At 47.1% G+C, this 144,179-nt stretch overlaps 1 protein-coding gene across 2 annotated transcripts; it reads right to left on the bottom strand.

The window, feature by feature from the left end:
* Window positions 1-24,834: 24,834 nt before the first annotated feature.
* DPYSL2 (dihydropyrimidinase like 2) lies at window positions 24,835-141,324 on the bottom strand (the record flags this gene model as incomplete). 2 transcript variants are annotated; one of them, XM_079706425.1, is made up of 14 exons in its annotated part: window positions 24,835-24,926; window positions 26,867-27,032; window positions 27,853-28,032; window positions 32,782-32,952; window positions 34,981-35,122; window positions 35,591-35,747; window positions 45,101-45,221; window positions 51,526-51,594; window positions 52,354-52,434; window positions 52,937-52,998; window positions 55,190-55,354; window positions 92,883-93,067; window positions 94,766-94,854; window positions 140,971-141,324. In XM_079706425.1, the coding sequence occupies 14 exons, from the start codon at window positions 141,322-141,324 to the stop codon at window positions 24,835-24,837; spliced, it is 2,034 nt and encodes a 677-aa protein (XP_079562551.1). The 2 variants fall into 2 exon arrangements, with proteins under 2 accessions (XP_079562551.1, XP_079562552.1); XM_079706426.1 differs by lacking the exon at window positions 140,971-141,324 and adding an exon at window positions 98,438-98,502.
* Window positions 141,325-144,179: the final 2,855 nt, after the last annotated feature.

The raw sequence follows: 144,179 nt of genomic DNA, 5'->3' as shown, positions 1-144,179 counted from the left end.
TATGGCAACTAAACCAAGACAAGACCACTGAGGATTCAGATCCTTCAGTGTAAATGGATTCATTTACACTTTGAGTTATAATTCAATACTACCTTATATTTTGTAGCTCCAATTGTTCCATTCTGGCCGTAGGGAACCCTTTCAGATTGGCTCCTATGTCCCTTGGACATACCCTCATCTTTGGGGGTTTTGATCACTTCCTTATTTTCTGGCATTACAAGATGTTCCAGGCTTATCTTATATTTTCCCTGACTTAGATCTAAAATCAGCCATTCCTTCAAAGAATTCTGGTTCTTTTTATTGGAGAATAGTATGTAGAAATCAAGATCTGGGCACTGGGTGTGCTCATTGCTACTGGGGTTTCACTGCTTCTAGGCACTCTCAGTGGACAAACCCTAGTGATGTGTATGTATACTAACCCATGTGTATACACACATCATAATCGTTTTAGTATCCATATGTCTGTTTACAAATATTTAGTGAACCTGAGTTCTTACTGACGTCCCCAATTCTAATCCAGTACAACAGAGTTTATTCTAGCCTTTTATCCCTCTGCTTAACTGTAGCTTTGGGGAAAAAAAGGTTTAAACATTAACTACAGCTTTATAAACAAATGAAAACACAAATACTCTAGGAGCTTATGCACATTTTCCCTTTCTTGTGCTTTGTGTGTGTGGTATATATTGATTGGTTTTTCTTTCTCTCTTACTTTACCCTTTATATTTCATATAAGGATTGTTGGTAGTGGTTAACCATTGGTGTGTCACTTAGGTGACCAAATATTCCAGGGGGCCTTTAACTGAACTTGGAAGTAATAAACATCACCCAGAGATGAATGCCATGACTGACTCCTAGAGAGAGCTACTTCTGAGGCTTTATGTCTCCTTTTCGAGGGGAGAGTCAGAGCCTCATATATTTCATTTATGTGAAATATAGTCGCACCTGATCGGGTGGAAGCATAAAGTTGTTACGACTGTCATTTAGCCGCTGGGATGTGTGTAGAAAGCTGTGTATGTGAAGGCTGAGTACCAAAGAGGTGAACTCTAATATTATGCTCTGATCTCTCAGCTCCGAATTCATACTTCTGTGCTCTGCTCTGTGAGGCTAGGACTGGAATTCTAGCCTCAGCAGGCTTCCTGTTAGGTTCTGCCAACAGGGGGCAGTAGCGGGAGATGAGAAGGCTGTAGGAGGAAAAGGGCCATACTCCCTCCTGTGTGCTGTCTGTTCCTTCCAGCACCAGCAGTGGAAGCAGCAGATGATTTGTTTCCAGCCTCTCTCTGAGTTTCTAGAACCAGCCTCCTGGGCCACCTCAGAGCCTCGGAGATCTGAGTCCCAGCTCCCCAGAGACCTCCCCCCTCCAAGGTGATCCTGTTTTCTGATCATCTCACCCCCTTCCCTTCCCTGCCCCACTCCCCTAAGGAGGTAGCTGTTCCCTACAACTACTGTCTCTGTGTTGCCTCAGTTTCCCCTTTCTGCTTTGTCAAATCTCCAACTCCTGTTTAGCCAATTCTCTATATTAAATTTGCTCTGTGAAAACAATTTCGTTCCTGCTTTCCTGCCTGGATCCTCACAGATGTTGAACAAAATATATAAGCATGAGGCTGAGAAACCACAAGCCACAGGCAAGGTGAAAAGAGTTGTTTCCATGTGCTGAGCTCATGGGTGCTTCTGTATCTTTCTCCAAATATTTCTAAATTCCTGGTATGATTTGGTTTCGTAACTGTGCCCTTTCCAGAGGACAGCCTGTATCCTATGTGCCAGAGCGAGCTACTCCTATGCGTAACGATAGGTAAGGAAACCAATTTATGTAACTCACTGGTAATCGCCAGATAGGAGGGGACAAAAAGCAAGTGCTCGGAGAAAAAGCAAACAGAATACTGACAGGGATGCGACCTAACAGAGACAAAGTGCTTTCCGGGAACAGGAAAACAACACGAGTTCAAAAAGAGACCTTTGTTTTGTTACATTAAAAGTTGTCTCTCTGCAAGAGGGAAGAGCTATGGGAACAGATGTATATGTATAACTGATTCACTTTGTTATAAAGCAGAAACTAACACACCCTTGTAAAGCAATTATACTCCAATAAAGATATTTAAAAAAAAAGTTGTCTCTCTTTTTCTTTCCCCGCCATTTGGAAGGAGATGGGGTAACAAGTGAACTGGGGTACTCCCAGGAGAAACAAGCTGTGTTTCTGGAAGCATTCTTCAAGGGAGGCTGACCCTCTGGCTGGCCCTATCCTGTGAGCTGGACTGCAAGCGTTAGCACCCTCTGCTGGACAGGACTCTGGGGATGCGTGGACAGCACCCTGCATGTTAGGGACTGAATTGTGCCCCTCCCAAAATTCATAGGCTGAAGTCCTAACCCCAGTACCTCAGAATATGATTTTATTTGTAGATGGGGCCTTTAAAGAGGTAATTACGGTTACATGAGGTTGTTAGGGTGGGTCCTCATCCAACCTGACCGTTGTCCTAAGAGATTAGGACACAGACACATACAGAGGGAAGACCATGTGAGGACACAGGGAGAAGACAGCTATCTACAAGCCAAGAAGAGAGTGGTCGGGAGAAGCCTTGACACCTTGACCTTGGATTTCTTGTCTCCAGAACTGTGAGAAAATAAACATCTGTTGTGTAAGACACCAACCTGTGTGCTTTATTATGGCAGCCCTCAAACGAGTAGACTGAGTCCTTGATTACCTTGGCCACAGCGCCTCTGCTTTGATCCCACTCCAGAAAAATGCATATTTTGTTTCTAGATAGGGCTGTGGTCCCAAACCCTTATCAAGTCTCCTTCACTGGTGAATTGGGCTGGACAGTGAATGGCAAGGGCTCATCACTGTCTCAAGGCCAAGATGCACCAGGCTTCTATCCAAGAATAAGGAACATCAGACCATGCGGCATAGTGGGAAGAGCCCCAGCTCTGGAGTCAGGTAGATCTGGTTTCAATCACGACACTCATTGCATGAAAAAGCAAATCAATTCCTTACAGATTCCTTCTCTGTAGAATAAGGATAAAGATTTTTACCCCATTGTTATGGACTGAATGTTGGTGTACTCCAGATTCATATGTTGAAGCCCTAACTTCCAGTGTGGCTGTATTTGGAGATGGGGCCACTAAAGAAGTAATTAAGGTGGGGCCCTGATCCACTGAATTAGCATCCTTGTAAGAAGAGACACCAGAGGACACTCTCTCTCCCTGTGCACACACGCTGAGAAAGGGCCATGTGAAGACATAGCAAGAAGGCAGCCATCTAAAAGCCAGGAAGAGAACTCTCACCAGACACCGAACTAGGCAGATCTTGACCTTGGACTTATAACCTCCTGAACTGCGAGAAGATAAATTTCTGTTTTTAAGTCACCCAGGCTATGACACTTTGTTATGGCAGCCGAGTTATCTAATACACCCATAGAGATGCTTTAGGGGATAAAATAAAAGAACACCTAACCAGCTCCCAGTGTTCAATAAATACTGGCAGTGATCATTAAAAATCTGAGACCAGTGAATAGAAATGAAAGGTGAGCACCCAACATGGAAGGGGGTGCCTTGGCAGGTATAACAGCCACCATGAAGAAATTCAAGCATAGGCCAGAGTCCCTTTGGGGAGTGTTGTCACAGAGATAATTCACGCATCAAAAAGTGGTTGGAGAACATGTCTTTTCAGGTCCTTTCCAATCCCAAGAGTTTTAGAAAGTTTGCACTAGGATTTTAAAGTCCCTGCAAGCTGACCTAGTATTCACTTTCTCTGGGTAATATATTCCCAAACCTATAAAGTGATGGTAAATGCCATAAAGAATAATCAGAAAAAGTGCCCCTGTTGAGCTATCCTCTTTTGTGTGTGTGCGTGTGTACAAGGTAGGTGCCATGTGTATATGTGTGTGTGTGCTTGTAGTATTGAAACTTCCTGCTTTCATGCTTCTCTAACATCAGGGTAGAAGCTTTTTCACAGACCACCTGCCGGGTGACAATATAGTCATGTACACACACGCAGAGAGGAAAAAGCCAACAGAACAGTTCATCTGTGGCTTCTTCAACTACGTGCAACACGGCAGGGCAGCCCTAACAAATCCCTCCCTGTTTGGCTTATCAAGGAAACGTCTTCCCCACCTGAGTCACTGCATGGGCAGTAAGAGCTGATTTTATTAATTGGCAACTCAGGGTTCTTAGTCAAAGGACCCACTCTTGGCTACAAATGTGTCCCAACATTTTCCTCCTGAAGAGAGACCACTCCCTGGTCTGCCAGCATCACATCACACCGGCCTGGTGTGTGCCTGTGAGGCGTCCAGCTTGGGCTCTGGTCCTGGGACCCCCCTCACAGGACCCCAGAGTCATCACGATGGCTCAGACAACTCTGCCCTTCTCCACTGGTTTCCTCTCCTTGAGAAAAGCCACAAACCGGACACTACAATGAGCAGAACTCCATCTGTTTTAGTATTTGGAAGTAACAATTCCTTTGTCTGTGCTTTGAACACCTTTGAGTTTTGTCAGAGATGGACAGCTGGGTGAGGCTGGCTACTGTCATCGGTAGATGATGGCACAGACCCAATGTGTTAAAACCACGAACGATGCTGAGAATCGTGAATTCGGGGATTGTACTGGCAACGCCCTCTGGTGGACAAAGAGAATGCTGCCGCTTGGTCTCCGCAAAACTACTAAAAAATTGTATTAAACTGTAAAATCCATCTGATAAAGTTAATAAAGTCAAGCATATTTTCCTGTTTTCCAAAATTAACTGGTAAGTTTATTTAATGTTATTGAAGTAGCACAGTGGCTAGGAGTGTAGGATTTTTTTTTTTTTTTTTTTTTTTTCCCGGTACGCGGGCCTCTCACTGCTGTGGCCTCTCCCGTTGCGGAGCACAGTCTCCGGACACGCAGGCTCAGCGGCCATTTGCTCACGCGCCCAGCCGCTCCGCGGCATGTGGGATCTTCGCGGACGGAGGCACGAACCCGTGTCTCCTACATCAGCAGGCGGACTCTCAACCACTGCGCCACTAGGGAAGCCCCAAGCCAGTGTTTCTTAAACGTTCATATGCACACAAATCTCCTGGGAGCTTGTTTACATGCAGAGTCTGACTCAGCGGGTTGGGGGGATGGGGCAATGTGGCCTGAGATTCTGCATTTCTGCACACTCCTAAGGCCTACCCATATTTCTGGTCTGAAAACCATACTTTAGGTAGCAAGGTAGTGATTCTCAACCTTGACCATGTCAGAATCTGGGGAGCTTTTAAAACTTCCATGGTCCAGGCTATACCCTCAAACCAATTAAATCAGAATGCTGATTTCCAGGGCCCAGGCATCCGAATTTGTGTAGCTTCCCAGGTGATTCCAAGGTCCAGCCAAGATGGAGAACCACTTCTGTTGTTGAATTCCCACTACCCAAAGTGTGATGGAATTGGGGAAAAACAATTCCTCCACCTGTACCTGCACCATGTCGCCCCTACCAGGCATCTTTGACACCAGGTGGCACTCAGAGTGGCAGCCAGTGACACTGCATTCATGTGGCAGTGCCAGAAACAAAGGCATGGGACCTCTACCAGAGACAGAGAGGATGTGGGGAAACACAGGGGACTCCCCGAAATAACTGGGGGAGAATTTAAGAAAGCTTAAGTTTCAGTCAGACCAGCACGTGGGAGATACGACGTTAGAAAAGTCTGGTGTCCGTTTTAAAGTGACCACTTTCGGGCTTCCCTGGTGGCGCAGTGGTTGAGAGTCTGCCTGCCGATGCAGGGGACGTGGGTTCATGCCCCGGTCTGGGAAGATCCCACATGCCGCGGAGCGGCTGGGCCCGTGAGCCATGGCCGCTGAGCCTGCGCGTCCGGAGCCTGTGCTCCGCAACGGGAGAGGCCACAACAGTGAGAGGCCCGCGTACCGCAAAATAAATAAATAAAGTGACCACTTTCACACCACAAGTTTGGTGAAATGCAGGTATGAAATTCAGCTTACAGAGGTTCAAAGACCAGAGCAATCAACGAGGCGAGTGGAGCTATCATCAGAGGCAAAAAACAGCCTAAAAACCTGCACAGCATCAGGAGACAGGAAACTGGTCACCAGGCACAGGCCTGCCTGTTATTCTGCAAAGTGACTTAAAGGTATGAAGCGGGCTTCCCTGGTGGCGCAGTGGTTGGGAGTCCGCCTGCCGATGCAAGGGACACGGGTTCGTGCCCCGGTCCAAGAAGATCCCACATGCCGTGGAGCGGCTGGGCCCGTGAGCCATGGCCGCTGAGCCTGCGCGTCCGGAGCCTGTGCTCCGCAACGGGAGAGGCCACAGCAGTGAGAGGCCCGCGTACCACGAAAAAAAAAAAAAGGTACAAAGCAAGGCAGCCTGGTCTGGACTCACGCAAACGCTGGCCTGACTGCACACAGCTATCTCCTGTGTCTAGGGAGAGCATTTCTTTTTCTTAGTGCATTTGGGCCAATGTACAGGACATCTGAACACTCCCCACATGCATGTACTTTCAGAATAAAGAAGAGGCTTAATTTATAGCAAACAAAAGATCCTATACTAAGTTGACAGATTTTAGAGGGAAACCGAATTTCCTCCATATTCCAATGGTCTAAATACAACTGGGTCACCCTGGGGGCTGGAGGGATGAGCGTCTGCCTGTCTGAGGTCCTCCGCGTGGAACATCTTCAACCTGAACTAGGCTGCTCAATCCAGACTCCCTGGTGTCAGTCTGCCTTCCTCCTGTGCTGTGCTCCCTCCACCCTGGAATCTGCAGGATGCTAAGCAAGCAGGCGAAGCAGCACGAAGGAGGAGGAACTGCCCTGTACTTCTGCTACAGTGATGGCCTTTAAAGTTTCCTTCTCTCTCCTTGTTCAAGTTTTGATATTGGAAGCCCTCTGCTCACCCTCAACGTGGGGGCCATGTAAAGAACATTCTGCAGGGATCTGTGTTATTCTTCCTGTAAGTGGTCACTCTGTACTATAGGATGCGCTGCATGATCGCTGATCATGGGGGACAGGACCAGGGTGGGCCTTGGAGCACCTTTACCATGCTAGGTCAGTTAAAGCCCTGACCTCAGTGTTTGGAATCCAGGACACGTAGAGTCAGACCCTTGATCTGCAGGGAACCAAACTGTCAGATCATGAAGGTTAGGTCTGTGTCAAGCCAAAGCCACCTGCAAAGCAAAGTGTACAGGGAAGTCAGCGAGGAGACTGGTCCCCATGGGCCGAAAGCAGCAGACGCAGAGACGCGGGATCGCTGAGAGCAGGAGGGTAGCCAAGTTCACATGAAGCCCAGCGGCATCTCATTTCCTCGCCTCAAAGTCCCATGAGAATAGGAGCTTTAAACTCGGCTTCCTTAGAGAGAGGGATTCCCAGGACTAGTGGAGCTGCTGGCCTGGAGGGCGGTGCTAGTGAATTTCTCCTCCCTCCAGGTTCATGGTTCAATTACCAAATACACAGAGCGGACCCTAAGAAAGAGGCAACGGGAATTGATTTGCCCATGAAGAAGAGCATTTTGACGCTGGGTGATGACACGGTACTACCTTGACATTGATAACTGGGAACTATAGGCACCTGGGCCTGGGCTGTACCTGCTCTGTACCTGCTGTCTCTGAGACGGTGAGACCCTTGCTTAGTGGAATGTTCTGTTCCCATCAACCTCTCTCAGGTTCACTCACTTTGGGCCAGTGTCAAGTTATCCAGTCCTGACTGAGAAGAGTTTAAACACCATCGTTTCTTCTGTTGCTGGTAAAGATATAGCCAGGGGCCTCTGTTCTAGTCAACATACAGTTTACACCTTTTACGTAAAGCCTTAGCTTCCTGAAAAAGGGAAACCCTAAGTCAAATAACACAGAGGGAGCCCATCTTTTCTTGGAATGGATGTCAAGGGGCTCTATTACTTTAAGGAGGCTTCTTCAATACATCAAGCATTTAATAATCCCCCAGTCTTTACGCACAAAAGGAAAAGCAAATCACATTCCCTTAATTGTGTACATTTATAACCTAGTTATAGGTTCTAAGCACAGACAGTTTTGGGTTTTTTTTTTTGTGGTACGCGGGCCTCTCACTGTTGTGGCCTCTCCCACTGCAGAGCACAGGCTCTGGACGCGCAGGCTCAGTGGCCATGGCTCACGGGCCCAGCCACTCCGCGGCATGTGGGATCCTCCCGGACCGGGGCACGAACCCGTGTCCCCTGCATCGGCAGGTGGACTCTCAACCACTGAGCCACCAGGGAAGTCCAGCACAGACAGTTTTATGGGCAAGTCTTTTTGAACTTTCAAAAAACAGACAATTCTTATGCTATGTAAACTATTCTGTAGCACAGAAACAAAAGGAAACAATCCCAATTAGTCGAAGAAGATATCATAGCCCTAAAGCCAAAATCTGACCAAATTAGCATATACATAAAAAATAGACCAATCTCAATTACAAAAATGTACCCAAAAAGTCTAAATAAAATTCTAACAAATCGATATCAGTTTTCTGATAAAAAATAATATGCCTGAGTTAATTTGATTTGTCACTTTAATAGATCAAAAAGGAAAAATCACATCATCATCCCAATAGTATTTGTTACAGTTTGGCATCTGTTCTTTATAAAAAAGAGAATTCTTTCTAAAATAGGCTTTAAAAAATACTTTCCTAACGTGATAAAGGATAACTATGTGAACACAATAGCCGTATTTGGTATTTCTTAAAATGTGTTCTAAATAATTTTAGTACTGAGGGATTTTATAAGTGTAGAAATGGTGCTGTGGTCAAATAAACTTGAGAAATGACTAACCAAATTAAACAGGCTTTTATGTGCTTATGTGTATTCTAACTGTCCAAATGTCCCATAACCTTTTGACCCTATAGGACATTGTTTGCACAGAGCATCTCATCAGACTAGTATTTTATAAGAAGTCACTTTGGAAAATGTTATAGTGATGGTTTCTGAATAATGTGGAAAACAAAATAAGAATGTTACTGGCTCCACTTTAATGTTGTTCTACAATTTCAGATCAAATTGTTCTCAGCTAACATACTGGGATGAGTTAATGTACGAAGTAGATAGATAATCACTGTGGGCATTAGGAGATTTGAATGATTCTATCAGCCAACTTGACTTACTGACATTTACAGAACACTTCATCCCCCAACAGCAGAAAATCCATTCATCTCAAGTGTGCTTGGAACATTTTCCAAGATGGACCACATTTAGGCCCATAAAACAATTCTCAATAAATTTAAAGTTATTTAAGTCACATAAAATATGTTCTTTAACTACAATTAAGTTAACATAGAAATGAATAACAGAAAGATCTCTAGATAATCTCCAAATGTTTAGAAACTAACATACATCTCAATAACTCATGGATAAAAGAAGAAAGTAAAACAGTAACTAGGGTTAAGATTTATGGCGCTAAATGCCTATATTAGAAAACAAGAAACAGTTCAGATCCACTGTGGGAAACTAGGAAAAGAAGGGCAAATTAAACCCAAAGCAAATAAAAGAAAGGAAATTATATGGGACTTCCCTCATGGCACAGTGGTTAAGAATCCGCCTGCCGGGCTTCCCTGGTGGCGCAGTGGTTGAGAGTCCGCCTGCCGATGCAGGGAACGCGGGTTTGTGCCCCGGTCCGGGAAGATCCCACATGCCGCAGAGCAGCTGGGCCCGTGAGCCATGGCCACTGAGCCTGCGCGTCCGGAGCCTGTGCTCTGCAACGGTAGAGGCCACAACAGTGAGAGGCCCGCATGCAGCAAAAAAAAAAAAAAAAGAAAAAAAAGAATCCGCCTGCCAATGCAGGGAACATGGGTTCGAGCCCTGGTCTGGGAAGATCCCACATGCGCAGAGCAACTAAGCCCGTGCGCCACAACTACTGAAGCCCGAGTGCCTAGATCCCGTGCTCCGCAACACGAGAAACCACCGCAATGAGAAGCCTGTGCACAGCAGTGAAGAGTAGCCCCTGCTCACCACAACTAGAGAAAGCCCACGCACAGCAACAAAGACCCAGGGCAGCCAAAAATTAACTAATTAATTTAAAAAAAATTTTTTTTAAATAAGGCACGAAAAAAAAAATAAAGGCACCAAGATTAGAAAGAAGTAAAATTGTTTTTATTTGCAGACTACCTGATTGTCTAGGTAGAAAATCAAATAGGACCTACAAAAAGCTACTGGGACATATAAGCAAGATTATCAAGATTGCAAGATTGATATACAAAGATGATTGTATTTCTAAACACTAACAATGAAAAATTGGAACTTAGAATCTATGAAACAATCCCATATAAAATAACATCAAAAATACAAAGTACTTAGGGATAAATCTGACAAACATGAAAGATCTGTACACTAAAAATCTACATGCTCTGCCCTTAAAGAAGTGGAGCATAACTCTCCAGTCCTTAAGTGCGAAATGTGTATACAGTTAAGTCCCTTCCATACTAACGAGTTCCATTCGGAGAGCATGTTTGTAAGCCTAATTCGTTCGTTAAGTCCAATAAAGTTAGCACAGGTACCCAACTAACACAATCAGCTATATAGTACTGTACTGTGATAGGTTTATAATACTTTCACACAAATAATACATAAAAAGAAACAAAAAAATAAAGAAAACGTTTTTAATCTTACAGTACAGTACCGTGGAAAGTACAGTAGTACAGAACAACAGGTGGCATCCAGGGGCTGGCGTGGAGTGAACAGGCAAGAAGAGTTACTGACTGGAGGAGGGAGAGGAGGTGGGAGATGGTAGAGCTGAAGGATGGTCAGCAATAGGAGACGGAAGGCCAGCTGCAATGTCACTCACATCTGACATGGATGGCACAGGTTCTGGTTCCTTGTTGGATTTAATTCTATCTACCCTCTTGAAAAAACAATCCAGTTTTTTCAAACGATCCAGTTTTGTATCTTTGAAAGTTCGCAACTTGAAGGTTCGTACGTAGGGAACTTACTGTAATGACTGCCTTCCAAAGGGGACAGCAAGTAATGAAGGAAAAAAAAGGTAACTTCACAGAAGAGAAACCTGAAAAACACTGCCTCCATCTGGAGACCAAGATTTACATCAGTAGTAATAAGTTATGTCGATAGTATATACCCTTGATAGGATGTGATGAGAGACAATATGACACTTTACCTTTGCGGTCATCCTCCAAAAACCAATAACCCCAGTCTAATCATGAGAAAAATATCAGACAAATCCCTATTGAGGGCCATTCTTCAAAACGCCTGGCCAGTACTCCTCAAAACTATCAAGATCAGCAAACACGAGGGAAATCTGAGAAACTGCACAGCCAAGAGGAGCCTGAGGAGACATGACGACTAATAATGTGGTGTCCTGGGTGGGATCCTGGACCAGAAAGAGGACATCAGGTAGAAACTAAGGATACACGAGCAAAGTATGGACTTTAGTTATTAATAGCATATCAATATTGGTTCACTAAATTTGACAAATGTGCCATGCTTACATAAGATGTTAATATTAGGGGAAATTGGGTGTGGAGTACATGGGAAATCTCTGTACTATCTTCACAATTTTTCTGTAACTCCAAAACTATTATAAAGAAAAACTATATATAATTTAAAAATATATATAATTAAAATAAAAATGTATATGCTGATAGAAATTCTATAAAGACCTTAATAAATGGAGAGATGTACCATGTTTACAGGTCAGAAAATCCAATATTGTTAAAATGTTAATTCTTCCCCAAATTGATCTATCCAGCCAACACAATTCCAATCAGGCTTTTTCTGTAAAAACTGACAAACTGATTCTAAAATTCATACAGAAGTTCCGGAATAGCCCAAACAACTTTGAAAAAGGAGAACTAAGTTTGAGAACTAAAACTAACTGATTTCAAGACTGGTTATCAAGACAGTGGGACACTGGTGTCAAGAGAGAAAAATGGGTCAACGCCACAGACTATAAAGTTCAGAAATAGGTCCACACAGAGACGGACATCTGTTTTTTAATATAAGTACAAAGGCAATGCAGTGGAGAATGAAAAGGCAATCCATAAATTGGGAGAGAATACCTAAGAACTTGAATCCAGAATATTTTTAAATGCTTAAATATCAATAATATTAAGTGCCAGAGAAGATAGACAGACAGCAAATAAGCATATGCGTCATTGAGGAAACGCAATTTAAATATTAAAAAGACAGACCATACTGTGTATTAGTTAGGGGAGGAAGCAACTGGAACTCTCATCTGCTGGTGGAAATGTAAAGTGGTGCAACCACTTGGAAGTAGCTGGGCAATTTCCTTTAAAAAGTCAAATGTGCCGTGTGACCTAGCCATTCCACGCCGAGGTATCTACATATGAACACATATGTCCAACTGTACAAGCAAGTCCATAACAGTTTTTATGTTATAGCCATAAACTGGAAATAATCCAAATGTCTATTAACAAGCGAATGAATAAACAACCTGTCTCTGTGATGTAATACTACCCAGTGATGAAAAAGAAATGAACTCTTGAGATACGCAACAACATGGATGAAAATAAAAGGAATTATACTGAGAGAATGAAGCCGGACAAAGAGAAAGAAGCCAGGTAAAATGAATCATCCTTACCACATGATTCCATTTACATAAAAATTCTAGAAAATCCAAATTAATTGATAGTGACAGAAAGCAGATTAATGGTTGCCTGGGGATAGGGATAGGAGGCAGAGAGGGGAGAGAGAGGAATTGCATGGGTTCAGTGAAACTTTCAGGGTAACTGAAATGTTCATTATCTTTTTGGTCATTACCTTTATCAGTATATGTCAATTATACTTCAATAAAGCTATTTTAAAATTAAAATTAACACTTATTTTGGGCTTCCCTGGTGGCACAGTGGTTAAGAATCCACCTGCCAATGCAGAGGACATGGGTTTGAGCCCTGGTCCGGGAAGAACCCACCTGCCATGGAGCAACTAAGCCCATGCGCCACAACTACTGAGACTGAGCTCTAGAGCCCATGTGCCACAAATACTGAAGCCCGCGCACCACAACTATTGAAGCCCATGTGCCTAGAGCCCATGCTCCACAACGAGAGAAGCCACCACAATGAGAAGCCCGTGCACCACAACAAAGAGTAACCCTCGCTCACCGCAACTAGAGAAAGCCCGCACGCAGCAACGAAGACCCAGTGCAGCCAAAATTAAAATAAAATAAATAAATAAATGTTTTAAAAATTAACACTTATTTTAACTTTAAAAAAGCAAGTGACGGGACTTCCCTGGTGGTCCAGTGGTTAAGACTCCACGCTTCCACTGCAGGAGGCACCAGTTCAATCCCTGGTTGGAGAACTAGGATCCCACGTGCCACTTGGTGCCACCAAAACAGACAAAAAAAAAAAAGTAAATATTGGAGAAAATATTTGTAAATACATTACAGGAAAAGGGTAAATATAATTCACATACAAAGAGTTTATACAAATCAATGAGAAAAAAATCACTATAAATTTTAAATGGACAAATGACATGAATATACAGTTCACAAAGAATAAGTATGAATGGTTAATAAAGATAAGAAGCAGTAACAGAAACATAAATAACACAAAAAATAGAATACCCTCAACTATCAATTTGGCAATACTATTTTAAAAGTTATATTCAGGGTTAGAGAGGACATGAGGGCTCATATACACTTTCTCAAGGTCACTTTGATGATGCTTATCAACATCTCAAAATGGGCATACCTTTTGACTAAAGAAGTCAGCTTCTAGCAATTTGTACTAAGGCTATAATCATGAATGAATACAAATATTTATCCGCAAGTATGTTCATTAAAGAATGAATTATAATAGAAAAATTGAAAACCAACATAACTACCCAAGAATAGGGGATTAAACATATTATACTTCCTTAGAATCGAGAACTGGCCAGTCATTTAAAATGATATTACTAAAAACTATGTCTGGGGCTTCCCTGGTGGCGCAGTGGTTGAGAATCTGCCTGCCAATGCAGGGGACACGGGTTCGAGCCCTGGTCTGGGAAGATCCCACATGCCACGGAGCAACTGGGCCCGTGAGCCACAACTACTGAGCCTGCGCGTCTGGAGCCTGTGCTTCGCAACAAGAGAGGCCGCGACAGTGAGAGGCCCGCGCACCACGATGAAGAGTGGCCCCCGCTTGCCACAACTAGAGAAAGCCCTCGCACAGAAACGAAGACCCAGCACAGCCAAAAATAAATAAATAAATTTATTTAAAAAAAAAAAAACTATGTCTGTACAGTATACACAGAATGATATCAGTTTGGCAGTGTGGGGGGGAATATATGAATATACATACCAAAATGTATTTCCTCCTTTTTGTTTTTTTTTACATTTAACATGTATTACTATATTGTTTTTTAAAAGCTTACTTGTCATGTTCCATTCATTTAGGGTGCTAAGCCTTAATTAGTACAGATAAATGAATTTGCATCAGTGGTATATAAGCAGCTAATATATCACCTATCCCAGTTTTCGTTAACACCTTGACTCACTTAAAATACAAATGTAAAGAGAACCCTCTCCAACAAATTATTCTATAATGGTAAGCCCATGTCTCCCAGGATATCCTAAATGGCAATGTGTACCCTCATACCCCTGTACATCAAGCAGTAGGACAGCCAAACATGGGCATGGGGAGTGGGAACCGGGATGGGAAGGAATAAGATGAAGTATGGAGAGAGAGAGAGAGAGAGAGAGAGAAACTGACTCTGACTACAGGACATCAACATGAAACACCAAAACAGCCTACGAGAAGAAATGAAGAGCCCAATCCTATTGTATCTGGTTAGCTAGTTGACAACTTGGCTGTAAACTATTAGAAAACAGGCCACCTCTAACAGGAAGACCATCTTATTAATGGGGGACTTTGAGACTTTGACCCCTAGTAGTCAACTGTTTTAGTGATTCGTAAAATCTACACACCCACTTTGCATTAATACATAAAACTCTCCAAACTCGGAGCCATCCCTCGGTCTCTTCATGGACAGAACGTAGCCCATGCATCAGGGAGCTCGCTGGGTGCTTGTTTAGGAATGAGTCATTCACTGACTTTCTTTGTTCATGCTGTTTCAAGGGTTGGGGAACTGGTGTTTGCACAGCTCATGCACTGCTGCCATCTACTGGAAAACCTGTGCAACCTGCCAGAGCTAAGTTTTTTTATTTGTTTATTTTGGGCTGCGTTGGGTCTTTGTTGCTGTGCGCGGGCTTTCTCTAGTTGTGGCGAGCAGGGGCTGCTCTTCGTTGTGTTGTGTGGGCTTCTCATTGCAGTGGCTTCTCTTGTTGCGGAGCACAGGCTCTAGGCGAGTGGGCTCAGTAGTTGTGGCGCACAGGCTTAGTTGCTCCGGGGCATGTGGGATCTTCCCAGAGCAGGGCTCGAACCCATGCCCCCTACATTGGCAGATGGATTCTTTTTGTTTTGTTTTGTTTGGGGTTTTTTTTGTTTGTTTGCTTTGTTTTGTTTTGCGGTACGCAGGCCTCTCACTGTTGTGGCCTCTCCTGTTGCGGAGCACAGGCTCCAGACACGCAGGCTCAGCGGCCATGGCTCACGGGCCCAGCCACTCCGCGGCATGTGGGATATTCCCGGACCGGGGCACGAACCCGCGTCCCCTGCATCGGCAGGCGGACTCTCAACCACTGCGCCACCAGGGAAGCCCGGCAGAAGGATTCTTAACCACTGTGCCACCAGAGAAGCCCCAGAGCTAAGTTTTTAATAGGCTTCCTTCCAAATTCCTCAACAAACGTTTTGTCAACCGAGCCTATCCTCTTGTCATAGCCCTGCCATCCAGGAGGGAAAGGACACAGCAGGAGCAGAGAGGACCCTTATTAAAGTGGAATTAAGCCTTTAAAGGCCATCAGGTGAAGGACCATTCTAAGTAAGAACCTGAAGAAGAGGATGCCCACTTAAATGGGTAGAAGCGGAGTGGCCAAGTGGGGTGTGGAGGAGAAGCTGAGAACTGGGAATGAGGAAGAGACGGAGACATAATAACCCCAGTGAAGTAACCCTTTATGAACATTACAGCATTTCAGTAAGTGGCCCAATATCAGATTTGCAAATGAGTCACTGAGAACGGATAGAAAATTCTTGAGGAATAAAAAACAGGACCAGAGAAATAGGACTTCTGGTCACCTTGGTCCTGAACTAAAACAGTTTACATAAAAAGAGATGTCGAAGAAGTCTCTGCTTGCTGGGTTACACCTTCCTTGTGAAGTGAGAGGCAAGAACTCCTCCTGGGGAGGACATGGGGAAAAGAGGGACCAAGATTTGAGATACAGAATGTAGGGCAGCAGGATCGTAGGATTCCTGAGAAGTAGTCAGTGCTCAGTGTACAGCTGGGGTTAGGGCCACGATGTTCTCAGGATAGCCACCTGCCTAGTTGTGCAGTTTCCTCTAATGTAACTCTGGGGCTCGTGCCCAAGCTAGAGAGGAGAATGGTTGGGTTCATTTAGGTTTAAATTTTTTTTTTTTTTTTTTTGCGATACGCGGGCCTCTCACTGTTGTGGCCTCTCCCGTTGCGGAGCACAGGCTCCGGACGCGCAGGCTTAGCGACCATGGCTCACGGGCCCAGCCTCACGGGTCCAGCCGCTCCGTGGCATGTGGGATCCTCCCGGACCAGGGCACGAACCCACGTCCCCTGCATCGGCAGGTGGACTCTCAACCACTGCGCCACCAGGGAAGCCCTAGGTTTAAATTTTGACAAAGAAGAAGCAATGAGAGGACAAAGGTCAAGGGATTTGGTTGTTGGCCAGAGAATGAATGAAACGACGTATCTAAGTAGGATAGGGAGGGAAGGCAGGAGGAAGCCGGTGAAGGGAGAAGACAGATGGAATGATGGACAGGAGGGCCTGGTGCTGCCAGAAAACGGGAGCAGTGGTGGTATTTGACCAAGTCAACCAAAAGGACCAGAGGATTGGTCAGAGAAGGGATGCGATTGCAGCAAGTAGAGCAATTCGGGGAAATGCAACGGCCTGGGGAGTAGGTAGTAGCTAAGGTAGAGCGGGGAATGGATCACAAAATTGAAAGTCTAGGGCACTGGATGGGTCATCTACATGGACGTTGAAGTAACTCCTTCTGTTTTGTGGGAGCAAAACTGTGCCATGGTTTGACACCAAATGTCTCCAAATCGGGAGACAACAGCAGGAAGCACGGGCGGGGGCAGCGCAGCCAGATGGCCGAGCGTTGAAGAAGTATTGAGGCTCGAGCAGCCAGGTCATCCACCCCCCACCACCTGAAGAATATGGGGAGTTAGACGCAGAGGAGGCTCCACCTAAAAAGACTAAGGACAAAACTTTGTCCTCAGAAAGGGGGGCCAGGTTTTCTTTTAAGACAAAGATATAGGGAAGAATGTTCCGTGAAGATGGGTGTTTATGGAATCGTGTCAGTAAGTTGGTTGATCATGAAGCATATAGAGAGAGAGAGCTTGGCAGTGGTCAAGGGGAAGACGCACAGAAGAGAACAGAGGCCCAGAAGGACAATATGTAGGTGAAAACGGAGAAAAGAAAGGAAGATGAGGTACGAGGAACTGGCTTTCCCTAGTCCTGTAAAAAATTAACAAATGGAAATCTCAATTAAATAGAGCTGCGCCACCAGAAGGGGGAGCTCTCACGTCCTGAGATGATCACAGGGCCCAACAGGAAGAAGAAAAGACTCTTCTTCCCTGGCAAGCGTTCAGCCAATGAAAGCCACCGACTCTTTGTTTACTAGATCCTCCCAACTTCATTTTCCTCTATTTAAATTTTTTTTAAAAAGTGTTCTCCTTCCCTTGGCCCACGGGAACTTGCACATGGCTCACCGTGGTCACAGACGGTTGAGGGCAATTCTCTGCAGATTCCAAATAAACCCATCTTTGCTGGAGAAATATCTGGCCGTCTGTGTCAGGTCAACAGTCCCGTGTTGTACAGTAGCACTTGGGCCTCCCAGAACTCAGCCGTGGCCTGGAAGGAGGCCAGGCAGTTGGGGGTTGGTCACGAATTCACATTCCTCAGGACCTGGCACACGGTGTGGATTGCCAGGGAGGAATTAAGCAACAGGCAGGGAGTCCGTCACCTCGGTGGGGCTGCGTCTGCCCTTTGAAGCTGGTGCTCTGCATCGACATAGCAGTGCAGGGGCTGCTGGCTGGCAGGGCTGCTATGCTTGGGGATCCAGAGCCAGAGTTTGTTCAACGGGAACAGTGGGAGGACATTAAGGGAACTAGTAGGAGAGTGAAAACACCCACCACGGGGCACCAGTGGGATGCTAGGTGTAGGCTAACAGCTGGAGGACAACCAAGTCACAAGGCTGAAGGTGTATGACCTCAAAGAGTGGGTGGTCAGGGCTTCCCTGGTGGCGCAGTGGTTGAGAGTCCGCCTGCCGATGCAGGGGACGCAGGTTCGTGCCCCGGTCCGGGAAGATCCCACATGCCGAGGAGCGGCTGGGCCCGTGAGCCATGGCCACTGAGTCTGCGCGTCCGGAGCCTGTGCTCCGCAACGGGAGAGGCCACAGCAGTGAGAGGCCCGCGTACCGCAAAAAAAAAAAAAAAAAAAAAAAAAAGTGGGTGGTCAAAAAGAGAGTGGAAGTTAAAGCTGGGAGCCCGCTTCCCTGCTGGCCCCCCAGAGTATCCCAGCAGGTGGCCGGCCCGTCTCCTTCTTGCTCCCTTGCGAGACAAAGCGGTCCCTGACCACATTCTGTGCTTTCTCACCTAACACTTAAACATGTAGGAAAAGATAAAAGATGTGTGTCTCCAGCTGCGGGAGAGCAACACCACAGTAAGCTGACCTCTTTTACTAGGCATATTCAGGAGGTCCCCAGAGGCCCCCTGAACTGCTGGGGGATGGAAACAGCAAATCTTTGGAGTGACAGAAACCCTCAAGGGGAATAACCATCAGACATGGAAGCTCAGTGTGAAGTCCCTGCACATCCGGTCTTTCCTGAGGAGGGATGGACCGTAAGGACCTGTGAACAGCCAGACGGGAAGTTCTCCCCTCCTGCCGCCTTATTCCCTGAGGGGTCCACCCTCGGGTGCTATCCAGGGTTCCTGGTGTCCCCAGATCCCAAGATGAAGCTGAAGGTCATCACTGGAGGACGTCAGGACACTTCTCTCTGACACCCCCCTCCCCCCAGCCCCGTTCCCATCACACACACCAGGTTCTGGGCTGCGGGATGAAGTTTATTAGGATGTGGACCATTTGTGTAACTACAGCACGGACAAGGCTTAGCTGCCAAAACTAATCACATAAATAATCTCAATGTAATAAACTATTTGAACCATACAACTTTATCTGGCATACTGTTTGACCTTCGACCCTCCCAGTGTTCCTTCCAAGGGCCCCTCAGGTCATGTCCAGCCCCGTAAAGCCCAAAGCCCTGAGCAGAGGTTACGCTCCTTGCTGCTACGGGTGGGGGTGGTACCTGCCTGCCCCAGCCGACTGCAACATCCCTCTCCTGACATCAATCTTCAGAAAACGACAATGCACTCCCACGTCTAGGTCCCTTTGCTCCTCTTCAAGTATTTTCTTTTTCTTTTTTTTTTTTTTAAGATTTATTTTTATTTATTTATTTATTTTGGCTTTGTCAGGTCTTAGTTGAGACACATGGGATCTTTAGTTGCGGCATGCAGGTGGGATCTTGTTCCCCAACCAAGGATCGAACCCAGGCCCCCTGCGTTGGGAGCACAAGTCTCACCCACTGGACCGCCATGGAAGTCCCCAAAGTATTTTCAATAGACACTATTTTATTCATTCTTTTGAGATCCTTATAAAAATTATACACATATGTTCATCTCTGCATAAACACACATTTGTAATTTTTCACCAAATCAACACAATTTCCCCACATCTGGTGTATAAAACATAATGCCCTCAAATTATTGTTTCCCCTTACCCTTTTTGCCCTTTTCTAAGCTCTTTTTTCCCTGGCTTTCTGTGTGTTTTCTAGGCCTCTCATTTCTTCTTACCTAATGGCCACATAGATCCAAATCTGTGTTGGGCTTCGTGAGATCATTGTTCTTTTCTGCAAACCTCGTGTTTGTCCACAATTCTCCTCCATGAGTCTCCCTCACTACCTGCACGGTCATATTCTCTGGCACTTTCCATCTCTCTTTTCCCACCCTCTTCTAAGCAGGAGATTTCTCGTAAGAGAGAGTGGAATCACCATGAGTGTAAACCTGGCCACTGGCCCCAGACTGAACGGGGACCAAAGCCTGGTTCTGAGCAAGTCACTAACGCTCTGTGCTTCCGTACCCTCGTCTGTGTGATGGCATAAGTCATAGTACCTTCTTCTGGGTTGCTGCAAAGACTGAGTTAATGTGTGAAACGCCCTTTAGAGCAGGGCCTGGCACATAATAACCTCTGCTATTATCAGCGTGACTTCAACCAACAGATTTTTTAATTTAACGACTGACACCAGCTCTGATGTCTCCCCGTTCTGAGATCTCTGCAGTCAACTAAAGACCTCTGCAGTCATCAGTCTTCATCAGCTAATCTCTTCTCTTTCAGGAGAGACACTTAGGACACCCTTCCCGACAGCTTCCTGTTCCTATACTCTGCACCGTATCTGATTTATGGCTTGTCCATTATGGGAGTTAGGTTGGGTAGATAACATCACCTCTCTCTCAAAGAGAGGGGAAATAAGGCCCATAGATGTGAAACAGCTTTCCCAAACATACATACCCTCAAAACTTAACCCCATCTCAGTTCATAGGAAAGGAGATCTGCCTTTTCTTTCCTTCTTTTTTTTTTTTTTTGTTTTTGTTCGTTCAATACTGAATTTGGTAATTTTCTTTTTAGATCTGCCTTTTCTTACAGGACGTGTACTGCAGAAACTTGCCAGACAGTATAACCTTCAACTCCCATCAATTCAACACAAAAACACTTCCTGAGGGATATGCGCTCCACTTAACTTATTCTAGATGCTCTAACATCTATCTTTGGATTAAATTATACCACCAGAGTTATATACCTGGCCCCATTGTTCAGCCACCTGGCACCCATGGGACTCCCCGCTTTAGAGTACCTGCTCTCTGGCCACCTGCCTTCAATTCCCTCCTCAGATGGACACACACCTCTTCCCAGCATCTTCACGGGCCTCTCCGTCAGAGGGCGAGCAGGTGTGGACGGCCCTTGGACTGGCTGCTTGCTAGAGGCTGGGCCACACTTGGACACATGGGCGGAGCGTGCACAGGCCTGAGTGCGAGGACTGTCTTGGTGAAGCCAGGCAGGGACTAGGGGGAGGTTGGCTCTGGGCCTGGGGTTTCCACCTCAACTCTTATCAGGAGTCCCATGTCAGGGGGAGCCTCTTTGCCCTTCTCTCCTGGACAGGCTCTATTTTCCTAGATCTCGGTGTTCTACCATCAGCCTACAGTGAAGGCAGGACGAGCTCCAGCCCTAGACACGAAACACTGTCATTCTTGGTGGGGGAACCAGGACCTGCCCTCAGGGCTGAGGACCAGGAATCTCTGTATTCTTTTGGAAGGACGAATCCCTCTTCGGGTCACTATAGATGTTAGACAGTCTTCTGGCTATGTTTCTCTTTTTTTCTATTTGTTGCTAGAACACTCAGCGTTCCCTCACAAATTTACCACCTCATGGCAGTGTGTTGTACCAACCAAACGCAGACCTTATCTTATTTTTCCTGCTCTTATTTTTCCCTTAACTCAAACACCCTGTTCATCAAAGCTTGGTAGAGTGTGCATATTTTTGTAAACCATCTTCTATCCTGTTTGCATAGGGCTGGATAGAAAACAAGAGAAAAGAGTAAAAGACTTCATCCATCACATGATGGGCCAGGGGAGCCCCCAAGCACACACCCTCTTCATGTAGTGTTTTGTGAACCAATAATACCGATGCCAGTTAACAAGGTAACTATGGGAACCAAGCACCCGGTAGGCAGGGGTGGGCATGGCTCACCCTCCCCCCACGATGTGCATTCTTGGCACTTACTTGCCTGTAGGGTAGAGGAACGTGTGCTTTACGTCCTGGTTTCCGGCAAGCTCCTTTTTTTTTTTTTTTTTTGCCCGCGACAGGGATTGAGCCAGGTCCCCAGCAGTGAGAGCACGGAGTCTTAACCACTGGACCACAAAGGAACTCCCTCCTGCAAGCCCCTTAACTGAACCCTGGATGCAGGCCCATATATCTCAGTCTCTTATCTTCCATGCCCCCCATGTGGCTTGAGGATTTTCCAGAGTGCACAAGCTCTAAGGATGCACAGATCCCGGAGGGTCACTACACTAACCCACATGGTCCCACTGGATTTCTACTTCCCGACTTAACGTTTGCAGCTCGATTTGGGAGGCTCCCTTGGCCTGTCTTGGCGTAGAGTCTTTGAATTTCTGAGACTCAGGGCTCTGCCCAGAATTAGACCTCCATGACCTGGACAAAACCACCCGCAACACTCAGTGAAAACACCTGAATTGACACAGTCATCAAAACGAGGCCAAAGGCATCCAGAATTTTCCAGAAAGGGAAGTTCTGATGGAGGCCCGGGCCGAGCAGCCACCTCCTTGAACATCTCAACACAGACACACCCTGAAACAACCACATTTTGCTTTATTAGGCGTTCCATGGTAATATAACACAGAGTTCTTAAGCAATAATAAACACGAGACTTGTTTTTTTACCATAATTATTTTGCCATTAAGACAGTGGTAACAAAAAAAAAAAAAAGGTACTCTTCTGGCTACACACATAATCAGCTTTAGCACTGAAAGTTCCTCCACTCGTGGGTCACAATCACAATTCCAAGGATTAAAAACCATCTATGATTAAATCCTACACTGGTTTAGAGCATCAGGTCACTGCAGTTATTCAGTTCTGAGACACTGTCAATTTATTTTAGCATTTACACATGACATTCATTTAACAGACACACAAAGCAAGCCAACAGGTAAACATGCTTACACAGCCTGCGGAAATCTTCAGGTTTTAAGTTGTTTGAAGGAAACAATCGAAACAACCAAAATGACCATCATGGAAAAACAGGAAGACTCAAGTGAATAGAAGAGAGCTGCAAGTGTTTCTCAGAATTGAAACAAAATTTTTTTCCGACTGGTTCAAATTCCCTCGAAGTGCAGATGAGAAAAAAAAAAAAGCAAATATATTAAGTTAACCAATTATTCTTTAAAAGTGCAATTTACTTTTAAAATAACAAACAACAACAACAACAAAAAAAGAAACCCCAGCCATAACCCCAAAGGCGAAACATGTGGAGAGACGAGTGTCATGATGGGATGAGCTACTTCTTGATGTTACGCTTTACAAAAGCAGATTTGGTTTTATAAAAGCCTGCAAACATAATGTGGCTTGGGAGGACCTGTAAACACACTTGGAAAAAGATGCAACAAAGCTCAGCTAAGACAGGGACAAGCACAAGGCAGCGAGTGGAAAGGGTCTCTGAGACCAGGAGAGGGCGGGGTGTGGACACAAGGTCGCCTGCGGTCTCTAAGGGGCCACTCGTCAAAATTTACAAGGTTTTCTCCCCACAAGAGCTCTGACTCACACAACAGATTTTTCCTCTTGCAAACTAAAATTGTCTTTCAGTCAAATTTCCCATGGGTTTTCCGAGTTTAGCAGGCTTCCCTATGTTGCGTGATGTCTTTCTAAATAATTGGACAAGAAAACAAATTTCTTTTCCTCCAAAGCGAGAAGCCCAGTGTGCTCTGGCATCCCCCAAAATACCTAGTTGGTAAACAGCAGGCCCTCAGGGCCAGACCACCATCAGCTCAGCACCTCTGAGCTGGTGGTTGGCTTGAAGCTGATTGGCTCCCTTGGGTGTTGGGCTTGATTTACAGATTTGTGTCTTTAGCCACTTAGCATTGCACAGAGGAAAAACTCTCAGGTCCTAGAGCCTCAGACTTCTTCAACAGCTCGGCACTGTTTGAGGTCTATCCTGGGCCCGCATGTGACAGTGTGGATAACGTGGCCCTTTCCTGCACCTGGGAAGCATCTCAAACTCAATCGCACATCCTGGCGACGTGGGTGGGTAGCACTGGTCTTATATGGACTAGGATAGCACATTACGATGGTTGCGATGACAAAGCTCATATCTTTCCAGGCAGGTTCGTAGGGCCACAGGAAAATGGCAGACCTGGTCACTGGAAAAGACCATGGGGGAAAGAAACACAAAGAAAGAGCCAGACACGTGAAAATATCCATGAATGAAAAAGCAAGAGGGAGAGAGTGCAAGCAGAAAAGAGGTGAAGAGAGAAGAGAATCCTCAAAAGATTTCATCTGCAGCAAAATCTAGGCCAGAAAGAAAACCTGCCTTTTATTAACAGTTGACCCAGAAGACGATGGAATGGCGGTGTGGACGCTGTACAGCCTCTCAGGAGGGACATGACGAGTCTGCCCACCACCCTGAATCAGCTTGAAGGTGACACAATTGCATCATTAGGATGTCCAGTTCAAACCCCTTGTATTAATATTGCATTAGGCTTTCCAATTGAGTCTTTTAAAAAAAACAAACCTCTCCCCCACTGCCCCTGCCCACCCCACCTGCAGCCCCACAAAGAAAACTTTTCTAAAAAATTTTAAAAGAAAAAGGCAGCTCTGGGCAATTCACTTTATCTTCCCCTCCCCCCGATGAAAAGGAAGATGATGCAAGCACAACAGAGGTTGGAGATGAGCAACACCCTCACTGTGATTTGCTTTGTTTCGCATGTCTGAGTGTTGGACGCAGTTCTGTGTACGGGCCTGGTGGAGAGACGCAGGTGTGATATTCGTAGATGTGTAGGGAGGTGGGTGACCAAAACTGGTGACTCCGGGTGAGGGACGGAGTGCGGGGGGCCCGAGAGGGAGCCCCAGGAACTGGCTGCCCCACAGTAACTATCACAGGCTCTTTTAAAAAAAAAAAAAAAAAAAAAGAAGGAGGAAGGAAGGAAGGAAGGAAGGAAGGAAGGAAGTCTCCGAATGTCCTCAGGTGTCCCATCCCCCATCCCTAAGCCGACGGCGGCCCTGAACTCTAGCCCAGGCTGGTGATGTTAGCACGGCCACCAGGGGGAGCCACGATGCGCTGGGTGGTGCGGCGGGGAATGTTGTCATCAATCTGGGCGCCTGGAGACGAGAGAGAGGATGAGGGTCAGAGAGAGAGCTACACGGATCCCTGCTCTAAACCGAAATCACATAGCTTGGGTTTTTTAAATTAATTTTTATGGAGTCCAGTTGATTTACACTGGTGTGTTAGGGTCTGCTGTACAGCATAGTGAGTCCGTTCTCCATATACATCCATCCACTCTTTTTTAGATTCTATTTCCATCTAGGTCATTACAGCGTATTGACCTATATGGGAGGTCCTCGTTGATGATCTATTTTACATAGAGTCGCGTGTATATGTCCATCCCAATCTCCCAACTTATCCCTCCTCCCTCCCTTTCCCCCTTGGTAAACCGTAAGTTTGGTTTCTACATCTGTGACTCTATTTCTGTTTCGTAACGAAATAACATAGCCTGGGAGAAAAAGTGTCAGGCCCATTCTTTGTCCTTCTAAAACCTCACCAAAAGTATAAGCTACAAAAAAAGGATGGGCCTCACGTGGCCTAGGAATCACACACTGAATAAAGCCATCCTTGTAGAAGCTAGTTGGATCCCGTACCTAAAAAGTAAAACTATACGTAAAAGGACACTATATTTCAGGTTTTTGAGCAACTCAGACTACATCCTGTCCCTATTTCTCAGTGATCAAATCGAGTGTGGCTTTTCCAGAGGTGCATTCTGTTCCCCTAACACTATCCATCCTCTGTGTAATCAAAGATAGGAGTCATGATATTGAATATAGAATATAGTTCCCTGTGCTCTGCAGTAGGACCTTGTTGTTTATCCATCCTATATGTAATAGTTTGCATCTGCTAATCCCAAACTCCCACTCCATCCCTCCCCCACCCCCCAGCCCCCTGGCAACCACAAGTCTGTTCTCTATGTCTGTGAGTCTGTTTTTGTTTTGTAGATATTGCACAGGGAACTATATTCAATATCCTGTGATAAACCATAATGGAAAAGAATATGAAAAAGAATAGATATGTATAACAGAGTCACTTTGCTGTACAGCAGAAATTAAGCTCAACATTGTAAATCAACTATACTTCAATAAAATTTTTTTTAAAAAGACAGGCGTCATGATGGTCTTTATACTTCAATGGCCTGGTGAAAGACAGCACAGACTGTACCATGCCCATGTTACTTTACGGAAAAACTAATTTTCATTATTTTTAAATTTTTTGAAAATGGGTAATCTGCATATGGCAACTTTCTAAAAACCAGTATATCTGACAAGAAAAAAAATATGTATATGCTTTACTGTTTCTTTAACCCACCATAAAAATTTAGATATGTATCTGTGACTCAAGGAACTAGAAAAGTAGGTTTTTAATCATAGGCAAAATGAAATACAGAAGTTCAAGTAAGGAAGCTCTAAAATCTGGACTCCTTCCTCTCACCTCCCCTGATATCACATAGTTTATCCAGGCCAATAGCTAACAATTATCAAATGGCTTGATTCTAAGCGTTTTACATGTATATTAAGTCATTTAATCCTCAGAACAACCCCAGGAGGTAACCACTACCATTATACCCATCTTACAGATGAGGAGATGGAGGCACAGTTCGAATCTGGGCTACAAAGTTAAGCTGTTGAAACTCTAGATTCCACAAGCTGAACCACTACAGTGTATGGCATACATGGGGGAGAAGAGAGCCCTAAAACACCACAATATCCTTTTTCACAATGGACATGATGCACTGAAAAGCTGTCCTCTAATATACTGGGTATGACACATAGTGTACACATCATGACATTATATGTGATAGAGACTCGTGTCAAGATTCTGAAACCCAACCCATCATCTGCTACGAATTATATCTCTAGTGAGTTAAATCTTTGGGAAGAATAGGTCTATCATTCACTTCCACTTCTTCTCCTTCTCAAAAGTGATGCCAGACCCACCAGCAACATGGAGCACAGCCCTGCAGAACTGGGCCCTGACCAAACCATAACCATACCAGACAAGCTGAATCCAGACTGATGCAGGTTCCGGACAGGTGGGGCCTGCTGCTTGGCCGGAGACGTCTTAGCCGAGGAGGCCGGAGTGACTGTCTTGGGTGTCACAGACACCTCACACACAGGTCCATCATACAGGCCACGAGGAACCCCTCTCAGCTCTGCCAGCTGCAAAAACACAAGAGCCCCTCGACTCAGGCCACATTCACAGAGGACGGCTCCCTGGCAACCCTTCCCGATGGGGAAGGAACAGGCGCCAGGATGGGCCGGTGACATTTGGGGATGGAGGGCTTTCTATGGTCAGGTACAGCAGGGACGGATGTCAGCATGAGGCAGGGCCCCTGGCTCCAGGGCAAAGCTACCCCAACATGGGTCACATAAAAACTGATAAACAGTTCTTCCTATTTTCTCCCAAGACACTTCACCTTAAACCCTGCAGGAATTCCCAAACATGCTGTGAAGAGGATCTGGTCTCACGTGCAAGACCTGGCTCCACACTTTCCAATCTTACTGTCCTTTAATTCCTTTACATTCCGACCCACTCCCTGCCTCACAGTCCCCAAGCACCAGTGCTGGAGACTGTTCACCACGTCCTGAATACTCTCTACATTTTCCATGCTCATAACATTCTCTCTACTTAATTCCCTTGTCTCCCTTCTTTGACTTACCCAACTTCTACTTAACCTTCAAGATCCAACTCAAAATGCCCTCTCCCCATGGCACTTTCCCTTAAGACTCCGCAGCAGCGGTTCCCTCCTCTGAGCCTCATCACACACTCTTCATGACAGCAGTCTCACTTCAATCTGGCTGGCTGCGGACATGCCTGACTCCTCCACTGGCATTCGGAACTCCAGGAATAAAAAGACTATGTCTCCCTTATCCATGAATCCTCTGTATATACCTCGATAGTCTGACTCAAGGTGCGTAGTGATTTGGGACTTGAACTTAATCCACGATAGAAACCATTCATAAGACCAGAGGTACTCACCCTGCTCCTTGCCTTGATACGCTTATAAACAAAGTCAGGGAAGGGCTTCCGGGGAATGTAGCGCCCAGAGCCTTCGGTGACATGAAGGGTGCCATCTTCCAGAACAATCTTCCCCTGGCTGATGACCACCAGCGGAGAGCCACGGCACTCCATGCCTTCGAAGATGTTGTATTCGAGAGACTAGAGGAAGGGAACACAGTAAACTTCAGAATCCACCCTCCATCCTGGCGAGATCTCCTCGATCTGGTGGCACCCATGACCCAACATCACTCGGACGAAAGAAAAGCCCAGAGATGAAGTCCCTCTCCTGACTGGCCACCCCACAGGACTTAATCTCTATGTCTTAATTCTGTCTAGAACACGGAATAATCTTTCCTACCTCTCAGAAATTTGCGCTTGTTCATTCCTGGGTTTCGGCACCAAAAAAAAAAAAAAATTGGGGGGTAAAAATAATTGAACAGAAAAATCGTATGGAAGAGCGTAAGGGTTTGTAAACGCCACATGAATGTAAGAAAATGATTCCTCGTATTAGCAGTGACTTTGTTCTCACTAACTCAAGCTCCAATCAGGTTAAAATCTCAAGAAGTCTTCTCTGACCAAGTTCTAAATTTAATCTTGAAATGAGCCATCCATGAGTAGGTTTTCCCACTGGTTTTCCAATCTCTTAAGAGATGTGGTCAAGCTGAAGTTCCTAAATGAAAGGACTGTGGTAACTCCAGAGACAGGCCTTCGATAAAATGTTTGAGGTTTAATTTCCCAACAAGGCAGCCATCCTTTTAGTTTCCAGCTTTTCACGGTGAAAGGGGGACGTATCCACGTGCCCTCTTGGAAACTATGTGAGGTCTCTGAGTGAGTTTGTTGCTGTGACAACGGGAAATAGGGACACTACAGTCGATGGTAAAACCTCAGCTCCTCCACTGCTCCTTCCCCAGATTCCAGACGCCTGCCCTGCTCACAGGTACACGTGGCCGGACCTGGAGAATGAATGGGCAGCTCCATCCATAAAGAGCAGCTGGGCTTCTGGGGAGATTCAGACCAGGTTATCACACTGAAGAGTCCGTCTGTGACTAGAGCTGCTGCACTGCCATTCAGGGTAACAACCCCTGCCTAGTGCAGAGGCTGGTGAGTATGGAGAAGCCCCAGGCTGGCTCTACAGCTCACATTCGACCAGTGGTGTTGATAGAAAAGGGCAACAAGGGGCTGGCAGCCCTACTCAGAGACTCAAAGGAGTAACGTGGAAGCTACTGAAGGAATGAGGAAAAGAGGCACCTGGGGGATGGAAGGGGTCTCTACACGTGGATTCCCGGGACCAAATTCCCGGGACCCAAGTGTATCCCCCACCCAAGCTTTTCATCGGTTCTAAGACACTCATCCCTGAAATGAGAATGTGTCTCACAACACATGGAGCTGCACAGACAGTGTCAGCCTAGGCTGAACCGAGTCCTTCCAGGGAATTGGGGTCAGCTTTTCCCACTGGCCTGGGGAATGACCACACCGAGGCCATTTTATGAGAAAGTCTCAGCCTCTGGTTTTTCTGGACCATGCAGGACTCAGACCACCAATTTGCCTGACTCAGTTCAGATTCTCAGAGGAGGCATTTTTGCCCTTTCTGCACCCAATGCCAAGGTCGAGGAAGGCAATATTCTTTGCCACCCTTTCTATCTGGCAGATCCACGTCTCATTATCCCAAAGTCAGCACAAGCTGGCCCTCGGCAGCACAGCATATTTTTAAAGGAGTCTTGCATTAGACTCCTCCTCCTGGGTATGTTTTCTTTCACAGCAGTGCCGAAACTAATGAAATATCTTAAAATCGGTGGCATCTTAGATCTGGTGAAATTCAGGAGTTGTGTGACTCCAGGCAGATCAAATTACCCCTGCCTCAGACCTTCAGTTTTCTCACTTGCCTCCCGCGCAAGGCTTATGTGAAAATGACAACACAAGAAGCATCATATGGGTGTAGATTACCAGCAGAGAATTCTGTCCACTCTGAAATGACCTTTGAAAGGGTCATCCTTTAAGGGGTGAATCGAGCCCCATCTCTTCCATGTTCCTGCACGGCTGTCAATATACAAGCTCCTCTTGTGACCTCCTGGAGTCATGGAGACAACTTTGGCCATGGTGCCATCGGCCTGGGGTCCACATCCCAGGTCTGCTATTTGCCAGCTAAGTGACTTTGGACAAATCCCTTGCACTGATCTGAGATCCAGCATCCTCATCTATAAGGGGACATGGCCCACCTTACAGAAATGATGCTAGGATCGCAAGAAATAAAAGGAACTAAGGCATCTAGCCCACTACTCAGCACTAAGTAGGCATTCAGAAAATCCCTGATTGACTGTCTGTCTGGTTTTTGTTTTTTGTTGTTGTTGTTGTGTGTTTGTTTTTGTGCGGTACGCGGGCCTCTCACTGTTGTGGCCTCTCCCGTTGCGGAGCGCAGGCTCAGCGGCCATGGTTCACGGGCCCAGCCGCTCCGTGGCATGTGGGATCCTCCTGGACCGGGGCACGAACCGGTGTCCCCTGCATCGGCAGGCGGACTCTCAACCACTGCGCCACCAGGGAAGCCCTGACTGTCTGGTTTTTTATTGCACTTTCCCAACAAGATTGCAAGCCCTTTAGTGTCAAAGACATCCTAAGACGCATATATTGAGTTTAGTTGCCTATAAATGACGGATCACAGTGCCCAGAAGAGCTTTGGGCCACCTCCCATTTTTCAAAGATGGAGGAACCAGTCCCACGACTCTAAGTGACTTAAAATTAACAAGTTCAATGGTCAGATCACAGCTCGGGGTGTTCAGAGCCTACTCTGTCAAACTGTGAGGCACTGAGACTTCGTCGCTTACCAGGTATAGACATTTTTAACCTCTATCCACATAGGTGTCCTAAAATGACTCCTCTGGCTGGATGCTTGGCAAATACAGGCAGAGACTTAGCATCAGGGCTGTCAACAAGAGTTAGCTAAATACTCCAAATTAAAGTTACTTAGCCCCATGGTAGGAAACACTGCATTACACGGGGAAAGCCTCTTGCTTGCGTTCTCCCAGATAATTAACGCTGCACAAGCATGCTTAGTGTGGGCTCTTTCAAACAGGTGAGGACGGGCAAGAGGCCCTTCTAGAAGTCATGATTTCCTACATGGGTTGCCTCGAGGTAACGCCAGGGCAGTGCTACTGAATGTCCAGAGGGCAGAATCTGTCTTCTCAAGTCATCACCCCTTTACATCCTGTCTTGCACTGGGTTAGGAACTCCAAACGCAGGCTCCCTAGCTAGGTCATCTGCAGCTTACATGAGTCCAGTCTGCCCTTTCCGTTACCTCTGGGGAGGGGGACTCTGGAAGGGAGGAGAAGCATGTTCTCCCTCTAACCCTGACCAAGAGGCTGCACACATAGTCTGGCAGGGAAGGGCCCTGGACAATTTTGGGTTCTAATTCTGGCTCCACCGCAAAATAGCTATGTAATGTTAGACTGGTCACTTAAGCCCTCTAAGTCTCCGTTTATTTATCTTCCCGATTGGGATAATAATACCGTCCCTTTATTGAGAAGGCCAAATGAAAGGGTGAATGGAGCTGTGATGCTAAATGCATATGAAGAGGTAGGTTCACCAGGCAGGACCCTAGGACCCCTGTCCATAAAGAAGCCAATTCTGGACCCCCGGGAGGTTATGATCTAAGTCACAAGTTGGTGCGGCTGTAAGGCTCTGCTGCATAGCTAAGCCAGCCAGTGGGGAAGAAGGGAAAAGCCAACTATTAATACTGAGAGCTGAGCAGCCTTCCCTAAAGGCACCCACCATCCTGGCACCCAAAGGTGCCAGGGCAGCTCAAGCCCCTCTGCCCAAAGGAGAAAGGGGACTGGGATTTGACCAAGAGCCCAGTGCTGTCCTGGAGAAATGCCAGAAGCCCACCCCTGAGCTGGCCCTTGGAGGAGGTGTCAGGACTTGCTGGCCCAGGCCACCTGGGGTGGGCAATCTAGAATCAGATTCCCCATTGAGCCAGCTTTCAATTTAGACCTTGATCTTGAAAAGCCTCTTCATTCACTAAGAATTCACTTCAAGAGTCATACGGGTTTCTGACATAAGACACTCTGTCATAGGCCCATTTCTTTTCCAAAGCTCTCCCTTTGTCCTTGGCCTCTCAATATTAAACACACACACACAATTTTTTCTATGAAGAACCAATGGTATCTACACCTCTACCTAATGCCCACTGACCTCGCAGAATCACAGGACATTCAGGGGCCTCGTCTAAACTGCTCATTCTCAGCTGACGAGCCTGAGACATGACATGAAGTCACCTGCTCAGGGTCCCATTAACAAGACAGGGCATCCCCAAGCTCTGCAGTCTAGACCGAAAGGCAAGAGACACCCCAGAACTGCAGATCCTAAACTCCTAACCAGAACAGCTGCCAGGATATTTCTTCTATTTCTTCAAAGTCAATTCATTCCTTTAGGACATAAGAGCATCTGCCTTTCAGGCTTTCGGACGACAACACTGACATGAGAAAACAGTTGCTTCAAAGAATAAAAGTGCCCAGTGGGCATCTCGGGAGTGGACATTTGAATGTTTTATTTGGATCCCTTGCACCAAGGGATGCCATGAAAGGTGCTGCACCAAACTATTAAAATGGAATGCTGCCTGACTTCTAGAACCTTCTGACGTCCAGGCATGACGCTGGAGGCTCTGAAGGTCCATAGATAGAGACTTCTATCCAGAGAGAGGCCCTCGTACTCCAAAGTGATAAGATTAACAGTCTTACTGACCTCACTAACAAAAAGGAAAGAGCTATTTTTTTCTCAGTAAATTGCAAGTTATAACATATCCTGGGGAAGAGTTCTCTCCTATCACAGTGAGGTCTTCTCATAAATCCTGAGGACTCTCCCTGCCTCCGTCCCTTTCTGTGACTGTAGTTCGTTTGGACTGGGTTCACGCGGCCTTACACTGTTGTGGGTCTTGGCAGAGATGGTTTTCACGCTGTCAGGGTCCCAGATGACCAGGTCCGCATCGGATCCCACAGCAATGCGGCCTTTCCGGGGGTAAAGGTTGAACACTTTGGCTGCATTGGTGCTGGTCACGGCCACAAACTGGTTCTCGTCCATCTTCCCAGTGACCTGAGGAGGACAACACACACATGCACAACATGCACGCACACGACAAAAGCAGACTAAAAAGTTGAAGGGTGGAATACTACTTAGCCATAAAAAGGAACACACTTGATACACACAACAACTTGGATACTAAAGGCATCATACTGAGTGAAAAAAACAACCACCAGCGGTCACATACCGTATGATTTCATTTATATAACATTGGCAAAATAACCGAGTTATAGAGATGGACAGACCAGGGGTGAGACGGAGATTCTTCCAAGGGTTAGGGGTGGGTGTGACTATAAAGGGGCAGTAGGAGAGGGGTCTCTGTGGTGACGGGGGACATCTCTGTCTTGATTGCGGTGATGGTTACATGGATCTACATACGACAAAATGGCACAGAACTATACACACACGTCGCACCACTGTCGATCTCTGGGTTTGGATATCACACTCTAATTATGTAAGATGTAACCATGGGGGAAACTGGGTGAAGGGTACACAGGACCTCTCTGTCCTATCTCTGCAAGTTCCTCTGGATCTATAATCATTTCAAAGTAAAACGTTTTTAAAAAAATTTGACGGGGCTGCAGGGCCTCTTCAGGAAACATCACTTGGCTTATGTCCTCTTCAAAGATACAGGCACAGACCTTGGCTCTTAGGCCAGCCAACACGGGAGTCTCAGCCGCCCGTCCCGGCAGCAAACCCTGGGTGCCAATCACACTCCCCATGTCCTGCCCTCCACCTTCTCATCTCTACCACTTGTGCCTCATGTCCCTTTAAATGCAGAATTTGAGGAGATGGATGCATTTCTCTGAGTTAGGAAACCTGCCCTAAATGCAACAGAAAAATGGGCAAAGGAAATGAGCAGGTAGTAAGAGGGAGAGAAAAATACAAATGGTCAAAAGCATACAAAAGAAATATACACTTTAGTCGGTCATTGAAGAGACTGAATGTAAAACAATGGGACACAAAATTCACCAATCAAATTGGTGATACTTTGGGTTTTTTGATGATAACACCAGTTCAGACCTGGTAGAAGTAACTGGGTAATGCCACATACTGCTGGCAGCATACAAATTGGTGCAATCTTTTTGGAAGGAATTTTCACAATATATATCAAAAGCCTTAAAACTATGCACACCCCTTGACCCAGCACTACCACTTCTAGAAATTTCTCCTACAAGCATCATTAAAGATGTATCCAAGGATGTAGCTATAAGGGTGCTCATCCCAGTAAGAAAATCAGAAACAACATAAGTGACCAACCAAAGAATTACAAATGAATTACAGTTCAGCATTAAGATGGAATGGTCTGCTCTTAAAAATCAAGTTGTTCAAGTATGTTTAAGGATGTGGAGACTTTTTCATGCTATAGGTTTTTTAAAAGATACGCTGCAAAATAGTATTCCAGTCACACACTCACACACACACACACACACGTGCAATCTTTCACTGGCAAAAAATGAAAGACATTTGCTAAAACGTTCATTGCAGTTGTATCTGAAATAGGGTGTCATAAGTGATTTTTATTTTCTTTTTGGAATAACGATACATAGTTTACATAATTGAAAAAATTCATTAAGAAACAGAAAACCTATTGTTATTACGTTTTAAAATACTAAAAATAAAAAAAACCAAAGATCCCTTAAAGGTCAGGACATGTTCAAAGCAGGCTGAGCCCAGAGAGTCCAAAAGACCATTTTAAGGAAACTGAGCCCATTTCCACGAGTGGATTAACTAAGTCACCAGGTTGCTAAGGAAGCTTTTTCTGGACTGATCAAGAGTCATATTGTAAAGACTGGTTTTTTTCCAGTCTCTACTGGTCCACAGATGATAATGGTGACAAATACATATGGGATACTTAGGAGGAAATGACCTCTGAGGAGTGGTCTTAGATTTCCAAACCTAAGAAATATTACCACACAAGTTCCAGTTTCTAGAATTCTCTCAACTGCCGTTTCCAGGCCTGCATGAGGCCCGGGGCCCTCGGATGAGGAGGCAGGAGAAAGCTGAGCCCTCCCCCTGCGTGAGACCATTGCCCCTTACCACAGCCTTATCCCAGATGACGGACATCCGCTCCTCCGTGCCATTGGTGCCTTCAGGGATCAGGGTGAAGTTGTCCTTTCCTACGGCCTTCTGGGCAGTGTTGAAAGTACAGTGGGCACTGCCAGTGACCTGGAGATCTCCACTGGAAGGAAAACATACCACTGGCTTTTCACTAATCGTTGACCTCAGATCATTCTTGAACGTACTTTTTAATGGGCCAGGCCACTGAAAGTTTTTGACTTAACTGTCTTCCCCTCAGGAGACAGGAAATTTGGGGAGCTATGGCCTGACGTGGAAGCTTCATTCTAATGCTGTGTATCCACGTCTAGTTTGTGAGGTATCTTACTAGTGACACTGCACCACAGTAGAACCCTTTTGCTACCTCATTCATCCCCTTTGGTTGACTTTCAAGATGGCCCTGGTTTTTACCCAGAATTGCCCCCAGAAGCGTCAGGGTGACAATCCCCTGCTGCCGTCCGGCAATCCGAGTTGCGAGAACGAGATCTCTGTTTGCCAAGTTTGCTTCTGCCCACCATGTTGGAACCCACCGGTGAGCTTGGTCTGAGGAAAGACCAAGAAGGGAAGGTGGGAACAAGTCGCCAACACTCACCACGACAGCAAGGAGTTCAGAAAGTCCGGAGTGGTCGGGTCGGGGCTCAGGGGCGGGGAGGTGACAAAAGCAGCAGCCTTGGCCCAGTTCTTGCTCCAGTACTGGGAGCCGTCAGTCCCCAAGCTGGCGGTGATGGGCTCACCATACACCACGGTCCCTGACAAACAGAGGGCAGAGCTAAGCACTGTGCAAAGAGGGGGGAGGAAACCAACACTGCTGGGACTCACTGCCTGCCCAGCAGCTTGCCCAGAGCTCTCAGCACCCCTTCAGAGAAGGGGCCCGCCTGCTCTCCCGGCTGAGGAAACTCATGTTTGGCGAAGTCAAATACCCCAGCCAGCCAGTCACCGATCCAACGAATACTCCCTAAGACTTCACCTGTGACCCTTGCTCTTCTTTTTCTTTAATTTTTATTTTATATGGGAGTAGAGGTGATTAACAATGTTGTGTTAGTTTCTGGTGTCCAGCAAAGTGAATCAATTAGACATATATCGATGCTTTTTCAGATTCTTTTCCCATGCAGGTTATTACAGAGTATTGAGTAGAGTTCCCTGAGCTGTACAGTAGGTCCTTGCTGAGTATCTATTTTCTATATAGTCGTGTGTGTATGGTAATCCCAACCCCCTAATAATCCCTCCCCCTTACCCCTGCTCTTCTAACTCAACCCTCTCCCCCTAGGGGATCCCAAACATTTCCACCTCCTATTCTGTTGATTCCCAAATCTATTCACAATCTCCAGCTCAGACTGCACTCAAGCACCCAATCCCGAGCGCCATCTAGACTCTTATTTTGGGTGATCCAGGGCACCTCACACTTGACCTCACTGCTCACCAAAACATGCCCCCTGCTCTCCCAGTGTCTCCCAGCCCTTCTCCCAGTGTCCAGTTCTGGTGAAGGAGCTGAGAGAGGAAACAATATGTGACCTCAGTGGGATGAAGCATTTGAGAGCAAGTACACAACCCTCCACATCTGCCCAAGAGACAGCCTGGATCCCAGAGTCACCACCCTGAGGGTCCCCAGATTCACAGCAGACTTTGTGAGAGTGCAAAGTAAAGGACTTTGCACAGTTACAGTACTGAGATTTCAGAGTTTGCAGAAGCCTAGCCTAATTCAGTATATTGTCAAGAAAGAATGTTGATTTCCTGAAGCTTAAATCACGTCCTCTTCTCTATCCACTCATGTCCAAGCCAGAAAATTGGGAATCATTTATATCCATCGAATGCCAATGCTTTAATGCCTTAAATGCATCCATTCCTTTCCACTCCGCATACCTTCCCTTAAAATCAGGACTTCATCATTTCTCCCCAGCTCACCTCCTTCCCCACCTTTTCATCCATTCTCCATGAGTGATCTTCCTAAAACATAATCTTCCCGTCACTCTCTTGCATAAAATCCTCCCAAGGAGCCCTTCTGACTTCAAGGATAGAAACAAACTTCTCACTGAAGCATCTCATGCCTTTCATTAGCCGGCCTCCCATCAAAACTGGTCTCTTCTCTACCATCATCCAAAAACTCCATCCCGTCCTCCACTCCAATAATCCAATAATCATTCGGTTCTAAATTTTTTGATTTTTCAGATAGAGAAAGACAAATATCATATGATATCACTCATATGTGGAATCTAATTTTTAAAAAATGATACAAATGAACTTATTTACAAAACAGAAACAGACTCACAGATTTCAAAAACAAACTTATGGTTACCAAAGGGGAAACGTGGAGGGGAGGGATAATTTAGGAGTTTGGGATTAACATATACACGCTACTATGTATAAAATACATAGGCAACAAGGACCTACTGTACAGCACAGGGAGCTCTGCTCAGTATTCTGTAGGAACCTTTATGGGGAAAGAATCTGAAAAAGAATGAATATATGTATATGCATAACTGAATTACTTTGCTGCATACCTGAAACTAACACATCACTCTAAATCAACTACACGCCAATACAATTTTAAAAAAAATAATTATCAATTTTTGATTCTTCCACTTGATGGAGATACCCTTAGGAAAGTGACTCAATAAATGTGTGTTGAACTGATTGAAGGGTGAGATATTTTATTAAGTAAAGGCATCAGAGCTGGAGTTCGATCCCAGGCCAGCCTCACCACCACCGGGAATTCACCTCTTCTACCTGCTCCCACCAAGGGCTCCCCCGCCCCCCACAGTGGTCCTGCCAAGTGGGCCCTTTTCTCCAAACCCAGGGCCCTCAAGGCCAAACACTCCTCAGTCTGGCCAAACACTCCTCAGTCTGGAATGTGTCTCCTTTCCTCTCCGCGGCCTTTTCCAAGACTTTATCTCTTGGTAACACAGCACTACACCCACTCTGGGACAGCCGCTGCCCTGAGAGCTGGCTCCGAGAGCTGGGCCCCTACCCTGACCCCAGCCTCAGGAATCTCACAAAGGACGCTCTGTTCCGCCAGGGAGTGTTAGAGGTCCGGCAGGCAGCTCACTTGAGGAAATCGGTGACAATCCCCAAGCAGGAGGGAGGGCTCCAGAGCTCAGGGGAAGCCTCCCTCTGAAGGAAGCCCCAGGAAGAGAAAGGTAATGCTCAGAATCACCTGGAAGGTCCCCAGCGTTCCTGACCTCCTCAAAGCCTCCCAGGCAGGATTGGGTCAGGGAGCTGCTGGGCAGCTGCACAAACCGCTCTAACTCATCCCAAAGTAGTAAAACCCGCAACAAGAAGGCCTTGGCTGCTCTCAGGTACATGTCTATGAAATGCAAATGGCTCAGCAGGCCCCAGCTCCCCCAAGGGCCACAGTTTTTGACTGGAGCATCGGCCAGAATTGGCTGAACTGAGGGTAGCTCTTCCAACCCAGCCAAGTCTGGAGGTCCCACTGGCTATCGACTGAGCATGAAGATGATGTCTGGGCGAGTCACTAGGAAAACAAAGGATCCTCAACCTTAAAGGTTTCCTGGCTTTGTCGACATGAAACCAATCAAGAGACAGAACTGCATGGAGAAAAAGAGTGGCTGCCAGTCTTTGGAAATCCTTGGACGAGCATCAGCAGCTTCCCGATCTTCCCATAACTCCTCCCGTAACTCCGATATTCCTCATCCTCTGTCTGAATCTGCACTTCGGTCCTGCCTTTGGAAACTTGAGTACAAGGAGGGGCTGGTTCCTGGGATGTGTCCTGAATCCTACAAGTGTGAGTGCCCTTGACCTCGGTCTTCATCTCACTCTGCAAAATACAACTCAGATTTGGGTGGAGGAGCCAGTAGAGGAGACAGGGCCCATCCCCTCCGTGCCCTGGCCCACGCACCTCGCCGCAAGGGAATGATCTCGGCCTTCGGCCTATGCAAAACCCAGACATGGGTCAGAATTCAAGGTTACTGCTGACCAGACCCGCCTCCTTAGACCAAGGCTGAGCCAGGACTCCTGGGCCGGGGCCAAGCAAAGATGGGGGCACTTAGAGAAGGAGAAAGGCATCTTTCTTTTTTTAAAAATTGGAGTATAGCTGCTTTACAATGTTGTGTTAGTTTCTGCTGTACAACGAAGTGACTCAGCTCTATGTATACACATATCCCCTCCCTCCTGGACCTCCCTGTCACTCCCCGCCTCATCCCACCCCTCTAGGTCATCACAGAGCACCGAGCTGAGCTCCCTGTGCTATACAGCAGGTTCCCACTAGCCGTCTATTTTACACATGGTCGTGTATATATGTCAATCCTAATCTCCCAATTCATCCCACCCTCTCCTTCCCCCTTGTGTCCACATGTCCATTCTCTACGTCTGCATCTCTATTCCTGCCCTGCAAATAGGTTCATCTGTATCAGTTTTCTAGATTCCACATAGATGCGTTAATATACGATATTTGTTTTTCTCTTTCTGACTTACTAGAGTCTGTCATACAGAGTGAAGTAAGTCAGGGAGAAAGCCATCTTTGCAGCTCATTCCTGCTTTGCCCTGTTCAGGGATTCAGACGTCCTTGCTGTCTTTTGGGTTTTCTTCTCTTCAGCCCCCAAAGGCAGGGCAGGAGTTACACCGTCCTGAGGAGGCCTCCACCTCCACCCGTTTCATAAACACTGTACCTGAGACAGCCATGGATGGGCTTCTGGACCTCAGTCAGGCCGCAGACACCACCGCACTGCATGCCGGAAATAATTACCACTAATACTAATAAACCACCAAACAGGCTTCATTGGCCTTTCTGCCCTCCTGCAAACACACTGCTGATGTTTTCTTGGTGGCAGTTAGACCTTCATGCTCTCCTTCTGCGGGGAAAGTCTAAACTGAAGGATGTGATTCCAGGCCAGCCTTTGGCAGGCTCCCTAGGATGGCTGGGAACAGGAGGGCTGGGGGTGGTGTTTATTTACAACGGGCCTGAGTGCATTCATGAAGAAGAAAGGAAGGCTGGGGGTTAGATATGTTTGACAGCTTCCACCCGGCCGGTTAGTCATTTCCCATGAACGAGAAGCAAGAGGACAAATCCAGAACAGAAACAACGGAAAACTCTGTGTGTGTGTGTGTGTGTGTGTGTGTGTGTGTGTATTTCAAAACACAGCCACAAAAGCACAGTGAAAAACTACACAAACACTGGGAATTCCCTGGCAGTCCAGTGGTTAAGACTCTGCGCTTCCACTGCAGGGGGCGCTGGGTTCAATCCCTGGTCAGGGAACTAAGATCCCGCAGGCCCCTTGGCACAGCCAAAAAAAAAAAAAAAAAAAAAACTACACAAATACACACACACACACACACACACACCACTCTCCCTCTCCTCTCAGAGACCCCAGGCCAGAACTCAACACCCTGGCACCTGTCCATGGATAACCCCGTCAGATTTTGCTATCAAGAGTGGATCTAAAGGAACAGAATCTTAAAGTTTTCTGAACTGGCTCTGGGGGTTCTGACATTGGCTCTCTAATCTGATGTGATTTAAAGCACGAATGACCCCACTCCCACTAGTTAAGAGAGCGCTGATAGTACATGGCTGACGGGGCAAAAGAAATGCACAGAACACCACACCCGGTACTTGAAACAGGCAAAGTTCTGGGTAACTGTGTATTTGACACCTTAGAACATTTTTGTCAAACCGAGTATAACACGATTAGCTGGTCGTTCCTAATTACACTGGACAAAGTGAGGAAAGACAAGGATGACTCAGGGATTCAAATTCCCAGCTCAAGGGTCCCATAAATGACCCCAAAGTTTCTACATCTGCTGCCAAAGAGATCCTCATCTCCAGTAGCCTCAGAGCTAAACCAGCTGAAAACTGAACCCAGAGTCTCACCCTGCAAGTGGCTGAACTGAATTCCCAACTTGCAAGCATCTGCCATCAAGGTGAGGGTATTCGGCTGCAATGTCAACTCTTCCGAGGCTCCAGACTGTGTGTGTGTGTGTGTGTGTGTGTGTGTGTGTGTGTGTGTGTGTGTGAGAGAGAGAGAGAGAGAGAGAGAGAGAGAGAGAGAGAGAGAGAGAGTGGTTGTGTTTCTCCAGAGACCTGACCAACACAGATCTTGGTGAGATTTTATAACATTCACAGCCCAACCCACGGGCCACTCTCTGGGTTCAACATTACTAAGTTGTACATTAACTTAACACAAAGGAATCGTCCCCCAGGTTGGGTCAGTCCTCACGGGGCCCGTGACCATGTGCTTCTCATTACACCGCCACCATTCCCACTGACCCGCAGGGCATAGGAAGTCTCATCTCAAGTTTGGGTTGTGAACGTTTCTGCATCTGGGTTCCGGGGGCGGGGAGGGGGGAGTGGGGGAGGGGTGTGCACGGCATGAGGTCATCAGGCACTGCCTACGCGCCACCACTCACACACGGAAGGCATCAGCGCCACGCTCGACCCCTCAAGTGGACAAAATGCAGTCGGACTGAGGGTGCCTGTTGGCGAGAAATCCCGACACTGGATCCTCAGTGGAAAGAGAGCCGGCCCGGAGCCTGGAACTAAGGGTTCTATTTCCCACGGGCTGGGTGACCTGGGGCAAGATAGTCAATCTCTGCATTGCAGTTTCCTTTCCGTGACATGAGCCTATTACATCGACCTGTGTCTAAGTTCTTTTGCAGAGTGAAAACTGCCCAAGGTATCGTGGTGCTGGCTGTGTCTTCATTTGCTTATCTGCAGAGTGGGCTTGGTGACACGCTGTCCTGTGGAAGGACACAGGATGAAGGAAGCAGCGCGGGCAACGCAGCCCCGTGGAAACAGTCCTCACTCACGCTCTATCTCATACCTTCACTTACCTAAACACCTCCTGTCTTGGATTGAGGACCTGCAGGTCTCTGGGTGGAACGCACATGGAGACCAGAGAGGGGAGATGCTACCGCTCCAGCCATTGATGGGATTCTGGTTTTTCAACAGCTCACATTCGCACAGAGATGTTGGGTCGTTTTACACAGCCTGACCCCTCTAAGACCGGGTAGGGGGCTGCAGTGCGTGTCTGTGAACAGTGGCGCCTTCCTCTGCGCTCCAACCATACTTGGCTCGCACCTCTTTGATAAACTACTTCCCATGTGACCATGTGCTCCTGCACCCTGCCACTGCTAGTAAAGGAGCTAACAGGGTTGGGACCATTTCTCACCTCCAGCTCAAATGCCTTAAGGATCACATAGTAAAAGTTCGTGGAATAAATAAGGGAACTCCCTATTTTACAGAGGAAGAAAAGGAGCCACAGCACGTTGGCAGTGTCCCATACCTGCCTCCAGCGTCCAGAAGAAGGCACCTGAAGCTGAAAAACAATCCTCAGCAGAAAATCCTTGCCCCAGGTCAGAGGCATCTTCGCTCTGCTCTTAGTTAAACCAGTCCTTCACTCTTTAATCATTATAGTAGTAGGTACCGTTATTACATAGCCCTTACGTGCATTATCTCATTTAAGCATCATCCTTTTGTCTTTGTCACCACTACTATCCTCCCCTGCAGATGGAAAATGAGACCTAGAGGTGGTAAGTCACCTGCCCACCATCACTTGCTAGTGCCTCGTGGCGCTGGGATTTGATCCAGGACAGGATACTGATCCCAGAGCCCTAACGCTCAGTACAGCTTTATGTTGTTTTTCTTCTTGGTCACCGGGGAAATCCTTGCTTTACTATTATCCATGACTCTGTTGGGTGTCAGGCTCCAGTTTCCACCCAGTTTGTTGAGGCACTAAACCCCAACAGATACCGAGAAGGAGATGGTCACAGCATTTCCCATATTAAAATAATCTCAAAGCATGAAGGTGAGTCAAACATTAATGCAGACCTTCATGGCCCAAGGTCAGATGCCGACGATCAAAGCCCAGTTCCACCATTCACCAGCTCTGAGCTTCAGTTTACTCAGCTGCAAAGTAAAACAAAGTACAGAAATTCCTGCCCCGGCCACCTCCAACGTTGTTATGAAGTTCCAACAAGGTGGAAAGAACCTAAGGGCCTACAAGCAGGTGAGGATTTCTCCTTCTTGCTCATGAGTACCAGGAATTCCTTTCTGGCAGCTAAGTTCATCTAAAGCAAAGGCTCTCAAGGGCTACAGGGCCACTGTCTGAATGCAAGAGCCGCCCTGGGAACCACAAAGCAGACACAGTTGGACTCACACCCCGAAGGTTCTAAATGAATAGACTGAAGTGGTCCCTTCTTGGTGCTCGGCCCCCAGTACACACACAGGGTCTAAGTCATAAAGACAACAGAACGACATCCTGGGGGGCTGAGTCGCAGAGATTTGAGACGGCCTGGACTCCAGCTCTGCATCTTCAATTGGGAAAACTGAGACACAGAAAGCAGAAAGGAGCCGCAGCACTGCCGGCAGGGAGGCCTGGAGCCCAGAGCTCCCTCTGCAGCCCCAGAGCGGGGCCAGTGCCACCTGCCCCAGAACTGAGACACCTCCATCTTGAAATTCAGACAAGTGAGAATCCGAATTGGAAAACATGGCCTCGGTGTATAAATTCTGCTAAACTGAATGTTTAATTATATTAAAACCATATTAAAATGTCCGTTTAACTTTCTATCTCTTACTTTCATCTGGGTATGGTACGGTTACTAAAATAAGCTGCCCCCAACTTCCCCTTTGCACACGTCGTGCCAGCTGTCCACCCTACCCCGCTACGTGGAAGCAGCGATTCTGTGATTAGTGGTGGGTGTTGAGGCTGATTCCCGTATTGCAAATGTGTGCCTGGGTGATAAAGGGCCCAGGTGAGGGAGGGTCACTGACAGTAATCATCCACATGTCTCCTAGAAACACCTCAGAGCTGATTCTAAGTGAATGTTCCATTTCAAAAAGGCAGTTCCTTCTAGCTGCCAGGAGAGGGCAGGTTTCCAAAAAACTGGTAACGCAGCAACCATTTCACGAAGAGCCTAAGGACAAAGGCCCCAGGGGAGCTGCAAAGAACAGGGGTTAGGAATTCATTGCTGGGTCCATCTAGAGGCTAGCAGCTCCTGGGAAAGGCTGACTCAGTGGTCATTGAGCAATTTGTTCCAAGTCTTGCACCAACTCACCCACCAGTGAAAAAATCCGGATCCACGTGGATCACATCCCACAGAGAACCAGAAACAAACCAGAGAGGTCAGACTGCTCACTTGCTGACAGAGAAAGAAAGACACATGGGGAGAGATAAAGGAATCAAAAAAGAATGAGGGGTCAGGGGGAAGGAGAGAGAGACACCAAGAAAGTGGTACAGAGACCAGGAGAAAGCTAGAAGAAAGTCAAGAGAGAAATGGAGACACCGAGCTGGAGAAATGCAAAGAGGCGATCGGGGTGGGAAAGAAAATGGTGAGAGAGGGAGGAAGGAAGAAAGAGGGAGGGAGGGAGGACTCTTCTGTGATACTCATGTTCTGATCCAGCCAAGATCCACCCCAAGTCCACTAAACAGGATCAGGCTTTCTTTCTGTACGTGGAGCTACACTCCCAAGCACAGACCACGTGGTGTGATTACCCGGACTCACAGTCAAAGGCAGGTTCAGTAGGGCTGTGCTGCATTCATAATGCATTAAGGTGCTCAGAGCACATCTCCTGGAAGCAGCACTTAGTAAATTAGTTTCCAAGAACCTTCCCGCTGGAACAGAGAACCAGCCTCAGCCCAGAATATATCGCTATCATCGACAGAGAGCCGCTCCAGCACAAGGAGGACAGGACACGGGGCGGCCAGGGCAAAATCCCCATCCTACGCCCCCATGAGACTCTCTCACACACCCCGGCGGAAATCACTGCCAGCCACGGAGGGGAACGGTGCTTAGCAATCGAAGGTTCCCCAGGATTCTGTGGTGCATGGACTGACGTCATCCGTGTATGTGCCTGGTCCATTTAGGCGGCGTCAAATTGACTCCAACTTTTCTACAGAACTGGGGACAGGAGGCCAGTGTGCCCGTCCACCCACCCTGCGCTGTGCGCGGCTTTAAATAGAGGCCAACGTGGCCGCGGCCCCGGAACACAGCAAGAAACTGGAGCTCCCCGCCGTGCCCAGCTGTAATTAGGTTAATGCTGGAACGTGAGGAGAGCAGAGCGACCCACTTGGCAGGAGGGGTTGGAAAAGCAGCTCTCCCCCCGTCCCCCTCCCCTCTGGAACCTGCGCGCAGTCAGACCGCAGGCAGCACTTACCCTTTTTCCGGGCCTGGGCGATGACCTCCGCGGCGCTCTTGCTCATCACCTTGGTGATGTACAGGGGGCAGTTGGTCTGGTTGGCTATGGTGATGGAACGGTTCACGGCTTCAGCCTCGACCTGCAATAGAGCATCCAAGCGTGAGAACTGTCCCCACACTCAGTCTGTCCCCTGAGCCCGTCTCTACCCTCCTCCCACCGGGAGAGGCCACGGTGAACCAGAGACCACTGTGTCCTCAGGGCTCTACCCTGAGTGGCACTGCAGGCGGGGGATGTGACTTGCCCAGTGTCACTCAATATTGATTGGTTGAAAGGATGGGGCAATTTCTTCCTGGCCCTTGTGGATGGTTCTAAGCGTGGTCAGCATCAGCCGGGGTCTGGAAGACATGCAGGTGCTCAGGTGCCTCGGGCCCTTCCCCAGACCCCCAGGATCAGGAGCTCTGGGGGTGGGACCCAGAAATGTGGCGCTTATGGACCCCAGGTGATATTTACACTTGCTAATGTTTGAGAACCACCATGCTTGGAAACGAATGGCTCCCAGTTTGGTGCATTCACTCCAGGGGCGTGGCCTCCAGTCAAAATATTCAGTGATGAAGTTTTGAGTTTTGTCCCACGCCCACAAATGAAGCCAGCATCATCCAAGAAACAATGCGACCTCACAGGGCTCTGGAGACGGAGCAGGCAGATTTGTGTAAACCAAAGGCCCCGCTGTATAGGCAAACCGATCATCGCCAGCCACAGACTGGTACACCCTTCAGCAGGAGATGGGAGGGCTGCTCTAAGCAGAAACCTGATGCTTTAAACCTGATGCTTCAGTGAATGATGTTCCAAAGACCCCAAGGGATTACTGCTAAATAACCCCAAGGGATGACTCAGCAGGTGAGACTAGTTCTTAGACTGTTACATCGTACAGGGGAATCAGCAGTGTGTGCTTGGCATGAGCAGCTGAAGGGGCAAGTGAGACAATGCAACAGAGGACCTCAGAAAGCCTTTTGCTCCCTCCCGAATCCTGGCAAAAAGGCTGGCTTCAACCCTTCCAGGCAAGGGACTGGGTCTTCCTTGGTTTTTTGCATCCTCCGGGCAGTTCTCCCGGGGTAGCACCTGGTACCCAGCAGGTGCTCAAAAATGTTTACTGAGCAAATAAGTGACTTCATTTTGGGTTAATGGTTAAAGCTAGGCTGTTCCATAAAGAGCTGCTACTTTTCATAAGAAATGACCACGCTCTGGACTGAATCATCTTAGCTAACCAGTCCCTACGGCAGCTCGGCCAAGAGCTGAAGCTCCGCAACTGCGCTAAGGGGTGATCTAATTTAATATACGAGGACAGCCTTCACATTCGGTCTCTTGGGCTTCAACTATGTGAAGAGAGATGTCTCGAGACCCAAAGGCGAACCAAACAGCTCTTGAAAAAGCTCATTAAACATCCAAGTGTTTTTAATTCCTGGCACAGCTGAACAATCGTCCTCCCCTCTCCTGGGCTCCAGTTGGCAACACAAGGGCCTCTAGCCCAGGCAGCACAGAGGAGGGACGTCTTGCATCTCCGCGGTCACCATAAAAGTCCACAGGGTGAAATGCAAACAGGACGCCACTAGAATCTGCATGGCTTCCAGGGGTGCAGGTGACTGTCCAAATTCACTGTCCCAACCCAGACTCTTCTGAAAGCCAACAGAGGCGCTATTCATAAGTTCACGGGACGACGGGTTGGGACCAGGACTGCCCCGGGTGAACCAGAATGCACAGTCATGCTGATTAGGGAGTAAATGGAGCAGAAGTGCCAGTTCTAGGGGGCCCTACCCTGGAGCACTGGCTTCTGTGAAGACTGGTTTGCTGGGAGCATCTGGGTCCCAGGGCCCTGTCTGGATTGGCTCACATCCGCTGGAAGGTGAGCTCTGAGCCCTCCCCACCCCCTAGTCGGGCAACAGGCCTGCAGTGAGGGCAGAGGCTCTAAGGTCACCTGGCGGAGAGAGAAGGTCATGTAAACCCCACGTCTCCACGTTTCACCCAGCACCATGGGAGGATCCACGTGTACCGTTCTGGTGCACATGTCTATGCCTCCGATATTAAACAAAAACTGTCTCACACACAGTGAACTCTGGCTTCAATATTATGACGACGGTATTACACTTTAAACACAAAATTTTGTATTTGTCTCCTTACAGAGCTGTCAGGGATTTAGGGGGTCACCTAAGCCCTGGTTTCTGATTTTAGAGATGGGCCACCCCGAGGTCCAGGGAGCAAAGCAACCTATACAGGCACGCACAGAAGTGTCAGTACACGACACTCCCCTTGCGGCCCAGGTCCCCAGCTGTCTGCATACCCCAGTCATCCAACGGCTCAAGGCCCAGTTAGGAGGTTCCCTCCTCCATCAATAATTCTGTCTTTGTGTGTGTGTGTGTGTGTGTGTGTGTGTGTGTGTGTGTGTGTGTGTGTGTTCTGTTTGTCTGTTTGTTTTGTGCCACACCACACAGCTTGTGGGATCTCACTTCCCCGACCAGGGACTGAACCCAGGCCACAGCAGTGAAAGCCAGGAATCCTAACCACTAGCCCACGAGGGAACTCCCCAGACACCTGTCTTACAGCTGTAACCGGCTCAGAACTCCATCACTTGCCACGCCCCTACTTACTTTGCATTTCCCCCCTTCCTCCCCAGCTTGTCTGGAATCCCTCTCAGAAGGGACCACTTTCTCACATCCACTTCGATGTCCCCACAGGACTCCATCACAACACGTGCTTGGGTACCACTGACGGACAGGAGGTTTCTAGATTTCCACATCCCCTATCGTCTCCCTTTCAATCTTCTCAGCTGAAACCTGGGGGAAAGCCGACTGGCAGTCTCGCACGGTTGGGTTGGAAAGGGCAGCAGAAAGAAGAACATGTCTGGTGTGGTTCAAGCACAAGTTAACCATCATGATGCTGGCGATGGATCATAAAACCAGGAAGGAATTACATTTTTGTATGTTCTTAACTGTTTCTTGTGCATTGGCGACATCTCCTCACTGGACTCTAAGGCTCAGTTCCCTCAGAATGCGTCCATGTTTTAGCCTCTTTATCTCTTACAGAGGGTTTAACACACTGTTCACAGATCCCTGGCGATGAACTAAAAAACCACCCCCAGCAGCCAAGGGAGAAGGGGGTGGCTGGCGCCTGGCAGCTCACAGGGCTGACCTAGAAGCGCACCTGCTCAGGGGAAGCACCGCATGCTGTGCCCGGCCTAGAGTCGGTGCCTCTGAATCAGCTGAGAGGCAGGTGACCGTGGAAAGCAGACAGAAGAGAAAGTGCCCAAAGCAGCCTCTCGTGAGACCACAGGACCCTCCCAAGGAGCCAGAAGCTCCCCGTGTTGGAGCGTTGCCGCTCTGCCAGCCCCTAAAGGAGCCTTCCCAATCTACGACTGGGGATTCTGAGGTTCGCAGTGCAACAGCGGCTACAAGAGAAGTCTCCCGGGCCTCAATGTGGAAAAGCAGGTTTGACGTTTGTGGTCAAAATAGCAACCAGGACCCCTCTCCTCTGATAGCTTTGGCCTGTTCAGTAAACCCAGGGCAGGCTTGCTTTCTATTTGGGGTTTGCAGGGACCTGGGGATGCAAAGCAGACGGTGGGAGAGACGGAAGCAAGCCCCGGGAAGGCTCTGAAATGGAAACAAGCCTCTCACGAGGAGCCCCGGGTATCAGGAAGAGGGGCGTTTGCTTTTCTCAGAGGACAATAGCCTCTTCCTCTTCCCAGCTGATCCAGCCCAGCCACCGGATGGGGTGAGAGTCCACTTTCCAATGAAGCCCAGCCCCAGGTGTCACCACCTGGTTACACAGGCCCGCTGGCTTCCCACTGAGCCTGGGCTCCGGGGTGTGTGTGTGTACACACTGAGGGGGTCGGGAGGGCAGGCAGGATACTGCTTGCACTTTCTAGCTCTCTGATGCTAAACTTCACACCCCCGTGATTTCTTTACGCGAGACACACTTCACCGCAGGACACCTCCGGGCAGCACCACACACAGGCAGCAGAATGGAATGGGTCCCCTGGATCCAGCGGTGCAATGCACTGAATGGCGCCCCCTGGAGGCTGTGTTGCGTTGCCCTCACGGGACGCTCTGAAGCTGAAATGTGGGCTGTCACGCAGTGTCTGGCACTTCTGGGTACTCAGGAAATGCTCGCTCCCAGCGGGGCTTTTACAAGGAAAAGGAGGGAGAGGCACCCCTCTGCCCGTCCTGGAGACCTTGCAGCTCCAAGGCCTGATCCCAAAACTGTTTCACGGCTGAACGCAGGGCCAACCACCTCCGAGGAGGATGGGTCTGGGCACCGTCATGCCTGCGCCCCCCTTCCCACGCCCACAGCTTTATCCAGGGAGATGCGCTTAAAATGATCACCGAGGCCAGCCTTGAAGGGGAAACAAAGGCACAGAAAGGAATCTTCGGAGCATCTGTGCAAGTGAGATGGTGTCTGCACGTGTGCGTGTACATGTATGTGCATGTGTGCGAATGTGCACACACATTGTGTTTCTGTGTACACGTGTGCGTGAGTGTGCATGTGCATGTACATGTGTGCACTTGTGTGTGTGCACCCTTGTGTATAAAACCAGCCTCAGGTATTTTTAGCGTCGGCTACTGGGACTGTCTGCCTCTCCCGCGACCTGCATCCCCAAATCACTGTCCACCAGCCACGGTCACAGCCTGGGGCTCCCCGCAGCCAACAACACAGGGGCCTAAAGAGGTCACTTCAGCCTCCTGCACCCTCGTGCCAGCTCCGGTTCAGCTTTTCCGTGCGCGCGGGAAGGCTGGTGATTGTGAAAGGACCTGCATCCCAGGGCCTGGAGAGGGACCACACAATAGTGAAAATGTAACAGCTTCCATCCTTTCATCTGAGAGAAATGACCCCAGGGCCTCAGATGGTAATGAAAGTACCCTGGTGTGCATGTGTATGTGTGTGACTGTGTCTGTGACTCTGTGTATGTATCTGTGTGCCTCTGTGTGTGTGTACCTGTAACGTGCATGTCTCTGTGTGTGTGTCTCTGTGTGTCTGTGACTCTGTGTATCTCTGTGTGTATGTCTGTGTGTGTATCTGTAACGTGCATGTCTCTGTGTGTCTGTGTGTCTGTGACTCTGTGACTGTGTATCTGTGTGCCTCTGTGTGTATGTCTGTGTGTGTGTACCTGTAACGTGCATGTCTCTGTGTGTGTGTCTCTGTGTCTGTGACTCTGTGTATCTGTGTGCGTGTCTGTGTCTGTGACTCTGTGTGTGTATCTGTGTGTCTATGTGCTCACACACAGTAAAAGGGCAGAAAAAGGAACTGTAAGCCCTCAGTGTGTGCAAGGCATTCTAAGTGGCTTCTACCTTTGCTTTTTTCTGCCTCTTTCCTGCATTCTGTCTCCTTTCCAGCCTCACCCTCCCTCCCCCAAAGCCTAGGGAAAAGGCTGGGGAGACGAGACAACTCACCTGACCCGGGCAGCCCACTGATGGCGCCTTCAGTGCCACACCCTCAGAATCCATTTTCTGCTGGGGGGGGCAGAGTCCATGGGTCCTAACGTGACCCCTTCCCAGACTCAGAGGGGATGTCCTGGCCCTAAAGTTCTGCGATTTGGGGACCCTGGTCCCATCCATATCCCTCTCACCCAGCATCTCCCTCCACCTGTTTCCAGGAGGAAAAATCCTAATTTTAAGTCACCATCCATTCCCGTGATGATTTTATCTGTCCTCTCTGCCTGTCTCTTTTCCTGGAAGGACAAAAATCTATTCATTTCCATGAGACCCCCAGCATCCTCCGCTCAGAGCTGTCAAGTCCTCCAACGCCTGACCTTGAGCCTTTCATTAAAGAGCCAACTCCTGAAAAGCATTCAGAGCCACAGATTCTAATTTAGAAAAACAGGTTCTCTGTCACATAAGATGTGAGCACCCCCTTGTCACTCACAAGCCTCGCCACCCAGGACAGTGACTCTCAACCCCGAGGCCAGCAAGAACCCTGCTCTGAATTTTCCCTCCTCGATTTTGAAAGATTCTGTCTACCATACTCTGATGATTATGTTATACCCTGTGCAGACTTATCACGGAAAAACTTACAGTCCCCCTTCTGCTTTCTAGACACTTAGAGGAGCTTTTATGGTAAGATTTTGGAGGCCCTGGCTTATGAACCACAAAACCCCAACTGCTGGATGCTAATAAAAAGCTGTTTGTGTCTGTCTACCCAAGAAAGGGCTTGAAGAATTAGAGACAGAAACAGGAGTCTTTAGGCTAAACAAGCCATACTGCTTTACCCCACAGCACAGTCTAACCCTTTACTTTGCCTGTGTAGACACTTCTCAGTGGGTGATGTGACTTCTCAGAGGGACCAAAATCAGCACCCGAGAAGCCCAATTCTCAACAGGCAGGAAGTGGGTTCTCTGTGGCTCTGGTGGCGCCCGCCCCAGAACACGGACTCATGCATTCCATTCAACAGACGCTCACCTCCTCGGGCCGGCTCAGCACATGTCCCTCAGGGCCCGTGATGCCCAGATCCAGGATCCTCTGCTGCTCCTGCAGTGTTTAAAGAAAAGCAGGCTTTCAGGGAGAGCTGGACCCCAGATGGCTCTGACTGCTGAGACGTGGGTAAAAATTACTCGGGCAAGACATCAAAATGGCACGCTGGGGCTTCCCTGGTGGCGCAGTGGTTGAGAGTCCGCCTGCCGATGCAGGGGACACGGGTTCGTGCCCCGGTCCAGGAAGATCCCACATGCCACGGAGCGGCTGGGCCCGTGAGCCATGGCCGCTGAGCCTGCACGTCCGGAGCCTGTGCTCCGCAACGGGAGAGGCCACAACAGTGAGAGGCCCGCGTACCACAAAAAAAAATTTTTTTTTAAATGGCACGCTGACCACTCAGCCCTCATCCCAAGACCCCACGAAGAGAGGGCACGGTACCCTGCTTCCAGTGCTGCCCGAGCTATGACAGATCAGTTACAGCCTCCCAAATATGTGCAGCTGTCCCCTGGGATGCCGAAAGCCAATGTGTCCCCAGCCCTGGGCTACAGTGTAAAATATCTATATGTGGACATCCACGGGCAGCCACATCACAGCGCTGAGAGGAAGGACTTCTCTGTGGAAAGGCTACATGTCCTACAGAAGATGCCGAGCGGCACGTGCACCCCTAACATCCGCGCTGTCAGTGAGGCTCTTTGCACAGTCCCACTGGGTCACTCCGCTTTTCCCCACCGGAGCTGAGCTATGAAAGCTGCTCCACTCTCGAGCCTGCCTTTCACTCCGTGGGTCACGTGGAGGTGATGAAGAGAAAGCACATACCTCTGCAATGATGTCGCCGTTTTCCGCGTGGACTTGAGCAATCGCTCCAATGTCCCGGATCACGCTCAGGACTTCATAGATCTGAGAGAGGGAGGGGGTGGGATCAGAGACGGGGACCTCTGTCTTCCTGGTCACAAGTACAGCACCTCCCTGACAGCCACAGGGACCAGCACAGGGACCCCTGGCTGCTTCTATTAAGGCCGGCTTTTCTGACACGCCCGAGGGCAGTGTTTCTGGCCACCAGTGGCAGAGCAGGACCTCTCGGTAATTAACAGAGGCAGCGTAACCTAAAAGGGCTGGAATTAGGAGAAGCTCTTGGTGACACCTTCTCTGCACCAGGTTTGCTGAAGAGGGTCGGAGAACACCTCTCCGTCACACTGGCCCACGGCAGGTGGCTGATTCCAGAGCTTGGTGGATCACCTGTCCTGGGGGACCAGGGCACTGGGCTTGTACCCTCCCTAAAGGGAGTTACATCAGGGGCTTCATCCACCAGCCATTTCCCGTGAGCATTCATTGGAGGCAGCTTTCAAGACAACAGCAGTGGTTCGAACATACCGAATGCCAGTGATCAGGCTTTTCTTACCTGGGAATCCGTTAGCTGGAAGCGATCTTTGAAAGCCATGTACACGAGGAAGGAGTTTACCCCTAGTGGACAGACAAAACAGAGGTGGAGACGTGACCAATAGATAAAGCAATAATCTGGAAGGGAATAAGGAAGTAATAATATTACGCATATGTATGCAGAGAGACAGAAAGTCAGAGAAAGAGGGAGAGACAAAGGGAGACAGAGATGGAGACAGAGGGAGAATGATAAAGCGAATGTGGTAAAATACGAACAACTGGCGAATCTGGCAACAGGGTGCCTAAGGATTCTTTTTAGTATTTTTACAATTTTCTCTAAAGTTAAAACTATATCAAAATTTTAAATTGCCCGTGTTTGTACACCCGTGTTCACAGCAGCATTACTCACGATAGCCAAAAGGTGGAAGCAAAATGTGTCTGTGGATGAATGGATAAACAAAATGGGGTCCAGCCATACAATGGGATGTTATCCAGCCTTAAAAAGGAAGGGAATTCTGACACAGGCTACAATATGGAGATGAGCCTCGAGGACATTCTGCTAAGGGGAATACGCCAATCACAAAAGGACAAATACTGTAGGATTCCACCTATTGGCCAAATTCATAGACACAGAAAGGAGAATGGGGGTTGCCAGGGGCTGGGAGGAGGGAGAAGGGGAAGTTATTGTTTAATGGGGACAGCGTTTCATTATGGAACAATGAAGAAAGGTCTGCAGACGGATGGTGGTGATGGCTGCACAACAAGGTGAATGTTCTTCATGTCACTGAACTGCACACTTAAAGACGATGAAGATGGTAAAGTGTACACTATGTTGTATTTTACCACTATTAAAAGTGAAAAGTTAAAAATAAAAGTTGCTCTTAACCATTGTGACTTTAACAAGAAGATGAATTAGAAGACCCTGCAGATGAAGATCTATAATAAATGTCGTTTCTCTGGTAAACCGATTGCCTTCCAGGCTGATTTTTAAGAAACGTTTTTAACAAGAAAAGGGCTGTGAGTGTGACAAGCAGACATCACAGTTCTCACCCTGGCATTTTAGAGTTCTTGCTTCCAGAGGCACCAGACCAAACAACCCTGCTTAACATTCATCACAATGGTAAACAACTGTTCTGACAACCTGCTTGCCTTGGAGCTTAATTCAAGTTGTCCGGGGGTGCTGGAAGCTGCCTGGGTTCAATGCCTCAGGACATCCCTGCCCTTGTCCCCTGCTAGGCAACAGTTGCTATGGGAGCCCTCCAGGCTGATGTGGAGTAAATTTATTATAAGTCTTGAATCCATTTGAGTACTCTCAAAAGTGAGAAAGGTCAAGGGTTACCTAGTTGCATTCACATGGGACCTTCATGCTGCAATGAATCTTAAGGTATCTAACCCAATACCCTCATGTGAGATTTTTTTTCCTCATTGAGACTCATAAAATTTAAGTGATTTGCCCAAGGTCATACAGCTAGCTTCTGGAAGAGCAGAGAGATGTACCCAAGACTCCAGATTTTTATGCTAGGCTTTTTCTACCAAATCTATGGATAGCTACCAGATCCATGCCTAGATTTTACTCATAGCTCATGGCATTTCTGAGCCTAGCAGTCCCAGAACCCTAAAGCATAGATGCTTCCTTGACGATTAGGATCCAAAGAGGTCAACAGGTGACCCCACGTGACCTCCAGTCTATAGCCAAGGTCAAGGAGACGCCCAAAGATGAATGCGGTCTGGTAACACCACCCAAACCCCCAAGGTTCCTGTGGACAAGAGAGTCCCAGAGGCACCTTGAGGTAGTTAAGATTTCCCCCAGCCTCCCTGGGAATCTTTCAGAACCCCATCCTTAGAATCTTCCTCCCCAACATGGTCCTATGGACAAAGACAGACCCTGCAGGTGGTCCCAGAGCCTCATCACCCTCAAATCTACCCTGATTCTTCTGGGTTTGCAGGAAGAGACTGCTCAAGTCCTGTACTCAGGGTCCTGGGCTCTCTCCTAAGACTGCCCAGAATCCTCCCTGGGATATCCATGTTATCCTTTGGGAGCAAATCACTCTCCAGCCTGGCTGGCGCACACAGTTCGCTCACACCACTAAGCTGTGACTAGCTGTCTGGCCACCTGCAATCAGCACGAGCTGCAGCCTAAGCCCTCCCTCTTGGCAGGCACGGGGGTGCAGAAGGCACCAATCAGCACTCTTCCCAGAGCTCTCCTTCAGAGCTCAGCCAGCTCGTGGGCTGAGAAGGAAATGTCCCCAGAAGGCGCTGGGGCAGGACAACCTACCGTGGTCCTTCACCAGGGCCTCCATCTCCTCCTGGATGCCCTTGTGCCACTCGGTGATGTCCACGTGCAGAGAGTAGTCGCAGCAGGACTTGCTGTCGGCCCATTCCCTCCACTGGTCGAAGGCAGCCAGCAGGCTGGTCCCAGGCTCGGGAACCACATGGTCAACTAGAAAGGAACAGACATGCGTCGTCACCAACAGGAGCTTCAAGGGCTGCGGGCCAGCAGCTGTTTCCCCATTTCGACCCTGAACCAGGGCTTCTTGGGTTCAAAATTGAGATGATGATCTCTACAACCAGATGCTAAAAATCCACTTAAGCCAGCCGACTACCCAAGAAGGAGAAAGCAGAAACTTGGCACGGCATGACTCCTCCAGTGAAACCACGCACGACCTGCCCTGATCTGATTTCCCAGCTCAAAACCGCTGAAAGCACAGAGCTCGGGCACATTTCAAGGACAATGAGTCCTTACGGACAATGGCAGTGTCAGATGGCGGGCCAGAGCCGGCAAGCCCTTCCTTGTGTTGATAGCTGGCTTGTGAGACGCCCCCTACCAGACGGCAAGGAACTTGAGGATGCTGGACCGGAGCCACGCAGACGGGGCCTTTTAGAAGTTCCCCGGCATATCCACTCTCTCATCACCACTCGGATTTCTGTGGCATAATACCACTTTGTAATTTAAGGGAGATCTTTCATCCTACGAGTTCAAAGCATTTGAAAACTGCGGTTATTGTTATATTATTACTGAGGTAGGCTAATACAGAGGACAGAGGCCCCTGGAGTCAGGCTCACCTGAGTCTGTTTCTTGCCTCCACCCCCCACCAGCAAGGTGAGCTACTTAATCTCCACTACCCCGAGTTTCTGTGCTGGTTGAAAATAGGGATATGACGTACCCCATACATTTGTTATAAGGACTCAATGAGACGGCATGTCAACCTCATGTCACTCCCCGATTTAAATCCTCCAACGGCTTCCCCTTACTCTTCAGATAAAAATTAAAGTTCCCAACAAGGTCTTCAAGATCTTGGCTTGGCCCCTGCCTACCTCTACAAATCACCCTGGACCATCTACCCCTTGCACTCTGATCTCCAAACACACAGGCCGTCTTTCAGCCTCCTCCCTTCTGCCACAGGGCCTTTGCACATGTTGTCTCTCCTAGGTCCTGAAGAGCTCTCGCCCAGTTACCATGGTGATTATGACTCATCTCCTGCACAGAGACACTGAAATACATCCTGAAATGACGTGTCCAAGGTTGAATCAAACTTACGCAACCAAGAAGACAAAACCCAGGACTCTTGATGCCTAAAGCAATGAATCATTCCTCTAAATATTAGATTTTCTACACCCAGGTAAGCAGTTCTCAGCTAAGAAAATGCCAGCCCAGGCAATGCTAGTGAGCTCAGATTTCTGAAGTGGATCAAATCTTGCAGACGCTGCTCAACTGTAATCAACTGAGCTTGGCTTCACATGCTTGAAAATACGGACATCTAGGCTGAATTTTCTTTTGACAAAATTTACTTTTTATAAGTAGTAGTATATGTAATTAAATGGGTAAATACATTGCTGGTATTGTAATACATATAACATATAATGTTACCTAACAAAACCAATGAGGATATACACTTCTAATACAAGTCTGCTCCATCTGTAAAATACTAACAGAGAAACTCTGACAAAGTGATTTCAAGTTTTCTTCTTAGATTGTGTCCCCCTGCCCCTGGCAAAAAGAAAAAAAAAAAAAGAAGAAGAAGAAGAAAAAAAGGACGAAAACCTGACTCTGTAGCAATCACAGTTTGGGCAGTATCTCCCTAGTCACGCCCCTGGCTTCATCACCTGCCCTCCTCCAAAAAGCCTTTGGTAGCTGTCCACCATCTCTAGAGTGAAATTCTAACTCCTTTTCTTGGTCCTGAAGACCGGTCCCTGCTCATCTCTCCAACATAATCTCTGCCACCTACCCCCTGCTCACCACCTTCAGGCCACCCCGGCCTTGCTTCACTCTTTGACCTGCCCAACTCCCCGACCTCCAGGCCTTTGCACAAGCAGTGCTCTTTCTTTGGAAATCCATTCACCTTGCTCTTTCCTTGGGCATCTCGTTTTTCTCCCTCTGATTGGGTGAAATGTCACCATCCAGGGTCACATCCCTCTTCCTTCTGATTGGGTTAAATGTCACCATCCCAGGGCCGCACCCCCATGTGCAGTAGTTTCTGCATCATTTCCATACTTTACTCTCTGACTCTCCCCCTCCCATCCCCTGTCGCTGGCATGTAAACTCCCTCAGAGCAGGGGGTAGGTGCCTAGACATAGGAAGTGCTCAATACCTATTTTCAACAAATGAATGAATGCTCCCTTCCAGTTCCCACGCCACCCTGTAAGATCAGGACATGCCCTCCTGGGAACACAATCAGATTTTCCTGCTCAACTCCAAGCATAGGTAAGATCATCGGGTGCTATGCTCCTTGAAGTTCAGGGTGTATAAAAATTATCTTGAGAGCTTATTAAAACCCAGGCTCTGGGCTTCCCTGGTGGCGCAGTGGTTGAGAGTTCGCCTGCCGATGCAGGGGACACGGGTTCGTGCCCCGGTCCGGGAGGATCCCACATGCCGCGGAGCGGCTGGGCCCGTGAGCCATGGCCGCTGAGCCTGCACGTCCGGAGCCTGTGCTCCGCAACGGGAGAGGCCACAGCAGTGAGAGGCCCGCGTACCGCAAAAAAAAAAAAAAAAAAAAAAACCCAGGTTCCTGGACATCACCCCCAGACTTTCGGATTCTGTAGGTCTGGGCTGGGACCTGAGAATCTGAACTTTTAATAAGCTCCCTGGGAGCTTCCACTCTGAGCATCACTACCTGAGGAAAAATCTTTTCCCACTGATTTCTTCTGCCAAACCGCCACTGACTCCTGCCCACTTTACCATCAGGGTCCTGTTTACTACACAACAGCATTATCACTGGCCAAAACTATCTGGTTCTCTCCATATCCAAAAGCAGCTCGTAGAGTTATGAACCCTTGAAAACTCAGGACACAGGCAAAGCTGAGGGCTTCAGGGAAATAAACACATTTCCTCCAAGAGCTAATGACGCTCAGAAACGTGTCCACGAAAAGCCTCCACGTGTTTTCCCACAGTTCTCTTTAAATAGAAGCTCTCCTGGGAAGAGCGGCTCCAGGGAACAGGGCAGAGTGTCAGACTCATTTCCGGAGGGAGGAGAGATTCTCCTCCGAGGACAGAGCCTGGAAATGACTTGCATGGAACTCACAGGCCTTTTCCCTGGTGACTTTCCTAAGCCATCTGTCCCTACGAGAGCCTGGCTTCTGCCTGACAGTTGACTTCTCTCCGCTCTTGTAAGACGTTGACGGACAGCTCATCAACCCAGCCTGGCATCGGACCAGGAAAGGATGGCCTTTGGGGTTGGTGAACCCCAAGTTCTGACTCTGACTCCTGCTGCCTCACCCCCCTGCTGTGTATATTCATTGGGATCCCCCTCTCTTCACATATAAAACGTGGGCATGAAACAACTACCGTTGAGTGCAGGGCTGTAAGAAGTTCAAGAAAGCGTGTGATGGGCTTCCCTGGTGGCGCAGTGGTTGAGAGTCCACCTGACGATGCAGGGGACGCGGGTTCGTGCCCCGGTCCGGGAAGATCCCACGTGCCACGGAGCGGCTGGGCCCGTGAGCCTGTGCGTCCGGAGCCTGTGCTCCGCAACGGGAGAGGCCACAACAGTGAGAGGCCCGCGTACCGCAAAACAAAAAAAAAAAAAAAGAAAGCGTGTGAAAGCACCTTCCAAAACATCTGGTACACGCTGCGGCTTCGTTCCCTCGGGATGAGCTATCGGAAACACCACTGTGGTTTCAGGAGGAGGCCTGTGAACCTGGTTTATGAGACAGCCAAGAAGATGTCCCAGGACAGCGGCCTGAATTGAGGGGTTCCAACCAGCGTCCGGAGGTGCCTGTATTTAGAAGACACCAGCTCTTTCCAAAGGACTGTTATTACTTCTCTTGAAACTGTCAAAGGACCTACTTTTTTTAACAGCTTTACTGAGACATAATTCACATACCAGCCAATTCGCTCATTTAACCTGTTCGGTTTTTAGTCTTGTCACAGAGTTACGCAGCCATCACCACAGTCTAGTGGTAGAACATCACCCAAAGGAGAAACCCCATAGCCGTCAACTACCCCTCCCCACACCCTCCCACCTCTGCTACTCCCAGCCCAAAGCAACCGCTAATCGGCTCTCCGTCTCTACGGATTTGCCTACTCTGGATATTTCATATAAAAAGAATCATACAATATGTGGTCTTTTGTGTCTGGCTTCTTTCACTTAGCATAGTGTTTTCAAGGTTCATCCATTATCGCATGTATCAGCACTTCATTCCTTTTTATTGCCTTGAGTGGTTTTGGTACCCTGTTGTTATGTTTATTGGATATCGGCAAAGTGTTAACACCACGTAAACATGCTGCTCCTGGAAAATTCAAATCTAGGACCTCTTTGGAGTCTGTAGTATTTAAAAGACCCTATTTTTTAAACTTCTTATAGTAATTGTAGATTCACATGCAGTTGTAAGAAACGACACAGACAGATGCTCAGACCCTCCACCCAGTGACACCCCCCCAGCCAGGGGTGATGTCTCGCTAACCTGAGTACAACATCACACCTAGGAAGTCAGCCCTGACATAATCCAAGACCCCAGATTTTCAAAAAGCCAGCGGTTAATGTTTCTGATCAATTTGCATGGGGCCCTTCGTATTCAGAACACATAGAGATGCTAGAAAATCACCACCGCAGTCCCGGTTCTGGAATTGAGGTGGCTGAACAAGAACAACATTCCAGGTCTGCTGGGGGGAGAAGCAGGTAAAGCAGGAGAAAGATGCGGGGGTGGTCAGCCCTGCCGGGTCCCCCCTCGGGCCCTCCCCCTGCCTCTCCGAAGCCTCACAGACAGACCCTTGTAGGGGCAGGTCTAGAATCTCCTGCAGTCCGTACACACACCACCGGCGCTCCCTGGGGCCTCGAAACTCTCAGAACTGCCCATCACCAGCCTCCCCTTCCAGAATCAGCGCTGCCTCGTTCTCCAGGCCCTGCACTGTGTGAGCGCACGCGCTGGCCTCGCCCATTTCCATCTTAGATAAATTAATGGACTTGAATTAAAAGCAAACCATCAGGGAGATAACAACACAAACCACCGCTGGCTTATCTATGGAGTTTCGGGGGGCTGGCGTCTACTCAGCGAAATGCCAGGTGACCTAGTCAGCAGGGAATGGCTTTTGTTGGTAGAGAGATAAGAGCCTCTGGGGAGCCCAGCCTGACAGTTTTGTTCTGAAAAAAGGCAGAAAGGGAAGAGAAAGCACCTGTGCCCGGGGATATGAGAGGGACACATAGGAGAGGCAGTGCTTGAGCTCCTGACCAGTTCTGCCACCTCCTCATCATGTGACTGTGGGCAAGATATTCAGCCTCCGTGGACTTGAGATTCCTCATCTGTAAAATGGGGTTAATACTAGTACCTAAGCCACAGAGTTCTAGTGAGGTGTAAATGAGTCAATATGGGAACTACTCCGAAGATGCCTGCTACACGAACACGCTGCAAAAGACCAACAGGTAGACAAAGTTACATTCCTTCATAAGGAAAACTCCCACATAAGTCCCTTTGTGAAGTATTAAGATGCCTCTAAAGCACATGCTTCCAGGGCTAACTACTCGCCTTGCACAAATATACTGCTTCTCCCACAAAGCAAGGAAGCATTTTCCTAAGAGCTGGAACTATCTAGAACATTTTTTCTTATATAAATTTATTTATTTATCATTTACTTTTGGCTGCGTTGGGTCTTCGTTGCTGCGCGCGGGCTTTCTCTAGTGGCGGAAAGCGGGGGCTACTCTTCGCTGCAGTGCACGGGCTTCTCATTGCGGTGGCTTCTCTTGTTGTGGAGCACGGGCTCTAGGCACGCGGGCTTCAGTAGCTGCAGCACACGGGCTCAGTAGTTGTGGTGCACGGGCTTAGTTGCTCCATGGCATGTGGGATCTTCCCGGACCAGGGTTCGAACCTGTGTCCCCTGCATTGGCAGGCAGACTCCTAACCACTGCGCCACCAGGGAAGCCCCTAGAACAATTTGTGCCTGGTTTTCTCATCTACAAACCGATGATAATAATGCACCTCACCGCGTTTCTGTGAGCATTCAATACGATGTAGTCTACCAGGTGCTGGTCAGATATGACCAATTACCATTCATATTCTCTTCTCTGTGTCCCCCAAAGCATTAATTAAGCAGGAGGACTGGCACACAGAAGGCGCTCAATAAGCACAGGAGAGACCAAACGTCACACATGCCTCTAGAAAGCAAGGTCTCGGCCATCTCGAGGACTGGGCCACTCTTCCTCCCAGGGGCCCAGCCATGGGACTCTGCGAATGAACACACCCAGCTCAGGACCCCTACCCTCCACCACAGTCCTTGTCACACACAGCTATCCCATCCATCCCTCCAGTCACCATGGCGACTGGTACATCCCAGCCCTCCTGAATGAATGCCGGCAAGGGGCCCCCGGCCTTAGGCTAGCCCTGGCCAAAGAAAGGAACAACAAACTCAAGTGTAATTCACAGACTCTGAAGATGGGAAGAATGGCAAAAATAATGAATATTCATCAAGTACTTCCTACGTGTCCAGGACTAATCTATGCATCTTCCTTGGATGATCCGGCTCAATCCTCACACCAGACCCCTGCAGTAGGAGCCATGGTGGCCTGAGTCTTCCGTTAAAGGAGCTGAGGGACAGGGAGGTTGAGTAAGCTGCTCACGTTACTTAGAGCGCACGGGGCAGAGGGCCTGGCCTGTGGGAGGTGAGCGACGTCCCAGCACCTGGGCTGCAGCCCTGCAAGACCCTGGGCAGAACTCTGGAAGGTGGGCCATAACGTGGCCTCAGCTGGCAGAGGTGAACTGTGACCCCAGATGGGAGACTCCAGAGCCTCTATTCAGCCACTCCGGCTCAAAAGCAAGCCGGGAGGGGTGGCTCATCGAGAAGCAAAGTGCCGTCTCATCCCTTTACTTCTTGTAACGACAGCAAGTAGTTCAATAATTCAATAAACAGAGAAGAGAACTGTGTCATTAGCCTAACGATCGCAGGCATACTAACTGCTCGAACCTTGAGGCACTGGGGTCATCCCCTGATTTCTCTCTTTCCCGAACTTTCTTTAATGTAATCTTGTTTTTAAAACTAAACGAGTATATTCATATGAAGTAAGTCGAGCCATAGGAAACGGTTCAGTATCCAGTGATCGCTGGTAGAATCATTAAGCCAGATCTGGGGGGAATAAGGGCCAAGGCAGGAGCGAGTAAAATGTATTTATAAAACAAACAAACAACCTCTTAAGTGATCTTGTGATCAGCCAGCTTTGGAGGAAATGAACCATGCTCCTGAAATACTTAAAGTCTATTTGGGAAAAAAATACATTAAAAGGTACACATAAGGGTACTTCACTTCCCTGGCGGTCCAGTGGTTAAGACTCCATGCTTCCACTGCAGGGGGCATGGGTCCGATCCCTGGTCAGGGAACTGAGATCCCACATGCCATGCAGTGCGGCCAAAAATAGATAAATAAAAAATAAAAAGAAAGTCCATTAAAAAAATATTTTTAAATTTTTTAAAATAAACATTAAATAAAAGGTACATATAGGAATGACGTTGCTCCATCCTTGGGCTGCTGCTCTCTTCCTGTCCCGTCCTCCCCGCCAAGCTCTGGAAAGGGTTGAATCGCTGTCAACGCCCCATGTCCCAGCCTCCCTTTCACACCCACAGCACCCCTATCTATCCCCTGCCTGAACACGCTCCAGGTTCATCCCAACCCCGTCCCTACCACCTCGGTGTGACTACCCACAGCACCACGGACCCTGCTTCCAGACAGCACTCTGCAAGTTTCCTGTGTCTCGACTCTTCCTGTGTCTTGGGCTCAGCACTCACTGGTGGATGGATTTGGGGACCCGGGCCCTCTTCGGTCTCCGGCAAGTCCCCGTGACCAGCAGCTGGAGAAGCAGGTGGGACCCCCATGCTGCAGCACCTGTAAGGGTGGCTCCTGCTGCCCCAAAAGAGCTGCCCATCCAGAAGCTGCAAGTGGGCGCCTGGAGCTCCCCACACCTGCAGCCCATGCCCCCTGCCCACCAGATTTCCCTTCCCGTGGCCTGGGCCTGGTGGAATGAGGTTGCCCCTTGCTTCCAGGCTGCTGGAAGGTAGGTAACCCTGGGAGTCCAGGAATCAGAGCTGGAGACAGAGGGTGAGAAAGGAAAGGTAGGAAGCAGGGCAGAGAGAAGACCCAGATTCCAAACCCAGTGTTAGTTCTGATTCTAACGATGATCTTGGAAAGGCCTCTTGGCTTTTCATTCCATTTTCACAATTTAGCACAAAGCATAACCAAAGCTTCCCGCTTTAGGGAAACATATCCACGCCTCCAGAAATTTTTTTTTTAAATAGGAAAGGGACAGTTAAATCATTTTCTAATTTCATACCATTTTATAATTTCATACCACTGTTTGTATTTATTTGAGAGCCACAATATCAACCTCACCTCGGTATAGCTCTGTAGTGGTCCCCAAAGTGCTCTCACACGGCTTATCTTGTGTGATGCTCAAACCAGGCAGGCAGGGTAGGTTCACGATGCTTGCACCACAGATGAGGAAATGGGGGCCATGGGACGTGCCTGCAGAGCTCGAATCCCAACCCGCCTTGTTTGACAGCCTTTACTAACCATCACCTTCTTGGCATATCTACGAACAGCACGCACCTCCACTTTCCAAACCTAAACCCTTTTCTATCATCGAAAACATCTGCAAGTTCACTGAAGTGGGCAGCTAACGAACTGAACCTGGTGGGCAGAGGGGATACAGCCAATGTGGGTCATTGAAATTCAATTTGGGGTGCCAGGTAAGAGCTTGTCAAAATGTCAGCACCTTGTAAAACCTTTTTCTTTGAGGCTTGGTATAGCTTGCCCACGGCCTCCCTGCATGTACGATCAAAGGCTGAGCTAATGAAATCTATGTGTGGCAATGAAGGGTCATTTATAATGTGTAAATCCTTTAAGAGGATTTATCAACCCAATGATGCGCAGAAATCCTCTCCTTGACTCATCAAAAGCAGACGTGGAGAGTCTGAGAGCCCATCTGTAGACAACGTGTGGGTCAACCTTCCAGGAAGGGACCCACCAGAGTCGACCGGTGGACATGAGGAGGGAAGGAAGTGGAGTCACTTTGCCAGACAGGGCTTTACTCCAAAACCAGCCTCTGTGGACTTGATAGTTTGCTCTCCGCTCACTTGAAATGGATGTGCGGAGTAGCGCCTGCAGGCAAGGCATCATCAAGCCGCGAAAGGTGACAATAAACCTGCAGCACTGCTTGACCACCAGGAATGCTTAAAGGACTCCATGGTTTGTGCACAAGGATGGCACTTATTGCCCACGAGTTTTTTTACTAATTGCTTATTGATAGAAGCAAGGCCGGCACACTCCACTTAAAGAGACTGTTAATGGCTACAATAAGGTTCAGATCCAGAGACCCTTAGAAATGGTTCTTTTTACTGATGAGAAATCTGAGTCCCAGGGAAGTTTCAAGAGTCACTAAAGACACATAAAGTGATGTACCAGTACCAGAATTAATCCCAGGTCTGAATCCAAAATCTGCACTGTTTCCTTTACTTTTTTTATAGCAGGATAAAATATTACCCATAATCCCACCATCTTAATCATAACGGTTCATCTTTTTCTATATCATCTTCCACAACTGTCATGTACATATGTTTTATGTGGGTGTACTCAAAAGGCCCACTTACTCTTAACTGTGGCTTTTTTCTTAATACCGTGCTGTCTCAGAGTCTTTGTAATTCCATTTTTTATGAGAACTCTTCTAAGGAGGATCTATCACAACTTTCTTCACCATTCTCCTATGTTGAACCTACAGACTGCTTCCAGTTTTCCTCTACGATACATAATGTTTCTATGGACATATTCACGCAAATAACTTGCACCTTATGTTAAATGGTTTTCTCTGGAGAGGGTCCTAGAGTCAGAGTTACTACAGCTCCTAATACAGACGACCCCGCTGCATTCCAAAGCATCACCACTTCATACCGCCTCTAGCCATGCATCAGAATGTCACCCCAGGCAGTGCTGGTATTTTCATTTTATTTGCTTGCTATTTAAGGGAGTAAAAAACAAAGCTCTTTTCACTATTCTAGGCCATCTCTGTTTCAGATAAATGGCCACCTTCCAAGACCTAAGTAGGGGACTAAGTAATACATAGAGAGCAGATCAACCAGCTGTACAAAGAGGTTACTGACAATTTAACCAGGATCTGATGAAATGGCTACGGCCACCATCTTAGTTCTCCTGTCCCCTTATCTCTGCTCTTAGCTTTGTCAATCTGAGCCCTAAAAGGATCCCCTGCTAAGGGCGCCTTGTTAGGCCCTCAAGACTGAGGCAGGGCAGCAGCCCAGGCCCCTGGGCCCCAAGTGCACAGACCGAAGCTGTGCTTTCTCTCAGCTCCATGTATGCTCACAAACAGACAGACCGACACTTAATAGGAAGTGCCAGCTCCGAAGCAGGATGATGAAATCGTGGCCCAGGGAGAAGGCAAGGAAAGCCAAAGGTGAAAATTCCAGCCAAACTCGTTAGAAATCAAAGCTTCCAACTCCAGGCTCATGTAGAATTTCTCCAAGAGATGTTGAAATCGTTGGCTAACTGCTGGAGAGGGCTCTGTTTCCTGTAATTAGACAGGCATTCTGAGTCTCCGCCTGGAGACAAGCCAACTTTATGGCACCTCACACCCATGTACCGGTGGGAGAAACACAACGTTTGCTTCAGGCACGTGTTTGGATCCTGGAATTCCTCTAAGCCGTCTGAAGTCCTGGGGATTCTCATGGACGGGGACTTCACGGGCCCTCGAGCTGGCTGCCTCTCAAATGCCCTGGTCGGACAACTGGGCCTCAACTCCACCGGCTAAATACACTCGTGTTCATGAAAAACATGTTAGAGCACCAGTAAGTTTTTGGAACCAGTAAGTTTTGGGTGGGAATGATCTCCAGGGCTATAACCGTCCACGCTGAATGTGCCAGAAACCCCACAGAGCGTGCACAGGTTCAGAGCCCGGGCTCCAAGCTCTCCTGTCTGGAGTTGAATCTTGGCTGTGCCACTAACTATCTCTAGGGCCTTAGGCGAGTTACTTAAACCACCCACCCCCCTACCTCAGTTTCCCCATCTGCAAAATAACTATAGCAACCATGGCTACCTCATAGCATAGGGGTCAAAAGCATGAACTCTGGGGTCAGACTGCCTACACTGGCACCCGGGCTCTGCCACCCACTAGCTGTACAACTCAGGACCCTTCACCCTCTCTGGGCCTCAGTTTCCTTACCTGTGAGATGGAGATAACAGTACCTCCTCAAATGGTTGTTATGAAATGGTGTTTCCAAAAGGCTTATACCAGTGCCTGGCAGAGTAGGTCTTCTACAAACATTCATTAAATACATTGAAAGTAAAATAGGATCATCCTGAGCATATAAGGCTGCTTGGCCTAAGTCCTGGCACAAAGTCAGTCTTCTCCAGATGCTCGATGGTGCTTTGAGGTAGAATGTGAGGGGGGTCAGGGCTCGGGCGTCGCAGGGGCACAGAATCTAGGAGGCTGAGGGCACCCTCCAGGGCTGCTGGCGCGCCAGGTGGCAGGGGCAGGGAAGGGGGGAGCGGGGGTGGAGGACCCATGAGGGGTAACAGAGTGCGGGAAGGGAGCAGATAAAGGCATTGTTGAGAGAAGGAGGTCCAAGGTTCCCAGTGCCACAAGAAAGGACTAGAACTTTGAAGTGTTCATCTAGCTGAACAGTCTTCTGCATAAAACGAAATAAGACTAAAACAAGCAAAACAAATCTGTCCTGTTTATACAGCAAGTAGGCATGGGTCGTAAAATAAAAGACAGTAAATGCTAGAGCAGGAAGAATCACAGAGACCCTCTGTCAAGAGATATAAATATAGACTTCTCACCTCCCAGGGAATCACCCTCCCCACCCGGCTCCCAACCCCAGGAACAGCATGATGGAAACAATCTTCCTATCAAATGGAATGTCTTAGGCATGAAGACATGTATCCATTTGCATTATGAATCAAACGCAAGAAAAACGGCCAAGCAGAGCAGAAAACACAAACTAATCATCATTAACAGAGTCCATGTAATTCCAATCACAAGCAAAGAAACCTGATCTTATCCTGGAAACATCACTGCAGTGTGAATCTCGGCAGGCTTTTAGAATATTGAAACGATTTGTATTTTCAAAACCCTAAGGGCTGTGGTAACTCCAGGCTGGGATGGATGACCCTGTTCTCCCGCTTCCCCTTCCACGCAGGGAGGTGCAGGAGGTGGGTTCCCTGAGAGGTGGAAGCACAGGCCCGAAGGATGGGCAGATTTCCTGAGCACACCCCCTTCCATTAGCATCCTTTACCAGACACAAGGCCCTGGGTACCAGGATGATGACCAGAGGGTATGCGCATGCCTGTGTGTGTGTGTGCATGCGTGTGCATGCATGCGTGTGTGCCTGCATGCGTATGATAGGGGCAGAGGGGTAGGAGGTGAGCTCCCTATCCTACTTCCTGTGGACTTTGGACCACACCATGCAGTCAAAAACACAGACAGACCCAATCTTTGCACGTGCATGTGGGATCTTAGTTCCCCAACCAGGGATCGAACCTGCATCCCCCGCAGTGGAAGCATGGGTTCTTAACGGCTGAACCACCAGGGAAGTCCCACTCCAGGCTGCTTTAAAAAAATGGAAGAGACTTCCCAGTTTTCACCACAAGGTCTGCCATAAATAAATTCCAGACTAGAAACAAATTACGGAAAGCATGCAGGAAGGTAATGAGGGAGGGGGGACCCTAGGGGTTGGGGGGACAACCAAAAGGGACTCCGTCTGGGGCTAGGGAAGACTCGGCTCTGAACAGCTCCACCTCGAAGAGGGGTGGCAGCTGGCTGCGTCAGGCCAAGATGAGGTGGCTGGGGAAACATGTGAGTAATGACACTTCCTCTGTTTGTCTCAGCTTTTGGTTGCCTGGGACTACCAGACCACAGATTCTGAACTGGCCTGCCAAAAATAAGAGATTACAGGGCTGTTCGGAACATCATGAAAAAATAAAAGTCACACCACAAGGCTTTCACGTGCAAAGATTGGGTCTGTCTGTTTTCCTTCCTGCTGGTTCCTTGTTGGGAAGAGAACCCGATGAGAGAGACTCAAGGACTTGCAGCTTCCTAATTAGAGACCGACAGAAACATACGTACATACGTACTGACATACGTAATGTGAAGAACTATGTCAAAATGCTCCAGCCCAAGGCCCAAGGTCATTGTCAATAACAGGAAAGGACAACGAGCAACTTGATCAAACAGGGTCAGGTTTGCGCTCCTATTGAAGCAGATACACAAACAAACCCTATGATCTAATGACAATAATCCTTCCGTGAAAATACGGACTGAAGTAGTGTGAGGTTCACACCTACTCTAATGCACGACTTCACGTGTGGACACACACCAAGTAACATAATAAAGGCGAGAGCACCTAGTTCAAACAAGAACTGTCGTAAACACCGGGTTCTAATTAGCAACTGAACAATGATTCCTCCCTTGTACAAAGCTGCTAGGACACAGCCTCACTGTTTATGGTGAAGAAAACAGCAGCTATCAGACTGGAGTTCAACCCAGAAACAAAAGCACAAGGAATCTGGGCTCTATTCTGTTTATTCCAACGTTGCACAATTCTCCTTGCATCCCCTCCAAATAAAGGCGGGCAGGGAAATAAGAGCTGGTGATGTCATATGTTGACTGGGATCTATCTAGAGCCAACATAATTGATGGGTGTTTTCCTCCTAGGAACCTGGACTGAATTCAAAAACATAACATAACATCTCTGGAGTCTGAACCATGGCCCTTGTACCATGATGTGCTCCCCATTTTGGGCTGAGGGCTGGCTATTCAATGGGTCTTTTTTCCCCCGATTAATAAGACTCTGAATAACAGCCAATGTATCTGGACAACAAGGTTTAAGCTTGATAAGGGACCCAGTTGTTCAGGGAGCCTTAATTACACTTTATAACTGTGTCGATGGTGGAGAGTTCAGGTCCTACACAAAGACCACCCGCACGGCTGTACATAAATTCAAATACTTCCTCACATTATGTTCTCTTCCTTCCCAGGAATGACAGGGGTAAGAGACAGCAACCCAGATGAAAAGGACAGCTCCAAGGGAATTTTCTTTTGATAAAACTCCTTTAAGCGTGAAAGCACTTAAATGCCAACAACTTGGAAAACCAGAAAAAATTGAGGAAAAAAATTTTATTATTCCATCACCCAAAGTCACTATTAATATGTTGATGTGTGCCTATAAAATCTTTATTCCTACCCACTTATACACACACATATATATTCTTTATGAAAATAGTATCATAATTTTATAGTATAAATTGTACTTCACTAAACTCTTTTAAAAAAAAAAGTAGAATCAAATTGGACGTAGTGATCAAGGCCTGCATTTTTCCATCAATATATTGTGAACATATCCATATTAAAAAATATTTCCTACAATGGCTTTTAATGACTCCATAATATTTTGTCCTAGAAGTGGCCATAATTTAACCAATCACTTATTTTGGTCACTTAGGTTGTTTCTAATTTTTTCTCATAAATAATGTTGCAGTGAACATCCTTAGAACTAAATGCTTGGGCTTCCCTGGTGGCGCAGCGGTTAAGAATCCACCTGCCAATGCAGGGGTCACAGGTTTGATCCCTGGTCTGGGAAGATCCCACATGCCGCGGAGCAACTAACCCCGTGCGCCACAACTACTGAGCCTGCGCTCTAGAGCCCACGAGCTGCAACTACTGAGCCCGTGTGCCACAACTACTGAAGCCCGTGCACCTAGAACCCGTGCTCTACAACAAGAGAAGCCACCGCAATGAGAAGCCCGTGCACCACAACAAAGAGCAGCCCCCACTCACCACAACTAGAGAAAGCCTGCACGCAGCAACGAAGACCCAACGCAGCCAAAAATAAATAAATAAATAAAATTTATTTTTTAAAAAAGAAACAAACAAACAAAGAACTAAATGCTTGCACATAGATTATTCTGAGTCAAGTAGTATGAATAGTTTTTGCTAATAAGTTTTTAAAGCTCCTGTTAGATAGTGCCTTACTGTCCTCCAGAAAGGCCATACCAATGTAAACACCTGCCAGCAGTCTATGAGTGCCCATTTCACCACAACACTGGATGTTAGAACTCTTTCTAACATCTGAAAATTTAGTAGACAAAAACTTAGCTTATTGTTATTTTAACTTGTATTTCTTTTATTAATATTTCAGTTGAATATTTTTGCATAAATTTAGTGGTAGAATTATGTCTTCTTTTGTGAATACCTCATTCATACCCTTTACTTTTGCTATTAAAGCATTCATCTTTTTATTAAAATGTTAAGATTTCATATTTTTAATGTATCAACCCTAGGTCATATATATATTGCAAATAAAATTTCCTACTTCTTGTTTTTCTTTTAACTATTTTACTCTGATAACGGTTTTAGTTTCTATGCAGTCAAGTGTCTCCATCTTTTCTGATTTCTGCCTTTGATGAAATATCTCCTATGACTCTTTGGCTGTATTTTTTCCTGGTTCTCTTTTGACTTTGTTGTTTAAATTTAACTCTAACCCAAAATCTAGAAGGTATTCTGGCATATGATTTGAGGAGCTTACTTTTCTTTGTTTTTCAAATAGTTAACTATTCCAGCATAATACTGCAACTCTATTATAGTTTCACCATGAGTTTGAAATGTTATCTTTTTCATACACTAAATACTTAAATACAGCTGGCACTTACGGATTTTCCTTTTTTTCCTATTGATATATATGTCTCTTCTGGAGCTAGTACCATACCACCTAAATTATTATATTTTTATAATTTTTTTAATATCAAGCCAATAGTGGTCTCCTCCCCTTCTTCATTATGCTTTTAAAAAATTTTTCTTAGTTCTCATTACATATTAATTCTTCCACCAGAACTCCAGAATCATTCAGTCAGGTATCCAAAAAAAACAAAAACAAAGCACATTTTGAAGTTTTGGTTGGAATCACACTGAATTTATAAATTAACCTCTAAAGAATCTGCTTCTTTAAAGTATTAGGTCTTTCTATTCATTCACATAGCACTTTTAAAATTTATTAAAGTCTTCTCTTAGGTCCAAAACATAAAAATGTATTCTTGTGATTCCTAGTTACTTTATATTTTGTGTTGCTATTGTGAATGGGATTTTTAAATTATATTTTCCAATTGGTTATTTCTGGTATATGGGAAGGCTCTTAATTTTGAATACATATTTTTATACTGGGTCATCTTAATAAACTTTCTTCTTAGAGCCAATATCTTCTTCACTTAATTCCCGTGACTATTTAAGGTAAACCGTCTAACAAATGCCAGTCATTTTGTTTTTCCTTTCCAACAGTTTTACTTCTTCTTATTTTTCTTGTCATATTACATTGGCTAAGACTTCCAGAACAATGTTAAATAACAGTGATAATAACTGGCATTCTGGCTCCTTACTCATCAGGAAGGGAGACTTTGAAGTATTTGCTGGGCCAGCCCAAGTGCTCCTGCTCAAATTCCACAGCCCAGAGACCTGACGCAAGATGCAGGTTCAAGGCAAAGAGAGAGCAGTTTCAACACATTTTCCACAACTGAACAAAATGTCTTTGGGAAACACATAAGATATCGGATACCAAAAGAGACCAAATGAAGACAACGTTAATATTTCCTATGGTAAATGCCAGACTTGCAAAGTGAGGGGATTAGGATGGAGATGGTCAGATGTCAGATGGTCAGTCCTACAGTGAATAAGTGTTCAAAGCCTGGTGACCCTGGAGCCTGAGGGGCAGCCAGTGGCCCATTTCCTAGCTCTGTGCTTCCCTTGATTCTCAATAGGAGGGAGGCAGGTTCTCTCACACATTTCTTCACCTCCTCTTTCCCCAACTAGGTCCATTTCACCCTCCTCCAGGAAGCCTTCTGAGACTGTCCAGATGGAAGCTGGCCACCTGCCCTTCAGTCCTGGCAGAGTACTCACCTGGCTTTCACCTCCTCCTTGGCGTGACTTTCCCAGAGGCAATGACACCTCACTATCTAAATCTGGCCATTGATCCCCTCACTCAAACTCCACCAAATGTCCATGAAGGACCTCCATGCAATCAAAATAAATTGCTCGTGGGAGAGGTGGTTATAGATTCTCATTCAGGGTCTGTATCTTCCTACTTTCATAGAATTATGAGGATCTCAATCATCTGGTCCCCAAGCAGAAGGAAGGCTTGAAATGTGAACTTAAATGAGGGAGGGTGACAACCACAGTCAGGTACACTAACAGCACCAGGAAGTGAGAGGGGACAGACAGGAAGGGAGGAGGCAGAGAATGATGAAACAGAGACAAATATTTCCAACAGCTAGAGACCATTTGTGGGAGTTGTCAAAGGCCCACCACTTTGAAGGTGAGCACAGTGCTAAGACATGGACTCAAAATAATAACCCTGGGCCATAAAGAAAGGTTAAATGACGTTCTGTTTCCTCCACTTAGAAGGAAGTGTGCGCTAACTTTGGAGAGAAATTTTTCATCAAAATAGTTTCAATGGCTTTTGTTTTAAAGGGTAAACTTTTCAGGAAAGGACGGAAGGGGCCTTTCAGGAAGGAAGGGACTTAACATTTATTATGAGCCGGGCACATGCTCAGGACTTTGTACACTCTATCAAATTTAAGCCACCTCAGTAACCTTGAAACATCGTATTACAGATCAGAAAACTGTGGCTCAGAATTACCATATGATTCAGCAATTCCACTTCTGGGTACATGCCCAGAAGAATGGAAAGCAAGGACTCAAATAGATGTTTATATACCCATGTTCATAGCAGCATTATTCACAATAGCCAAAAGGTGGACACAATCCAAATGTCCACTGAGTAGATTTTAAAATGTAGGTATGCACATACAATGGAATATTATTCAAAAGGAATGAAATTCTGACACATGTTACAACATGGAGGGACCTTGAAGATACTATGCTAAGGGAAATGAGCCAGGCACAAAAGGACAAATACTGTATGATTCCACTTATATGAGGTAGGGGGAGTTCGTGTTTAATGGGTACAGAGTTTCAGTTTGAGAAGATGAAAAACCTCTGGAAATGGATGGGGATGATGGTTGCATAACAGCGTGAATATACTTAATGCCATTAAGCTGTACACTCAAAAATGGTTAAAGGGGAAAACTTTATGTTATGTATATGTTAACACAGTTTTTTAAAAAGGAAGGAAGGAAGGAAAGGGAAAAAAAAACCTGTGACTCCTCTGAAAATGGAAACTACTGTCCAGCAGTGAAGGTAGAACTCAAACACCATAGGCCAGGGGGCTTCCCTGGTGGCACAGTGGTTGAGAATGTGGCTGCCAATGCAAGGGACACAGGTTCGAGCCCTGGTCCGGGAATATTCCACATGCCGCGGAGCAACTAAGCCCCTGCGCCACAACTACTGAGCCTACGCTCTAGAGCCAGCGAGCCACAACTACTGACTGAGCCCATGTGCTACTACTGAAGCCCGCACACCTAGAGCCCGTGCTCCGCAGCAAAAGTAGCCCCTGCTCGCCGCAATGAGAAGCCCGCACACCACAACAGAGTAGCCCCCGCTCGCTGCAACTAGAGAAAGACTGCGTGCAGCAACAAAGACCCAACGCAGCCAAAAAATAAAATAAATAAATTTCTTTTTTTTTTCTTTTTTTTCTTTTTTTTTGCGGTACGCGGGCCTCTCACTGTTGTGGTCTCTCCCGTTGCGGAGCACAGGCTCCGGACGTGCAGGCTCAGCGGCCATGGCTCACGGGCCCAGCAGCTCCGCGGCATGTGGGATCTTCCCGGACCGGGGCACGAACCCGTGTCCCCTGCATCGGCAGGCGGACTCGCTACCACTGCGCCACCAGGGAAGCCCAATAAATTTATTTTTTAAAATAAACTTAAAAATTATAAAAAAAAAAAAAACCCACTATAGGCCAAATTCAGAGTCCAAGACCCCTTCCCTCCACGTACCTCACTAGAACTTCCCTGCCCCGAAGACTCACACTCCATAAGAGCTGCCCTTGCACAACAGAGGCTCTGTCACACCCTCCTCCAGCCTTCCAAGACCTGTCTCTCTAGCAAAGGAGATTCCTCGGCCCTAAATCCCCCCTTGCAAGCTGGGCCACACACTCTCACAGTGGAGTCTCTTGGCACTGTTTGTGAGAGTTCTCACTGAACTTTGACGGTAAACAGAAGGGGCTAGAGACTGGAGAGGAGCTGAAAAAAAATAGGTAACTAGGGCTCACCTTCAACCTCAGGGAACAGGGAGCACCACTCCCGCCCCACCCACAGGATGACACACATGGGTATCAGGCCCTCACCACAACCCTCACCCTTCCCACTCACCTTCCCTCCACACTCCCCCCTACACCCTTCCCTCCAAAACTCTTTTTTATACCAAGCAAAACTAATGTACTCGTACATTCTAAAGCATACCAGACTCTTATTTACCAAATTCCACATGCCTCAGCCCATTCACCCATGCCTCTCTTTTGCCTGGACACCACCTCCTGCTGCCCACCCCACAATCAGACTCCAGGGCAAAATCATGACGGTCCTTTAAGGCCCTCAAGTCTCAGACCTGTTCAGGGAAGCCTCCCCCTGACCGGCTCTGGCAGATTGTCAAGATTTCTTCTTCTCTATTGCCCCTGAGCCTTCATCTAGAAATGATCACATTTTATTATAAACCTTTCTTTGTGGGTCTCCCCAGTAGATGGCAACTTCTTTAAGAATAGAGCCCAGGGACTTCCCTGGTCATCCAGTGGGTAAGACTCCACACTCCCAACACAGGGGGGCTTGGTTCGAGCCCTGGTCAGGGAACTAGATCCCACATGCATACCGCAACTAAGAAACCCGCATGCCGCAACTAAGAAGTCCACATGTCGCAAAGAAGATCCTGCATGCTGCAACTAAGACCCGGTGCAGTCTAAATCAATAAATAAATATTAAACAAAAAAAAAAGAATAGAGCTCATATCTACAGTTCTAATGGCTAGACCAGGACCTACCATGTGGCCTCCTAAAGACCAGCAGAATGAGTGAATGACTGTATGGATGAATGAACAGGGTTTCGTAGTGGTGGAAACCGCAGAGATTACACAGAGCAATACTGTGATGGCACTGGGCAGGACCTCAGCCTTCCGTTGTTATCTCCCTCCCCCGACCCACATCAGTGCAGCCCCAGGCACCCAGCACCATTCTCAGTTCACAGTTTTATTAGGTGTTCATCACTGTGATGTCAGAAGCATCCGGAAAGCAAGGATGGAGTCGCCTGAGATCCAGTGCACACACTGAAACCATGCATCACACCTGAGGCCCCCAGCAACACGCCAAGCAGGACACATGCTGTCCAGGGAGCCAGACGACCAGGGTCTGAGTCCTCATTCAGCCTTGTATGAATTGGGTGGCCTTGGTCAAGTCACTGCACTTCTCTATTCTGCAATTTCCTCATGGGGAGTGGGGGATATTCCCCACCCTATCGATCTTACAGAGGGAGAGGGAGGGTCCCAGGAGACAGCAGCTGTGAGTAAAGCCTCTGCAAGCTATAAATGCAGGATGTGATTCGTTTTATTACCCTGGCCTATGGAGAGGGGGGATGCCCATCTGAGGCAGGAACAGACAGGCCTGGGAGATCCCCGGTCCTTGGCGGAGACTGCCCCAGCCTGGCAGGCTATAGAAGGTGTCAGAAGAAGGACACTGGAGCAAAGAGGCTACAAGGCCACCAGCAACTTCCTTCCATGGCACAAGACCACTTACCTGCCCACCCACCATAAAGCAGAATGAAGGGTGGTCATAAACAACAGCAAAACAGGATTCACTCTGGGGCCTATCGTGAGACAGCAGTGCATCTGGAGGAGCAGAGGGAGCCCTAAAGGGAAAGGAGGTGGCCATTCCAGCCAGCCAGGGACAGTGAACCCCAGAGACAGTGAATCCCAGAGTACCCTCTGTGGGAGGGCAGAGAGCCCCGTTTTTCTGGGGCATCCCTAATTTCGATGAATCTTTCTCATCTCTCTGAATATCCTTGTACTTTTCACATCAGATGTCCCCATGCAGGGTTAGGAAAGCATACTCAAAACCAAGTTCTCACATCATGGATCAAGAGAAGGGTGGCTAAGGGGCAGTGAACCAGTGGACTGGCCTTAAAATAAAGCCTAGAGTCAGAACCACAATGAGATACCACTCACACCCCTAGAGATGGCTATAATCCTAATGCAGAAAGCAACAAGCGTTGGCAAAAATGTGGAGAAACTCGTGCCCTCTGACACTGCTGGTGGGAATGTAAAATGGTGCAGCCACTTTGAGCAACAGTTTGGCAGTTCCTCAAAAAGTTAAAGATAGAATTACCATATGACCCAGCAATTCCACTCCTGGATACATACCCAAGGGAAATGAAAACATATGTCCACACAAAAACTTGTCCACAAGTGAGTATTATTCGTTCACAGAAGCCAAAAAGTGGAAACAAACCCTAATGTCATCAACTGATCAGTGGATAAGCAAAATACAGTATATCCTACAGCATAATATGATTTGGCCATAAAAAGGGAAAAAGTAGTGATACATGCTACAACATGCATGAGCCTTGAAGACATCATGCTAAGTGAAAGAATCCAGTCACCAAAGGCCACATAGTGTATGATTCCATGTATATGAAATGTCCAGAGTAGCAAATCCATAGAGAACTTTCTGTTTTACTGTTTGCCATAGGCTGGGAAATGGCAAGCAGCTGCTAACTGATGTGGAGTTTCTTTGGGGAGTAAAAGTGTTCTGAAATTAGATAGGAGTGAAGGTTGCACAATTCTGTGAATACCCTAAAAAAAAAAAAAAAAAAAAAAAAAATAGTATGCTTTAAAAGAGTGAATTTTATGGTAAATAAATTATATATAATTTTTTTTAATTTTTAAAGAGTCAATATAGCTTGTGTAAGCCAACACATGTATTCATACATAAATAAATAATGAAAGAATAAATGAATGAAGCCTAAACTTCTAAGACTCTGTTATTCGGCATCTTTTCTTGATGTAATTCCTAAGAACAAGCAAAAACAATAGACGGCTTTTTTGCAGATTGCCTTAAGGACAAAGAGAATGAAGAAGAAAGGGCCAAGCCAATCCACGAAGAGGGAAAATAATCAAGAAAATAACACTTTTCTGGCACAGTCATGGATGGAAAAGCCGTCAGTGGCTAGAGGTCACTTTTAACTGGCAAGGAGACAGTGGAAAGAGAGGATTTATGTCAGAGAAGCAGAAACGTCACACAGCATGTGGCTTCCGGATCCCCGACTCTCTCAGAACTAAGATGGAAAAGTTTAAAAGCCCCTCTGCAAAAGCGGAAGGATCCAGAAAATACAGAGTGAGAACTTTCCAACCCCCGACATGAGCAGAACCTATTTCTTTTTTATGGATCAGCTTTTCCAGTTTGTGTTTCATTAAGAGGCCTTGCCATTTACTGAAAATTCACTTTTCAAAGAGGGGTGATAAGACCATCTTCAGTTATCCTCTGGAAAGTAAGCTCTTTCTTAGAGTTGAGTTTTTGTGCAGTGGGAAAGCTTCTCTCGCTATCACCAGCACTCGCTGTTGGTAGCGAACTAAAATGCACATAAGCAGCACTAGTCACAGATATAAGCATGCACTAGAGAGAAAGGGCGGAGACGTGGAGAAACACCTGGGCCTCAGTTTCCCCACTGCAAAATGAAGAGACTGCAATAAACCATCTCTATGTCCCAGACAGAGCCCGCACCCGGAGCCTGGGATCAGGTGTTGGACTCCCGTCCATCCCCCAGTGACAAAGATTTGTGTGTTGAACCTTTACCTGTCCTTTGAGCCAACCATTCATTAAAAGCACCGTTTTCTACACTGTAAAGAGAGAACATGATCAGATATTTTGAACATCCCACTGAGCAGGATATAAAATTCAGTAAAGCGAACCCTCCTTTTCCAGAGTAAGATGGAAAATATGTTTTCCTTGGAGGGGAGTCCAGAGGGGAGGGGGTGGTGGAACTCTCCAATAAACAGAGATGAATGCTTTCGGTCAGAAAAGAAATTCGGGCGTTGGTGAGGATGTACCTCTGTAAGGTCAAAGAAAATGCCATTTCAGAGCTATGCTGACCATTTTCATTGATTCCCAGTGAAAGAAGAAGAGAAGAGGTGTATAATGAAATGAGAAATGATTGCTGAAACCAATGCCCACAAAACAAAGTTAGCCCTTCAAACATCTCAGGATCCAGGTGTCATGGTAAAAAGTTTTGGCCATCAGGAGCAAAACTGGGCTGCAGGGCCTACCTCTCCTCCCGTATAACCTGCCCAAGCCACGTCACACCTGCCATCTCACCAAATCCTTCCAGTGACCCTATTAGGCAAGAAAGGCCGATCCAGGCCCTTCTGACAATTGACAAAACCAAGACTGAGATGTGGGCAACTTGCCTGAGCTAATAAGCAGGAAGGTCAAGGTCAGAGTTAAGGTCTCCTGATTCCAGGCTCCGTGAAGATGTGTTGTCGAGAAGTTGAGGCCTCAAATTCTTTCCATTATACCTCATGCTTCTCCTTGGATGATCTCCATAAAGGCAAAAACAATGCACAGAGCAGCAACCTCGAGTCTGAATAACTGTTTGATCTGCCCTGTCCCTGCTCTTCCTCAAAAAGTGCCATCTGCCCGAGGTGTTTCCCAGCCAGACTTGTAAAGAGCTGAATCTAATGGACCTCATAGCAGGCCGTGCCAAAGCGATTCAGGGAAATGGGAAAAAACCAGATCCGGGCAAGGAGACCTTGGAAGCAGCTTGCGTCACACAATCTGGCCACGCATGGAAAGGGGCTCCTGGGCCTCCCAGAAGAGGGATTCAGTTCAGTTGATGAATGCACGGCATGAGTTACTCCTTTTGATTGCTCTCCAAATCCCCCCCTGGGATGCAGGGGGTCATCAAGGTCATCAATCCAGTGCTTCTGTTGGGAGAGCAGAGATACTCAGCACACCAGCATCTCAGTGAGCATCTTCCCCCGCGGGACGCAGCCTCCTGCTCGGTGACAGACAGTCCCTAGCTGATCACTTTCTCCCTTCACAGTGCAGAAAAATTACTTTTAAATAAAAGTTGGGTTGAAGGACAAGATAAAGCTTGAACACCAAAATCTTTCTGTTTCTCGGGGATTGGATAGCCCAACGCCCCATCGCAAACTGCAGGTGGGCAACCGCATCTGGGATATTTGTAAGCACCTGGATGCTGGGCGCCGAGCAGCGTTTGAGCACGCTCTTTTTTGCTTGTTTGTTTGTTTGTTTGTTTTTTGGCCGTGCCGTGAGGCTTGTGGGATCTTACTTCCCAGACCAGGGATCGAACCCGCCCCCTCGGCAGTGAAAGCACAGAGTCCTAACCACTACACCGCCAGGGAATTCCCATGAGCACGCTCTTTGATTGTTCAAAAGTCAACAGTGCTCCTTATTCTGTGGTCTGAGAGTGCCACGAGCCCAGAGTGTGGATCAGCCCTAACACAGGCAAGCTCTGTGGCTTTAGGCAAGTCAGCTGGCATCTCTGGGCTTCCCATTCTTCATTTATGGCATGAGGATAAGCCCAGCTGTCTTCAGGGTTGACGTAAGGCTTAGAAATGGTGTGTACAGGGCTTGTATTGGGGCACAGAGTCCAATCAATGGTATCCATTATCTGCTGTCTCCAAATTATCTCACTTTCTTCTACTGTTTCTTGTGCAAAGGACGGAATCAGGCAGCTCCCCGCTATGATTCCCTGCAAGTCAGTGGAGGGGTCCGGAGAGCAGCCACTGGGTCATTCCCCTTCCGAGCTCATCGGAGAACAAGAGAACTCAACGCAAGCCCCTTGGAAGAAGAGTGACATATACCTGGGTTTACCTGGTTTATGCTGTTGTCCTGGGATAACAATTAGCAGCAGCCCTTTCACTCTCAAAAGTGCATCCAGGGCTTCCCTGGTGGCACAGTGGTTGAGAGTCTGCCTGCTGATGCAGAGGACACGGGTTCGTGCCCCGGTCTGGGAAGATCCCACGTGCCGCGGAGCAGCTGGGCCCGTGAGCCATGGCCGCTGAGCCGGCGCGTCCGGAGCCTGTGCTCCGCAACGGGAGAGGCCACAGCAGTGAGAGGCCCGGGTACCGCAAAAAAAAAAAAAAAAAAAAAGTGCATCCAATTTGGACAATAACTTAAATGCCCATCGTACACGTAGGGCTGAAGCCCCCATCTAACTGTGTAAAATGACACGTAAAACACACCACCAATTCCGAACCTGTTGCTGGGACACTCCGTTGGGTTTGCATTTAAAACTCTGCGGCAAAGATTACATTTCCTCCAAAATACTAAGTCCACCCGCCTCCACTGGGCTCAGAGGGGCCTCCAAATTATCTGTCAACCCCTCAGGACATAGTTTTCTAACTAAACTCTCTCCTTGCCTTAACTATGGATCTGTTCTGCCTGCTTCTTCTACCCCCATGATTTGTGGAGCTAATGAACACAGGCAAAAAATAAATAAATAACAATAATAAAGACTCCCAGCTGGATGAAAGAAGTATGAGATGTGAATGTCGAAGCAAGAGCAGCTGTCTGTCTGCAACAACAGAGATGGACCTAGAGATTATCATACTAAGTGAACTAGGCCAGACAAAGACAAGTATCGTATGATATCACTTATATGTGGAATCTTAAAAAAATTTTTTTAAAAAGCAAAGATACCAATGAACCTACTTACAAAACAGAAATAGACCCACAGACATAGAAAGTAAGTTTATGGTTATCAAAGGGGAAGGGGGGGAAGGGATAAATTAGGAGGTTGGGACTGACATATACACGCTCTTATATATAAAATGGATAGCCAACAGGGACCTACTGTATAGCACAGGGAACTAAAATCAAAATTTTGTAGCGTCCCATAAGGGAAAGGAATATATATATATAGCTGAGACACTGTGCTGTACACCTGAAACTAACAGGACATTGAAAATCAACTATACCTCAATAAAATAAAATAAATTTTTGTAAAAAGCAGCTGTCTGTCTCTACCAGAACTGGCCACCAATGGTCAGGACCAGTGCTGTCACCTCTGAGGGGTCTGACACAGTCCCTTCATTTGATGCCACAAAAGAGGAACGGGTCCCTGGCCGCGTCTGCCCAGAGAGGAGTGAGCTGAGTCCCACAGGACTCTCATGCCACATGTCTCTGAGTGTGAGGCCCTCTATGGCTAAAAGCTTTTTTTAGCCAAAACAGGCCCTGGGGAAGAATCTGTCACCAACACTGCCAGAGGAGTAACCCCAGGCCGTGCACTGGAAGCGCAGCAAGCCGCAGGGCTGTGGGAAGGGAGATGTTTGTGCAGAGAATGCAAACCTCCATGCAGACACTGTAATGAATCCACCACGAGAAACGAGGGGCCCAGGCGTTCAACAGTACAGTAACGATTCATGATAAAGTTGGCCCTGTTTAAATTCCTTTTTTGGCTAAAAATTCAAATCTAGCAAGAGTTATTGACTAGATCAGCCACTTGTTGATGACACTGCTTTGCATCTGTGTCATCAAGTGTGTTGTCAAGAAATTTAAGCCCCAAATTCTCTAGCGATTATTTGGAAGGGGAAGAAAAGTGAAAAGTAAAAAAAAAAAAAAATTTTTTTTTGTATAAGAAGACATTTTAAAGGGCTTTTTATAGATGACTGTTTTTCCTGCTGCGTTGGAAACATGAACTCCATTATGGGCTTGAAGATGAAAGAAGCTTGAATTTCTTCCTGATCCCCCCAAGTGGCAGTAAAGGGAGATATCCATCTGGAATCAGCTGGCATGTGACTGCATCCTTGGATCAGGAGTCATAAACAGCAGATAGGTAGATAGATAGATAGATAGATGATAGATAGATAGATAGATAGATAGATAATAGATAGATAGATGATAGATAGATGATAGATAGCTATCAGATTAGATAGATGGATTAAAGAGATATTGATTTATATAGATAACAAATAGCAAGATATACAGACTAGATATATAAGATAGATGATAGATGATGATAGCTTAGATAGGTAATTGAGATATTGATATGGAGAGAGTAGATGGCTAGATCATAGATTAGATAGGTAGACAGATCAACTGATCAACGGATTCACACATGTGCCAAAAGTGTCACAATAATCATTTTTAAATAAAATAGCACAGGGACTTCCTTGGTGGTCCAGTGGGTAAGACTCCACGCTCCCAGTGCAGGGGGCCTAGGTTCGATCCCTGGTTGCGAAACTATTAATAGATCCCACATGCATGTCACAACTAAGAGTCTGCATGCTGCAACTAAGAAGTCTACATGCTGCAACTAAAGATCATCCCGCATGCCGCAACTAAACATGCTGCAACGAAGATCCCGCGTGCTGCAACTAAGACCCGGCACAGCCAAAGTAAATAAATAAATAAATAGCTTTTTAAATAAAATAATTTAAAAAATAAATAGTATAGCACAAACAGTCTCACCTACTTTGCATATAACCCTAAGAAATAGGAATCTATTGTCTCCATTTTATAGACATGGAAATTGCCTCTAGAAATATATTAGATGATCACACTCAAACAGAAAGTATCAGAAAGGGAAATTAAACTTAGACCTTCTGATTGCTGGAGCTCTCCCACCCTTGTCCTGCCCTGTTCCTTGCAATCTCACCCTCTGAAACATGCTCCAGTAAATTTCACCCAGCTGAGAGAGGGAGAGAGCCTGGGACAGAAGATATGAATGGTTGCCTTAAAAGTCTATGATTCTATGTTATTACCAGGCCCTTTTGATTTTTCCCTCACAGTCTCCCCACAAGGAAGGATTCCAGTTCTGACCTATCATTAGGGGAGATTAGGTCATAAACACTATTGATTCAACCTAAAGACAGTAGGGTTTTCTCAGGGAAACCAGCACAGCAGGTGGCCCACAGGGCTGGGTCCACATCCCAGCTCCACTCTGCCTTCAGCACCCCCTGTCACCCCACTATCCGGCCCTGTCCTGTTCATCACCTCTCACCGCCCCCCCCACTCTAAGTCCTAACCAGTGCCCTGTTAGGCAATCAGCTAAGTGAAACCTTCCAGGACACCAAGGACAGCAACCGAAGGAGGAGGCCCTTTTCAGGGACCGGAGCTCAGCCCCACCCTGTTTTCTAAGCTTCTGGAGGGCACCTGGCTACAGAACTCACCCACCCCAGGTCACACCAGTGGAACCCCCGTCCCTTTGCAAAGAGGACAGGATACAGCAGGGAACCGGGGGCAGAAGGCAGCTCTGGCTTTTAGGAAACCTCGGCAGACGTTCATTCAGTTTCAACAGAAGTCCAACTGTTGGACTAGGCACCTAGATCCACGGCTCCTAACCCTGGCCACCCCCTGGAAGCTTTAAAACTACCAACGCCCAGGGGACTTCCCTGGAGGTCTAGTGGTTAGGGCTCCGCACTTCCACTGCAGGGGCCACGGGTTCAATCCTCGGTCGAGGAACTAAGATCTCACGTGCCACGCGGTGTGGCAAAAAAATAAAATAAAATAAGTATTAAAAAACAAAAATCAAAAACCTACCAATACCCAGGCCCACCTAGAACAGTCAAGTCAGAAGTTCTGGTCTCTGTGCTCAGGGAAAACTCCCCAGGGGATTCCAGCGTGCAGTCGAGGTTTGTGACTGGCTCATCGCAAAATTCCTTTCACAGGATAGTCAGCCTTGGCCACAGAGACCCTACCCCGCTGCATCCTCCCTATCATTAGGGGCACATTTAGTCACATTCAAAGAGAGCCGGATCCCATATGGGTTAACCAGAAAGAACGCTAATTTCTACTCACTGTCATTCCCCTGGGTCATTCCCCTGGCAGTTAAGAAGACTAAAAGCAAGGAATCTGGGTAAACGGCTTCATCCAACAACGGCAGACAGCTGAAGGCAGAGCCCTCAAAGCCCAGGGAAATAAATAATCGCTTCCAGAGAAGCAACAGGGAGGTCTTTTCACAGAGGAGAAAGGGGGAGAGCAGAGGAAAGGGCCCCACACGGAGTGATGGGGACCAGAGCTACGGACAGATCCCTAGGCCAACCCCTTCCTAAGACAGTCAGCTATCTCTTTAAAACATGGCGCATCACTAACTGTTTAAAGGACAGAACGTCCACCTATTACAAAAAGGCACTCTTACGAGAAGCACAGCAGACGGACTCCAAGCTGGGCAGGGAAGTGAAATGGGGTGCTCCGTCCCAGTTCCTGTCTTGGACAGAAATCACCTTCAACAAAACCACTGAAAACGTACAGTGTGGTTAGGAGTTCTCCTAAGTGACTAAGTGGGTACGTCCCTTCTTACTGGCGGGGCACAGGCTCCAGACGCGCAGGCTCAGCGGCCATGGCTCACGGGCCCAGCCGCTCCGCGGCATGTGGGATCCTCCCGGACTGGGGCACGAACCCGTGTCCCCTGCATCGGCAGGCGGACTCTCAACCACTGCGCCACCAGGGAAGCCCCTGAACACTTCTTACTTTTCCCCTACAACTCAGCACAGAACCTCTGCAGGGACCAGTCGCGTTGCCAGGCTCTGGAGGGAAGGTAAGCGGCGGGGGGAGGCAGTGATGGAATTGGGGGCTTTCCAACTGTGCTTCCCCAAGCCCTAGGGTTCCCCAGGGGCAGAGGGGCTGCCAACAGGGGGAGGAAGGGGAAAAGGGGGAGAGGGTCTGGGCTCTCCCATGGCCCACCCTTCCAGCCAGAGCTGCCCTGCTTTCCCTAGTCTTACCTGCCAGGTACGGGGCCCCATGTAAGATTTTCATCACGTGAGAAGAGGGTGACCCCAGGACAACAATGCTAAAGATCCCAAGAGGAAGAGCAATGGGGCCCAGGGTTTGGTCCAGGCTCATTCAGCTGCTTCTCAGGCAGCCAGCATGGGCAGCTTCCATGTTTGCCGGGGGTCGCATAACAATGGATAGGACAAGATCTGTGCGGTCTGTTAAGTCTTTGCCCAGCTCACTCAGCCGGGACAGGGAACAAGAGTATCCCTGGACATGTGTGTGTCACGCAGGCTCTTATCTAGCCACGCAGAACCCTGAGCCTGCGCGATGCTCACAGCTGAAAAGTCCGTCCCTCACGTCAAAGGCCAGGAAGACCTTGCTGGAGCCCATCACATCCACATCCCCCTGTCCACGAATGGCTGGACTGGAAGAATCCGGGCACTCCCTGGGATATTTTGGGCCGATCACCTAATACCTGGTACCGAGCAGAACAGAGGAAGAGAGTGAAAAAGATGAAGCATCCTGGGAGGTAGCACCGCTCTTCCAGAAGGGCCAGCACACTCTTTACTAGACGCTCTTCTCAGGAAGAAGAGCAACTCTGGGCAACAGGATTGACAAGACATTCTCAACAGTCAGAATATCCCGCTCCACAGAAAGTCAGAGAACAGGCTCTGGGAACAGCCACTACTGACACTCTCCACGCTCTGCACACAGCACCCACGGGCCATGTCAGAACTAGATCATGGGGCTTCCCTGGTGGCACAGTGGTTGAGAGTCCGCCTGCTGATGCAGGGGACACGGGTTCATGCTCCGGTCTGGGAAGATCCCACATGCCACGGAGCGGCTGGGCCCGTGAGCCATGGCTGCTGAGCCTGCATGTCCGGAGCCTGTGCTCCGCAATGGGAGAGGCCACAACAGTGAGAGGCCCGCGTACCGCAAAAAAAAAAAAAAAAAAAAAAAACTAAATCATGGAGGATACAGATGCCTCTTTTTATTTTTTACTTTTTGGCCACACTGCACATCACGTGGGATCTTAGCTCCCCGACCAGGAATCAAACCCGTGCCTCCTGCAGTGGAGTCTTAACTGCTAGACGGCCAGGGAAGTCCCCAGATGCCATCTTAAGAGATGAAGCCTACCCTTCTGTGGGCTGGGGTGATTTCCAAAGCTGTAACCACCAGCTCTCAGGGCCAGAAGCCAGGCAAGACACCCTGAGTAGATTAGGATATAACTGCCACAATGTCCATGAAATAGGGCCAGGGACCCAAACAGAAATGTCCCTGATTCTGGAAGGGCCGGGCAGACCCTAAACCCAGCTGGACTATGAGGCTGGCTGGAGCCCAACCCAACGGCCTCCTTCCTGAGAAGAGCGTCTAGTAAAGAGTGTGCTGGCCCTTCTGGAAGAGCGGTGCTACTTCCCAGGATGCTTCATCTTTTTCAGTGTCTTCCTCTGTTCTGCTCGGTACCAGGTATTAGGTGATCGGCCCAAAATATCCCAGGGAGTGCCCGGATTCTTCCAGTCCAGCCATTTGTGGCCAAGATTTGCACAGCAACACCTGAGCAGGCCCCGTCCTGTGGCGTCCGCTTGCAGAAGGCACTCGTGTCCGTAGGCAGAATGTGTGATCTCGCCCAAGTGGGGACTGGAGAGACGCAAGGCGGGACAGGGAGAAAGAGGCCACTCCCACAGCCCATCGGATAACGTCGCTTCCTAATCGCCAGCCCACAGGCAGATTTTGTGGCAACAACTTGGGTCCTGGACTTCGAGACTTTCGTCTGATGTGGTCAGGGTTTTTTGTGAATGCTTTCTAACCCGAGTCAAATGAATGATGCCAAGGGAATAATCAAAGTTTCGATTACAGACACATTCACATTACAGTGTGTGTGTGTTCACACGTGGACCCGTCGGGGGGGGCACAAACCCAAATGCCACATGGACGAAGAAATGACAAGCAGTGGATGTGCCCCAGGGACACTCCGAGGACACGTCTCCCCAGGAAGGCCCGGCCAGCAGGGCTGTGGGAAGTCACCTAGCCTTGATCTAGGCCTCCTGCCTCCGCAGGCATGGCTCTCTAGGAAGAGCTGGACAAGCCCGAGGGCTTCCGGGGATGGCTGCTGAGTCCACCGTGGCACTCAGGGCCCACCCTGTGCACACAGAGAGAGAGCTCCCTCATGGGAGGACCAGCATCCCCACCACCTGCCGAAAAGACGGAGGGAGAAATACCCATTCCTGACCTCAGGCCGATGCTCGAGCTCTGGGCTTTCCCCTCCTGCCTCTCTCCCCCTCCAACTGTTGCAACAGCTGACTGGACCGCAGTGACCAGGGGGCTGGAGCAGCAGCAACAGGGCACTGCTGAAGAGACAGCTGTTTCGGTGGAAATGAACTCAATTAACACCAGACGTGTAAACCCTCCTCCCACCCCAGGATTTTCGGTCCTCTGGCATCACACTAAGATGAAGCAGGAAACCAAGTCCCATGAGCATATAAACTCATCCAATCATTCATTCATTCATTCATTTATTCATTCAACCGCAGGCATCAGTGGAGTCAGTGTCTCAGGAGTGAGACACTGCTGGACGGGGAACGTTAACAGAAAAAGGCAGAGGAGCCTTGATCAAACTGTAACACAGGACAAATGTCCCGAGGGCCAGGCCATGAACACCCACTGTTGGCCGAGGCGCACAGAATAAGTGGTAGATTACGGCAGAGGGGGCTGCATGGGGGCTTCGGGAGGGAGGTAACACCTAAGCTAGCCCTTGAAGGGTAACGAAGATTTCCAGAGGCAGAGGGAGGAAGTGAAGAGCATCCCTGGCTGGGGTAACTGACAATGTGAGTCTCGGCTGGGGCAGCAGGATTGGGTTCTGCCACTTGGGCTGCATCCTCAGAGCCAGAGGGGGCCGCTGAGGGCTTCAGAGGATGGAGGTAGCATGATCGGTCCACAAGAAGAGCCCAGGCTGCAAGGTGATGTATGGGCTGCAGAGGTAGGGATCAGGGCAGTGAGACCCTCAGAAGCTGGGGCCAAAATCCAGTAGAGACGACAAAAGTCTGGATCGGCAAAGGAAGAGATAACACGCCAAGAGATAATAGAGACAGAATTACCTTGATTCGGTGCCCGTGGGTTTGAGCCAGCATGACCCTGAGGGCAGCCCTCTCCAGGGCTGGGCGCTGGGGTAGCAGCAGGAGATGGAGAAGAGGGTGAGTCTGACGGGGGGTGGCTGGGTGCGGGAATTGGGGTACGTCTGGGAGCCACATCCAGCAGGTAAGTGACAAGTCCAGAGTTCAGGAGAGACAGCCCCTTCCAGCCCTGAGGCATCTGGCTGTCCTCGCCTTGTCCGTGCTCAAGTCCTGTCCTGGTCTCTGCTGTACAGCAGCTTCAGGGCAAGGAGGAAGCCCCCTTGGGTGTGTTGTGCCGGGGGCTCCACGCCCCTAGGGAAAGCCCTGAGTTCAGGTTAGCAGAAACATTCAGGCCCTCTTCGCTGAGCAGCGGTGTCCGATCCATAGCGATCTACAGTCTGTAGATCTGGCATGGACCACCGAGATCCAGACTTTCCAACAGCTCCCCAGGTGCACTTGACAATCACCAGATTCAAGTACAGATTCACAGGTCCCATTCAGCAGACTCTCCACTTCAAGGGGTTGTGTGGGCCCAGGACGCTGAATGTTTTAGGAGGCGTTACCCCAAGTAACACCAGGGTACCCAGTCTGCTGACCATGCTTGGAGGACCCGTGCTCCCAGCAAACGTTCGGGTCAGACCCTACAGCTGGAGCCTCTTTTCTCTGCCTCTGTTGAGAGAGCTGAGATCCAGAGGGGGCCTCTATGGAGATGGGAGGTTGCTGGTACCTGATGTGAGATGGAACGATAAGAACCACCACGGCTGGGTGATAACTGCGGGCCAGGTACTATTCTGATGCCTCCACTGTCAATCTCTGTAACAACTTCCCCCGTTTTGCAGGTGAGACGACCGAGACTTAAAGCAAAGGTCACACTGCTGGCAGGTGGTGGAGTCACAGTTGCAGGTGTGCGCTCCATACCTGCCACCTGCGCTGATGCGCGGGGTGAGTGCCCTGCCCTCTGGCTTCCCCTCTATAAAATGGAAGTAACTGTTCCCGCCTGCTTCCTGGAGACGCTGGGGTCTCAACAATTCTGATGATCACAAAGTCCCCGGGACGCCAGCAGCGCCTTCTCCAAGCAGCACCCCTGTCGCTTCCGTGACCCCTCAGCTGGTCTGAATGCCGCCTACAGGGAGCACGTCTAGAGCCTCTGCCCATGCATCACTGGATGGGAAGGGCAAAGGACATTCCCTCTGCCCCACACGGACGGCCCCTTACAAAGATATCATTGTACATTTCTCAATGGGAGGCTCTGTTTGATGGCAATAATATTATTTTCTGCTGCTGACGTGTCACCTCCGTTTCCAAACTGGGAATATTCAGCTGCATTTTCCACCACAGGCTGTGCCATTTCAGACCGAAATGGAGCCTCCAGGTCCCGAGACCTGGGAAACACACAGCAAGCGGCAGGTGAAGACACATCAGGTGACATGGCTTGGAGCAATTCAGAAAGCTGGGAGGGAGGGGCTGCAGGTGGTATGGTGCCAATTTCCTTCAGTGGCTTTTGTTTCTGTAAGTTTTCACTTGAATCCCTTCAACGTGCCCGAAATACTCAGTTCTGGCCTCAATCCTCATTAAAGAAGCTACAATCTCACTGAAGGAGCAGGTTGCAGGTCCCGACCCACGAAGCTAGCTACGCCTCTTTGCAAGGCTCCCACTATAAAGCGGGCTCCAGCCGCGGACTCACGTAAAGCAATGCAGAACGCATGACTGGCAGGCAGGAAGAACCCTGACTTCCTCGTCTGTATTATGGCCACGTTATCTCCTGGGGGAGGGCAGGCAGTGGGAATTCTATAGAGGTCAGTAACCACAGGTGGGCATTTGCAGGAGTAACTATTTTTCTCAGGATACACAAGCAGTGGAGTTTGGGGTGTGACAACTGTGACCACATCGCCACTACCTCTGATTACTTTCGTCCTTTGAGACCTCCTTAAATCGCCCTCCTCTTTGCATCACCACCCCTGCATTAAAATACGCTTGTGGGGCTTCCCTGGTGGCGCAGTGGTTGAGAGTCCGCCTGCCGATGCAGGGGACGCGGGTTCGTGCCCTGGTCCGGGAAGATCCCACATGCTGCGGAGCAGCTGGGCCCGTGAGCCATGGCCGCTGAGCCTGCGCGTCTGGAGCCTGTGCTCCGCAACGGGAGAGGCCACAACAGTGAGAGGCCCGCGTACCGAAAAAAAAAAAAAAAAAAAAAAATACGCTTGCATTCTGCTCAACCGAGAGGGGCGGGCGGTCTGATTTCTCCCTCCTCCTTCGTTCCGAGCTGCCATAAGGTCATCCGCTGCCTATGCTGGGCCCTCGGTACAGGTGCAGGACTTTTGGAGACATCCCTGGTCCCTGCACACAAGGAACCCACCTGGCAGGAAGGGAAAGATGCCCACAACTGCTGAGAAAGGCCAAAGGGAAGGTCAGGGTGTCAGCAGGAAGGGATGCGCCCACGTGTGACGGTTGGGGGGGGAGGGAAGGCAGAAAGGGACACGACGCAGGAAAGGGGCCAGAGAACTGGTCAAGGGTTGAGGAGCGAAAACGCACATTCGAGAATGCAGGATGGGGTCTTTCAAGTAAGTCGGAGAGAAAGCAGGGCTTTTTGATGCATTGTGGCGCGAAGTACATCTGATTAGAGGCAAACTCTGTCTCTGAGCTCAGTGAATCGCCAAACGTGGGCGCTGGAAAGGGCATCCAGGGTCATCTAGTGCACATCCTTCACTGTGCAGATGAGCAGCCCAAAAAAGCGAGGTGACGCGTCCAAGGTCACACAGCAAGTTAGTGCCCTGGTTGGCGGTATTTCGACCTCAGAGGGCTACCCCTCAGCCCAATGATAGATGTCACTGATCGCTCCCTTAGGAAATATTATTTGTGACTTATTCACACCCTGTGACCAAGGCACAGGCCTACAGGGCCCCTGCAGGGACTCCAAACTGAGGCAGATTATAACCTTGACTTGGTCTTCTAGGCTGACACCCAGGCCATCTGTGCTTCTCCAAGCTCCAGTGTGGCTCCATGGCTGGCCCTGGAGGAGGGGCGGAAATGCCCACTGGCGCCAGTGAGTCCTGACAGATGCCACTGACAGAATAGCAGGCGTCAACGCTAGGCCAGAGTCCCAAGGGGTGTGCCAATGCCAACACCGCCACCACCAAGAACAGCACCCTCTAGGTTAGAAGGTAATACGTGCAGCAAGAAAGAGGCAGCAACAGTAAGGCTTAAGCTCGGATGCTTTCTGATCAGTGATGACACCCCGAAGACCAGAAAGGACACAAGGAGGTGAGTGTGTGATTTAAAAAGTCGAAGAGCTCGAACTAGAATGGGATAGCAGTGCTCTTCTGGGTGGTAGAGCAGACAAGAGGAAGTTCAGAAACAGACCCTGAAGTTACACCTAAAGAGAGCATCATTCGGAAAAGTAACCAGCAAGATAGGTTTTTTTCTAAAGCAGAAAAGAGCTAAGTTCTTTCCACTTGGACCCTCTTCTGAACTGAACTATAAGCTTTTAAGACAGACTGTATATTGACTTTCACTCTTGGATAAAATCTTAAAAAAAAAAAAATGAAATAGCGCCAATTGCAGCAACAGGGATGGACCTAGAGATTATCATGCTAAGTGAAGTCGGACAGAGAAAGATAAATATCATATGATATCACTTATATGTGGAGCCCAAAAAAAAAAGATACAAATAAACTTATTTGCAAAACAGAAACAGACTCACAGACATAGAAACAAACTTACGGTTACCAAAGGGGAAAGTGGAAAAGGGATAAATTAGCAGTTTCGGATTAACAGATACGCACTACTATATATAAAATAGATAACCAACAAAGTCCTACTGTAGAACACAGGGAAGTATATTCAATATCCTGTAATAAACCATAATGGAAAAGGATATGAAAAAGAATTAGATACATACAGATATATAACTGAATCACTTTGCTGTACACCTGAAACGGACACAACATCGTAAATCGACGACACTTCAATAAAAAAATAAATATTAAAAAAAAAAATGTGTCTGGTGGGCCACTTGCAACTTGCCTACCTCCTCAAACTCAAAATAATATTTGCCAAAGGGACAATCAACAGGTATGCTGGAAACTGACCATTCACAAGCAAACTCTTCACATTTGTTAGGAAATATACTTTAGATTTAGCTGAATGAAAAGCATAAATCCAACTGAGCGATATTTACGGGGCACCCGGCTGTTCACAGCAGCAATTTTCATATCTAAACAACTGATATCTGCGGGTGCTTCTCCAAGCAGGACTGCCCAATTCCATTTATGTCAAACCCAGGCCAGGAAGTAATCACTCCGTTTGATTTTCATATCAGTGGAATTGACGTTCCTGGTTCAACAGTTCATTTGCTGTACCCCAGCCTCATTCCAAGAAGATACACACTCAGGAATTCTTTAAAAGTCAAAATCAAAGAGTTAGGAGCAAAGGCTCAAAACTAAGAGCTTTGAAGATTACTCCAAATGCTGTGTTTTCAAAGTGACCACAATCAAATCACATCTTCAGGTTAAGGAAGACAGAAGTTCTCAAGCAGAGAAAGCAAGAAGCCCCTCTTTTATCCTACCAAAATTCTCTAGAAGCGTATTCTCAAGTTCAACTGGAGAACCTTGGGGCTGGACAGAAAATGAGACTAAGGCTGGCCCACCCTCACCCCCTTACGTGGTAGATCCGTCCACTGCTTAGTTCCGCAACCTTTAGAAGGAAAGACTCAAGCAACACAGACTCATTTTCAAACGACAATGGTTCCCAAGCCCTAAGATTATTCTTTGTAAGCGGTCTTACTGATCATGGTGGTTCCCCCAGCCAGGGCTGCCTTGGTGCCTTGAAAGAAGTCATCAGCAGAGGTCATCCCCTGATCAGGCATCTGGAAGCGGGTATGGACATCAATTCCTCCAGGGATCACCATTCTGGAATGGGCTTCAATGGTCTTCACCCCTCCTGGCACAATCAGGTTTTCTCCTATTTGCCTAAATAAACAGGGTGGGTGATAATGATTGTAAAGAAATGTCCTAAATCAAATGGGATCTGATAGACATTTTCACCACACCATAAACAACCCTTCCCTGTGTTCTAAAGACTCTTCAGATGATTGTTATCATTCATAATCTGTGCACCCCTCACTCCCTACCCTCAAGAGGCAACGCAGAGCATACTAGAAAACAAAATCTAAATAAGGTCTCAGAAGCCAATCAAAGAGGCTTAGTTACCAGAAAACCCATATGATCAAATGATAACAAAGCCCTGAGATATTTACATAAAATATCACCATACTTTCCTTACAACACACTCAGTTGAGTTAATTATCCTATAACAATTTTCTCCAGACCTGGTTGCACTTTACAAACATTTATTTTCACCATATCCTTTCCAACTAAGAGAAATGAGAAGTAGAAGGGTAGGGAATAGAACAAAAGAAAGCAAAGATAATAAGTAAACACTATGATTGCAACTATTTAAAAATTTGGAAGCATGTGATCAGCAACTCAGATGACAAAGACAGCAAAATTAATATTCATTAAGTTGGGTAACAAGGATTCATTTCCAATTTTTAAAAAATATCTCTGCTACATCTTTATGCCAGTTTTTTGAAAAGGAAAAAATTATCAAGGGGGAGTTGGTAAAGTTCTAAAACAAATTAGTGATGACTAAAAATATCACACAGGCTTGTTCACTTCTAGGCCAGAGTCTTACAGACCAGATCATGCTGCTTTCCACTTGGGGGAAAATGGAACATGAAAGTCATGGTATTTTAGAGCCTGGAGCTGAGACTGTCACAAGCAAACACACATGGAGAAAACATTAAATGTGGAAATGTTAAAACCTCTTTTAGGATCATAAATCAGGGTGTGAGTTTCCAGGCAACAGACACGTCCACTACCATTTTCCACTCCTCTGGACTGGTTTGCTGCTAGCCCTTGATAAATGCTGCTTATTTAAAAGATGTCATTTGCGGCAATGTTTGTCTTTAAACAGATGTGCTATTTCTTCAGAGCCCTCTGAGCTGTCCCAGTCGGAAGGGCACGAGGATATTGAGATGTTCTCAGCTCACTTAACCCTCTAGGACCCAAAAATATCCTAATTCAGTAACTGCTTTGTTGTTTTCTCCTTTGAAACACAATACACAATAAACACAAGGGCAGTCCCATTTGTGTTAGTTGCCACTTAAAAAATGAAACCTAAAATTCCCTCGGACTGAGGCAGTAATTTGCCTCTGTGACTTAGTAATTAATTTGGTGTCCACTGCCCCCCAACAACTTGGATTCTTGATGAAGAAGGCAGATGTGCTCTCGTAATAGAAGAGGCTGTACTTCACGTTTGTGTCCTTTGATCGTCCTATCCACCCCACACAAGTACATTCTAGTAAAACCTTTAATATAGTCAATGGATCATAACCTGAGTATGTGGCAACAAGATATTGTGTCACCTCGGTTAAAAATAGTCAGTTACATAACACGTAAGGAAATGGGTGTGCATTTAACTGTGGTTTTGAATTCCCTAAATCTCAGTTTTCAAACTCACTAATTACCACCAATCAAACTAGGCTTGAACAGATACTGAGTTAGTCTCTAAATCACTACAGCTTGATACCACGGGTGTGAATTGTAGCTAATGCTTAGGAACACTGCAAGGTACCCAAATTTGTGGCAATAATGAGTTACACTTACTTGATCAACCCATCTTCCATGTATATGTCTGCATAGAATGACTGGTCGTCATTAACGATTTTACCTCCTTTGATCAGAAGACGATCACTCTGAAACAAAGAAGTAGTAAGGTCACAATTCGTAACTGATCCATGAGAAACAGTTGGTAGTAAGATAAATGAGCTAAGACCACATTTTCACAGGTCAAAATGAGCCAGTTTTGGGGCTTCCCTGCTGGCGCAGTGGTTGAGAGTCCGCCTGCCGATGCAGGGGACGCGGGTTCGTGCCCCGGTCCGGGAAGATCCCACATGCCACGGAGCGGCTGGGCCCGTGAGCCATGGCCGCTGAGCCTGCACGTCCGGAGCCTGTGCTCCGCAACGGGAGAGGCCACAACAGTGAGAGGCCCGCGTATCGCAAAAGAAAAAGAGCCAATTTTGGAAAGACTCAGTGACAAAGGTGAATCTGTATTTGGCAATCTACTCATCACTTGATGAGTCAGAACATACCGGCAAAGCTCAAAGCTTATCCTCGAGAAATAAAAGAAAAAGAAAAAAACACAACAGAGACAGCAACCATCTATTTCCACAGACCTACAAGCACAAAAGGGAAAGAATGAAAAAAAAAGCCTAACAATCTTCCTTTAAAGATCAGTAAAAAGATTTCAGATATAGAAGGCAATCACTTTAAATGGCTTTAGGCTAAACTTCCTTTGAAAAAAAATATACACCCACATGTAGCAGAAGTCGATTCTTGGTGAGATATGTGTCGGGAAAATTTAACCAAAAGTCTGTTGTCATGGGATACTATACACAAACACACTTGGTTCCTCCATAGCAAGGTTTCAATTCAGTATGTTCTTTATATTTGCATTTATCTTCGAGGTAAATCACAACAATTGTAGCAAAGAGGAGGAAAAAACACTTCAAACATGGCGCCATTTTAACTATTAAGCTGTTAAGAAAAAGGTAAAATTTTATAATAAAGTAGGTGAGATGACAAGTTCTAAAATCTGACACCATTATTAACTGTACACATACTGATACTTTAATTGGTACAAAAAAATATATGACAAGCAGCATATAAGAGCCAAGAATGTAACAGAAATGTTACATCATGATTCATCTCTATCCCAAATGCTGTTGATGGAATGCTATGCTAAAATTCTGTGTTCAATGGACACGCACCTGTATTAGTCCCTGCTGGGTTTAAGTGACGGCGTTTTTAATACGGAGAGCACTTCAAAGAACGGCGTTCATTTTGACAATTGGTTAACTCAAAATTCCGTTAAGAATAATATTCTCAGCAAGTGCTTTATATTTAGCACCTACCAAGAAGAAATTACAGCAACTTTTTAAAAATATATATATAAGCTACTAGAGACCTAGGAAAAAAGATACTTTTATACAGAAATGCACACACACCTGGGTTTAGAAAGTATTTATTGTTTTTCTAACATCATGAGAAACACTAAGATTATTTAAGTTGTTACACTGTAGGGGCCTTCATCCTGCTGTAGGGTTTGGAAAGTCAAAAGGGAATAGATAGTCAGCAACGATTCCTGCATTTATATAAGGTAAAGGTTAAGACCTTTACAAAATCCTGTCCTGTAAACCACGTCACGCCAGCCTCAAATCATATCTGTGAGGTGATGGGAGCTAGATTCTTGTCCCAAGGACACATAAAGAAACTGAGGCTCAGAGAGGTTAAGCCACTGGCCCAAGGTCACCTGATCCAGTGCACTTGTCTGTCTACAGTGATCTCCCCCTCTTCCCCAGAATCCAGCTCTGATGGGATAAACATCGCCTGGGAGGCAAAGAGAAGCCCTGTCCTTCACCACCTGTTCCCCTTAGTCACTGCAGTACCTGTTCCAGCCATCATGCGAATCCCCGAACATCACGTTGAGAAAAAAAATGAAACATCACAGCCCCGCTCACTCGAGTGGCATCTTACATAACAGGCTGGCCGTGCTGACGGAGGAAGGGAAACCATGCTATAGGTCCTACGATAACGCCACCAGATTTTGTTAAAGGGCAGAGGGGGCGCTCTTCTAAAAATCAGTCTTGTTGATTGTTTGCTTTTTGAATTTTTTTCTCCCCACACTGTCAAAACGAAACTGCCTTTTTCATTCACGAAGACAGCAGAGTACTTGAGGCTTGCAGCAAATCTGCTCTCCACCCCACTCCCCAGATTCCTTCCTGCAGTGCAAGGAACACATAACGCTGGGTCCCCCGGCGCTCTGCCCTTTGGGATCTTGGGTCCTTGGCCCTCAAGAAAAAGCTAGTACCCACCCCCCGCTGTAGAACAGCTCATCCTATAAATCCTCCCGAGCACACGCCCCTTCCCCTGTGCATGTGCTCCCACATCTCTCTCCTGCGGATGGGTGTGCCCTTGTACATCCAGTGGAAGTCGGGGTACCCGTGGCTAAGGAGGAAACCAGAGCGAAAGCACGCCCTCAAACCCAGCCCTAAACACATCTAGACTTTTCAAAGATTCTTTCGGTCGCCGCCTCAGCCCTGGGTTCTACCCAGCAATCAGCTGGCCCATTGCAATTGCACATCATTACATAACAATGAATTTCCCTCGCGTTCCTCCCTCCCCGGGATTTCATTCGGGGATGTAAGAGAAATAGGACTGGCGAGACTTTTCCGGGAAAAGATGGGGAGAAGATGGGGGAGGAGCAGCGGGAACAAGAACCTGTGTTCATCGCCGAAGCATCGCAAAGTCATCGCTTGGAGCTTCTCGTGATTTACAAACTAACAACCCCAGGCCCCAGAGCTGCGCCGGCATCTCCGGCCTCTGCGATCATTGTCTGGCCGAGGCCGGGCCATCTGCTCCGCGCGTCGCGCAGCGCCATTACCTCCCAGAGCCCGGCTCGGCGCTGTCCCCAACGCCCACCCTCCCAGCCCGCTTTGTATGCGCCAACACGGACGCCTCCCCGGCTGCAGAAGGGGCAGAAAGACCCAAGAAAGCGCGCCCAGAGCCGCCAGGGTCCCAGCCCCAAACCACTGGGCGAGGAAGCCAAGAGGGCCACCAAAAACCGGTCCCGGTCAACAAAAAGCCCACGCCTACCTCCCCCCCTCCTCTGCTCATCACCGCGTCCCTGTTTTTCCTTCCCGTTTCCACAGGATCCCGGTACACCCAGCCCTTTTCAGCATCCCTCTGCTGTCATTACGCCTCCGGGGTAAAACCCGCTTCTTTTTCTGAGGAACCGGAGGAAGGCTCCAGAAAGCCCTTTACGGTGGGGGGCGGGAGATACAGGGAGAATCCATTTCCCCATCTCCCCATCCAGCTCCTGGAGTCCAGCTCCTGGAGTCCAGCATCGCAGCACGCAGCCGGGAGAACAATATCCGAGCTTCAACCATGCATATTCAATCTGGCATCCATTTGCTTACACCCCGCAGGCCAGCACTACAGCATCTCGCTCTGACAATAAAAGGATACAGCGGATCTGGCGCGCTACCTAAAACGACCTTAATGCACTCACGCTCCTATTTTAATGCCTTAGAAACTATATGGCTTACAATTCTATAGGATTGCGTCTCCCATCACGATCGCCTTCTTTAGCAACAAGGGAAAAAAAGGGGAAAAAAGTTGGGTCTCTCTTCCTCCCCCTCCTTTAAAAAATATTCCTTGTATGTTCTGTGCCACAAAAGGTTGCTGGCCGATCGCAGATTTCACAAGTACCAAACTCACCGTGATGCGTGGAATATTTTTCTTCCCCTGATAAGACATCTCTCTCCTGGGAAAAAATTAATTTCAAGAGGGCAGCTTTAAAACAAAAATTGCCCGGAAAGAGACTTGGTATTTTTTGCAGGATTGAAAAATGTGCAGCCGCTTAGCTGGTCTTGCTGATAGAAATTTTCAGGAATGTTAAGGGATAAATGCAATCCTCTGTCTCCCTTTCTTCCTCTCCTCCAACACTGCCTCAGCTAGGGTGGAAAAAAAGAAAGAGAGGGAGAGAGAGACAGAGAGACAGAAAGAGAGAGAGAGACAGAGCAGTAGGGAAGGGGGTGGAAATAAACTACAGCAATAAAAGCCTCGGTTCAAGTCCGTCACCGCGGCGCATGCGCCGCCAGCCACTCCCTTTCCTCTCAGGCCAAACCCGTCCGCTTCGAGATAGACGAGTCCTGATTGGCCACAATCGTGGGATATGCAAATGATGCAGGCGGGGAGGGGTGCGGCGCGAGAGCGCGAATTGCTGCAGTGTGCGGCCGAGGGCGGCGGTCGGTGCGTGCGCCCGAGCGGGGAGCGCGCCTTTCGCGCCCTTTCTTTGCACTGGTGCATCGGCCACCCGGGCTGGCAGCGGCCCAAAATGCAGCATCAGCAACGCAGGGACAGCAGAGGGGTGGTCATTACGGGCAGGGAGAACGGCGCCCCCGCGACGGTGGGCTTCGCTGCGGCCTGGGCGGCGGGCTTCGGTGCAGCCTAGGCGGCACGCACCCGCTCGCGCGCGCCCCGCTGGATGCTCGCCCGCGCGCCAATCCGCGGAGGCCGCCGCTGCAGCCCGCGTGGGGTGACTGCGCCGAGCCAATAGCTTTGCTGGCGGCGAGCGCGCGACTGCACGGCCGGCCGGCGCCGCGCCGCCCGGGAGGGGCGCCCAAGTACTCCTCCCGCCGCCGTCGCCTTTCGCGAAGGCTCGCTCGGCCTCCGCCCAGGAGTCGAAGGGGGAATTTAGATGGCCGTGAGCGGAGGGAAAGGGAGCGGGGCGGGGAGTCTCCGCGCGGCGCCGCGCCGGCCACGCCGGCCACGCCCAGCCCCGGAGAGGGGCCGCTGGCCGCGGGCCTGCGGGCGGCCGGCGCCGGGCTGGGCTCCCCTGGGATGGAGGAGCGCGGGCCCGAGGTGAGGCAGCAAACAGGAAGTGGAGCCGGAGGCCGGGCTTCGGGCATCAGTGGCCTGGCAGCTAGCTGGAAAGGAAAGTCCGAAGCCCTCACTGCTCTGAGTAGGGAAGGAAGGCAGCCGGGGAAGACTGTAGCCCACTGCTGGGGATGGAAACCCCGCCCTGAAACGTCCTTTTGTGCCTTGGGGTCGCAAGGAACTTGGGGGCAGGGAGGGAAGCAGCAGCCGCCTGTTGAGACCAAAAAAGGCCCAGTCTAGGGCTCGGGTCTCCTCTTTAAGTCACGCTCACCTACACCCATTTGGGGGTATGGTGGAGAGAGTGCATTTCGCTGCTGCCTGCAGTTTTGTCGAGGAGAAACTGTTGGGATTGCAGCGCCCTAGGAACCCAAAGGATTTGCATTGCTATAGGCGGGCCCCTACTTCACATATTGAGGCCAAAAGCCGGGAGATGAACTGGAGAAGCAGGAGGAATGAAAAAAAGGCGAGGTTATATCCTAATAAGCAAAGGATCCTGAGTCATGGAGAGAACCTCCCAGAATCTGAGTTTAAAACACAGGGGGGACTTGACTCCCCAGCCAGAGATCCTATCACACTTACAGCAGCTTTTAAGGCCTCTCGAGCTAGCAACTGAGCAGGCTGGGACCCCTTGGCTCTGTCCAAGTCCTGCTCTGATGCTCTTACTTCAGAATCCCTGTAGAAGGAAAAAGCTGGACCAGTTGAGCCCGAGCAATCTACCAAAGGTCATCTCTTTGGAAAGCTGCCCAGCCAGGTACAATGACAAACATCTGGGCTGGCCCACAGCGTTGGGCTTCTCTGTTTGAGATCAAACAATAGATAGAATCCCTACATAATCTAGGCTTTCAGGCAACCATGAAAAAAAGAAAATCTATTTGCCTCACACCTGATCAGCAAAGATTAGCCAGATAAATGCAAAATAATCCTGAGGCTACTATGGGCCCATGTTTCAAAGTCTTTGTGCATCTGGCCACTTTGGATGGTTATTTGTCCAGAAGGTGTAAAATGCACCCTTTCATTCCTATTCCTGTAAATTCTGAAGTCCCAGAAAGGGACTGTGAGGCATGCAGCAAGCTTCCCGGCTGGTTATTTCATTCCAGTTCCAATTAGCTATGCATCTTAAAAATTAAAAGGGAGCACTTCCCCCTCCAACTACGTGATGTGCTAAGAGCCAAGTGAGTTGAAGTCAGCAAGTATTGGTGTCACCCTAAAAGGGTCAAAGTCACAAGTCTGAGAAAGCATAGAATGTACCCTCCTACCTGAGAAAACCCACTGTAGGTTCCAACTAGCAGTGGCAGGGGAGAGGGCAGCAGGGGGACGAGTGTCCTATTAAATCATAAGGAAAATATACTACTTGGCAAACAAATAATGAGTCAAATTAATTTAAAACAAAATAACCTCTAATTACATTATTTGTTTATATTCTTGTTCTGTCTTCCTGCTCCTGAATTGCTTGATCATAACAGCTTTAACTCTACCTTGTTATTTATCCGTTTGCCCTTGACTATTTTGCTCCCAGGAGCTTTTCTGTCCATCTTACTTGTATCAGTCTTATTTCTATACCCATTCATATGAGGTTCCTAGTCCATGATCACTGACATTACCACTCATAAATATCTAAAGATGTAAGGCGTAAATTGATTTGTCTGTTCTGAGTAGAGCCTAAGAGTATTTAGCACATAGAAGATTCCAAATAGTTTTAACTGACCAAGGAAGAGAACTGTCAGCAATCTGCATTTTTTAGCATACTTATCAGTCAATGCAATGCAGAAAAGCAAAGGACGCGGGGGAGACTTTTCCACCCACTCTGCATTGATTGACTTGTTAATATACAGTATTTTCACACTGTCTTTAGACAAACACTCAATGACAATTGCCTGTAAAGTTAAAAATCATTGTCCCTGAACCATATGTATGAACCGATTCTCAGGCATTGATTTTTCTGAATTTTTTAAAAATTAAAGCATCAGGGCTTCCCTGGTGGCGCAGTGGTTGAGAGTCCGCCTGCCGATGCAGGGGACACGGGTTCGTGCCCCGGTCTGGGAGGATCCCACATGCCGCGGAGCGGCTTGGCCCATGAGCCATGGCCATTGAGCCTGCGTGTCCGGAGCCTGTGCTCCGCAACGGGAGAGGCCACAACAGTGAGAGGCCCACATACCGCAAAAAAAAAAAAAAAAAAAAAAAAAAAAAAAAAAAATTAAAGCATCATAAGCTGGCCTAGTCCACATTCATGACCCCTTCCCAGAGCCCCTGCCTCTCCACTTCCCATACTCCTCCCCCAGCATCCAGAAAGAACAAGAAGTGATGAACAATGGGTTCATGAAATGGCTCTATCCTGGGCATCCTGGTGATCTGGAGGAAGGGAGAACTTGCCTTGTGATCCATGAGCAGCAGGGGTGAGTTCTACACCGGTGCTGCACCAGACCCACCACAGTCTCTCTGGAGCCTCATCTCCCACCTCTCAGCACCCACGACCCCACACCCAGGCTCAGGGGGGTGCATGCAGACACACATCAACACACGCACTGCCCTCCGGACCACGTGCCTTCTCAAATCCAGGCCCGGGGATGCTACTCCCTTTTCCTGCGCCCTCAACACTTCCTTTAAGCGCAAGTTGAGGGACTCCCCTGTTGGTCCGGTGGTTAAGACTCTGTGCTTCCGTTGCAGGAGGCGTGGGTTCAATTCCTGGTCGGGGAACTAAGATCCCACAGGCTGCACGGCACGGCCAAAACAATAAATAAATAGATAAGAGTGAGCTTAAATGTCACCTCCTCACCGGGCGCATCTGCACCCATCCACCCCCCAAAGCATTGAGCACAGCCTCCTGTATTCACCTCTGCTGTAACACGCATCCTGTTGCATCGTAATTACTCGTCCATTTCTTCTATCAGAGCATGACTCCCAGAAGCTAAGAGCCTTGTATTCCTCTTTTTCCAGTGACCAGCACACTGCCTGATCCGTGGCGGGACCCTCAACATTGGTACATAAACAAATGCTGTAACTGCTATTACAAGAAAAAAGACTCACATCCCTACGGAGGTGAGTTTGGTTGTCCGCAACATCCCCAGCTCAGGCCTTTCTTTTAGCCCTGCCACCTTGCTGGGGCTTCCTTCCTGGCCAGCCCACTCCTGTCCTCTGAAACTGCATGAGGACCTTGCTAGAATGCAGCGTATTATTCCTCGCACAGGTGTAGCTACCTGAATCTTAAGCTACGCCTCCGCTAAACAGAACTGCCACGTACCACCAAGACTGAGAAAGCACGGGGAGAGAGCATCGAATCCTAAAACAACTCCAGCATCAGACGAGGCGTCTCTAGTCATTTTTTCTCAGCATCAGTTTCCTCAATCATTCTTTTCTCCACCCTCCCGTTATTCCCTGCACGTGCCCATATTATGCCATTTTATCGTATTACTCCATCAACACACTACTACCCTCACCTATAGCCAGGTGAGCAGGGTTTTCCTTCCATGTAAAGTTTGAGTTCGTGGAGTCTAGGAACTCTCAAAAGTCTTATTCATCGGGCTTCCCTGGTGGCGCGGTGGTTGGGAGTCCGCCTGCCGATTCAGGGGACGCGGGTTCGTGCCCCGGTCCGGGAGGATCCCACGTGCCGCGGAGCGGCTGTGCCCGTGAGCCATGGCCGCTGAGCCTGCGCGTCCAGAGCCTGTGCTCCGCAACGGGAGAGGCCACAGCAACGAGAGGCCCGCGTACGGCAAAAAAAAAAAAAAAAGTGTTACTCATCTCTTATGCTAATATGGGGCCCCACAGCGTAGGGGCTCAAGAAGGATGGAGTGCCTGGAGTGATGACGTCCAATCAGGATTTTTGAGGTGTTGCCATGCTACCACCTGCCAGGAACTGCGGGCGGGAGGTGAGGTACTGTCACTCAGGCGCTCCGGGGTGACCGGGCTGCTTTCGGTTCCTCAGCACCCTCAGCAGCAGTCCCGGACCAGCCCTGCCACTGCCCTCGGTTTCTTCTTCCCCCTTTGGGGAGCAGGGGTAACCATTTCTGCTTCTGTGGCCCCCTGGGCCTCTGTGGAAGTGGAACCTAGAGGATGTCACCGAGCAGGGAAAGTCCAAATTATAAATTGCTGGCAAAGAAGAGGAGATTTCAAGTCCCCACTTTGCTGCAGTACAGACGCCAAGGGCTGTGGCCTCAACTGCAGCCTGCTGCAGAAGGTAAAATTAATGAGGTGGTAAAGAGAAAGGACTGGAATTCTGCTTTGCCAAAAACTAAGGGCATCGACTAGGACACCAAGCGGGAAGTGATGCCTGCTTCTCTGCAGCTGGAATCAGGCCATGACGGTCCTTTGTTTTGTGCATGGAACTCTGAAGGAGCGGTCTGCAGAAAGACAGCCGAGGACCAACAGATCCAAGCCTGCCCACTGCCTTTTCCAGGGGGTGCATCCTTTACCGGGGCGGGGACAGAGTGGGGGCAGATGAGCGTCGGGAGTGACTGGCCCTCTGAGCCAAATGCTGATTTTTTTTTTTTTTTTTTTTTTGCGGTACGCGGGCCTCTCACCATTGCGGCCCCTCCCGTTGCGGAGCACAGGCTCCGGACGTGCAGGCTCAGCGGCCATGGCTCACGAGCCCAGCCGCTCCGCGGCATGTGGGATCCTCCCGGACCGGGGCACGAACCCGTGTCCCCTGCATCGGCAGGCGGACTCTCAACCACTGCGCCCCCAGGGAAGCCCCAGATGCTGATTTTGCTGGAACTGGAAGTTGGGGCTCTGAAGCGTCCTGATGAAGTCCTTACTGCACGAAGAAGCAAGTTTCATCGTCCAAATCTTGTCCGACATCAGGGCACAGAAGCGTACACTTCACAGAATCTAGTAGACGTTGGCTTTCTCCTCTTATCTCCAGTTGGCACACAATCCTCCCAAATGACCCCTGCCTTATCTGTCTCGCACGGCACCCTCTCTGGGACTACAGATTTTCCCTGGGCTCTTTCGGTCAGAGCCGAGACAGACAGCATCTCGCTCTGGCCATCGTGCCTCAAGCTCGCCCTCTGGTGGCAAATGAGGAGAGTGGTTCTGGTCCCCTTGGTCCTTGTCTGGTGTGACGGATGATGACTCAGGACTAGGAAAGGGTCTTGGAGACACTTATTCCAGTGTTCCTGGGTCTTAATCACCTGGGGTGATTTTGCCTCTGTGTCAGAATCATCCAGGACCCCAGCTCAGACCTGCTGATTAGAATCTCCAGAGATAAGGCCCAAGAATGTTTTTATTTATTCATTTATTTTGGGCTGCATTGGGTCTTTGTTGTGGTGCACGGGCTTCTCATTGCGGTGGCTTCTCTTGTTGCAGAGCACAGGCTCTAGGTACGCGAGCTTCAGCAGTTGTGGCGCACAGGCTTAGTTGCTCTGTGGTATGTGGGATCTTCCCAGACCAGGGATCGAACCCATGTCCCCTGCATTGGCAGGCGGATTCTTAACCACTGTGCCATCAGGGAAGTCCCCCAAGAATGTTTTTAAACTAGTCTAACCCTGGCCTGTAGACCACCCCTACCCTCCTTTTACAGAAGAGGAAGCTGGGAGAATATGAACTAAATGCAGGTCTCACTCCCTTCCCGGGACTTCCCCCTCCTCAAAGTACATCGATGGTCCTGCTCTTTCCCCAGTGCATCTTATGAAAGCATCTTATGAAAGAGCATCTTATGAAAGAATGAATAATATCATCATCACTATCTTTCTACTTATCTGTCTTCACTGTTATGTAGTCAGCAAGGAGGAAATTGACATTCATTGAGCACCTACCATAGTCTAGGTACAGCACTGGTTGCTTTAAATACATCTTATTCAATCCTCCCCAAAATCTTACTAGATAAGTCTCCATATCCTTATTTTCTAGACAGGAGAGTAAAGCTCAAAGAAACCTCTCTTTCAAGAGCAAGAGCAGGATTCTAATCCAGGTCTGTGTGGTGAGCCCAAGCCCAAGGGGCTAGTTCTTTGAATGATTAAAATACTTGTTTAGCAGACACCAGGACCCACCATGAAAGAGGTGGGTGTAGGTGGTCTGCAGTATCATTCTTTTTTATTATTATTATTTATTTATTTTATTTATTTATTTTCTTTCTTTTTTTTTTTTTTTTTTTTGGCTGCATCGGGTCTTAGTTGCAGGATCTTCGTTGAGGCATGCGGGATCTTTCTTTGAGGCGCAGGCTCTTCGTTGTGGCACACAGGCTTCTCTCTAGTTGTGGTGCCAGGGCTTCTCTCTAGTTGTGGTGTGCGGTTTTCCTCTCTCTAGTGGTGCGCAGGCTGCAGGGCGCGTGGGCTCTGTAGTTTGCGGCACGCGGGCTCTCGAGTTGAGGGACGCAGGCTCAGTAATTGTGGCGCGTGGGCTTAGTTGCCCTGTGGCACATGGGGTCTTAGTTCCCCGACCAGGGCTTGAACTCGCGTCCCCTGCATTGGAAGGCGGATTCTTTACCACTGGACCACCAGGGAAGTCCCTGTGGTCTCTTTTTTCACCCCATTTGCTGCCACTCTAGGCGCCGAGAAATCAGGACCCGTGTGCATTACTTAGACACTTCCCCGGTCCCCGGATTAATTCTCCATCTCTTTCTTTCCGCATCATTCAACGGGATTCAGTTTCTCTCAGTGGCCCAACTTTCCTCTCATTGGAAACATGATAGATTAACATGTGACTGACAGGGGAAGAGCTTGATTGGCTGCTTCCATAAATAAAATGCAAACTCTCACTGCCACCTTCTCCTCCCCAGACTCTTCCTGGGCTCCCTCCCCTGCCCCACTCTGCAGCCCCCTGGTTTCCCTCTGTTTCCTCTTCTCCTATTCGTGGCAGGGCCGGCTCCTCCTCACTCTTCAATACCCTCTTCAGGGTGCTCCTCGCTGCCCAGCCTGTCTGAAGTCAGCCCACATAGTCGCCACTCTTCCCTATCTCAGCAGCATCTCAGCAGCAGTGATCACACGTTGGAAGTATTTTGGTGTATTCGTTTACTTGGGGAATTTCGCTTCTCCCTCTCAACTGCAAACTCCCTAAGTGACCTTGCCCTGCACCCCACCCAGGACAGACCTCACGACACTCAATAAACACAAGGTGAATGAGCAAACCGATGGCGCGGCCTTCCTAACGACCCCGTGCAGGCATCCTCCTGCCACCCGGCCCCGCTGAGCCAGCCCACAGCCTAGGTGAGCACCTCTGCCTCCCTGCTGTAAACCCCAGGTTTTTAAAATGCCAGATATCAAGAATTCGCCTCATTGGGTTGAGTCCTGTGGGCTGGGTTCCAGTTATCCACGGCAGAGCGAGCAGATTCCCTTCCCACTAGGATCCCTCCTCCAAAAGCGTCCTAACGCTCAGCCCCACCTGCAGGCCAGTCTTGGGCACTGCAGTCACGTTCCTCTTGCCAAGCCCACACCTCAGGCTTGGACTCACCCACACCCAGAAAATACAGCGGATCCCCGTAGTCAGTCTGGGCCCTCGTTGATTCAGAAGCTGCGTCAGTTCCAAAAAGGGCCGAGAAAAAGGATGAACTCTGTTCCCAGGGAATGTAAATAATATTCCAGGAGTTTACGTCTCTTAAAAGAATCCAGCCATGTTCCAATACTGAGAACTACTCACTGATTCAAAAACACTCCATGCCTCTTGACTATTTTTTCAAGCAGGTTCCCTAGAGACCTCTTTGGGGCGATTTATGAGCTCAGTCTGTGAATTCTTGGAAGTAGTCCCGTTGGATATTGTAAAGGTTTCAAGAAACGCGGCATTTCCCCTTAATCAGATCGGTCTGCCATCCCCCCTTCTTCCTTCCTCTCTGTCCAGCCCACCCAATGTTTGTTTTCAAGTTAGCCAGACATTATTATCCACTGTGGACCAGCCCAAGGAGACCGAAGGGAAATTGGGAGGTGAGCTCACAAGCTCCCTACGCACGGCCCCTCCTTGCATTACGACGAAGTGCTGTGCACAGCGAGGCCATCGGGCAACGCACGGGTGCTTGACCGGCTCCAGAAAAGCGTGCCCCTCCGCCTTAGGCCTGGGCTGGGGGCTCTGTGCCCCCAGAGTGTCACCCATCCAAAGACTGAGCACCATCCAACTTCTGAGCACATCCAGCCTCCCTCCAGAAACAGAATGAGACCTCACTAGACACAAGCAGATAAGGAAGTCAGAGAAGGATAAACAGCCAATGGAAGCTGGGCTCTGAGAAGACTCTCCATTGAGGGCCTTGAGAGCAGATTCTACACCCACGGGCAACACTGACTTCGTGTGGGCACTGCAGTCCAACTGTGGGAGGAACTGGAGTGCCTGCACTGGTCCACCCGGCTCAGGAGTTCCCCTCTGTTCCTCGGGAATTGAGAAATGGAGTTAAATTAGTAAAATGACCACTTTAAAGTGACTGGGCTGAAAGAGGAAGAAAGTAATCCTGGTGGCCTAAGAGGCTAAGGGGGAGGTGGTGCCCTTCCTCCCCCCTTCTCTCTCCTCTCCATCCCAGGCCACTGCCTTCGTCTGAGGTGTCACCATCTCTCACAGGCCTAATTAACTGGGACCCTGCTTCTGGGTCTTATCCTGTCCTGAAGTCAGAGTACTTTTTCAAATGCGCACATCTGGCCATGTTACTCTTCTGCTTACAATGCTAGAATGGCTCTGCAATACCTGTGTGCTAAAGTCCAAAATCCTTGGCACCGTATCCAGGCTTTGTGAATAACCCAACCTCTGCCTGCTTCTCTTGCCTTCTCTTGCCTTCCTGAGCTCTCTCTGCTGTCCTAGCTCACACCCCGCGCTCTAACCACACCAAACTCTTTGCTTTCCGTGAAGGTGTTGCGCCATTTGTAGCCTCTGTGTCTGTACCCACATCTCTATCTCCCCCAACACACCCATCCCCTCTCTGACTCCTGTACCTCCTCTGTGCAGCCATTCCTGAGCCCTCCAGTAGAGCGGACCACTCTCTCTGTTATGCACCTTTGGGCCCTGTGCAGACTTCTAACAAAGCACCTGAAACAGTTTCCTGCACCTATTTCTTTAAACCTTATCTCCTTCTCCTAGAAAATAAGCTTTTTGAGGGCAGAGATGACACTTTCTTTTTTGCAGCACCCACTGTAGTGCCTTGCAGACAATAAGCACACAACAAATTCCGAAAGAATGGATGGGTGGGTAGATGAGTGGATGATGGATGGATGGATGGATGATGGATGATGGATGGATGGACTGGTGGGTAAAGGGTGGATAAATGAATAAATGAATAAGCTCCCTGAACAAATGTCCCAGTTATAAAATACAGTTACACTGGAACTTGAGTCTAAAATGACCTTCTAAGGCACAAAATTCATAACCAGGCTCTGTCCTAGGCCCCATCCATTTAGGGAAAGCTCCCAGGAGGACCGACGGGCACTCAGGACAACTGTTCTCTCCTAGTAGAAGAGGCTGTGGACTTGTCACTAAGGCCTGGGTGCCCTAACTTGCTACCAGTGCCACCTTATATTCATAGATGGATTAGGTCTTCTCTGGGAGACACTCTCCATGTTGCAGAAACTTCTAGAATCTGTGGATGTATCTCCAGACACTTCTCCTTAATGGATATGGGACAGAATAGCTTGAACAAAGGATTTCTTTATAGCACTGGAATCCTCCAGTGTGACAAATATCCTTCTTGGTTGGCATGTGGGAAGTTCAGATAGGCAAAGGCAGGACGATCAAGGTCACCTTGTGAAATGTTCTTTCAATCCAGTATTGGGATATATGTTCTTTATCCTGCCTCCTCCCATTTTTTTTTCTTTCCTCTTTTTCTCTAAATCAAATCATTTGGCCATTTTGCCTACAGAACCAAAAGTGGTCATGATCTGGTGGGCGATCGAGGTTATCATCAGAACTGCAGGGGTCTGAATCCTAAACTCATGACCCCTGGGGAGCCATTGGTTTGAGCCCTTCCCTTTCATCCCCCTTTGGGGTCAAGGCTAGAGCTGAGAGACACAGTGCAGATCAGGTCCTGAGTCCTCATCTGCTGGGGAGGCCCGATCTGGGCATTCATATGGTGACCTCAAAAGCAGAATGATGGAGAAGAGTACATCAAGGCCATTGTCATTTCTCCTAGCAAAGATGCAGCAAAATATGTTGTCAGGCTGCAAAGTCATAATGAAAAACACAGCATGCACTATCAGGACACATGGCCATTGCCAGCTTAAGCCACCCTCTCTGCCTATGCATATCCACAGCTGATTGGCCAAAATGCAGCTGGCTTACATCTCTGTTTCAGCCTACCTAGGTTAATACTCAGCAGCGGTTCCTACCGGGACAACCCGGGAAGTGTTCCACACCTACTTGTGAAGGTTAATTTGGTCCTCTGAATGACAGCGATGAGCCGGACAGCTGGCCCCGATCCAACTCATCCTCTGCATCACCATGAACAATAGGGAAGTGACTTAGCCTCTCTGTGCCTTTGGACCTTCCACAACTCAGACAGCAACACCTGACTGAATGCCTGACTCTCCCTTCCCCGACCAGGGCAGGGTCCTTCTGACAGCTTCCTCCAGGCCTGTTTAAATTGCAACGTCATGCAGCTCTCCTGTGGCAATTGTGTCTGCCCACACCAGTCTGAGTCCAACCAGCGAATTCATGGCTGAGAGAGATGCTGCCATTTGGAACATGACAGGCTGTGGTTCCCATCAAAGCATGAAGATATAGTGGTTCCAGGTGATTTCAGGCTGCACCCCAGCCTGGTGAGGTCCAGGGGCTGGGATGATCGGTATGGGAGGACCTCCTGAAAAATGGCGGACCTCCCCTGGAATAGCTGCCTGCTACCTACCAGCTGGTACTCCTCAGAACCCTAGTCTCAGATCCCATCCCAGGGCTCTACTTAACGGATGAACCACTGGCCTTTGCATCCTAGAGATTCCCCTCCAAATGCCACCACTGCCACCCATTTTGCCTGAAAAGTGACTACAGGTAGCCTAGTCATTTGACGGATGGTACCTGCCCAACTAAGCACCAGTGCCAACCTCTGTTAAAGAGTCAACCTTCCATATTCATCCTGGTGCAGACCACAGCCCCTTCCCACTGGTGGAACCAAGAGTTCTGCCTCAAGGGTATTAAGATAAAACTCCTCCTCACGCAGGGGCTGGATCTCTTACACTCAGGGTAGAGTGGCTAGAAACGGGGTGGAGAGGTGGGATTTTCCATCCATCTGACACTGTCAAGTCCCCATAACTCACCAAAGTTACAGCCCTGAGAAGCATGAGACAATATGAAACTGCATGAATCATTCCTCTGACCCACATCCTGGTTATATGACAACACCTAACAAATCAGCGAAGATAAAACATAGCCGTATGTCTACGTCTCAGAAAGGGAACCACTGCTGACACGACATCGCCTTTCATGCCCCTTCCATCTAGAGCACTGTGCTTTGTAAAAGAACTTTCTGTAATGAGAGAAGGTTCTATACCTACTCTGTCCAACACAGCAGCCACTAGCCGCCGCCCATGCCTAAGGGTGCAGTAGGAATGTGGTTAGTGCGACTGAGAAACTGAATTTTAAATTTTACTTCATTTAAGTTAAATTTCAATTCAAATAGCCTCTTGTGCTTATGGCTATTGCACTGGGCAGCACAGATGTGGAGACCAGGGCTTATACCTGGCCTTAATTGACACAGAATACGCCACAAGTTGCAGATTGGTGGCCCAAGGGCTAGATCAGCCCAGAGACACATCTCGTTGGACTACGCAGTGATTTTAATTGATTTTGAATTTGTAGCCAACATTTAAAAATTAGGACACTTTGTATGAAAAAGCCACACTTCTACCTTCAGAAGCTCTAGGCAACTCTAGTGTCTGTCCCCAGGTGACACAGGTGGCTGGAGCAGGGTAGCGGCTGCCCTGGAGGGGGCCCTGTGTTCTGTGCAATTCGCCACACCCCCTCCATTTCCCTCACACTGAGGCTGAGTTCCAGCTACTGTCCCTCATGTACCGCGAGACCCCCCTCATTCACATTGCACATCTACCTACCTGGATCCAGGTAAATTTTGCTCTAGCCAGCCACAGACCTCTGGCAACTGTTTGAACAGTTTTCCCTCTGTCTGTGACTTTGATGAGCCTTTAATAAGTAGAAGGAGAAAAATAACTTATGAAACAGCTACTCATCACCAAGAAATTGTCACCTACATTATCCATTTACCACTGTGAAATCAGTGCTATTGCTCCCATTTTACAGATGAAGAGACCAAGGCTGGAAGAAGTTAAATATATAAGTTAAATGACTGGGTCAAGGTCAGACAGCTAGAAAGTAACATACCCAGCATTCAAATCCAGATAAATCTGACTCCTTTGAACACCATCTGTCCACCCCACAATGTCATTTCCAGACCATCACTCTCCCATCACGTTGCAAAAGCCCCACCCCAGTGCACCCAGTGCCCTGTGCATCTCTGTTTCCAGACCTCTCTCCACATTCACTCAGGATGTAAACCACTGGATCGGTCTTTCTCTCTGTGGCACTGCAATGTGTCAGAGGCTGCCAGCTGTTGAGGAAATCCATGTTCCTTCTCCTTCTAAGACAGTGGTCCCCAACTTTTTTGGCACCAGGGACCGGTTTCCTGGAAGACAATTTTTCCACGGAACAGGGGTGGCAGGTGGGGGGATGGCTTTGGGATGATTCAAGCACATTACATTTATTGTGCACTTTATTTCTATTATTATTACATTGTAATATATAATGAAATAATTATACAACTCACCATAATGCAGAATCAGTGGGAGCCCTGAGCTTGTCTTTACCTGCCACTCAGTGAGAGGGTGTTGATATGAGTCTGCAAGCAATTGATTTATTATGGTCTCTGTGCAGGCAAACCTCTCTGATGGTAATCTGCACTTGCAGCCACTCCCCAGCTCTAGCATCACCGACTCATCTCCATCTCAGATCATCGGGCATTAAAGTCTCATAAGGAGCGTGCAACCTAGATCCCTCGCATGCGCAGTTCACGGTAGGGTTCGCGCTTCTGTGAGAATCTAATGCCGTCGCTGATCTGTTAGGAAGCGGGGCTCAGGCGGTAATGCGGGAGATGGGGAGTGGCTGTAAATACAGATGAAGCTTCGCTCGCTTGCCCACAGCTCACCTCCTGCTGTGTGGACCGGTACTGGCCCGTGGACCGGTACTGGCCCATGGCCTGGGGGTTGGGGACCCCTGTTCTAGGACACACACCTGGACTACATTTCCCAGCATCCTCAGCAACTAGATATGACAAGAGTTTCTAGCCAACTGAACGTGGTTGGCTGACAACTATGGTTGTCTCTTGGGGGCCCTGAGATACAGAGAACTCCCTCTATGCTCCTGCAAGCTCTTTCCTCCTAGCTGACTGTGATGATGGTCCCCCAGACAACCTTGGGAGCTATGTGTTCTAGGTGGTAGAGCCATCAGCAGCCCAAGTCTCCCAATTCACTGCATGCAGCAGGAACCCTGTGTCCATCCTTGCCTGCGGATCAAGAACACACACCTTGAACTATTACATGATACAGAAATAAACTCCTCTTGTGCTTGAGCCATTATATGTATTGGAGTCTATTTGTTATAGCAGCAATATTCTTTCTATCCCAACTCCTATCATAATCCTATTTGGATTTAAAACTTGTGTGAAACACACACACACACACACACACACACATACCCATCAGTTCATGCACCTTCTTGATCCCAGCAACCTTGGCTTGCCCTTATCTTTAGCCATTGCCTCTCAGGGCTACATGAGCCCTCATCCCCACCACAACATCAATAGTTGAATCACCTTCTTCCTTCCAAGCTGGACTCCATGGTCCATCACCTGAACAGCTCTTGGCAGCAGCATCCTTTTATTCCTCTTACCCTGCAAACTTCCTATCCTGGAGCAACCCTAAAAGTCACTATTCCTGCACCGACGCAGTGGAAGGAAGGCAGAGAAAACTCCCACTGCCTTAAAGATTGGGACAGATAATCCCAGAAGAGCCCTCACTTGCACCTGTCCTTGCCTTGGTCACCCCCTCACGCGTCTCAGCAGCTGTCATGACCTTTACCATCTTCTCGGGCCACACTCAAACCTGCCCTCGTGGAACTCACAGTCCAGCTGGCAAGGCAGATGCCAAACAAAGAATTACAAATGGAATGAGTATTCCTAGGACAGAATCGTGCACGCCCATCTTTTCCACTTCCCCATGGTCTCACTGGAAGAGGTCAGCCTGTTCCAGGGTTTTTCCTGAATCCATGCTGTCTCCCTCCCTCCTGGATCTCAATCTCTTTCTCTCTACTGTTCACTCTCTTCAGCTTGGAAACATCTTGCATCCTTTCGTGACACCCCCCCACACCCTTTGCTCTGTGTTCCTCATCAGCTATTGCCTTGGCATTGATCTCCCCTCACTGTTAAGGGGCATGGTCACCATTTCCTCAACTTCAACTCCCATTTGCTTCTCAGCCACTATAATGTGGCTTCTTCCCCTGATTCCATTGAAAGAGCTCTGGCAACAAGCCCCCTCCTTGATCAACTGAAGGAACATTTTGCAGTCTTCATCTAAATTAGCTTCCCTGTGGTACTTAATATTATTGCCTCTACCATTTTTCTTCAAATTCCCCTCCCTTCTTTCCTTGACATCTTTCTTCTGGCTCTCTTTATGGCCTTTCTTTCTAAATGTTCATTGTGGGTTCCTCTTACGCCATCCTAAATACCAATGATCCTTGATGGTATCTCCTGAGCCTCTTTCTCTGCCATGGTTTCAATAACCACTTAAATGTTTGTGACTTCCAAATCTTCACTTCTGACCCCTCCCAGCCTTCATTCATTCATTCAACAAGGGTATATTAAGTGCCTCCTATGTGCCAAAAGATACAGTAATGAAAAAAAGTATTCCTCTACTTACGGAAGTTACATTCTATAAACAGGTAAAGAAACAAATACGCAAGAAAACTACAGATTGTGGTAAGTGCTATCAATGAAGTAAACAGAGGGTAGAAAGATGGAGAGGCCCTTTAGATACAGTGGTCTAGGAAGGTCTTTCTGGGGAGTTGACACCTGAGTGGAGATTTAGTCACAAAGGCAAAAATCAGGTCTTTGCCTCTGCAGGGAAAATTCTGGACTTAGCCTCAGGCAGCAGAGGTTGGAACAGACTCCACAGGCAGAAGTCAGAATGTGGTGCCTGGGAACTGAATTGAGGGCTTCATCTCTGGCAGCAAAGCTTCAGACTTGTTCTGTGAATCGATAGTGAAGACTTAGTCCATCTCTGGACTAAGATAAGAAGAGAGTTCACATCAGAGAGAACAAAAAGATGGAAAAGCTCTGAGGTTAGGATTAGGCGGTATGTTTTTAGAACAGAAAGGAGTCTGGTCTGACTGGAGAACTGTGAGCAAGAAAGACAGACATGAGTGTGGCAGTATAAAAACAAACATTTCCACAATTCTTCAACATTCTCCTCTTATGGGTGGTGTCTGTGTGCCCTCCCCTTGAATCTGGGTGGGATTGTGACTGCTATGACCAACAAGTATGTGAGAAGAGATGCTATTTGCCTTCCAAGTATAGCTCATCATATACCATGTCCTGAGTTCTGAGCCACCATGTAAGAAACCCACTACCCTGTGGCCACAATGACGTAAAAAAGCTCAAGCCATGGAGAGGCCAACACAGGAATTTCAATGGACAGTCCCTGCTGAGCGTGGCTTTTCTGCCGTCTTTGCCAAGGTGCCAGACACATGAATGCAGAAGTCTCCAGATGCTGCTATCCCCTTGTTCAAGTCACCCAAAGCCATTCAAGTTTCCCCAAATGAATCCCCAGACATTGTAGAGCAGAAACAATATATTCTTGCTCTATTGTATCCAAATTTCTGACCCAAAGAATCCATGAGCATAATAAAACTAATGTTGGGGAATTCCCTGGAAGTCTAGTGGTTAGAACTCTGTGCTTTCACTGCCGAGGGCACAAATTCAGTCCCTGGTCGGGGTACAAAGATCCCACAAGCTGCGCAGTGAAGCCAAAAACAAAAAACAAAAAAACAAAAACAATTGCTATTGTTGGGTTTTGCCACTCCATTTTGGGGTAGTTTGTTACACATCAATATCTATCTACCTTGTACAACTGAAGTTAAATCAATAGGTAGGGGCCACATATAGAGAACTTTCTAGACCATAGAAATAAATTTGGATTTTATTCTATGTTTGTAAGGAAACCATTGAAAGGTCTTAGGGAGCAACAAAATCTGATTCATACTTTCTGTATTATTCTAGCTTCAGAGATGAAAGGATTGTTGGGAGGCAATCCATAAGAAGGGGAGAGTTCATCGTAGCTGAGACTAGGGTGGGGCAGGTAGCACTGAGAGAAATGGACATACATGTCATTGACTTTGGAGGTAATATTAACAGTTACCACTTTTTCAGTAATTACTGAGCCAGGCATTGTTCTGAGTACTTTACATGTATTAGCTCAGGTTAATCCTCATAATACTTATAGTTAATACTCACAAAACCCCTGTGAAGTAGGGTGGAAACAGAGAGAGATTAAGGAACTTTCTCCAGGACACAAAACCGGTAAGTGGCAGAGCCAGAAATCTAGCATCTGCTGTCTGGCCAGAGTCTGATGACTTACCTCCTCTTACCCACTCTTGTTGCTACTGTCAGCAGGAATCACCCACAGATTGGATAGGAGTTAAGGGCAAGGAAAATATCATGTGGGAATTCCCTAGTGGTCCGGTGGTTAAGACTCTCTGCTTTCACTGCTGAGGGCCTGGGTTCGATCCCTGGTCAGGGAAATAAGGTCCCACAAGCTGCACGGCCAAAAAAAGGGGGAAAAAAAATATAGAGATATAGATATAGATATATCTCAAATGTGAACCCTAGATCTGAGGCCTGATTCTAGGTGAATGGTGGTCCTGTTGATTGATATCAGGAAGACCACGGGAGAAACAGGGTGACATGGGGGTGAGAATGTGGGAGCTGGTCAAGATTTCTATTTTGGGGGGGAGGAAGATTTCCATTTGAGGCATGGTCATTTGAGATGTGTTTAAGACATCCAAGTGAAAATAAAGCATTCAGGTGAGAAGTCAGGGCTTATGATTTTAATTTAGGAGCCATTAGTCATGGATGCTAATTGCTACATTTTGAATGTTTTGTCCTCTCAAAATTCATGTATTAAAACCTAATCCCTAAGGTGATGATATTAGGAGGTGAGGCCTTTGGGAGGTTATTACATCATGAGAGCCTCCCTGAATGGGATTAGTGCCCTTATAAAGAGGCCTCAGAGAGATCCCTCGTCCTTCTAGCCTGTGAGGACACAGCAAGAAGACGGCTGCCTATGAACCAGGAAGCAGGTTCTCACCAGACACCACATGGAACCTGCCGCATCTTGATCTTGGACTTCCCAGCCTCCAGGACTGTAAGAAATAAGTTTCGGTTGTTTATAAGCCACCCAGTCTATGGTATCCTGTCATAGCAGCCTGAATGGACCAAGACAGTAATTAAAGCCAGAGGACACCATGAGACCACCTGGGGAGAAGGTGAGGTTGATGGGAAGAAGAGGGGCCGGTTCTGCTATTTCTAATTCAATTAAAAAAAAATCTGCCGGTGAGAACGAAAAAGGAGTGGCCAGAGAGAATCAGAAGGACGTGGTGAAATGGGTACCAAGGAGGAAAGCCCTTCAGGAAAGCGGGAGTGGTGGATTAAGGCTGCGAGACAGTGACAGTCTACGGGCATGTCACCTCAGACACGCTTAGTGACAAACTCCTGGATGGGCCTTTCTCTTCTCATTTGCACGCCTTGCTTCTTTGAAGGTTACCGTGGGCAGGCAGAGAGTTAAATAATTGATGCGACAGCTATGGGACTATATAAGGTGTGCTAATTACCACGGACAACTGCTCTCTCCTCTCCTCTGTGAGACCCTAGTTCAAATTCAAATTCCTCTTTAGACCTGGAGGCCCCATGAAAACTCATCATATAATTAATGGAATTTCTTTCCTTTCTGGTGAGAAATAAGTGCGATCAGCAGATTGTAAACTCTGTCAATTATACTTAGGTGGATCACCCTGAGGTCCACATGCATATTTACATATACAAAAATGAACGCAAAACAGATCAAAGACCTAAATGGAAGAGATAAAACTATAAAACTCTAAGAAGAAAACATAGGGGTAGATCTTTGTGCCCTCAGATTAGGAAATTGGTTTCTTAGACATGACACCAAAAGCTCAAGCAACAAAAGAAAAGATAGATAAATCAGACTTCATCAAAATTTAAAACTTTTATGCATCAAAGGACACCATCCAGAAACTGAAAAGACAACCCACAGAATGGGAGAAAATATTTGCAAATCATGTATCTGATAAATAGCTAGTATCCAGAATATATAAAAAACTCCTAAACTCAACAACAAAAAGACAACCTGGTTAAAAAATAGACAAAGGACTTAAATAGATACTTCTCCAAAGAAGATATACCAATGGCCAATAAGCACATGGAAAGATGGTCAACATCATTAGTCATTAGGGAAACACAAATCAAAAGCATGATGAGATACCACTTCAAATCCAGCAGGATAGCTATAATCAAAACCACTAAAAAAAGTGTTATCAAGGACGTGTAAAAACTGGAACCCCTCATATACTGCTGGTGGGATTGTAAAATGGTGCAGTCACTGTGGAAAACAGTTTGGCAGGTCCTTAAAAAGTTAAATATAGAGTCACCATATGACCAGGAATTCAACTGTTAGATATATATTTAAGAGAACTGAAAACATATGTCCATACAAAAACTTATACATGAATATTCATAGCAGCATTTTTCATAATAGCCAAAAAATGAAAACAATCCAAATTCCTGTCAACTGATGAAAAAGTACTATATCCATATAATGAACTATCATTCAGCCCCCAAAAAAGGGAGTGAAGTACTAATACACATTACATGTGGATGAACTTTGAAAATATTATGCAAGTTCCGGCTGCTATACCAAAATGCCATAGACTGGGTGGCTTAAGCATCATTCATTTCTCACAGTTCTGGAGCCCAAGATCAGGATGTCAGCATGGTCGGGTTTCGGTGAGAGTTCTCTTCCTGGTTTACAGATAGCAATCTACTCATCGTACCCTCACATGGCAAAGAGAGAGAGAGAGAAAGAGAGAGGACTAGCTCTCCTTCTCTTTTTAGAGGGGCACTAATCCCATCATGGGAGCTCCACCTTCATAATCTAATTACCTCTCAAAGGCTCCACCTCCTAATACCATTCCAGTAGGGATTAGGAATTCAACATATGAATTTTGAATGGACACAAACATGCAGTCCATAAAACCAAGGGAAGGAAGCCAGTCACAAAGGGCCATACATTGTATGATTCCATTTATATGAAAGGTCCAGAATAGGTAAATCAATAGAGACAGAAAGCAAATTCATGGTTTCCAGGGGCTGGGGGTGGAAGAAATAGAGAGTAACTACTTAATGGGTGTCTCTGGGGAATGATAAAAATGTTGTGAAGGTAGATGGTTGCACAATTTGTGAATAAACTTAAACCACTGAACTGCATTCTTTAAAGGGGTAAAACTTTTATGGTATGTGAATTATATCTCAATAAAAAATGCTTTTTCCAAAACTCACTCCTCTCCTGAAGTCCACTCTGACCCCATATGCCCTTGGAAGACATCTTTCCCTCCCCTTTTATCTAAAAATTGAGCCCACCAGGGACAAATTCCCTCAAGTGCCTCTCTTCACCTTCAGCCTTATCCCTGGGGGTTCACATAGTCTCTTCCCAGCTGCAAGAGAAAGCGCTGATCATCCCCAAGCGACGTGATCATCCCCACATTTACCTCTGCTTGAAGCCAGTCCCTCCCTCCTTATAGAGAACCACTCCCCACTCTCTATCAGTCCTGCCCCCCTACTGGGGCCTTCCTCTCACTAGGCAAATACATACAATCAGGGTTCCCCATCTTACAAAAAGCAGATGAACTTACAAACACACAAGGATCCTCCCTGTGCCTGCCTCCCTAGCAAGCCTCCTGTCTTTCTTAAGGATACCCAAATGTGATGCCCTCACCTACCCCCACCACCTCACTCCCACTCTCCCCAACCTCACAGCACACAGCAGCTGCCACCCACCCTCCACCAAGACTGCTCCCACAAAGACCCAGCAACTAACAGACAACCAGTGGGCCCTTTCAGGCTTCATCCTACTTTATTTTATTCTGTATTAGACACTATTGACCATCCTGAACCTTCTGAAATTTCCTTCCCTCCCTTCTCTATCTTAACTTTTTTGATATTAATTAACATAATAGGCCATCAATTAAGCATCTGCTAATACCAGGCGCTGTATGTCTACAATCCTCTTGGTTAATCCGAATGATGCTATGGAATAAGGGTTGTCTCTATTTTTCTTATTGGCTCCAGAGCTAGTAGATTCATTATACTGAGGCCCAGAATAAAATAATTGACTCACCTCCAGCTCTAGATGACTCTATCAGTGCTCTATCTACCATGCTACCATTCTTGCTTGCAATTCATCCTATTCCTCTGGCTGCTGCTCCTTAATCCCTTTTAGTCATTTTGCCACCAGACTTATCCCACCTCTAATAAATTCTTCACCCTCCTGCTACGTCATTATATAATGATAAAGGGATCAATTCATCAAAATGATATAATTGTAAATATATGTGCAGCCAACATTGGAGCACCTAAATATATTAAAGCAAATACAATACTAACAAATCTGAAGGGAGAAATAGACAAGAATACAATAATATTAGGGGACTTCAAGATCTCACTTTCAACAATGGATAGATCATCCACTCAAAAGCAACAAGAAAATGTTGGATTTGAACTACACTTTAGACCAAATAGACCTAACAGACACATATAGACCATTCCATCCAGTGGCAGAAGAATACATATTTTTCTCAAGCAGATCTGGAACATTCTCCAAGATAGTTCCTATGATAGGTTACAAAAAAGTCTTAACAAATTAAGAAGACTGAAATCATGCCAAGTATCTTCTCCAACCACAATGGTATGAAACTAGAAATCAATAACCCGAGGAAAACTGTAAACTTCATAAATATGTGAAATTAAACAACACACTCCTTGAACAACCAATGGCTCCAAGAAGAAATTAAAAGGGAAATTTTAAAATATCTTGAAACAAATGAAAATGGAAACACAGCATACCAAAACTTACAGGATGTAGAAAAGCAGTTCAAAAGGAAAGTTTATAGCGATAAACACCTACATTTTAAAAAAATCATAAACAACCTAACTTTATACCTTCAGAAACTAAAAATAGAAGAACAAACTAAGCCCAAAGTTAGCAGAAGGAAGGAAATACAAATATCGGTGCAGAAATAAATGAAATAGAGACCAGAAAACCAACAGAAAAATCAACAAAACTAAGACCTGGTTTTTTGAAAAGATAAACAAAACTGACAAACCCTTAGCTCAGGAAACTCAGTGAAAAAGAGAGAGAATTCAAACAAATAAAATCATGAATAGGGCCTCCCTGGTGGCGCAGTGGTTGGGAGTCCGCCTGCCGATGCAGGGGATACGGGTTCGTGCCCCGGTCTGGGAGGATCCCATATGCCGCGGAGCGGCTGGGCCCGTGAGCCATGGCTGCTGAGCCTGCGCATCCGGAGCCTGTGCTCCGCAGCGGGAGAGGCCACAACGGTGAGAGGCCCGCGTACCACAAAAAAAAAAAAAAAAAAGAAAAAAAAAAAAAATCATGAATAAAAGAGGAAACATTACAACTGACACCATATAGGCACAAAAGATCATGAGAGGGACTTCCCTGGTGGTGCAGTGGTTAGGAATCCTCCTGCCAATGCAGGGGACACGGGTTCGAGCCCTGGTCCAGGAAGATCCCACATGCCATGGAGCAACTAAGCCTGTGCGCCACAACTACTGAGCCTGCACTGTACAGCCCATGAGACACAACTACCAAGCCTGCACGCCTAGAGCCCATGCTCCTCAACAAGAGAAGCCACCGCAGTGAGAAGCCTGTGCACCACAACGAAGAGTAGCCCCTGCTTGTGCCCGTGCACAGCAATGAAGACCCAATGCAGCCAAAAATAAATAAATAAATTTATTTTTTTTTAAAAAAAGATCATGAGAGACTACTATGAACAATTGTAAGTCAATAAACTGAACAACCTAGAAAAAAATGGATAAATTCCTAAAAACAAAGAACCTACCAAGACTGAATCATGAAGAAATATAAAATCTGAACAGACCAATGAGTGAGACAATTGAATCAGTAGTCAAAAACAACAACAAAAAGCCCAGGGCAGATGTTTTCCATGGTGAATTCTACCAAACATTTAAAGAAGAATTAACACCAGTTCTTCTCAAGCTCTTCCAAAAAGCTGAAGAGGAAAGAACACTCCTAAATTTATTTTACAAGGCCGCCATTACCCTGATAAGAAGCCATTTAAGCACACTATAAGAAAAGAAAACTACAGGCCAATATTCCTGATTAACATAGATGCAAAAGTTCTCAAAAAAATATTAACTGAATTCAACAACACATTAAAAGAATCTCACACCATGTTCGAGTGGGATTTATTTGAGGAATGCAAGGATGGTTTAACATCTGTAACTCAATCAATGTGATATATCACATTAACAAAATGAAAGGTTAAAAACCATATGATCATCTCAATATATGCCGAAAAAGCTTTTGACAAAATACAGCATCCTTTCATAATAAAAACTCTCAAATTAGATATAGAAGGATGCCATACCTCAACATAATAAAGGCCTTTTATGACAAGTCCACAACTAACATCATACTCAATACCTCCTAGCACTGGAAGACCTATACAGAGCAATTAGTCAAGAAAAAAAATAATGAAAGGCTCTAAATTGGAAAAGAACAAGTAAAATTGTCTCTGTTTGTAGATATGATCTTATATTAAAAAATCCTAAAGACTCCACCAAAAAACTATTATAACTTATAAAAGAATTCAGTAAAGCTGCAGGATACAACATCAACATACAAAACTTAGTTGCATTTCTATACACCAACAAAGAATTATCTGAAAAAGAAATAAAGAAAACAATTCCATTCAATAAAACATTTAGGAATAAATTTAACCAAGGAGGTGAAAGATCTGTACACTAAAAACTGTATGACTTTGGTGAAAGAAATTGGAGAAGATACAAATGGAAAGATATCCTGTGTTCACGGATTGGAAGAATTAATATTGTTAAAATGTCCATACTAAAAAAATTTTTTAATAAAAAATTAAAACAAATAAAATGTCCATACTACCCAAAGCCATCTACAGATTCAATGTAATACCTATGAAAATTCCAATGGCATTTTTCACATAAATAGAAAAAAATTTTCTAAAATTTGTATGGAATGACAAAAGACCCCAAATGTCCAAACCAATCCTGAGAAAGAAGAACAAAGCTGGAGGTATCACACTTCCTGACTTCAAACTACATTACAAAGTTATAGTAATCAAAACAGTATGGTACTGGAATTAAAAACAGACCAGTGGAACAGAATCTAGAGCCTGGAAATAAATCCTCAGATATATGATCAACTAATACTTGACAAGGGAGTCAAGAATACTCAATAGGGTATGAATAATTTCTTCAAAAAATGGTGCAGAAAAAAACGGGATAATCACATGCAGAATTTTATATAGTAGTAGGTTTACATTATAAATTTGTGTGTTTTCAGAGATTAACTCTCTTCTCAGGGCTTCTGCTCTGAAGCTATAAGTTATGTGTGCTGTAATCTCTGTAGTCTCATTATCATTCTATAAAGAGTTATTTTGAAATCCCAAAGTTTTCTTGAGCCTATGTGGAAACATAACTAGAACTAAGTACACTTCGTTGCTTGTTTTGCAATAATGTTTAAAAATTTTATACTATTTTCTAAATTTTAAATTTTATCTCAAACTGGTATTATTTAGAATAATATTTTATTCTAAAATAAAAGAATGTTTATTTATAATACTTTTATTATATTTACAGATAGGTTGTTAGCTCTAAAAAAAGATTAGAAGACTCAATTTCTAACCACATAGCCATATTGTCTACATTTAAAGATGATGAAGAAAATGAAACTGACATATCAGAAAGTTCTTTGAGTCACTTGTTTCATGTAAAACATGTTATTTATGCTAACTGGTAATGAGTTTATTATTGCTATTTTTAAATGAATTAATAAATATTTTTAAATTCCCAGCTTTAATTTCTAACATGGTAAATATAGAGAGCTACAATCTACATAAACAAACATTCTTTGGGGTCATCAATAATTTTTAAGGGGACTTCCCTGGTGGCGCAGTGGTTAAGAATCCGCCTGCCAGGGCCTCCCTGGTGGCGCAGTGGTTGAGAGTCCGCCTGCCGATGCAGGGGATACGGGTTCGTGCCCCGGTCTGGGAGGATCCCATATGCCGCGGAGCGGCTGGGCCCGTGAGCCATGGCCGCTGAGCCTGCGCATCCGGAGCCTGTGCTCCGCAACGGGAGAGGCCACAACAGTGAGAGGCCCGCGTACCGCAAAAAAAAAAAAAAAAAAAAAAAAAAAAAAGAATCCGCCTGCCAATGCAGGAGACATGGGTTCTATCCCTGGTCTGGGAAGATCCCACATGCCACGGAACAACTAAGCCTGTGCACCACAACTACTGAGCCCACGTGCTGCAACTACTGAAGCCCGCACTCTGCAACAGGAGAAGCCACCACAATGAGAAGCCCACACACCCAATGAAGAGTAGCCCCTGCTCGCCGCAACTAGAGAAAGCCCACACACAGCAATGAAGACCCAACACAGCCAAAATAATAATAATAATAATAATAATAATAAATAATAATAATAATTTTTAAGAATGTAAATGCACCTTTTAAGAATGTAAAATCATCAGTGCTTGAGAAGGGCTGATTTAGAGGACAGATAGAAGAGTGTGAGTCTGCAAAGAGGACTGAGAGGGAGGCTGGTGATTAGGAGGAAAACCAGGGGAGCATAGCATCACAGAAATCAGAAGAGCGCTTCAAAAAAGAGAGTATTAAATAAATGGGTTCAAGGTGGTCCCTATATCTTGGCCCCTATATTCTTTATTTCTACACAGTACACTGGGAGGGTTGGCTCAAAGCCCACCAGCACCAAACTCAAATTCTCATACATCCAATTGCTTTAAATATAGCCCCAGTAAGCTTATCTTTAGCCACTTGAAGCCTGCCTGCTTTGCATATCCTGAAAAACTGCACCCAACATCTGCTAGCAATGGATTTTGAAAACCTCGTGTCTATAAAAGACTCCAAAGTGGTGCTGTCCTTCTGAGGCTTTGATGCAGACACACCCTGTGCTACTGAGCGACGTCACCTAGAATCATAAACTCCTACCCCCACCGCGTATGATGCCCCTCTCACCCTATGAGTTCCCTTGTCCTTTTTCCCCTTCTGGTGGCAGCCCACACCTCTGTCCCGGGAAGGTCTCCTGCTGGGAGGGACTTCCCCTCTCTAGCAGCTTGTCAAAGTTCCGCCCGAAAAAGCTCATTGTGTGCTACTGCCATCTACTGGTCACGTTTTTCCCTTTACTTGCCCAAATTGTCCTCAAACCCACTACAATGGGCACCCTCATAAACCACTGGGTTATAGGGTAAGATAATGACAGGAAAGGGTCCATTGAATCTACTCCATGGAAAATGTTATGCTCTTGACGAGTTTCAGTAGCTGTAGAAGTCATATGGGAGTGGGTTGAAGGGTGAGTTGTGGTATCCCAAATACATGAACACCTCTAAGAAACCAAAAAGAAAAAGACACGTATTCCCACAGAAAAATGGGTAAAGATTATATCAAGGCAGTTCACAAAAGAAACTCTATACATAACCAGTAACTATATGAAAATGTGCTCCATGCACTAGCACTCAGACAAAGGCAAGTGAAAATTATGAGATACAATTTTTAACCTATGTGACTGGCAAATTTTTAAAATTTGGTATCAGGGGTCGGTGAGATCATGGGGAAACAGGTATGCTCTTATATGGCTGATGGGAGTGTGAAAAGGACAGTCCCTTTCAAGGGTGATTTGACAGTCTCTATAATAATGTTAGATGTGCTTACCTGGGACCCAGAAGTGTCACTATCCAGGGTTTACCACAGAGAAACACTCACAATCCCCCACAAGCAAACAAGCACGTGCAGGATGCCCCTGAAGTATTGCTTATTATCAATAAAAACTGGAAACAACAGAAAAATGGCTAAATATGCCATGGTATATGCATACTCTAGAACAATGTCATGACTAGGAGCACAGACTCTGGAGCCAAATGCCTGATTTTATATCCTGACTTCATCACTTACTGAGCAAGCATAACCTTAAGCAAATTACTTAGTTGTTTTCTGCCGCAATTTCCTCATTAAAATGGAGACAATAATACCTACTCCCCAGCGTCATTGAAAGCCCTAAATAGGCAACCCCATGTAAAACAATTAGAATAGTGCTTAGGACATGGTCAGCACAGAATAAATATTAGCAATCATTATTGGCATCAGCAGTTAAAAGAATGTGAGTTTATAGGAAATAACATAATTTATATACATTAACAAAGACCTCTGAAACACAGAGAGAAAAAAGGAACAGGCTGCCAATATAGAGTGGTATCTTTTATGTAAAACACACACACACATGCACACAAATAATACTACACTTTTCTCCAAGGATACATGCACATGTAAATATGTAGGAAAGGGGCTGGAAGGATACAATGGAATGGATAAACCTTGGTTACTTCTGGTCAGGGGAGGGGACCAGGATGGGGAGAATGGTCAAAGTGGGTTTTAGCCTTATCTCTATGCTTAATAATATATTCCTGTTGGTATATATAAAGTTCATTTTTTAACAACAGTGAATGGGAGAGGAAGAAACAGAAACAGCAAATATAGATTAGACTTTAGAAAAGTTTGCTAAGAAAAGAGTAGAAAAATCGCAGGATCTGGAGAGGATTATGGGGTCAAGAGAGGATTTCATGAGTTTTACTTCTGTTGTTTTAGAATGGAGGTGTTAAAGGATGTTTGTGCTGACGGAAATGATCCAGTAGGTGGCAATAGGGGTAGACAGTTTCCAGAGTGGGTAAGCTATGGTATTCAGGGCATATGTGAGCAGATGGCCATGGGCAGAGTAGGGACCTTCCTTCTGCTGTGAGCTGAGGGGAAGGGAAGTCAGCCCCAGTGATGGAAGGTGAGAAAATAAGTGAGTTCCTCCCCGAAGATCTGCTCCTCTCACTACCTCCCAGTAAATAAAGTGGAGTGGGCTTCCCTGGTGGCGCAGTGGTTGAGAATCCGCCTGCCGATGCAGGGGACACGGGTTCGTGCCCCGGTCCGGGAAGATCCCACATGACGCGGAGCGGCTGGGCCCGTGAGCCGTGGCCGCTGAGCCTGCGTGTCCGGAACCTGTGCTCCGCAACGGGAGAGGCCACAACAGTGAGAGGCCCGCGTACCGCAAAAAAAAAAAAAAAAAAAAAAGGTGGAGTCATCCACTGAGAGAAGGCAGAAGGAAAGAGTGTTGGAGTGGAGAGAAGGAGATGTAGAGCCTTTGTCTTTGTACTCAAAAGGGTTGAATGTCCATTTGCAGTTTGTGGCCATCAGTTAAATGAAAATAAACTCTTCCCACCATGGTGCTCCAAGTAATGCCTCCATACTTTTGCTATGGACCTCATCAAATGGTGCTCTAATTATTTATACACACATCCATCCCAGACTCATTTTACAATAACACGTAAGATTGCAGAGCCTCTACACAGGCCAAGCATTTTACATACAATAGTCCACTCAGTCATCCCAGTAACCCCATAGGGTCACTATTTTGATGTCCATTTTTCAAATGAGGAATCAGGTCTAAAGGAATAGGTGACTTGCTCAAAGCCATCATCTGGTATAATCAAAAACTCTCCATAACATGGAAAACTCTCCTAACCTTCTGCATACTACATTCTCCAGTGACATTCAAGGAAACCTTAAGAACTGAGTGTGAAACACAACACCAGACTGGTCTTCTCACAGAAGTACATCTTCTTACCTAACTAAATGGCCAAAAGGAAAGAAACAGAACCAGCTGGTGATAATGTCAAATTCTTAAGTGTTCTAAAAGCAATCTAGAGTCCTACTGGGCCCAAGAAGTTCATAAAATGTCTCTGCATTGCTTTATCTGGCTCCAAACTTAGATAATTCCCTGCAGGACTTAATTCCTGAATACTGCATGATCATTTCAGAGTCCTCACCTAATTAGGATATGACCAAAAATGCCGCAGATCGGTAGAAGGTTATATCAAGAATAACTTTTTTTTTTTTTTTTTGGCCATACCACGTGGCTTTCGGGATCTTAATTCTCCGACCAGGGCTTGAACCCAGGCCCTCAGCAGTGAAAGCGTGGAGTCCGAACCACTGGACAGCCTGGGAATTCCCTAACATTTTAAAGATATACTTCTGCTGGTGTATCATTGTTAAGTTAAGGACCACAGTGCAGTGATTAGCATGCTCACTGAATGATTTACGGTCAGGAGGTAAAGCTGATCCTTCCCAGAAATCCTGTTTTTGCTAATTCTGTCACTGCAGTTGGAGGGTATTTAGTGAACAGAGCTGTAGATAATAGCTTTTTGCAGTTAATTTTTTTTTCTAGTCATCTTCACTACCAATTTTGGCATAATCATATGCCCTGTAAGAAATGTAGTTCATTTATATAAATAAATTAAAAGCCCAGCAATGTGATGGACAGGTTTTGGCTCTATTGTTTTTAGTGATGGTGTCTTATAACTCTGAACATGCATCAGGTTTTTAAAAGTCAGATTATGGAATATGAAAAAGAATGTATATATATATATATACACACACATATAATTGAATCACTTTGCTGTACAGGAGAAATTAACACAACATTGTAAATCAACTATACTTCACTAAAAAAAATTTTTTTTAAAGAACTAAAAGTCAGATTATGGATTTCTAGACTTAAAAAGGCATTAGGGGACTTCCCTGGTGGCACAGTGGTTAAGAATCCACCTGCCAATGCAGGGGACACGGGTTCAATCCCTGGTCTGGGAAGATCCCACATGCCGAGGAGCAACTAAGCCACAACTACTGAGTCCGTGAGCCACAACTACTGAAACCCACACACCTAGAGCCCGTGCTCCGCAACAAGAGACGCCACCACAATGAGAAGGCTGCACGCAGCAACAAAGACCCAACGCAGGCCAAAAAAAGAAAAAAAAAAAAAAAAAAAAGGCATTAGGTCAGAAACCCCGGATAGAACATTCCAACTAAAATAGTGATGAAGATCATACAAATACAGAAGCACCCAATAATTCTATAAATCTAAGACCAACAGACACAAACGTAAGGCCAGAATCTTGTAATAATCTTAGGCTTACTGTTGCCAGCTAGTATTATTATATTAATCATGCCTTTTTATGTTCTGTATTTCTAGTCCTTGGACATCTGGGGCCTAGTTGACCCTGGAGAGACTGCTCCTCCCAGGGCTAGCCAGTTCCTAGATTCCTAGACTTTTCTGGGAGTGCACCTTTCATATGCAAACCAATCAATCCAGAATGCATAACCCCACCTGCCACCTTTTTGAAGCTTTTAAACTCAGGGCCACATCACCTTTCCTAATCAGGTATCAGACAACTAGAGACAGCCCCTATGTCCCAGGGCCCACTAAAGTTATCCAAACTAGCCAATCCTGTTTACCCTGCCTTGCCTGTTCCTTCCCAGAAATCAGAATAATGGCTCTTACCCCTGTCCTCCCCTCACTCCCACTGCCTCCTGACTGGCTCTGGTGCTTCTCCATGTAGCCCTGCATACATGCTCTGTCTCCTGCTTCTAAGAATCTGTGAGAATAAAGACTCCTTCCTTCATGGAAGTCATTTCCACGTCCACATGTCTTCCCATACATTATTGAAACGAATCCCAGGTGCATTTTAAAGCAATTGCCGATGCTGGCCTGGGAGAGGTCATGTCTCTTTTAACCCACAGAGGTGAAAACTTCTGGAAAGAGACTGTGCGGGAAAGGCCAGACAGGTAACAGGGGTGCCCCCTTACCAAGGGGGGGAGGGTTGGGGGGAGGGATAGATGGACAGTTTGGGAGTGACATGTACACACTGCTATATTTAAGATAGATAACCAACAAGGTCCTACTGTATAGCACAGGGATCTGCTCAATATACTATAATAACCTGCATGAGAAAAGAATTTGGAAAACAATAGATACATGTATATGTATAACTGAATCACTTTGCTGTACACCTGAAACTAACACAATGTTGTTAATCAACTCTATTCCCATATAAAATAAATATATTTTTTTAAAAAGAGAAATGCCACCTCAACCAGTGCTGGCCTGGCAGCCAATGCCAGGCTGCCTGGGGCAAGGTGTTCACAAATCTAAGTCAAAATGAGAAAAATAAGGACAATACATATAATTTTTCATAAAGCTCAATTTATGCATATGTTTAAATTCTAGAGTTATTTTTCTCTTTATTAGTTTTAGTGCAAAAATGTTCTTCATTTTGTAAGATGGTACTACAGAGTTATGCTGGGCTTTTTTTTTTTTTTTTGGTGTCCCTATTTTGGCAAGATAAAAATTTGGCATCCCTTAAGTTGTTCCCCAAAATTGTTTTTGAAATTTAACAGAAGAGTGAAAGCCAAAGTCTGCAACTTCGGCACCAGAAAATGGGAATTGGACAAGAAGTTAGTGTTTGAATCAATCTTCAAACTCTAAGCCTAATAAAGATTCAACTGGTACACACAGTCAGGGAATGAGGCCAAAGACTGTTCACACACTCATCTGCTAAAAACATGAATTCTGAAGGAACCTCACCTGAATTGAAGATAAATACAAAGGAAAAAATATCAAGCTTATGAAAAATTATTGCAGAACAAGGAATAAGAGATACTACCTCCTGGGGGCAGGGAGGGGGAGTTCAGGAAACTCTTTGGCATCTTCAGTGGAGGACAGGAAGATATCTCTCAAATATAAACAGACATGACACACTAAAGAACAGACTCTATCACACCAAGCCCTGATGTTAACAGTATGTTAAGAAACAGAAAATGCTTGCCAAGAGATGGCCTGGCACTCACAGCAAGGCCTGAGCGATCTCTTGTCAAATGTAAATTTCACAGAGCATCAGTATCAGAGAAGGCCACTCGGTGACCAGGATGGATCAAAATAAAGACGAGACCCCTCCAGAAAATCACATCTGATAAAATATGAACGTTTTCCAAGTCACAAAATACCAAAGTCCCCCATCCGAATTAATATGAGTGCCCCCTGCTTATTTACCAACCACAGCTTTAGCTTCAGTCTAATCTGCCCTTAGAGATGAGTTATTGAGATACCTAATCACAGAAGTGTCACCCCTTTATGACAGCACCCAGTCCAGAGGGAATGCTCTCTTCCTTGGGCCCTCACCAAAATCACCACACCAAAGCCCAAATCTCTCTCTAATGCCCTCCTACAGATGCCCCATGGTTCCCTATGGTGTGTGGTCTCTCTCATTGCAGCAAGTAATAAACCCAACTCATTCAATTCTCATTAAAGTCAGAAATCAAACAGGGAACCCTAAAAAAACCACCATTATTCAACATAGTTCTAGGAGTTCAAGCAATGTAATCAGACCAGGAAGAGAAATAATAAACAAAGGCATTAGAAAAAAGGTATAAAATTAATATTAGATAATTAAACTGTCCCAAAAGAATTAATTGAAAACTATTAGAACGCAAACTGAGTTCAATAAAGCAATCTATTATAAATTAATTTAAAACTCAAGAGTCATTCAGAATGTAAACTACAAAACATCTAGGAATAAATGTAACAAAAAATTTCAGAGGAATAAAGCAAAATATCAGGAAAAAATGGCAAAACAATATAAACTGAGGTAGAAAGACTTACCATCTTAAAAATAAATATTTCTTATAATTCAATATATAAATTTAATAAAATTGTGGTAAAAATCATATCAGGTTTCTGCAACTGAAAATATCTTTCATGGAAAATGCAGTTGAATGGTAGAAAAAAATGAAGAAAATTAAGATATTAAAAAGTCACGGGGCTTCCCTGGTGGCGCAGTGGTTGAGAGTCTGCCTGCCGATGCAGGGGACACGGGTTCGTGCCCCGGTCCGGGAAGATCCCACATGCCGCGGAGCGGCTGGGCCCGTGAGCCATGGCCGCTGAGCCTGCGCGTCCGGAGCCTATGCTCCGCAACGGGAGAGGCCACAACAGTGAGAGGCCCGCGTACCGCAAAAAAAAAAAAAAAAAAAAGTCACGGTACAGCACAGGGAAAAAAGCCAATATTTTATAATAATCATAAATGGAGTATAATCTATAAAAATTTTTAATCACTGTGTTGTACACCTGAAACTAATATAATATTGTAAATCAACTACACCTCAATTTTAAAAAAGTTATGGTAACTAAAGTGGTATTGAATCACTACGAAATTAGTAAGGCAAACCAATGAAACAGAGCAGGAAGACAAAAACCATGCAGACATATATAAGAAGTTGAGTATACAAAAAATAAGTGAAGAAATATTAATTATTCAATAAATGCCATTAGGAAAACTGGCTAACTATTTGGAGAATTAAGTTATACCTTACTTCAAGTTATAGACAAAAAATAATTGCCAGATTTAAATGTAAAGAAACACAAAACCTAAAAAGGTTTTAAAAGAAAATACAAGTAAATAAATCTTGAAAGTTAAAAAAAAAACATGTCAGAAAAGATGAACTGACTGAACTATGTAAAATTTAAATTTGGATGTCAAAAAATAAAGGTCAAAAAAATTAGGTGCAAACTAGGAAAAAAAGTGTAACAAGTGATTTTAAAATGTATCCATTTTAATATATGATTTTTTACATCTCAGTGTTTAAAATATGAATACATGAATAGGAAAATCTGCAAAAAGCAGGATAACACTTGTCACCTATAAATTTGAGAAATATCTATAGGAACTATAATACCCAGTGATGTCAGGGATGCTGAAAAACAGTATTTCTCATTCACTTTTGGTAGGAGTATCAAGGCTGTATAATACACAAAATGCTATCAGTGGTTATTTCTAGCTAATAAGATTATCAAAGATTTCTTTTTTTTAAATTGCGTATCAGAATAATCACAATAAACATCATATTTTGTCATGTTATTTCTAAAAAATAGAACAAAATAAAAATTGAATTCAATGAGTTTCTCAAAGTTATTTTTCCTAAATTCAGCTTGTTAGTCACTGCCCCCCTAATACCATCCCTACCACTCCCAAATCACTGGTCTGGAAAACAAATTTTCTACTTCATTAAAAAAATATATTTATACATATACACACATATATGTGCGAATACACACACACGAAAGCATTTTCTTTATATGAACAGGATTGTGAGACAGAAAGATCAGACTTAGGCAGTACACAAAGCCCTCAAGAATACTGTGCTGTTGCAAGTGCGATTCTAAATGAATTTCAAAGCTCCCATAAAACAACAGACTTTAGTTACATGAATACGATTCTAGGAAACAAGGCCCTCGAACTTCTTTGCCAGGTTTCATTTGATCCAGCAGTTTTGAGAACAGCCAGGGATAATATAACATCAAAAGCATGAGCAACAAAAGAAAAGACAGATAAATTGGACTTAAAATTAAAAGCTTCTGTGCATCAAAGGACACTATCAAAAATGAATAGACACCCACAGAATGAGAGAAAATATTTGCAAACCTTTTATCTGATAAGGGACTAGTATCTAGAGTATATAAAGTACTCCTAAAACTCAATAACAAAAAGACGAACAACTCAATTTAAAAATGGGCAAAGGATTTGAATAGACATTTCTCCAAAGCTATACAAATGACCAATAAGCACATGAAAAGATGTTCAAAGTCATTATTCATTAGGGAAATGCAAATCAAAACCACAATGGCATACCATTTTATACCCACTAGGATGGCTATAATCAGCAAATAACAAGCGTTGTGCAGGACATGGAGAAACTGAAGCCCTTACATGCTTTTGGTGGGAATGTAAAATGGTGCAGCCATTGTGGAAAACAGTTTGGCAGTTCCTCAAAAGTTAGACATAGAATTACCATATGACTTAACTATCCCACTCCTAGGTATACACCCAAGAGAACCAACAACATATGTTCAAACACAAACTTAAAAGAATATTAATAACAGTATTATTCATAATAGCCAAAAAGTGGAAACAACCCAAGTATCAATCAACTTGTGAATGGATAAATAAAATTTGGTCTATACAAACAATGGAATATTGTTCAGAATGAAGCGCTGATCCATGCTACAATGTGGATGAACCTTGAAAACACTACACTAAGTGAAAGAAGCCAGACACAAAAGGCCATACTGTATGATTCCATTTATGTGAAGTGTCCAGAACAGGTAAATCCATGGAGACAGAAAGTAGATGGTTGGTTGCCACAGGCTGGGATGACGGAGGATTGGGAAGTGACAGCTTAAGAGATACAGGATTTCTTTTTGGAGTGATGAAAATGTTCTGGAATTAGTAGTGATGATTGCATAAGATTGTGAATGTACTAAAAGCTACTGAATTATAGACTTTAAAATGGTGAAAATGAGAATTTTATTACATGAATTTTACCTCTATTAAAAAAAAACAAAAAACAAAGAACAGCCAGGGATAGCACAGCTTTCTTTCAGAGCCTTTAGTGGAAATGGGAGAAGGAGATTAAGGCCTGGCCCAATGACAGCCCCAGGTAGGTGACTGTGCAGATAGCACAGCTTGTGAAGACAAAGCCAGGACTATAAGCTGGGCTTCCTGACTCCTAGCCCAGAATTCTTTCCACAAGGGAGCTGCCTTGGAATCAGAGCCCAGGCAAGCTGTCTGTATGCCTCAAAAGCAAACCCCAAGCCACCTTCAAGACCAGGTGTTTTCCCTTCAAGGCACTATTTGTTTGCAGCTTTTGGTCTAAGTTACCAGCCTTGGCCATGGGCTGCAACCAACTCAACTCAAGTGTCCCTCAAAACACCTGCCAGTGTTTTTACTTACTCCCTCATTATTTGCTTGTAGTTCATGATTTACATCAAGTGGGAAAATCACATCGTCATCACATTGCTTTAATCTTAGAGAAGCATGTCATTCATACTGTCAGGGTTGGCCTCTGTCCCAGTGATATTTGAAGCCATGTCTTGTGTTTAAAAAAATGATGGACAGAATATCAGCAGTGTAGGGCACATCCATAAAGACAGATCAAAGGTCTCTTTCATAAATGGCTTCAAAGAATACATTGCAAAACGGAAACAAAAAAAATAGATTCTCAGAACTACTCAGAACTATTTTTACAATAGTTAATTCTTCGGAGATAAAATGAGAAAGGAATAATTAATGCAGAAAGCAATTCAGTACATCACAATGATTAAGAGGCGCTTTAGTCATAGACCTGGGTTCAGATACTGCCTCTGGCTTTTAGTTAGCAAGTTGCTTCGCAAGTTTCTTTTACCTTCAGATATTCCTTTTACAAAATATGGATAACAGTAGTACCTGCTTAATAGAGTTGTCTTAGCATAAATAAGATAAGATACCAAGGGGGAAAGGGGTGGTGGTGGGATGAATTGAGAGAGTGGGATTGACGTATATACACTATTGATACAATGTATAAAATGGATAACTAATGAGAACCTACCATATAGCACAGGTAACTCTACTCAATGCTCTGTGGTGACCTAAATGGGAAGGAAATCCAAAAAAGAGGGGATCTATGTATACGTACAGCTGATTCACTTTGCTGTACAGTAGAAACTAACACAACATTGTAAAGCACCTATACTCCAATACAAATTTTTTTAAAAAGAGAGGATATATGTATATGTATAAATGATTCACTTTGCTGTACACCTGAAACTAACACAACACTGTAAATCAACTATACTGCAATAAAAAATTTTTTTAAAAGGTAATGCGTATAAAGCATTTAACACAGGGCATACCCCATAGAATACATAAAGTTTAATGGGATATGAAATATTTTGCCTACAAAACTAAATGGTACTTTTAAGTTCACTAACTATTTCTGCCGTGGAACTGAGTCATAGAGTGGTGTCTTGCAAGAAGAAATAAGGGACTGAGTCAGGAAACCTTGGTTCAAATCCTACTTCCAGCACTTACTAAATAACAAGACCTTGGAATAGGTCAGGAAATGTCACTACCTCTCAGTGTCCTTATTTACAGAAAGGGAATAACGCCTATATCAGAAGGTTGGGGGCAAGTTTTAAAATAATATATTCTACACATTCTAAAATACAGGATCTAGAACGTAAATGTACATTCTAGGGAGCAATCAAGATGGTGGACTAGTAGGACGTGACGCTCACCTCTTCCCACAAATACATTCTAGGGTTATACGGTGCTACATAAATAACAAGGTTTTACTGGTGTAGGACTGCAGTGGGACTGGGCAGTGAGAGGGACAGTCCTAGTTGTGGGACTGTCACCCGAGTTCCACAGTCTTTCTGGGCATCGATTTCTCCACCTCTAAAGGGAGGTGATCATTAGGTTTCTTTCAAGCCCAGACATTCAACGGTAGTACACATGTGAATCCATGATCAGTTTTGACTCTCCCTTCTTTCTCAAAGAAGTAGAGAGCAGCACTGTCACCAAAGGACCCATAAGAATACTTAGCTTGTCTTTACCAAGGGTGGGAAAATGCCCAGCCCGTGCCTGATTTCCATGGTCCACAAGTTTGTGAACCATGCAATGTTCAAGAGGTCATGGCCAGCTGTTGTCACTGGAGGTTCAGTAACAGCAATTCTCGTCTCCACCCTCAAGCTACAAGGGAAGGAAAATGGAAGAGGCTGTTTAGCTGGGAGGAGTTTTCTTCCACTCAGGCCTTGGGCCCCAGGCTGGGTGAGTCTATCTCATCCCAACTGTAATTCTTCTCACTTCCTCTCACAATGAGGTCATTGCAGATCAATTAATTGAGTTACAAATTTTCCAGTCATCAAGAACTTGTTAAAATTTAACTGATTTTAGGAATATTATTCAGCCATGAAAAAGAAAGAAATCTTGTCACAGGCTACCACGTGGGTGAACCCTGAGGACATGATGTTAAGTGAAATAAGCCAGTCACAAAAAGACAAACTCTATGATTCCACTTACGTGGAGTACCTGGAAGAGTCAAATTCATAGCGACAGAAAGTAGAAGGCTGGTTGCCAGGGGCTGGGGGGGATGGGAATAGGGAGTTAATGGTTTAATGGGCACAGAGTTTCAGTTTTGCAAGATTCAAAAGTTCTGGAGATTGGTTGCACGACAGTATGAATATATTTAACATGGCTGAACTGTACTCTTTAAAATGGTTGAGAAGGTAAATATTATACTATGTGTATTTCACCACAATTACCTTTTAAAATTTAACTAATTATATGATCATTTGGGAAATCAAGAGTAACTAATAATTATGGATCATCACGATTTCCTTCTCCTCCCCAAGTACCCCTCCTCCTTCGAACCCAGATGGGTCCTAGGTATTTTGGAATCCAGGACACATGAATGTTCATATTTGTCTCCCCTTTTGAGATGATGTGGCCTCTAAAATATCAAATTAATGCCCTTGTTCTAGGCTCCTAGCCAAATCTCTACCACACATCCCACTAACTAGACATCTATTTTGTTGAACAGGCTAGTCTATTATCAAACAAGTATCTCTGGGGACAACCTGTGTATCAGTTACTCACATAAGAGATGGATGCCTTCAATCATTGGGATTTCTCTCTAGCTAAGATTAATATGAAGAAGAGATTTTTTTTTTATGTGGACCATTTTTAAAGTCTTTATTGAATTTGTTACAATATTGCTTCTGTTTTATGTTTCGGTATTTTGGCCGCGAGGCATGTGGGATCTTAGCTCCCTGACCAGGGATCGAACCCACACCCCCTGCATTGGAAAGCGAAGTCTTAACCACTGGACCACCAGGGAAGTCCCAAGAAGAGATTTTTGAATGGGAGAAGGTGGGGTGGGGGAGAGTGGGAAAGGAGAAGGGTAATTTCAGAACTCATTGTTTTTGGAGAAAGAAAGATCTAGAAAAAGCATCATCATCAGGATGGTGTAGGAGTGGCATTGAACAGTAAGAGGGCAGCAGAATCACTGGGCATCTAGGGCTGGGAAGATAATCGACCTGGGGAGAAGGGATGGGGGCATGGAATGGAAGGGACTATCAGAAAACATTTTACAGTCTTGGGGATTTTGTCAAGTTCAGCAGCCCTCTTGTATAGGTCACTCACTGGCACCTGCCCTAGGGAAGTGGAGAATCACTCCCCTGACACTCTAGTCTATGCAGGTTGTTTGCTGCTGGGAAAAGAGCCTGGGAGCCCCTTTGGAAGGGATGCTCATGATCCAGTATCCCTGGCTGAACAGCTGGTTCTGGCTAAACTGTGTCCGAGGTGGAATGGAGGGAATTCCTAGGAAGAAGAAGGGAGGCGGAGGGACCCCTGGGCACTAGCCAGGAGAATTAGGCCAACCATGCTGCTCTCTATTCTAAGAGGCTCAGAGTCCTTCACGGGTGGTGATCAACTTAATCTCACTGCAGCCCAAGGTGGACATCCCCAAGGACACAAAGGAAAAAGAGAGTAATGAGATAGCCTTCCTCATCCACATTCACTATACCGGCTCTTTCCTTTCACCACCATCTACCAACCCAGCCCAAGCCACACCCATTGCTTTCTGGTGCCAACTTGTTCACACCTGCAAATGCAAATGCAGGTGGTCCACCTCCCCTCATCTCCCACAAGCCATGTGGCGTCTGAGCTTAGGAAGCCTGTACCCTCCCTTCCCAAAGCCTTGCTAGAAGAACAGCAGGACCTCTAGAGCGACAGGTGGACAAAGCCACTTCTGACCATACAATAACGACACATGTAAGTACAGATTCAGGGGAGGAGGGAGGCATGAGTCAGGGAACCCAGGATCCACTCACTCTAGTTCTCCTCCACCTCTCTCTGTTCCAGGACTTCAGATAGGAATGCCCTGGAATGCTGGCAGTTACCCTGCTCGTTAGCTGAAAACTAAGTAATGGCTACTCAATTCAGTCAAAGTGGTGGGTTCAACCATGCTTTTGGAAATAAGCATTACTATATACAGAGATAGAGATAGAGATAGAGATAGATACACAACCCCAAATTCCTTTTCTCTCTTGTATAGACATGAAATCTTCAAACACTGATCCTGGTAAACGGACCAATCCTGGTAAAAGCTCGTAGTCATGCATGAAAAAAATCCCACAGGAACAGCCGTTATGTGATAAGGCAACATTGAAAATGAAAATCCAGGGAAGGCTGCCGAAAGACCAAGCCAGAATCCCTCTGTTACTAGTAACTGGATACCTAAAGCAAATGTGTGTTTGCAGAGGCTAAAACTGCCTGGGGTATTGGTTGGGTATTTCCTCTTCCAATCTCCCCCTCCACGTGCCCTAGGTCTACAATTTAGAATTTCTACTAAATTCAGAGAGCGTGCAAACAAGCAGCTCTGATGATCAAACATCCAAGCTTCTACATGGGCAGGAAAAGAGATGTGTTATTCAACCCAGTGAAACTTTGCCTCTCCAACTTGAGTTGTAATTCACTGCCAACATTATAAAGGCGGTCACTTTCAACCTCTGCCCTCTGATCTGCCATTTTTTAGATGAGTTCTTCCTTATCTCAAGGCATTTTTCTGCTTCCTTTAGGACATTAGAATTACCATCACAACGAGTTGAAGATGAGGGTATTACACCAGTATGCTACACAATCACTCACTGGGTGTGGTCCTCACCCAGTGTATTTCACATCACTCAGCTTTCAGTATAAGTCAGATTATTAGGAACTTTTACTTTGATTGTCTGATCACTTGGAACAAAGTGACTTCTTGGATTAAGTTCTCCCAGTTGACTCATAGTGAAGTATGGGTAGCAGGTACCTCCTTCCCATGTGTATAAATCAGAGGACAGCGCTGGGGGAGGAGGAATCAATTAAGTAATTAGCTGTCATGTGAAAGTGACAGCAAATGGTTTGTCTCTCCTAGAATCGATCCTATAGAAGTCAAAAGCTGCAAAACTCTGTGCCACACCACGAAACAGTAACGTGTTCAGACCATTGTCATCAACCCTTAGTTGTTCTCTGATGATTTCACTGTACGCCTACAACCTAAATGCACTTATTATCACTCGGTGGATAGGTATAGACCACTCCCAACTACTCTGGAAGACCCTTAAGAAGAAATCACCTTGAACTTTTAATAGCTAACCTTCACCTGACCCAGAAAAGCAAGGCACACAATAGGTATTCAATAAATAATCAATCATTGATTTCTTGTCTTCCCCAACGGGCATGGGAGATAAACAGCAAACAAGTGCTGAAACCTTTCACACTGTAATTTATCACTTGAGAAATTAAGGCTGAGGGGAAAAGAATTGCACAAGTATGAAGGTCACCCTGATAAAGAAAAAAACACGTGGTATGAGAAGACTTAAAATGCACACTGTACATATTTGCCAGAGATAAACGTCTTCCGAAATTAGGTTTACCAAATTGGTCTTCTTTGTTTCCTCATTAACACAGTATAGGGGGGCCTAATCCATCTGTGACAGCCTATTCAAAATGTGAGGGTTTTTCCCTTTTCTTTTCTTTTTACCCTTTGAATATAATCCACGCAGTTCCCATCCCCAAAGCCCCTCCCAAATAGTGGCCGGGGGGAGCGCTCTGGGAAACCCTTGCTGAGATACTTAGCGGAACTTTGTTCTCCACATGGGCTATTTAGGAGCGTCGCGGTTTCCTCGCGTGACTCCACTGCCTCTCGGGTTCTTCTCGCGGTGCGAACAGGAGTCAGGGTGCTGAGATAGATTCTCCCTTGCGGTCCGGGGAGGCGCTGACCATGGTCCTTGCCTACGAGCTTGGGCCACGAGCGCGGAGGGCGCCGGAGGAGAAGCGCTGGGAAAGCACGCGGGGGGCGGCGGGGAGCAGCCGTCGAGGCCCCCGCCCCTCCCGACCCCCGGGGAGCCCGCCGGCCTGTACGCGAACCCTCCACTGCACGCTCGGAGCTGCATCGAAAAAGGGTGGGGCAGCCAGCCGCAGCTGCAATTGGAAGCCGCCCGGGAGGATTTAAGAAGAATGGAACCGCGGCCCATCCCCTCCCCCTCCAACCATGAGACACCACCGCCCCCCCCCCCAGCCGGAGATAGGCCCATCCTTTACCCCCACCCCCTCCTTCCCAGGCCCAGGGAGGCGCGGGCAGCCTTTGTGGGCACACAGCCGCCCACCAGCGAGCCCGAGCCCCTCGGCACCCTGCACGCAGGGCCGGGTAGGGTGGGGTGCGTATGCACATGCAGGGAAGCAATGTTCGAGGCGGGGCAGGACGGTGGGCACGCTGGGATCCTCGGTTCTCCACCGAACTGGAAGGGGGCGAGGGAGGGGCGATCCCCACGCCCCATCCTCTGTCTCAAACACCGCCTCCCACCCGTACCAACCTGGTCATTGATGTTCTGCAGGGCTTCCTTGCCCGAGGCCCGCCGGATCTCCACCTTCCGGCCCGATTCAACAGATGGCTCCCCGCCGGCGCGCCGACCCTGCCGGGAGTACGGCGGCTGCGGGTCCGGGCCCAAGTGGGCGACGTCCCGCTGCTGAGCCACCACCTGCCCCGAGCCCCGGCCCACCGACAGCGAGTCGAAGTCGATGGTCTTGTTCTCTGAGGACCCTTCCACCGGGCAGAACATGCCACAGAATTTCTGCCGAGGCTTGGGGCTGCCTGAGCCCAGGTTTTTGAAAAAGGCAGGGACCTCTTCGTCCTCTGCCGCCTTCCCGGACTGCTTCCTCTCAGCCATGGCGTGGGGAGGCTTGGGGAGGGTCCTCTCCGTCCGTCAGTCCGTCTGCCGGTCCCTAAGTCTGCCTGTCTCTATGCACCAAGCCCCCGGCTGCTGCCGCGGCTGCCGCTCTCTGCCTCCCGCAAGGTGTACAGAAAGGAAGGAGGGCTGGCGAGCGAGCGACCCACCCCTCCCGGTCCCTCCTCCTGACCCCGCTTTCTCCCCTCCCTGCCCACGCCCCCCGCCGCCGCCGCGCGAGCTCTGGCGAGCAGCAAAGTTGGGTCTGGGAGGGTGGCCGCTGCGGCAGCGAGACTGGAGAGGCTGCCAGCTCCCGGCAGCTGCGGGAGGAGGGAGGCGCGGGCGGGGCGGGGGCGGGGCGGGGCTCCGGGAGGGGCGCAGAGGCGGGGAGGCAGGGGAGGGCCGCGCAGCCGAGGGCCCCGCGCTCCGGAAGTGAAGCTGCCAGACCACCGACTAATGGATGCGGAGCTGAGGGCCCGCTGACCGCTCTCGGCGCCAGGGTGAGTAGGGGGCAGGGCACGCGGGGGCGAAGATCGTGGGGCGCGGTGCCTGGCCCCCGCGCCCCGCTCCCAGACCTGCCTGGCCCAGGCGCCTCTCCCCCACCGCATTGCGGAGGTGGGCCAGCGATGAGGGCTCACCGTGGGGAGCGCTCCCTCCCTCTTACCCCGGGTGTGAGCTGATGGATGGGGAAAGGGGCACGCACTGGCAGGCGCCAGGACACCGGCGTGGGGGGCAGAGGAAGGGGCGGCGCTGAAGGTGGGGGAGGCATGGCGCAGGCCGCGCGGAAACGTGGGGACCATACGAGGTGCGGACACCAAAGCTTCAGTCTAACCACGGGCCTTGGTGGGCTACTGGGAGCAGAGATTGAAACAAGGCCCTCACTTAACTGCACCCGCGGCGGTAGGGGGGCGCGCAGCATGGCGGAGAGAGACACAGGGGCGTAGCAAATACGGAGGGGGTGGGTATGGAGAGAGAGACCTAGGTCTGCGTTCTGTGCGAGTGTAGCAAAGCGTGAAGTCTGCAAATTCCAGCCCAGCACGGCCCCTTAGGTGTATCGTGAGGTAGGACGCAGGCCCGCTATATTGCCCGAGGGCGCTGGGTACCGTAATTGTGCCAGTGCGCCAAGCAGGGCCCAGCAGAATGTCTTCCTTTGGTATCTTCCGTCCCGCTCCCCCGCCAAAGAAGGGGGAAAGATACACACTGAAGCCCACTCCCCAAATCTCCAGCCCTTCTCGGCGCCCGGGGCGCCCCACCTCGTTCCACCGCCCCTGTAGAGGACTGCGTCAGAGCCGCGGGGTTTCCTCCGATGCCAGAAGCCGAGCGCCTGGGGCGTTAGTGCGCGTGCGTCTAGGGCAGGGTAAGGCGATGGGGTGATGATTGCCTTGAATTGTGCGAGGCCGAGCAGGGGAAAGATGTATATGGAGACTTGGTGTGTCTGCGCGAGTAGATCGGCCACAGCCACCGGGTTGGTGGCATCAGAAGGCATCTTGATGTGTGACAGTAACACGGCCTCTGAGGGTCCGCCATTGCTTACTCCTATCCCCGTGTATTTTCCATGTCTCAGTCCCTGTCCAGGGTGGATTACAGCCCCGCCCCTCTCTCCACAGTGGCAAAACCCTGCAGAAATGATGCGCATCCCTTGGCTGGCTCGAATAGGAGCTCTGGGCATGCTCAGTAACCAGGGCGGGTTTGGGCTGGGAAACTGTTGACCGCAGGAGCGTCGCGCCGGGCAGAGCAACCGAATATTCTGTACCATTGTCCTCCCTTGCCCCTGGCAGGATTAAATGCGGATACCCTGCCCTCCTCCACAATTGTGAGGGATAGTTGGGCGAATGGAGTTCAATTTGGAGGACAACCAATACCAGCTTGAAGATAAGCCCACCATGATAGGTGGGCAGGAGTCTACGGATACGAAGGAGAGGAGGAAGGAGGGAGGAATGTCCGCATGCAGGGGGATGAGGGAACCAAAGGCAGGCACTGGGACTTCGCACCAGATGTGCTTTGCCTTTGAATAAAGGGCTTCCACACGAATTACCTCATTTCCTACTCCCAGCATCCCCCTGACATGAGTGCTTCCTTATAACCACTTTCAAGGGCTCCAGGGTAGGAAACAGAGTTAGATGCTTTGTCCAAGGTAACTATCTAGTTAAATGATCCAACAATTCCAGTGGGGTCTTCCACCTGAATGTTTGGTTCCTTTTCCAACTTATCCTATCTTTATGTGAGAAAAGACAAGATCTTCTCATTTTTTCCCCCCATATCCAAATATTTCCAATCCTGGCCTTATTGTGTATCAGGGACATTTCGCTTGCCGTCTTTTTATTTGAAGGTTGCATTGCAGGTAGAGATTGCCTTTGGAGGAAGAAGCCACCCAAAGGTAGCCTAACTTCAGCGTGACAGTTATGTAGACCTTGGAGATGTTTCTTCCTGGGTATCTGATGCCTTATGACATCTCATGTTTCCCCTAAATATTATAACGGGGAGGAAGGTCACCCCCATAACTTAGAAGAGGACCGTGAGGCATGGAGGGAGGTGTCACTGGACTCAGATCCCTGGAGCTGCTGGGCGAGGACGCGATCTAGCATTTTGCCCTCCCCGCCCTCTGGCACGCACCCTCCTTTCAACCTTCCAGAAGGACTCGGGAAATGTGCCTGCAGCAGCTGCCGCTGTAGCTGCAGATTGGCGTCTGTGGCATATGGACCCCATTTGGACTGATGGAGATTTTTAGGGGAAAAATGGTCATAGCCCTTTAACACACACTCCACGACAGCAACGGGAGATAGACGCTCTTTACATTTACCCAGTCTCCACCGGCTCGACACAGACTTGCCTCCTCTTTTTTTCTTTGTCCTCAAATG

This window comes from Hyperoodon ampullatus (genome assembly GCF_949752795.1).
Source record: "Hyperoodon ampullatus genome assembly, chromosome: 6".
NCBI classification, from domain to species: Eukaryota; Metazoa; Chordata; class Mammalia; order Artiodactyla; family Ziphiidae; genus Hyperoodon; species Hyperoodon ampullatus.
This window is presented reverse-complemented; position numbering and strand designations above follow the sequence as displayed.